The following is a 144,179-nucleotide window of genomic DNA, read 5'->3' as shown; positions in this document are numbered from 1 at the left end:
GAGTCCATGGAACTCTCCAGGCCAGGATACTGGAGTGGGTAGCCTTTCCTTTCTCCAGGGGATCTTCTCAACCCAGGGATCGAACCCAGGTCTCCCACATTGCAGGTGGATTCTTTACCAGTTGAGCCACCAGGGAAGCCCCTCCAGAGCACAATCAGGGTTAAACAGTCACTAAGAGAAAGGACGCGCTCCAGACCCAGCCCAGGGGGAGAGCTGTTCATTACACCTGTGTGTGTTTATGTGTGTGCACCTGCGTGTTTGTGTGTGAATATGTGTGTATTTGTGTGTATGTGCCTATATATACATGTGTCTGTTTGGACATAGGGAAATGTTTGTGTGTGTTTATATGTGCGTGTATATTTGTGTGTGTTTATCGGTATGTCTCAATGTAATCTGTGTGGACATGCAGGTGTGGGTATATGTATGTGTATTCATATGATTACAGGCATCTGTGTGTGTGTGTGTATGTTTCTATGTGTTGTGCATCTGCCTGTGAAGGGGGTTAGGGACAGACAGGCACAAATCAGCTGACACACAGGAGTTCCGGGGCTAGAAAGGCAGAGAATGAGCAGGGAGTAGAGGATGTCAGGACCCAGGAGCAATGGGAGGAGAGAGAAAGCTAGAGTCGAGACTGTGGGCGGTTCAAGAAAGGAAAGGACTTGAGGGCTTTGGGCGGGGACTAGAGTGTAGGACCGGAGGGCAGGGTTTCCAGGCTCCAGCTGGGACCAGGCTGAGAAGGGCAGGGTTGCTCTGCGGTGCGGGGTCGGGGTGTCCGGGTGGGGAGGAAGACCTGCAGGAGACGGAATGTCCCCCCGGGGGCGCCAAACGTTCTTCCACAGAGTTCGCCAGACGCTGAGACCCGTGAGTGGATGAAACCGACTCAGACCCTAGCGGAGGCTGAAAAGGAGCCAGAGCTGAGGAAGGAGAGGGGATCGAGGACAGAAGAATCCAGAACACGAGATGGGGGAGGGGAGGAAATGGAGGACGAGTGAGACCGTGGCGAGCAGAGCAGGAAGAATCTAGCAACCGGAGAGGGGAGAGGGGGAGAATCAAGGATGGGGCAGGCCTAGGAGTGTGCAGAGCCCAGAAAGGTCTAGAAAAGCCCGGGAGAGGAGACGAATTTAGGGGGCCGGGGATGAACACATCCTGCCCTGACGGACGGGAGGGGAAAGTCGGGGTGAGGAGTAACTCGGCGGCGGGAAGTGGGGGGCTGCGGGGGGCTTCTTGCGCAGTTTCCATTCTTGAGGCAAAAAGAGGCCCGAGCCGCCCCCAGCGCTGCTGGAGCCGCCAGCCTCCCGGCCGCCTTGGGCAGCTCAGGGCTTGTTGGATCCACACCGGCCGCGCGCTTCCCCTTCGGCGCGGTCCTTCCACTCCGAGGGCGCCTCCGCGGCGCAGAGCTTCTCCTTCCCCCTGTTCTGTCCCTTGAAGACCGGCGCCCGGGCCCTGTGCCCCGCGACTCCTCTCAAGGTCCCCAGGGGCCCGCCGGCCCTTCTCCCTCAGGTCGGGAAGCGGCCTCCCAGCCCCGCGCCCAGCGCTGCCCTGCTCGCCACACGGACCCCTCCTCAGCGCTCCCCGCCCGAGTTTCCCCTTTGAAGCCTCTCCCGCCCTCGGCCCTCCTGCCTCCTGGCTCCTGCAGACCCGGCCCTCGGCCTGCGCTGCGCCCGCCTGCGGGACCCTCACCCCAGCAGGAGAAGAAAGTCAGCACACGACCAGGCAGGAGGCCTCAGCTACCGTTTTATTTCTCCAGGGTCAGCTGTATTTATTGTCAGAAAGGCAGATAGACTTGGTAGGACGGTAACAGCCAAAGTTTGGTTTCAAATTTTCTCCCAGTGTTTGCGGAAGTGGCAAGTTAGGAGCCAATATATTAATTCAAATCCGACGTGTTTTCTCCAAACTCGTTATCATAACGTTAGTGACATTTCTTCAGTTTGAAATCACTCTTCGGTAGGCAGGTGCAACTGGTATTTATAATTAGCAAGGAAACTTAAATCTCTGCTTTAAACTTGCCACAACGATGCCTCTTCTTATACAATATATGACGTCCTTTTAAGATTTTCTGAAGATAGTACAGATAGCGAACGGATATATCAATAGAAATTAAATCAGTCACTTTTGCTGGTTGGTGTTTTATGCTTTTAAAGACGTACATGAGCTTATTTTTTACACAATTCAGGTATAACTGGTTGTATGTCACGGATGTTATCTTCTGTATGTAGTACAAATATCAATATCCTTTTCATCAGGTATTCAACCAGCCAGTTTAAGGGTTTTCGGACTTGCTCCATTCCGTATATCATTACTTCATTATTTATGAATTTCTTGACCTTCTCTGTGAGGAATTCAGCAACCATACCCACTAGAACTTCCATGGTCTTGTGCTTCTTCAGTGAAATAAGTAAAGCCCTGGGGAAAACTTCAAGTGCCTCTGCTCCTTTCAGTCCACGCCCAGAATTTATTTTCTCTGACAGAAGTCAGGGGGTGAAGTCACTGGCCAGTGAGTGTGTGACAGGGAACATGGCGCCACTTGAGGGAAGAGGTGAGTTCACGCCCACTTGTTTGCCACCATGACTAATCCTAAAAATTCGGGGAGGATTCAGTGTATAAGTCAAAGTCAATAGTATATGTCACATTGCAGTTGAAAATGTATTGGTTATTTTAAAATCTCTTTTGATACTGATTTCTAACATAATTCAACAGTGATAAGAGAATGGACTGTGTATGGTTTAATACCTTTAGACCATGACATTTTTGTACCTTGCTTTATGTCCCTGGATGTGTTCCAGTGTCTCCTAGTTTACGAGAACTTGAAGAGAATTTGTATCCTACTGTTGTGTGAAAATCATGTAAGTCTTAATTATGTTGAACCGGTTCCTCGTGCTTGTCAGGTCTACTGTATCCTCTACGTTTCTGAATATTCGTTTGATGAAACTCCAAAAAAGGATATTAATTTATCTATTCAAAATATAATTATAATATACAGTGGAAATACATGTAACCTTGTTCTCTATTTTTGACCAAGATTTAAATATAAAGCTCGGGTAGTTCTAGTAACACAGTTCAGTTCAGTTCAGTTCAGTCCAGTCGCTCAGTCGTGTCCGACTCTGTGCGACCCCATGAATCGCGGCACGCCAGGCCTCCCTGTCCATCACCAACTCCCAGAGTTCACTCAGACTCACGTCCATCGAGTCAGTGATACCATCCGGCCATCTTATCCTCTGTCGTCCCCTTCTCCTCCTGCCTCCAATCCCTCCCAGCGTCAGAATCTTTTCCAATGAGTTAACTCTTCTCGTGAGGTGGCCAAAGTACTGGAGTTTCAGCTTCAGCATCATTCCCTCCAGAGAAATCCCAGGGCTGGTCTCCTTCAGAATGGACTGGAGATTTAAATGTAAAGCTGGGGTAGTTCTAGTAACACAAAACAGAAGCATTTACAGATCTGTTTTGTGTTTCTAGAACTACCTGAGGAGAAGGAAATGGCACCCCACTCTAGTACTCTTGCCTGGAAAATCCCATGAATGGAGAAGCCTGGAAGGCTGCAGTCCATGGGGTCCCTAAGAACCACACAGGACTGAGCCACATCACTTTCACTTTTCACTTTCATGCATTGGAGATGGAAATGGCAACTCACTCCAATGTTCTTGCCTGGAGAATCCCAGGAAAGGGGGAGCCTGGTGGGCTACCGTCTCTGGGGTTGCACAGAGTCAGACACGACTGAAGCGACTTAGCCTTGCAGAACTACCCTAGCTTTACATTTAAATCTGTTTTTACTAGAAGTACCCTAGCTTTATATTTAAATCTGTTTTGTGTTACTGGAAGTACCCTAGCTTTACACTGAGAGATCTGCTTTGAGACACCAGAACTGCCCTAGCTTTACATTAATTCTTGGTGAAACACATTTAAGAGCACAGTAAGAAATGCAGGGTCTTGTTGGAGATTGCGAGTGAAATGACACAAAGACAAGACACACAAGAGACAGACAAAGACACAACTCCGGCCGGAGGAAAAAAGAACTGCGCTAACAAGCTTGCGGTTATTTTTGTAAAGCCCCCTTGGCAGAATTCCAGACTGCAAGACTAAGCCTTTTCAGCACAGCGCATGTGCATACATGTTATCGTACAGCAAAGGGAGTGGAAGTCCTGTTTACTGCAGAGTCTGTCCAGAGCCCTTTCTTCCTCCTTATCACAAGAAGGGAATGATCCCCCGTTTGCAAGGGACCATTAAACTCAAGGCTGTGTCCAGTCTCTGGCAGAACATCTTGTTTGCAAGCACGTTCAGCCCAAGCAGAGAGCCCCGTTGGCAGGCACATCTCCGCTTTCCCTATTGTGGCCGCATTAACTTCCTTCAGGGTCTAACTGGGGACTTCCTGAACTGGGGACTTCCTGTCTGGGGATTTCCAACTGCCCTTTAGAAATTTTATGAGCTCTAAAAGCCTACTTTGTCTTAAAAAGTGGAGCACTTTTATCTGACTTTAGATTTCCAACTGCGCTTTAAAAATTCTATGTGCTGTAAATCGCTTAGTCAAATAAAAAGTGGAGGAGATTGCTCATACAGAGCAAATAAATTCAGGACGTGGACTGAAAGAAACAGACACACTCACACAAGCTCCCTTTTCTGGCATGGAGAGATTGATTTCTTTAACCAAGACCGAGCTAATGGAAACTCTTCAAGATACACTTGCTAATGTTCTCACAGAGAAAGCAAATAAATTTGTAGAAGATCAATTACAAGTATACAGAATGGAGCAGGCCTGGACACCCTTCACATGGCTGCTTAAACCCCTAGTCAAAGGTCTGATGAGATGGGCCCTAAAAAAGATAGGTTCTGTGGCATGGAACCAGCTGGGCCTGAGTTATTTACAGAATAAGATCTTGTATATATTTAAGCCGATGTGTCGTCAAAAGAGATCTGAAGTCTTCACGGTTTAATCTCTATTTATCTGCCACTTCAGTATCTCATGGGCTTCCCTGGTGGCTCAGAGGTTAAAGCCTCTGCCTGCAATGCGGGAGACCTGGGTTCAATTCCTGGGTCACGAAGATTCCCTGGAGAACAAAATGGCAACCCACTCCAGTATTCTTCCACGGAGAATCCTATGGACCGTGGAGCCTTCTGGGCTACACTGCAAAGAGTTGGACATGACTGAGCGACTTCACTTTCACTTTCAGTATCTATGTTATCTTGGCGAAGTCTCAAGAAAATGCAGGATCATGTTAAAAAGTTTAGCACTGTGGGATCTTGATCACCAAGATTTATGATTTACACGTGCCAAACGTGCCTGCCTAACCAACAGGACTGATTTGAACCTGGAGGGACATCACTAACAAGATGATAACAGTGTTCAGGAGACAGAGATTACCAGCTTGCCTTCCTGTATTGGCTCCTCCACTGCAAGAAGCAGAACAAAACATAGAAACCGAATTTTTGCTGTTGCTGGCAACGCCCAAATGTTCCCTTCCCGCCTGTGTGCCTGTTCAGTCGTTCTTTGTGACCCTTTGCGCTGTGGCCCCCCCAGGCTCCAATGGCCATGCGTTTTCCCAGCAAAAATACTGGAGTGGCGTGCCATTTCCTAGGGCAGCAGATCTTAGGCATCCCGAGACCAGGCTCCAGTCCCCGGCATGTCCTGCGCTGCAGGCGTCTTCTTCACCGCTCAGCCACCCTGACAACGTGTACGCTTCACCCTAAAGAAATAAAGGGCATCTGAACTCTCACGTGGCCTCCCGCCTGTTTCTGTGCTGACTTCCTTCTCCTGGAGGGCGGAGACGCCAGGCAGGGGGCAGACCAGGGAAGGGCCGGATTGTAACCAAGCAGGACCCACTGAGGCTTTCCCAGAAGAAACCCCCAGTCAAGTCCTCCACCAGCCTTTCGTCTGTAGAAAATCTTTCACCAAATAATCCATTTAGGGGCTTCCCTGGTGGTCTGCTGGCTAAGGCTCCACCAGTCAAATTCATGGGCTGAAGGTAGGACCCAGGTCGGGGAACAAAGATCCCTCATGCCTTCTGGCGAGGTTGGGGGGAAATCTGGCCCCAGTACACAGAGGCCCAATTTCGGCAAGGAGATCTGCAGGGAAGCCAGGAGCAATTGGAAGGACAGGGTCCTGGGGGCAGGAGGGCTGAGGGCCCTGAGTCCCAGCGGGCTGGAAGGCTGCGAGGTTTCAAAGGGCACATTCCGGGGCGCGGGGAGCCCTGAGGAGGCGGCCTGTGCGCAGCAGGGGCGGCGCTTGGGCAGACGGGCTCCCGAGCTCAGTGGAGGGGCCTGAGGAACCCGGGAGGCCCCCAGACGAGGCGGGGGCACAGGTCCCGGGCGCCCGTCTTCAAGGGACAGAATAGGGTCAGAACAGAGCCAAGGAGAAGCTCTGCGCCGCGGAGGAGCCCCCGGAGTGTAAGGACCGCCCCGAAGGGGAAGCTTGTGGACAGCGGTGGGTGTGGACTCCAAGCAGCTCCGTGCTTCCCAAGGCGGGGCCGGGAGGCTGGCGGTTCCACCAGCGCTGGATGCACTGGAGGCCTCTCTGCCTCAAGGAGGGAAACTGGGAATGCAGCCCCGTCCTTCCCCCATCAGAGTTATTCCTCACCCTGACTTTGCCCTCCCATCCCTCAGGGCAATGCCCCTCTCTTCACCCCTGCCCTCTAAACTCATCCCCCCATCCCCGGCTTTTCTAGATGCTTCTGGGCTCTGCACACTCCTAGGCCTGCCCCATGCTCAATTCTCTGCCCCTCCCCACTCTCCAGGTTCTAGATTTCAGACACCTTTGGACCTGGACTGCAGTGCTTCCACGTGGACACACGTCTTCTTGAGCCACAGACAACAAGGAAACGACAAGGGCCTAAATATAACTCTACGGACATGAACAGCTGGGGCAAATGATGCACGAGATAAAAAAAGAAAAAAAAGATCCAAACTCCAGTCACCCCTTCGGAGCTGGAGAATGAAGGCGGGGGTCCTGGTCGCGATGCCTGCACAGAGCACCACCAAGGGCCTGGGCAGACCTCGCATGCAGCCCTCCAGCCCAGTGCTGGACGCAGCCTGCCCTCACCGCATTTAATGGCCCAGATTTCCCCACAGGTGCCCCGACACCCCCTCACCCCGCAGGAGCAAACAAGGCAACTTGCCATTTGTTTGACTCCCTTCCTGATGCACCCAGAGCTCCAGTAAAACCTTGTCTGAGTTTCCTGTCTGGCCTCTTATCAATGTCTGTTCACTTAGGATTCCAAGACCCCTGGTGGGGATCATACCTTTCTGTTCTGCTCGCTCCTAGGTCAACACCCTCCTCCCTTTCCTCCCTCCCCCATCCCCGTGTTCTAGACACTTCTGTCCTCATGCCATCCCTTCCCTGGACCCTGGATCTGTTTTGCCTCCACTGTGGTCTCAGTTTGGTTCACCTACTCACACATCTCAGCATCTCTCAAACTTGGCTGAAGCATGACTTTTGAATTCCGAGGTGGGCATTCGCTCTCCTACACAGCTCCTCCAGATGCTGGAGGCCCCCCCAAGCCAGACCCCCTCTGACAAAAATCCTGCCCTTCTCAGCCTGGTCCCAGCTGGAGCCTGGAAAGCCTGCCCTCTGTCCCACCCCAAGACCTCTCACCATTGGCCTCCCTCACTTTCCCTGGGCTCGAGTCCAGGAAGCCTTTACTCACACACCCAGGCTCAGCTCGCTTCCTTTGTTTTAAATTCTAAAATTAAGTTCTTGCATTGACAATTTTGAAAGGCACTTTCCATTTACAGCTCCTACAAAACACTGCCTATGTTCCCTGTGGTGTACGATCCCTCCTTGAAGCTGTCTTAGGGCTTCTCAGGTGGCAGTCGTGTTCAGGAATCCACCTGCTAATGCAGGACACACAGGAGACACTGGATCGTTCCCTGGGTGGGGGAGATGGCCTGCAGAGGGAAATGGCAACCCAATCCCAGTATTCTTGCCTGGAGAACTCCATGGACAGAGGAGCCTGTCTTCCTCCCAGCGGTCTGTACCTCCCACTCCTCCTCCCCCATATTGAAGCCCCTGCCCTCCTGCTAGAAACCACTAGTCATTCAAACTATCGGGGTGCGGTGCGTCTGCTGCTGCTTTGTCGCACACGCCAGCTTGCTTATTTTGTCAGGTCCTCATAGTAGTGAATCCTACGTGACCTGTAACTAGTTTCTCCCACCCGGTATTTCATTGCTCTCTAGTCGGTGTTTTCCTTAGTTGTGCAAAATTTTTCAGCTTCATTAGGTCCAGGTAGATCCACTGGAGAATAGATAGGCTAGCCACTCCAGTGTTCTTGGGCTTCCCTTGTGGCTCAGCTCCTGAAGAATCCGTCTGCAGTGTTGGAGACGTGGGTTTGATCCCTGGGTTGCAAAGATCCCCTGGAGAAGGGAAAGGTTACCCACTCCAGCACTCTGGCCTGGAGAATTCCATGGACTGTGTAGTCCATGGGGTCGCAAAGAGTCGGACACGACTGAGCGACTTTCACTTCATTTTAAATTTCCTAATGTGAAATTGATCAGAGACCAGTGCTTCTCAAAATGGTCTTCCCTCTATGAAGCACTTCTGCGAAACCATCAGGGTACAAGAAGTGTCTGTGAGTGACTCTAAGATATGGTGGCACACATGAGCTTAATGTAATGGGTTCAGAAACTGCATTACAGGAACCAGAACTATGACTCGGGAACATCAGGACATACCAGGTTTGTAGGAATTCCATAACTTTGAACATATCTCTATTCATAGCAACCAGCCACAGTAGAACTCTCGAAGACTCACATTTGATAATGCTCCCCATGGTATTTAACACCCCTGTGATGTAGTTAATCTGATGTTTGCCTCTGAGCTGCCTCACAGTTCCTCTGGAACACTCAAAATTAGTTAGAGAAAGAGACTTCCCATCTGCTCTCCAAGGCAGCTCATTACTCCAGGAAAAACCAAATCCCAGTCTTGTACCAGCTGACTATTAAAAGGAAACTTCTTTACCTAATTAAATTTAACCTTAATCAGTCCTCCCTATTTTAAAAACATTTATCATTTTTTGTATCCACATGATGTGTCTCTTGTTTTTCCCTATCCAAATCAGCAAAATTATCCTCTTCTTATATTTCAAGAAACACTACTGTTATTTTCTGTATCTTCTTTGGACAGCAACATATATCCTACTTGCATTCCATTCTCTTACCATTTTTAGTAACTGTAAATACATTGCATTTTTAAAATCCCTGAAAACTGAAAACCAAGAAACAAGCAATTGAATTGTATTTCTTTTTACGAACATTAGATTTCATAAAGCATAATTTTTCTTTAGGTGGTACAAGATATGTGTTTAATAAACATATTTAGTGTTTTTATTCATAAGAAGGTAAAGATAAAGAAACATTGATGCGGGGAGTGCTCCGCAGAAAGAGAGAGGCAGTGGAACTTCCCTCAGCAAAGCCGAGGGGTCCCGAGGAGAGGTGAGCCTGCTGTCCGCGAACCCAGCCGGCGGGGGGGAGGGTTGCGAGGGACTTTCCATAGTTGCACCAATCACATTAAAAGTCAAATCGTCATGTGCCATCATTACAACAGGAGTCTATGGTGATCACGTGCTGTCCACATGCTTGGAAATCAAGAGAGCCAATCAAAAGTTTTGAAAACCTCTTAGACCACGCACCTATCTCTTCCACCAGGTGCCATCTTAGTTTCCGACCGCAAAGCTAGCCCTTGTCTTTAAGGTTTCCCATTTAGGGCCCCACATCTCCCCCTTTTTTATTTTATTTAAGCCCTGGAGACATTTGTATTAATGTTCTGTAAAGCAAGGCGTAAAGCTGTAGGCGGCCAACCTCCAGCCTCCCCAGCCCCTCTCGTGGCTGTGCCTGTCTTAGGTTGCCCTCCTCTGAGGGTCTTACCCGTCATTGGCTATCCAGCCACCTCTTGGGGGCTAGGCGGAATCTCTCTAGATGATGGGTATCTAGAACTCTTTTTATTTATATGTCTTGGTTAATCTCTTGAAGGGCTAAATTAATCCAGGGATTTTGTGGGTGCCCAACGTGGGGCTCCTTTTCCATGACCTGGGCAAGCATAACTATTTTTTGCTGTAAGCGCCTATTGCGGGCTGTGAGATTTTTTACCTTTAACATTACAACAAGCAGAATAACAAAAACAAGCAAATAGAAGGCATTTTAAAACCAGGTAAATGGACTTTGTACCCAGTCCCATAGATCCGTTGCCCCCTTTTTCACCTGTTAGAGTCTCATTTAACACTGGAAAAGCTGCCAGACAAAAGCTGGGGTATCTCACATCCCAGTCTATGCGCCCCGAGACATTCAACGTCTCGATCGCTCTGGCGTGGAGATCAGGCTGTTGTTGGAGTCCCGTTATGGCGGATCTTCAGGTGTTCGAGCTGGTTGGAAATCCTTGAGCAGAGGCACTGGATATGTTTATAACCTCGATGGTCTGAGCTTGTTGTACTCCCAGTACGGATGCTGACACTGTTGTACCCTCATGGTTGATGGCCTTGTGTGTCATTAAACCCAGCCTTCAAAGATTCTAAAAACTGTTGCACAGCCATGGCAATGACGAAGGTCAGCAAGGAGAGGACAGGTAATCCGACGATCACCAGGAGCAGTGTCCACCAGGGTCACCGCCATCGATGATCTGAAAGGGAAGAAAAGATTGCCTCAGGAACTTTTTGTTCTTGGGCTCAATATGTGAGTGTCTCTTTAATCTGTGTCAGATTTTGAGATTTGACCTCTCTCTTGTGGTGTAAATTTAAGATTCCTTGCTGGCACCCATATAGGGCTGGGGTCCCCAATGGGGAATATGTATCCGAATCCTCTTCCCATTGTAAGGAGTGGATTGGGCCCCTTCCACTGTCCAGTGATGGGGTCTTTCCATCTCACTTGTATTTCAGGTTTTATTTCTTGGTTAGACCAATGTTTTTGAAAACATGGTATCGGTTCATTTTTTGAAAAATTTAAAATGTTTAGAGTAAAGAGTGCCATTCCAAGTTGCTGGTGAGGGCTTATTCCCCCTTTTTGTTTTTGTAATTGAGCCTTTAAATTTTGATGGCGGCACTCAATTATGGCTTGTCCCTGGGGATTATGTGGGATTCCGGTGTTATGACGAATGTGCCATTGTTGGAAGAATTTCTGTAAGCTCTGGCTGATGAAGCAAGGGCCATTATCTGTTTTTATTTGATGGGGAAGGCCCAACGTCGCAAAACATTGTAAAAAATGGCTTTGAGCATGTTTTGCTTTTTCTCCTGTGTGGGCAGTAGCCCAGCAGGCATGAGAGTAAGTGTCAATAGACACAAAAACATACTTGAGTTTTCCAAAAGGAGAATAATGGGTCACATCAGTTTGCCACAGCACATTGGGTTTTAGCCCTCGAGGGTTTACTCCTGGGGGCTGTAAAGGCGGTACTTGTAAATAAGGAAGACAGGATTTACAAGTATGTATAATTTTTTTTAATTCTCTAATAGGGATCTGTGGAAACCTTTTATGTAGCCCTCTCCAATTTATATGAGTAAGATCGTGAAGATCATAGGCATCTTGTAAGTTACAAGCTTGGATTGTAAGGGAGGCCGCTCTATAGGCCAGGGAATTTCCCATTGTTTTTCTGATTTTGAATTGGGGGCACCCGTATCAGTGACATGCTCCTCACTCCGTGAAAAGCAGAGCTTGAGGGCTGAAATGGTCAGACAGGACCCTATGGGGGGCTCCTCACCGTATTGAACCTCTCACTGCCTAGCAAGGGTTTGTACTCGATCCCAAATGTCCCAAGAGAACAGACTGGCCGAAGCAACCCGGGGAGCCAACTGTACAATGGTCCCCCAGACCTTAATGGCCTGAGCGTCAGAAATCTCAAGTCCCCTGCTTATGAGCATATGTCTCAGTGCCTTGAGTGCGGGCTCATCAGATTTCCCGATGTTATTTCCCATGCTGCCGAGGGAGAATAGAAAGAAAAGTCACTGAGGACAACCACCAAAAATCCTACCGGGAGTGGTGGCGGCCAGAAATTTGGGCTTATGGTATGCTTTTGGAACTGTTTCTGTGCCTGCGTTGTTGCACGGAAGTTTTCTTGCTGGGGGCGGGCACCCTAGAGGTTTCTAGCCTGTTCCGTGACCCCCTTACCCTGTCACGGAAGTCTTCAAGTGGCAGGCGCCCTAATGGCCTTTAAGGGCCTGACCCATGCCCACAGGGAAGGTTCTAGGCCACGTCCTCAGTTAAGAATGATTAAAGGGGAGTTTCACCCGGTCGGGCTCTAGTTACTGAGGCTTACTTGTTGCGGGGCCTTCAAAGTCCGCCAGAGAGTGGCCCTAGCCAGGACTTATCAATTGCCTCCACAACCGTTCGCCAGTTCACTGAAACTCCCGAAAAAGGAATTAAGGACAGATCAGAAAAGAAGAGAAGAAAGAAAATAAGTCAGGAGAGTGTTTTGTCACTTCCACCCAGCCCCTCGGCGAGCAAGAGACAATCAAACGCGACAGGGGTTGCCTCTAAGCAGTTCCGCTTTATTGGCGCAAGCTCCTGACTTATTAAGGCAAGCTGGGGGGGGGGGCGGGGGAGGGGGGGGGCGTTGTTGCCAGGGACTTTCCATAATTGCACCAATCACATTAAAGGTCTAATCGTCATGTGCCATCATTATAACAGGAGTCTGTGGTGATCACGCCCTGTCCACGTGCATGGAAATCAAGAGAGCCAATCAAAAGTTATGACAAACAACTTAGACCAGTGACAAATGACAAAGTTATCAGGAAACTGGGGATTTCCAACTGCGCTTTAGAGACTTTGTGTTGTAAGAAAGCTTACCTTAAAACTGCCTATTAGACTTGTGTTGTTAAAAAGCGTACTTTGCCAAAATAAGTGGAGGAGTATTGCTCATACAGAGCAAATAAATTCAGGACTTGGACTAAAAGGAACAGACACACTCAGACAAGCTCCCTTTCCTGGCATGGAGAGATTGATTTCTTTAACCAAGACCAAGCTAATGGAAACTCTTCAAGATACACTTGCTCATGTTCTCACAGAGAAAGCAAGTAAATTTGTAGAAGATCAATTACTAGTATACAGAATGGAGCAGGCCCGGACGCCCTTCAATCGGCTGCTGAAACCCCTAGCCAAACCTCTGGTGAGATGGGCCCTGGAAAAGATAGGTTCCGTGGCATGGAACCAGCTGGGCCTGAGTTCTTTACAGAATAAGATCTTGTATATATTTAAGGCGATGTGTCATCAAAAGAGATCTGAAGTCTTTACGGTTTAATCTCTATTTATCTACCACTTCAGTATCTATGCTATTTTTACGAAGTCTCAAGAAAATGCAGCATTATGTTAAAAAGCTGCCCCTCCCCGCTCTCCAGGTTCTAGATTTCAGACACGTTGGGACCTGGACTGCAGTGCTTCCACGTGGACACACGTCTTCTTGAGCCACAGACAACAAGGAAACGACAAAGGCCTAAATATTACTCTACGGACATGAACAGCCGGGGCAAATGATGCACGTGATACTGCTACTGCTGCTGCTAAGTCACTTCAGTCGTGTCCAACTCTGTGCGACCCCACAGATGGCAGCCCACCAGGCTCCCCCATCCCTGGGATTCTCCACGCAAGAGTACTGGAGTGGATTGTCATTTCCTTCTCCAAAGCATGAAAGTGAAAAGTGAAAGTGAAGTCGCTCAGTCGTGTCTGACCCTCAGCGACCCCAGGGACTGCAGCCTACCAGGCTACTCCATCCACGGGTTTTTCAAGCAAGAGTACTGGAGTGGGGTGTCATTGCCTTCTCCGATGCACAAGATAAAAAAAGAAAAAAGATCAAAACTCCAGTCACCCCTTTGGAAATGCAGAACTAAAGCAGGGTCCTGGACGGGATGCCTGCACAGAACACCACCAAGGGGCTGGGCAGACCTCGCATGCAGCCCTCCAGCCCAGTGCTGGACGCAGCCTGCCCTCACCCCATTTAATGGCCCAGATTTCCCCACATGTGCCCCGACACCCCCTCACCCCGCAGGAGCAAACAGGGCAACTTGTCACTTGTTTGACTCCCTTCCTGATGCACCCAGAGCTCCAATAAAACCTTGTCTGAATTTCCTGTCTGGCCTCTTATCAGAGTCTATTGACTTAGCATTTCAAGAACCCTGGTGGGGATCATACCCTTCTGGCTCTGCCGGCTCCTAGGTCAACACCCTCCACCCTTTCCTCCCTCACCCTCCCTGTGTTCTAGAGGCTTCTTTCCTCATGCCATCCCTTCCCTGGACCCTGGATCTGTTTTGCCTCCACTCTGGTCTCAGTTTGGTTCACCTACTCACACATCTCAACACCTCTCAAACTCGGCTGAAGCATGACTTTTGACTTCTGAGGTGGGTATTCGCTTTTCTACACCGCTCCTCCAGATGCTGGAGGCCCCACCCAGACCCCCTCTGACAAAAATCCTGCCCTTCTCAGCCTGGTCCCAGCTGGAGCCTGGAAAGCCTGCCCTCTGTCCCACACTCTAGACCCCACCCCAAGACCTCTCACCATTGGCCTCCCTCACTTTCCCTGGGCTCGAGTCCAGGAAGCCTTTACTCACACACCCAGGCTCAGCTCGCTTCCTTTGTTTTAAATTCTAAAATTAAGTTCTTGCATTGACAATTTTGAAAGGCACTTTCCATTTACAGCTCCTACAAAACACTGCCTATGTGGTGTAGGATCCCTCCTTGAAGCCGTCTTCGGGCTTCTCAGGTGGCACTCATGTTCAGGAATCCGCCTGCCAATGCAGGACACACAGGAGACACTGGATCGTTCCCTGGGTGGGGGAGATGGCCTGCAGAGGGAAATGGCAACCCAATCCCAGTATTCTTGCCTGGAGAACTCCATGGACAGAGGAGCCTGTCTTCCTCCCAGCAGTTTGTACCTCCCACTCCTCCTCCCCCATATTGAAGCCCCTGCCCTCCTACTAGAAACCACTAGTCATTCAAACTATCGGGGTGCGGTGCGACTGCTGCTGCTTTGTTGCACACGCCAGCTTGCTTATTTGGTCAGGTCCTCATAGTAGTGAATCCTACGTGACCTGTAACTAGTTTCTCCCATCCAGTATGTCATTGCTCTCTAGTCGGTGTTTTCCTTAGTTGTGCAAAATTTTTCAGCTTCATTAGGTCCAGGAAGATCCACTGGAGAATAGATAGGCTAGCCACTCCAGTGTTCTTGAGCTTCCCTTGTGGCTCAGCTCCTGAAGAATCCGTCTGCCGTGTTGGAGACATGGGTTTGATCCCTGGGTTTAAAGATCCCCTGGAGCAGGGAAAGGTTACCCACTCCAGTACTCTGGCCTGGAGAATTCCATGGACTCTGCAGTCCACGGGGTCGCAAAGAGTCGGAAACGACTGAGTGACTTTCACTTCATTTTAAATTTCCTAATGTGAAATAGATGGGGAAACAGTGGAAACAGGGTCAGACTTTATTTGGGGGGGTTCCAAAATCACTGCAGATGGTGATTGCAGCCATGAAAGTAAAAGACGCCTACTCCTTGGAAGAAAAGTTATGAGCAACCTAGATAGTATATTCAAAAGCAGAGACATCACTTTGCCGACTAAGGTCCGTCTAGTCAAGGCTATGGTTTTTCCAGTGGTCATGTATGGATGTGAGAGTTGGACTGTGAGTCGGATGTGAAGTTGGCCTGAGCGCCGAAGAAGGGATGCTTTTGAACTGCGGTGTTGGAGAAGACTCCCGAGAGTCCCTTGGACTGCAAGGAGATCCAACCAGTCCATTCTGAAGGAGATCAGCCCTGGGATTTCTTTGGAAGGAATGATGCTAAAGCTGAAACTCCAGTACTTTGGCCACCTCACGCGAAGTGTTGACTCACTGGAAAAGACTCTGATGCTGGGAGGGATTGGGGGCAGGAGGAGAAGGGGACGACCGAGGATGAGATGGCTGGATGGCATCACTGAGTCTGAGTGAACTCCGGGAGTTGGTGATGGACAGGGAGGCCTGGCACGCTGCGATTCACGGGCTCGCAAAGAGTCGGACACGACTGAGCGACTCAACTGAGCTGAACTGAATGTCAAATTCATCAGAGACCAGTGCTTCTCAAAATGGTCTTCCCTCTATGAAGCACTTCTGCGAAACCATCAGGGTATGAGAACTATCTGTGAGTGACTGGAAGACATGGCGACACACATGAGCACAATGTAATGGGCTCAGAAACTGCATTCCAGGAACCGGAACTATGACTCGGGAACATCGAGACATACCAGGTTTCTGGGAATTCCATAATTTTTAATGCATCTCTATTCACAGCAACCAGCCACAGTAATGTCTAGAGGACTTACATTTGATAATGCTCCCCAAGGTATTGAACACCCCCGTGATGCTAGTTAATCTGATATTTGCCTCTGAGCTGCCTCACAGTTCCTCTGGAACACTCAAAGTTAGTTAGAGAAAGAGACTTCCCATCTGCTCTCCAAGGCAGCTCATTACTCCAGGAAAAACCAAATCCCAGTCTTGTACCAGCTGACTATTAAAAGGAAACTTCTTTACCTAATTAAATTTAATTTAACCTTAATCAGTCCTCCCTATTTTAAAAACATGTATCATTTTTTGTATCCACATGATGTGTCTCTTGTTTTTCCCTGTCCAAATCAGCAAAATTATCCTCTTCTTACATTTCAAGAGAGACTACTGTGATTTTCTGTATCTTTTTTGGGCAGCAAACATATATCCTACTTGCATTCCATTCTCTTACCACTTTTAGGAACTGTAAATACTTTGCATTTTTAAAATCCCTGACAACTTAAAACCAAGAAACAAGCAATTGAATTGTATTTCTTTTTACGAACATTAGATTTCATAAAGCATAATTTTTCTTTAGGTGGTACAAGGTGTGTGTTTAATAAACATATTTAGTGTTTTTATTCATAAGAAGGTAAAGATAAAGAAACGTGGACTTGTTCAGGAGTCAGTGTTTCAGTATGTTATCTAAAATTGATTTCAATCTTCCGTGCATTCTCATCGTTTTACTGAATTTAGCAATACCCTAAAATTCTAAATTCCCAAGAATCTGGAAAAACAAAATATAATTCTTTTAAAGAGTTTACCTAAAAACGTCTCTACCCTTTATGTCTATTATTTATGACAATATCATCATAGTTAATTTCCTTGCAGTCAAAGTGGGGTGGGATCTCCCGTGGGGGCTCCCGGCATCAAAGTCTGTAACAGATGCGACTTTTTGACTAGCAGCAGAACTAGGGACAATGAAAGTTGATGACAATGTTGGTCTCCATTAATTCACACACACTTGAACAACAGACTAACCTGACGTCAATACCAGATAAGGACTTCATAGTTAACATTCCCCAGATAACAGGAAACTTAGAAACAAACACTGCATTTGTAAGGGCTTACTTGTAGTCACTTAAATGGAGCTCATAAATGCAGCAATAACTCTCCACTTTTTAACTGGGGGTTTCCAACTGCCCTTTAGAGACTTTTAAGGTGTTGTAAAAAGCCTACCTTGTCTAAAAAAGTGTCTCCATTAATTGACACACAGTTGAACAACAAAACTAACCTGACGTCAATACCAGATAAGGACTTCATAGTTAACATTCCCCAGATAACAGGAAACTTAGAAACAAACACTGCATTTGTAAGGGCTTACTTGTAGTCACTTAAATGGAGCTCATAAATGCAGCAATAACTCTCCACTTTTTAACTGGGGGTTTCCAACTGCCCTTTAGAGACTTTTGAGGTGTAGTAAAAGCCTACCTTGTCTAAAAAAGTGGAGCATTCTTTCTTGCTCCTTCAGAGCAAATCAATTCAGGACTTGGACTGAAAGGAACAGACACACTCAGACAAGCTCCCTTTTCTGGCATGGAGAGATTGATTGCTTTAACCAAGACCGAGCTAATGAAAACTCTTCAAGATACACTTGCTCATGTTCTCACAGAGAAAGCAAGTAAATTTGTAGAAGGTCAGTTACTAGTATACAGAATGGAGCAGGCCCGGACGCCCTTCAATCGGCTGCTTAAACCCCTAGTCAAACCTCTGGTGAGATGGGCCCTAAAAAAGATAGGTTCCGTGGCATGGAACCAGCTGGGCCTGAGTTCTTTACAGAATAAGATCTTGTATATATTTAAGGTGATGTGTCATCAAAAGAGATCTGAAGTCTTTATGGTTTAATCTCTATCTACCACTTCAGTATCTATGCTATCTGCGAAGTCTCAAGAAAATGCAGGATTATGTTAAAAAGTTTATCACTGTGGGATCTTTATGACCAAGATTTATGATTTACACGTGCCAAACGTGCCTGCCTAACCAACAGGACTGATTTGAACCTGGAGAGACGGCACTAACAAGATGATAACAGTGTTCAAGAGACAGAGATTACCAGCTTGCCTTTCCGTATTGGTTCCTCCGCTGCAGGAAGGAGGACAAAACATAGAAACCGAATTTTTGCTGTTGCTGGCAACGCCCAAATGTTCCCTTCCCGCCTGTGTGCCTGTTCAGTCGTTCTTTGTGACCCTTTGCACTGTGGCTTCCCCGCACCAACCCCCCACCCCCGCCAGGCTCCAATGTCCATGCGGTTACCCAGGCAAAAATACTGGAGTGGCCTGCCATTTCCTAGGGCAGCAGATCTTACGCATCCGGAGACCAGACTCCAGTCCCCGGCATGTCCTGCGCTGCAGGCGTCTTCTTCACCGCTCAGCCACCCTGACAACGTGTACGCTTCACCCTAAAGAAATAAAGGGCATCTGAACTCTCACGTGGCCTCCCGCCTGTTTCTGTGCTGACTTCCTTCTCCTGGAGGGCGGAGACGCCAGGCAGGGGGCAGACCAGGGAAGGGCCGGATTGTAACCAAGCAGGACCCACTGAGGCTTTCCCAGAAGAAACCCCCAGTCAAGTCCTCCACCAGCCTTTCGTCTGTAGAAAATCTTTCACCAAATAATCCATTTAGGGGCTTCCCTGGTGGTCTGCTGGCTAAGGCTCCACCAGTCAAATTCATGGGCTGAAGGTAGGACCCAGGTCGGGGAACAAAGATCCCTCATGCCTTCTGGCGAGGTTGGGGGGAAATCTGGCCCCAGTACACAGAGGCCCAATTTCGGCAAGGAGATCTGCAGGGAAGCCAGGAGCAGTTGGAAGGACAGGGGCCTGGGGGCAGGAGGGCTGAGGGCCCTGAGTCCCAGCGGGCTGGAAGGCTGCGAGGTTTCAAAGGGCACATTCCGGGGCGCGGGGAGCCCTGAGGCGGCGGCCTGTGCGCAGCAGGGGCGGCGCTTGCGCAGACGGGCTCCCGAGCTCAGCGGAGGGGCCGGAGGAACCCGGGAGGCCCCCAGACGAGGCGGGGGCACAGGTCCCGGGCGCCCGTCTTCAAGGGACAGAATAGGGTCAGAACAGAGCCAAGGAGAAGCTCTGCGCCACGGAGGAGCCCCCGGAGTGTAAGGACCGCCCCGGAGGGGAAGCTTGTGGACAGCGGTGGGTGTGGACTCCAAGCAGCTCCGTGCTTCCCAAGGCGGGGCCTTGGGAAGGCTGGCGGTTCCACCAGCGCTGGATGCACTGGAGGCCTCTCTTTGCCTTGAGGAGGGAAACTGGGAATGCAGCCCCGTCCCTCCCCCATCAGATTTATTCCTCACCCTGTCTTTGCCCTCCCATCCCTCAGGGCAATGCCCCTCTCTTCACCCCCTGCCCCCTAAACTCATCCCCCCATCCCCGGCTTTTCTAGATGTTTCTGGGCTCTGCACACTCCTAGGCCTGCCCCATGCTCAATTCTCTGCCCCTCCCCGCTCTCCAGGTTCTAGATTTCAGACACCTTGGGACCTGGACTGCAGTGCTTCCACGTGGACGCACGTCTTCTTGAGCCACAGACAACAAGGAAACGACAAGGGCCTAAATATAACTCTACTGACGTGAACGGCTAGGGAAAATGATGCACGAGATAAAAAAAGAAAAAAGATCCAAACTCCAGTCACCCCTTCGGAGCTGGAGAACGAAGGCGGGGGTCCTGGTCGCGATGCCTGCACAGAGCACCACCAAGGGCCTGGGCAGACCTCGCATGCAGCCCTCCAGCCCAGTGCTGGACGCAGCCTGCCCTCACCGCATTTAATGGCCCAGATTTCCCCACAGGTGCCCCGACACCCCCTCACCCCGCAGGAGCAAACAAGGCAGCTTGCCACTTGTTTGACTCCCTTCCTGATGCACCCAGAGCTCCAGTAAAACCTTGTCTGAGTTTCCTGTCTGGCCTCTTATCAATGTCTGTTCACTTAGGATTCCAAGACCCCTGGTGGGGATCATACCCTTCTGGCTCTGCTCGCTTCTAGGTCAACACCCTCCTCCCTTTCCTCCCTCCCCACTCCCTGTGTTCTAGACGCTTCTGTCCTCATGCCATCCCTTCCCTGGCCCTGGATCTGTTTTGCCTCCACTCTGGTCTCAGTTTGGTTCACCTACTCACACATCTCAGCATCTCTCAAACTCGGCTGAAGCATGACTTTTGACTTCCGAGGTGGGCATTCGCTTTCCTACACAGCTCCTCCAGATGCTGGAGGCCCCACCCAGACCCCCTCTGACAAAAATCCTGCCCTTCTCAGCCTGGTCCCAGCTGGAGCCTGGAAAGCCTGCCCTCTGTCCCACACTCTAGACCCCACCCCAAGACCTCTCACCATTGGCCTCCCTCACTTTCCCTGGGTTTCAGTCCAGGAAGCCTCACACACCCAGGCTCAGCTCACTCCTTTGTTTTAAATTCTAAACTTAAGTTCTTGCATTGACGTTTGAAAGGCGCTTTCCATTTACAGCTCCTACAAAACACTGCCTATGTTCCCCGTGGTGTAGGATCCCTCCTTGAAGCCGTCTTAGGGCTTCTCAGGTGGCACTCGTGTTCAGGAATCCGCCTGCCAATGCAGGACACACAGGAGATCTGGATCCTTCCCTGGGTGGGGGAGATGGCCTGCAGAGGGAAATGGCAACCCAATCCCAGTATTCTTGCCTGGAGAACTCCATGGACAGAGGAGCCTGTCTTCCTCCCAGCGGTCTGTACCTCCCACTCCTCCTCCCCCATATTGAAGCCCCTGCCCTCCTGCTAGAAACCACTAGTCATTCAAACTGTCGGTGCGACTGCTGCTGCTTTGTCGCACACGCCAGCTTGCTTATTTTGTCAGGTCCTCATAGTAGTGAATCCTACGTGACCTGTAACTAGTTTCTCCCATCCAGTATGTCATTGCTCTCTAGTCGGTGTTTTCCTTAGTTGTGCAAAATTTTTCAGCTTCATTAGGTCCAGGAAGATCCACTGGAGAATAGACAGGCTAGCCACTCCAGTGTTCTTGGGCTTCCCTTGTGGCTCAGCTCCTGAAGAATCCGTCTGCAGTGTTGGAGACGTGGGTTTGATCCCTTGCAAAGATCCCCTGGAGCAGGGAAAGGTTACCCACTCCAGTACTCTGGCCTGGAGAGTTCCATGGACTCTGCAGTCCATGGGGTCACAAAGATTCAGACAGGACTCAAGCGCCTTAGCATATCAACCTTTAAAATTTTTTCATTATTTTTTAATTGGAGGAAAATTGCTTAACAGTGTCATGTTGTTTTCTGCCATACATCAACGTGAATCAGTCGTAATTATATTTATTTCCATATATCCCTTCCCTTGAGAATCTCCCTCCCCCATTCCACCCCTCTGGCTCATCACAGAGTGCTGGGCGGGTCCCTGCACTAGCTAGCAATTTCTCAGGCTATCTGTCTGAGACTTGGCTGTGTATCTATGTCGATGGGACTTTCTCCATCCGCCCCACTCTTTCCTTCCCCAGTCCACCAGCCCCATCTCTATATCTGTGTCTCCATTCCTTCCCTGAAAACAGGCTCACCAATACCGTTTTTCTAGATTCCATATATATCATTAATATACAATATTTGTTGCTCTCTGACTTACTTTTTTTCACAGCTATTTGTAAGGCCTCCCCAAATAGCCAGTTTGCTTCTTTGCATTTCTTTTCCATGGGGATGGTCTTGATCCCTGTCTCCTGTACAATGTCACGAACCTCATTCCATAGTTCATCAGGCACTCTATCTATTAGATCTAGACCCTTAAATCTATTTCTCACTTCCACTATATAATAATAAGGGATTTGATTTAGGTCATACCTGAATGGTGTAGCGGTTTTCCCTACTTTCTTCAATTTAAGTCTGAATTTGGCAATAAGGAGTTCATGATCTGAGCCACAGTCAGCTCCCGGTCTTGTTTTTGTTGACTGTATAGAGCTTCTCCATCTTTTGCTGCAAAGAATATAATCAATCTGATTTCGGTGTTGACCGTCTGGTGACATCCATGTGTAGAGTCTTCTCTTGTGTTGTTGGAAGAGGGTGTTTGCTGTGACCAGTGCATTTTCTTGGCAAAACTCTGTTAGTCTTTGCCCTGCTTCATTCCGCATTCCAAGGCCAAGTTTGCCTGTTACTCCAGGTGTTTCTTGATTTCCTACTTTTGCATTCCAGTCCCCTATAATGAAAAGGACATCTTTTTTGGGTGTTAGTTCTAAAAGATCTTGTAGGTCTTCATAAAACCGTTCAACTTCAGTTTCTTCAGCATTACTGGTTCGGGCATACACTTGGATAACTGTGATACTGAATGATTTGCCTTGGAGACGAACAGAGATCATTCTGTCGTTTTTCAGATTGCATCCAAGTACTGCATTTCAGACTCTTTTGTTGACCATGATGGCTACTCCATTTCTTCTGAGGGATTCCTGCCCGCAGTAGTAGATGTAATGGTTATCTGAGTTAAATTCACCCATCCCAGTCCATTTTAGTTCGCTGATTCCTAGAATGTCGACGTTCACCCTTGCCATCTCTTGTTTGACCACTTCCAATTTGCCTTGATTCATGGACCTGACATTCCAGGTTCCTATGCAATATTGCTCTTTACAGCATCCGATCTTGCTTCTATCACCAGTCACATCCACAACTGGGTATTGTTTTTGCTTTGGCTCCATCCCTTCATTCTTTCTGGAGTTATTTCTCCACTATCTCCAGTAGCATATTGGGCACCTAATGACCTGGGGAGTTCCTCTTTCGGTATCCTATCATTTTGCCTTTTCATACTGTTCATGGGGTTCTCAAGGCAAGAATACTGAAGTGGCTTGCCATTCCCTTCTCCAGTGGACCACATTCTGTCAGCGATCAATGCAAAGAAATAGAGGAAAACAACAGAATGGGAAAGACTAGAGATCTCTTCAAGAAAATCAGAGATACCAAGGAAACATTTCATGCAAAGATGGGCTCGATAAAGGACAGAAATGGTATGGACCTAACAGAAGCAGAAGATATTAAGAAGAGGAGGCAAGAATACACGGAAGAACTGTACAAAAAAGATCTTGACGACTCAGATAATCACCATGGTGTGATCACTCATCTAGAGCAGACATCCTGGAATGTGAAGTCAAGTGGGCCTTAGAAAGCATCACTACGAACAAAGCTAGTGGAGGTGATGGAATTCCAGTTGAGCTGTTTCAAATCCTGAAAGATAATGCTGTGAAAGTGCTTCACGCAATAGGCCAACAAATTTGGAAAACTCAGCAGTGGCCACAGGACTGGAAAAGGTCAGTTTTCATTCCAATTCCAAAGAAAGGAAGTGCAAAAGAATGTTCAAACTACTCCACAATTGCACTCATCTCACACGCTAGTAAAGTAATGCTCAAAATTCTCCAAGACAGGCTTCAGCAATAGGTGAACCGAGAATTCCCTGATGTTCAAGCGGGTTTTAGAAAAGGCAGAGGAATCAGAGATCAAATCGCCAACATCCGCTGGATCATGGAAAAAGCAAGAGAGTTCCAGAAAAACATCTATTTCTGCTTTATTGACTATACCAAAGCCTTTGACTGTGTGGATCACAATAAACTGTGGAAAATTCTGAGAGAGATGGGAATACCAGACCACCTGACCTGCCTCTTGAGAAATCTGTATGCAGGCCAGGAAGCAACAGTTCGAACTGGACCTGGAACAACAGACTGGTTCCAAATAGGAAAAGGAGGACGTCAAGGCTGTATATTGTCACCCTGCTTATTTAACTTCTATGCAGAGTACATCATGAGAAACGCTGGACTGGAAGAAACACAAGCTGGAATCAAGATTGCCGGGAGAAATATCAATAACCTCAGATATGCAGATGACACCACCCTTATGGCAGAAAGTGAAGAGGAACTAAAAAGCCTCTTGATGAAAGTGAAAGAGGAGAGTGAAAAAGTTGGCTTAAAGCTCCACATTCAGAAAACGAAGATCATGGCATCCGGTCCCATCACTTCATGGCTAATAGATGGGGAAAGAGTGGAAACAGTGTCAGACTTTATTTTTGGGGGCTCCAAAATCACTGCAGATGGTGACTGCAACCATGAAATTAAAAGACGCTTACTCCTTGGAAGAAAAGTTATGAGCAACCTGGATAGTATATTCAAAAGCAGAGACATCACTTTGCCGACTAAGGTCTGTCTAGTCAAGGCTATGGTTTTTCCAGTGGTCATGTATGGATGTGAGAGTTGGACTGTGAAGAAGGCTGAGCGCCAAAGAATGGATGCTTTTGAACTGTGGTTTTGGAGAAGACTCTTCAGAGTCCCTTGGACTGCAAGGAGATCCAACCAGTCCATTCTGAAGGAGATCAGCCCTGGGATTTTTTTGGAAGGAATGATGCTAAAGCTGAAACTTCAGTACTTTGGCGACCTCATGCGAAAAGTTGACTCATTGGAAAAGAGTTTGATGCTGGGAGGGATTGGGGCAGTAGGGGAAGGGGACGACCGAGGATGGGATAGCTGGATGGCGTCACTGACTCGATGGACGCGAGTCTGAGTGAACTCCGGGAGTTGGTAATGGACAGGGAGGCCTGGCGTGCTGCGATTCATGGGGTCGCAAAGAGTCGGACACGAGTGAGCGACTGAACTGAACTGATGATTCCATTGTATATACATACCACAACTTCTTCGTCCGTGGACATTTAGGTTGCTTCACGTGCTGCAATAAACCCTGGGAGAATAGACTTTTTGGTGATGGTCCTTCTGATCAGTGTAGGGTGAAACCGTATTCTAGCACTGATTTGCAGTTCTTTATAATTTGTGATGTTGAGTATCTTTCCAGGTCCCTGTTTATCTTCTACACTGTGAGTACAACTTACCTCTTGCAATTAGCTTTTTGAAGGTCTGCCCTGTTTTGAATTCTTTTCCGGTGATTTACCCCCGGGCATTTCTTAAGGGCAAGCTTGTGTATACCCATCAGCCTCGGCTTTCAAGCGGTTGTTGTGGGAAATGGCCACAAGGTGGCAGCATTTCTTCATGCCCACTCTGGGTACCTGCGCAACCAGAGCCTTAGGGCACGTCCTGTTTCTGGGTTGCCAATGAGAGTGGCTATGCTTAAGACTTGTGTCTCCTTACTTCCTCCCCCTTACCCTCCATCCCCAAGGCAGATCCCGATTGCAACACTACTCTGCAGAAGCGGGTGTCATCCACAGGTGGGGTGACGCTAAGGAAGGAAGCTGGAGATGGGAACCCCAACCCCACCATCAGGAGACGCAGAGCCCAGGGGACTTTGCAAAGTTCTTCCAGTCCAGAGGCTCCACCATCCTTTGGGGGCACTGTGGTTGGTTCTGCTGCAGGAGGACCCGCCTGGATCTGGAGACTGAGGGCTCATACAGAGGGGAAAAGGAAGTTCATGTCTATGGCGGTGGGGGACTCATTGCCTGGCATACCCTCCCCAGACCCTCAGCCCCACTACAGTCCAGTCTGGGGACCCAAGCCTACTCAGGCTCCAGGGATGTGACATCAGCCCAGGTCCCAAGTCCTGAGGAGAATAGAGTCTTTTTTTTTTTTTGGCTTTCTATTTTTGCCACTTATTTTGAATTGGAATATATAGATAATTTACACTGTGGTGGGTTTTGTTTTGTTTTGTTTTTTAGGTGTACAGCAAGTTGAATAATTTACACATGACTTATATGTTCTTTTTTAGCCTCGTTCCCCATGTAGGTCATTACAGAGTGTTGAGTAGGGTTCCTTGTGCTTTACATTGAGTCCTTGTGGATTATTTCATAAGCACTAGTGCATCTGTTATTTTCATGCTACCAATTTCTCCCTGCCCCCAAATTTTCATTTTTTGGTAACCATAAGTACTGTTTCTAAGTCTGGGAGGCTGTTTCTGTTTTTTAAAGAAGTTTATTGTATCCATGTTTAGATTTCTTCTAGAAGTGATATCTTAGGATATTTGTCTTTCCTTACTTATGATCATCTGTGGGTCCATTTATGCTGCCGCCAATGGCATTATTTCCTTCGGTTTTTTTGATGGCTGAGTGTATTCCAGTATATAGATGGACCAGTTACCCTTTATTTCTCTATTGATGGATATTTTGGTGGATGGTCTGTCTTGGAGGTTGTCAATAGTGCTGCCTTGAAAATAGAGGTGCAGGTATCATTTTAAATTATGATTTTCTCTGGATTGAAGACAAGGAGTGGGCTTGCCAGATCAGGTGGTCACTCTGTATTTGGTGTCTTAGGGAATCTCCACAGTGTTCTCCTTCGTGACTGCACCCACCCATATACATCTCTGAAACAGTGTAGGAGGATCCCCTATCCCCCTTGCCCTCAGCTGCACTGAATCTTTTATAGATCTTTTGAAGACTAAGGGCTTTCCTGGTGGCTCACATGGTAAAGCATTTGCTTGCAAGGCGGGAGAGCTGGGTTCAAGCCCTAGGTTGGGAAGATCCCCTGGAGAAGGAAACGGCAACCCATTCTAGTATTCTTGCCTAGAGAATTCCCATGGACAGAGGAGCCTGGCGGCTACAGTCTATGGGGTTGCAAAGAGTCAAACACGACTGAGTGATTAACACTTTCACTTTTCGAAGATGGTCATTCTGAGAGGGGTAAGTTGACACCTCATTGCAGTCTGGAGTGGCATTTCACTGACGGTGACCCTGAGCATCTTTTCATGTGCTTTATGTCTATCTGGACGCTTTCTTTGGACAAGTGTCCATTTCCATCTTTGGCCCATATTCTATTGGTTGATCGTTATATATATATATGTTATATATATTATATATATATATATGTATTGAGCTGTATGAACTGTTTGCATGTTTTGGAGATGAACTGTTTGCTTTTAAATTTGGTGGCAAACATTTTCCCCCCGTTTTGAGGTTTGTCTTCTTCTTTCCTTTAGGGTTTTCCACGCTGTTGAAAAGCTTTTGAGGTTACTGAGGTCCCTTTTGTTGAGTTTTTCTTTAATTTTCCCTCTTGTAAGAGCTGATCCAAAAAGAACTTGCTGCGATTTATGTCAAAGCATGTTCTGTGTATATTTCCCTTGAGAGGTTTAGCGCAGTCGTCCCTCCGTTTAGCTCTTTAACTGATTTGGAGTTTCTTTTTCCGCAAGTGGTTAGGGACAGATGTAGATTCTTTCACTTTTCTCTGTTTAAGGAACCTCCACCCTCTCCTCCATCCTGGCTGTTAACAAAATACACCGGCAGCATCAGTGTAGGAGTGTTCCCTTTTCTCCGCAACCTCTGCAGAATTTATTGTTTGTAGACTTTTGACAAAGGTCGTTCTGACAGGTATGAGCTGACACGTCATTTTAGTTTGATTTGCATTTTAATAAGATTCATGATGTTGAAAGTTTTTTGTGTGATTAAAAAGAAACAACATTGTGAGCAAAAATGATCTCTCGAGATTGTCTTCTTGACCATCTGCCCTCATATGAAATATTTTTCCGGAACCTACCCAAGGACATTTGTTAAGGATAGGTGTTTTTTCCCACATCCCCTCAGGCTTGGTGACTGACTTTTAAGTACCCACTAGCACAGAGGTTTCCACTGTTGTTACCAAAAGTGGCCACAAGGTGGCAGCATTTCTTCATGCTCCACACTTTGGGGTTTTTTTTCCCCCCCTCTGGCTAATTTTAATTTTCTGTTGGGCTTCCCTGGTGGCTCAGAAAGTAATGAATCTGCCTGCAATGCAGGAGACCCGAGTTCAATCCCTGGGTCAGGAAGATCCCTGGAGAGGAGAATGGCAACCCACTCCAGAATTCTTGCCTGGAGAATTCCATGGACAGAGGAGCCTGGGGGGCGACTGTCCATGGGATCGCAGAGTCAGACACGGCTGAACAACTAACACTTTCAGTTTCTACTTTCTGTTGGAGTCGAGTTGATTTCTGTTGTTGTGTTGTTTTAGGTTTACGGGAACTTGATTCAGTCATACACAGACATATATCGATTCTACGAAGGGGGCTTTTCCCAAATAGGTTCTTTCAGTGTGCTGCATAGACTTCCTTGTGCTAACAGTAGGTCCTTTAGGATTATATCTGATAGTAAGCAGTGTGTATGCGCCAGTCCTACACTCTCAATGTTCCCCTTCCCCTATCTTTTTAAAAAAAATAACCATAAGTTGGTTTTCTAAGCCTGAGTCTCTTTCTGTTTATAAAGTAGTTCATTTGTGTGAATTTATAGATTGCACCCATCAGTGATATATTTCTTTTCCTCTCGGACTGACTTCACTCAGTATGATAAACCTCAGTCCCTCCATGCTCCTGACAATGACACTTTTCCATTCTTTGGGATAGCTGAGTGTATTCCAGCGTCTCTTCGCTTCTCTATTGATGGACACTGTGGTTGATGCTCTGTCTTGGATAGCGTCAACAGTGCTGCCCTGAAAACTGGGGTGCACAAATCATTTTAAATGATTTAAAAATCATCTGATGATTTTCTCCAGATCTAAGGCAAGGGGTGGGCTTGCCTTATCATGCGTTACGTCTGTGTTTAGTGTTTTAAGGAATCTCCATGGTTTTCCCTCACGGCTGCACCCTCCGGTGAGCACCCCCACCCCACAGGCGAGGAGGATGCTCTGTTCCCCTCGCCCTCGGCAGCATTTAATTCTTTGTAGATCTTTTGGAAGATGGCATCCTGAGCCGTGTGAGCTGATACCTGACTGCAGTTTTGATTGGCATTTTTCTAATAATGATCCTGGGCATCTTTTCAGGTGCTTTATGGCCATCTGGATACCTTCTTTGAACAAATATTCATTTAGAACTTTGGCCTGGTTTTTTTCAATCGAATGGATTGTTTTCTTGATATTGAGCTGCTGTTTGCATGTTTTGGAGGTGAATTCCATTTTTAACTCAGTTGCAAACTTTTTTTTTCCCATTTTGAGGGTTTTTTTCCCACCCTTTGTTTAGTATTTTCCTTGCTGTGCCAAAGGTTTTGAGGTTAATCAGGTCCCTTTTGTTGAGTTTAAAATTTTTTATCCATTAGTCTAAGAAGTGATGCAAAAAGAACTTGCTGCAATTTATGTCAAGGCATGTTCTGCCTGTATTTTCCTCAAGAGTCTAGGGTAATCGTCCCTCCATTTAGCTCTTTAATCAATTTGGAGTTTCTTTTTCTGCATGGGGTTTGAGAGTGTTGTAACTTCACTCACTTTTCTCTCGTTTAAGAAATCTTCTCCCTGTTCTCCATTCTGGCTCACAATTTACATTCCCAGCATTTGTATTGAAGAGTTAGCTTTTCTTCAGAACCTCTCCACTATTGTCTGTAGAGTTTTGAAAAGGGCCCGTCTGACAGGTTTGAGAAGACACCTCAGTGCAGTTTTGGTCGGCATTTGTTTAACAGGGATCCTGAGCTCCTTCTCATGTGCTGTCCGGCCATCTGGATGCCTTCTTTGAGGAGTGTCCATTTAGACCATTGGCCCATTTTTCTATTGGGTTGTTAGGGTTTTTTTGTTATTGAGCTACATGAGCTGTCTGCATGTGTTGGAGATGAATTCCTGTGGGTATCCTCATTTGGAAACCTTTTCCCAATCTGAAGATGGACTTTTTCTGTCATTTAGGATTTCCCTTGCTGTGCAAACCCTTAAGGTCGATGAGGTCCCTTCTGTTCACTTCCATTTTATTTTTCATTCCTCTCAAAGGTGGAGCCAACAGTAACTGGCTGTGATTTATGTCAAAGTGCGTTCTCCATGTATTTTTCTCAAGAGGTAGAGAGTAATCACCCCTCCAATGAGATCGTCAATCAATCTGGAAATCCTTTTTCTCTATGAGGTTAGGCAGTGTGGTAATGTCATTCTCTTTTCACTATTTAAGGAACTTCCACGCTATCCTCCCTACTGACTGTTAACCATTTAACAATGCCAGCATCAGTACAGGAGGGTTCCCTTTTCTCCACAACCTCTCCACCATTTACTGTTTGTAGACTTTTTGACAAAGGCCATTCTTACCCGTGTGAGCTGATATGTGATTGTAGTTTTGATTTTCATTTCTGCAAGATTTCATGATGTTGAAATCCTTTCAAAACAAACAAACATTATGAGTAAAACTGAACTCCCCAGTTTGGCTTTTTGACAGTCTGCTCTGTTCTGAATTCTTTTCCAGGACATTGTTGAGGACAGGTGTCTTTTCCTTGCATTCCCGCAAGCCTGGGAAGAGTAAGTGCTCGTGTGAAGTGAAGTCGCTCAGTCGTGCCCGACTCTTTGCGACCCCATGGACAGTAGCCTGCACCAAGCTCCTCCATCCATGGGATTTTCTAGGCAAGAGTACTGGAGTGGGTTGCCGTTTCCTTCTCCAGGGAATCTTCCCGACGCAGGGATCGAACCCAGGTCTCCCTTGTTGTAGACGCTTTACCGTCTGCGCCACCAGGGAAGTAGGCACAGATTTTTCTGTTGTTACCAAACATGGCCACAAGGCGGCAGCATTTCTTTATGCGCCACACTTTTGCTGGGGGATCATGGTTAACAACTTTAATCGGAGTAGAGTGGCTTACTGTTGTTTATCTGTTTAAAGTTTACAGGAACTTGATTCAGCTATACACAGACATATATCGATTCTTTGCTTTTAAGGGAGCTTTTTCCAAATAGGTTCTTTCAGTGTATTCCGTGCTATTGAGTAGGCCCTTTTGGATTATCTATCTGATAATAAGTAGTGTGTTAATATGTTAATCCCAACCTCTTAATGTCCCACTTCCCATGTGTAGTTTTTAAAGATAATCGTAAGTTGGTTTTCTAAGTCTGTGAGTTTCTCTTTATAAATTATAAAGTTCATTCTCTTTATGAAGTTCATTTTAATGAATTTATAGACTCCACCTGTAAGTGATAATACTTCTGCCGCTCTCTGATTGACTTCACTGCGTGTGACGAGTCTCTCAGTCCATCTAAGCTGCTTCCAAGGCGTTTCTTCGCTCTTCCTGATGACGGAGTGTATTCCAGTGTCTAGATGGACTAGTTACTCTTCATTTCTCTATTGATGGGCTTTCTTGACTGATGCTCTGCTTCGGATGTTATGGTGGCTCAGCGGTAAAGCATCCACCTGCAGTGCGGGAGACTCAGGTTTGATTCCTGGGTTGGCAGCATCCACTGGAGGAGGGCATGGCAACGCGCTCCAGGATTCTTGCCTGGAGAATCCCATGGACAGAGGAGCCTCGTGGGCTATACAGTCCACAGGGGTTAGAAAAAGTCAGACGCGACTGAGCAACTCACACTTTCACTTTTGCTGTCTTGAATATCGTCAATAGTGCTGCCCTGAATATAGGGGGACAAGTATCATCTCAAATTATGATTTTCTCCGGATCTGAGGCGAGGGGTGGGCTTGCCAGAGTGAGTGGTAACTCTGCATTTAGTGGTTTAAGAATCTCCATACTGCTTTCCTTTGTGACCTGCCCTGCCCACTGACATCCCTGCCCCCAGTGTAGAAGAATCCCCTCTTCTCAGCAGCATTTACTCTTTGCTTCTCTTTTGGAGGATGGCCATTCTGCCCTGTGTGAGGGGGCTGGCACTTGCAGCTTTGATTGGCACTCATCTGACAGTGACGCTGAGCATCTCTTATGTGCGTTATGCCCTCTGGATGCCTTCTTAGGGAGATATTCATTTACATCTTCGGCATCATTTTCTGTTGGGTTGGGTTTTTTGTTTTTTTTCTTTATTCTTTTCATTAAGCTTTATGAGCTGCCTGCCTGTTCTCTAGATAAATTCTGAGTTTTTATTTTTGGTTTCAAACTGCTTTTTTCCTATGCCTCGTGTTGCCTTTCTTTTTTTTAGGGTTTTCCTTGCGGGGCAATAGCTTTTCAGGTTGCTGAGGTGCCTTTTGCTGAATTAGGTCTTATTTGTCATTATTCTAAGAGTGGATCCAAAAACAACTTGCTGCCGTCTCTGTCACAGTGTGTTCTGCCCATATTTTCCTCGAGAGCTGCTAGAGTAATCTCCCCTGCTTCTAGCTCTTTAATCGATTTGGAGTTCCTCTTCCGGGATGGGGTTAGGGAGTGTTGTAATTTCATTTGCTTTTCGTTGCTTAAGGAACCTCCATTCTCTCCTTTGAGCTGGCTGTTAGCAGTTTCCATTCCCAGCATCAAGGCAGGACAGTGTCCTTTCCTCCAAAACTTCTCTGCTATTTATTGTCTGTAGACGTTTTGACAGAGGCCATTCTGACAGGCTTGAGAAGACGCCCAGTTCTAGTTCTGATTGGCATTTCTCTAATAATTAGTGATGTGAGCATCTTTTCATGTACTTTATGGCCATCGGGATGCCCATTTGGGAGAAATGTCCGTTTAGATCTTTGGCCCATTTTTAAACTTTTTTAATTGAACAGCTAGAGTTGTTTGTGTGTCTGGGGAATGCATTCCTTACTTTTTCCTTGGTTGCAAACATTTTTTTTCCCCCCCTGAGGATTATCTTTGTTTTCCTTTAGGGTTTCCCTATGGACTTAAGAGAAGCAGAAGACATTAAGAAGAAGTGGTAAGAATACATAGAAGAGCTACATAAAAAAGATCTTCATGACCCAGATAATCACGATGGTGTGATCCCTCACCTAGAGCCAGACATGCTGGAGTGGGAAGTCAAGTGGGCCTTAGGAAGCATCACTATGAACAAAGCTAGTGGAGGTGACGGAATTTCAGTCGAGCTATTTCAAATCCTAAAAGATGATGCTGTGAAAGTGCCGCACTCAATATGCTAGCAAATTTGGAAAACTCAGCAATGGCCACAGGACTGGAAAAGGTCAGTTTTCATTCCAATCCTAAAGAAAGGCAATGCCAAAGAATGTTCAAACTACTCCACAATTGCACTTATCTCACACGCTAGCAAAGTCATGATCAAAAGTCTCCAAGCCAGGCTTCAACAGTACATGAACCCTGAACTTCCAGATGTTCAAGCTGATTTTAGAAAAGGCAGAGGAACCAGAGATCAAATTGCCAACATCCGCTGGATCAAGGAAAAAGCAAGAGAGTTCCAGAAAAACATCGACTTCTGCTTTATTGACTATGCCAAAGCCTTTGACTGTGTGGATCACAACAAACTGTGGCAAGTTCTTTAAGAGATGGGAATACCAGACCACCTGATCTGCCTCTTGAGAAATCCATATGCAGGTCAAGAAGCAAGTTAAAACTGTACATGGAATGACAGACTGGTTCCAAATTGGGAAAGGAGTACATGAAGGCTGTATATTGTCACTGTGTTTATTTAACTTAGATGCAGAGTACATCATGAGAAATGCTGGGCTGGATGAAGCACAAGCTGGAATCAAGCTGGAATCAAGATTTTCAGGAAAAATATCAATAACCTCAGATATGCAGATGACACCACCCTTATGGCAGAAAGCAAAGAAGAACTAAAGACCCTCTTGAGGAAAGTGAAAGAGGAGAGTGAAAAAGGTTGGCTTAAAATTCAACATTCAGAAAACTAAGATCATGGCATCTGGTCCCATCACTTCATGGCAAATAGGTGGGGAAACATTGGAAACAGTGACATACTTCATTTTCTTGGGCTCCAAAATCACTGCAGATGGTGACTGCAGCCATGAAATTAACTTGCTCCTTGGAAGAAAAGCTATGACCAACCTAGATGGCATATTAAAAAGCAGAGACATTACTTTGCCAACAAAGGTCCATCTTGTCAAAGGAATGGTTTTTCCATTGGTCATGTATAGATGTGAGAGCTGGACCATAAAGAAAGCTGAGCGCTGAAGAATTGTTGCTTTTGAACTGTGGTATTGGAGGAGACTGTTGAGAGTCCCTTGGACTGCAAGGAGATCCAACCAGTCCATCCTTAAGGAAATCAGTCCTGAATATTCATGGGAGGACTGATGGTAATGCCGAAACTCCAATACTTAGGCCATCTGATGTGAAGAACTGACTCATTTGAAAAGACCCTGCTGCTGGGCAAGATTGAAGGCAAGAGGAGAAGGGAACAACAGAGGGTAAGATGGTTGGATGGCATCCATGGACATGAGTGTGAGCAAGCTCCGGGAGTTGGTAATGGACAGGGAAGCCTGGCGTGCTGCAGTCCATGGGGTTGCAAAGACACAGACACGGCTTAGTGACTGAACTGAACTGAACTGACTGAATACACTGGAAGAACCTATATGGGAAAAGACCTCCTTCCCCCAAGATAGATACATGTTCATGTATAACAAAACCAAGTTCCTGTACCTAAGACAAACACAACATCGGAAATCAAGTCTACTTCAATAGAAAATAAACGCTAAACCAGAGCAAAAACCACAGCTGGAGCAGGGAGAAATGCTGCCCCCTGTGGCACTTTAGTATCAGCAACTGAAAAACCTCTGCTCTTGAACCCTTACCCACCTGCTACGTGGGAGGCCTGGGTTCGATCCCTGGGTTGGGAAGATCCCGTGACGAAGCGGACAGCTACCCACTCCAGTGTTCTGGCCTGGAGAATTCCATGGACTGTATAGTCCATGGGGTCACAAAGAGTCAGACACGACTGAGCAACTTTCACTTTCACTTGGACACTTGTATTCACCAGGCCTGCGAGAATGTAAGGAAAAAAACACCTGTCCTCAACAAATGTCCTCAAGCAGGTCCTGGAAAAATAATTCAAAAGAGGGCAGACGACAAGAGGGCAATCTCCACACGTCAGTTTTACACTGTTTGTTGTTATTTTTTTAAAAAAAAATCCTATGAAAAGCCTCCACATACTAAAACCTTATAGAAACGCCAATCAAAACTACAATGAGGAATCACCTCACACTGGTCAAAATGACCTTTGTCAAAAAGTCCACAAACAATAAATGCTGGTAGGTTTTGGAGAAAAGGGAATTCTCCTGCAGTGATACTGTCAATATAAATTGTTAAGAGTCCATACAGAGGAGAGGGTGGAGCCTCCTTAAACAAGAGAACAGTAAATGAAATTATGACACTCCCTATCCCCCTACAGAAAAAAATAACTAAACCGATTAAAGAGCTAAACTGAGGGACAATTACTCTAAACCTCTTGAGGGATGTATAGGGAAAACACACTTTGACATAAATGGCAGCAAGCCCTTTTGGATCTGTTGCAGGAAGGGGGACCCCTCCCAGGGCCTGAAACTGGGCTCTTGTCTAACACTTGGAGATGAATTGTCTGAGGAGACACGTGTGCTGACAAAGCAAGAGATTTTCTCGGGAAAGGGCACCCGGGTGGCGAGCGGGAGGGTAGGGGAGCCGGGAGGACGGCTCTGCCACGTGGCTTGCAGTCTCAGGTTTTATGGTGATGGGATTAGTTTCCAGGTTGTCTTTAGCTAATCATTCTGACTCAGAGTCCTTCCTTGTGGCGCAGGCCTTGTTCAGCCAAGATGGATGCCAGCAAGAAGGATTCCGGGAGGTGGTCAGCTATGTGGTGTCTCCTTTTGACCTTTCTCGATTTCTTCTGGTTGGTGTTGGCTTATAAAAGTTCCATGTTCCTTACCAGGACCTCCTGTCGTAAAACAATTCATGCAAATAGTTACTATGGTGGGTGGGTGGGTGGTTTCAGTCAGCGTGCTTCTCCTAACAGATCCACTTTTAAAATAATGAAAAATTAAACAAAATTCAACAAAAGAGCCTCTAACCTCAAAAGCTTTTGCATTGCAAGGGAAACCGTAAACCAAACTTAAAAAAACCTTGGAATGGGGGGAAAAATGTTTGCAACTGAATTTAGAAATAGGATTTATCTCCAAATCATGCAAACAGCTCATGCAGCTCCATACCAAAAAAACAATCAACCCAGTAGAAAAATGGGTCAAAGATCTAAATGGACGTTTGTCCAAAGAAGGCATCCAGATAGCCATAAAGCACCAAAAAAATGCTCAGCATCACTAATTACTGCAGAAATGCAAATCAAAACGGCATCAAGGTATCACCTCACACCCCTCAGAATGTCCATCTTCTCAAAGATCTACAAAGATTAAATGTTGCTGAAGGCGAGGGGAACAGGGAATCCTACACTGTGGGTGGGGAAGTAAATGGGTGGGTGCAGCCATGAAGTTAAACAGTATGGAGGTTCCTTAAAACATTAACTATAGAGTTACCGCATGATCTGGAAAGCCCACTCCTTGCCTTAGATCTGGAAGGAAGATTAATTTTATATGACACGTGCATCCCTCTTTTCAGGGCAGCACTATTGACTATCCAAGAGCATCAACCAAAATGTCCATCCATAGAGGAATGAAGAGTAACTAGTCCTCTACACACTGGAATACACGCAGCCATCAAAAAGATCGAAAATATGCCACTGGCCGCAGCGTGGATGGACCAAGAGATTTGTCATATTGGGTGAAGTCCGTCAGAGAGGGAAAGAGAAACGTCTTGTCACTTGCAGGTGGAATCTGTAATTTCATTCAAATGAACTAATTTATAAACAGAAACAAACAGACTTAGAAAACCACTTATGATTATTTTTTATTTTTTTAAAAGATAGGGGAAGGGAGACATTAAGAGGCTGGGATTAACATACACACAGTACTTCTCAAATAGATAATCCAAAAGGACCTAGTGAATAGCACACAGACGTCTACTGAACACATGGAAGGAACCGATATGGGAAAAGAATCTCAAAGAAAAAAACAGATAAACGTTCATGTATAACTAAACCAGGTTTCTGTATACCTATAACAAACACAGCATTGGAAATCAGCTCTCCTCCAACAGAAAATAAACGCTAAATTACAAAAGAAAAACAGTGGCGCATTAAGAAGTGCTGCCGCCTTGTGGCCACCTTTGGTAACAACAACTGGAAAACCTGTTCTCGTGGGCACTTAATATTCACCACGTCTGTGGGGCTGTCGGTAAAATACACCAGCCCTCAACAAACGTCCTTGGGTTGGTAACGGAGAAAGAATTCAAAACAGCAGACTGTCAAGAGGACGATCTCGGGAGGTCAGTTTGACTCTCACTGTTTTCTAAAAAATCACATGGACGTATTTCAACACTGTGAAATCTTAAGAGAAATGCAAATCAAAACTACAATGAGGTATCACCGCACACAGACTAGAATGGACATCGGCAAAAGGTCTAAAACCAGTAAATGCTGGGGAGGTTGCGGAGAGAAGGGAAGCCTCCTACGGTGGTGCTGGCAATGTCGACTGTTCACAGCCAGCACGCAGAACAGCGGGGAGGTTTCTCAAGTAAAAAGTGAATGAAATTAGGACACTCCAGAGAGAAGAAGAAACCCCACATTGATTAAAGAGCTGAAGAGAGGGCCAGGAATCTAAATCTCTTGAGGAAAATATAGGTATAATATGCTTTGACATAAATCACAACTTTTTTTGGTCTACATCTGAGAGTAATGGAAAACTAAACTAAACTAAACAAATGAGGCCTCATTGACTTTAGAAGCATTTGCTCAGCAAGGGGAGCCATAAACAGGAAAAAAAATAGAAAACCCTCAGCATGGTAAAAATTAAGTGAACATGACTTGTTGAATACTAAGTGCCCATCAGCACAATTTTTCCAGTTGTTGTTATGAAGGCACTTGAGTCATCCAGAAATCATCCCCCTCCCCAGTCCCTGGAAAAATTGCCTTCCACAAAACCAGTCCCCAAAATGTTTGGAGACTGCTGCTCTATAGCATAACAATAAGAATATATCTAACAGAACTGACCACTGCAGTAAAAACTGACCACATACTAAACTTGTTTTTTTATTTTTCAAAAACAGCAAGATCTTTCTTATATAGAGTTCCAACATAAATACAAATTAGCGTTCAAAACATTTTTTCAAGGTGAATTAATTAGGTTTTGGGGGGGAAAAGTCCAGAAAGAAAACAGCACTTTACTGTTGCTTATTTCTAGGCTAAGGTTCTGTGGGTATTATTTTAGCCCTCTATAACATGCTTTGTCTCTATTTACTGACAATGAGAAGTTTGGAGGTTTTTCCCCTAAAATTTAAAATAAATACCATTTTCTGTAAAGGAAAATTAACAAGCTAACTTGTTAACAAATTCACTTTATACTTAACAAGCTAACTTTATTCTTCAAGGAACTATAATGAGAGAAGAAGTGAACCTAAAGTTAGCAGAAGGAAAGGAATACTAAAAACCAGAGCAGAAGTAAATGAAATAAAGATCAGAGAAAGAAAAAAACAGATCAGTGAAACCAAGAGTTTTTTTTCTCTTTGAAAAGAAAGAGTTTCATTACTTACCACTGGTAGGGACATGGGGGAGGGCAACCTTCCGTCAGGCACCTAAGACTTTCAGCAGCTCACTTCCATCCTGTTTTCTGTTCCTCTCTAGATCCGGCTGAATTAATTTCCCTCGAAAAAGCAAGAAACACGTCTTGGTTTCATTCCAGTGATTCACATTCTCCCTCCTCCTGGAACCCCCCTCCCACCACTCCACTCTCCCCGCCCCTTCTCCCACTCCAGCCCAGCGGGCTTCACCTGCCGGACACGCCTGCTGGTCACCCTCAATCAGCACAACCAAGGCGCTCTGTTAGTCTCAAAACAAAATTCAAACTTTGTTTTGGTTTTTACTGCTTTGGCCCCTGTCTTCCTAATACACTGAGAGCCGTGTTAGGACGAGCACTGCTCTCCTGACCCACTCACAGATGCCCTGCCTCCGTGTCTGCACACAGGGGGCCTCCCCTCCCTCTCTTCCCCAGCATCTCCCACGGCAGACAGAGGAAACACAGACATTCGTTCGTTCTGAGCTCTCCTCCGAATTATAACTGCCTGCAAATTCCCAGGGACTCCAGAAAGCTAGGTTTTATATGGTACCTCCAATAAATCCCATAAAACCTTTTATGTTAGCAAAAAAAAAAAAATCTCACTTGAATTTTTGCTCAGTAAAGCCCCACTGGAAACCCCACTCTCTGCTCCCCAATCATCCCTCCATCCAGCCGGAGCCGGGGTGTGGTCAGCGGGGCAGGGTCAGCGCATGTCCTGCCCAACGTCAGTGCACAAACACAGCTCCAAGGTTCTCTCCTGTTGGAGACCCCCTCTGTTTTTTGCTCAGAGGTGGAGCATAAAGAAGCACTCCCCTGACTCTTGCTCTTTGCTCCAGAGTTCTGTGCAGGTAAGAGTTACTCAGGATGGACCAGGGGCTCCTGAGTCTGTAGTTACAGGGACTGGGTCCTGAGACCCTCTCTGCCCACAGCAGAGACAGCAGAGACAGAGAGATAGCAGAGACAGATCAGAGACAGCAGCAGCGTCTGCATGGAGCATCCGCTGCGTCTCCAGTGAGATTCGAATGTTTGCTTGGGCACAGTCCTCTTCCTCCTCAGATCAGAAGAGAAAGACAGAGGGAGAGAGAGACAGGGAGAGAGAGAGAGAGACAGAGAGACACAGAAAGACAGAGACAGGCAGAGAGATCGAGAGAGTGTGTGTGTGTGTGTCTGACACAAAGTAGCCTGCCAGGCTCCTCTGTCCGTGTGACCCCATGGACTGTGGCCCATCAGCCTCCTCTGTCCATGGGATTTCCCAGGCAAGAAAACGAGTGGGTGGCCATTTCCTCCTCTAGGGGATCTTCTCGACCCAGGGATTGAACCCACATCTCCTGAGTTTCCTTCCACTGGCAGGGGGATTCTTTACCACTGCACCACCTGGGAAGCCCCTGACTAAGGACAACTGCTGGCAATTATCCAGATGATTGCAATGGGGAGTGGAACAACAGGCAGAAAACATTCTCAGCCTTCTCTGTGGTAAGACGTGATTCAGAATCAACATTGAGATTAGGCATTAACAGGACACTCCGAGGTGCATCAAGAACTTCCTTTGTGGGCCTTCCTTGGTGGTCCAGTGGTTGAGAATCCATCTTGCAATGCAGGGGACGTAGGTTCAATCCCTGGCCGAGGAGCTAAGACCCCACTCACTGGAGCAACGAAGCTTGCATGCTGCAACTACTGAGCCTGCGAGCTTTAGCGCCTGAGTGCCACAGCGAAGCCCCACCACAGCCAAATGCATAAATAAATACTTTAAGAAGAGGAACTTGTTGAGTCCTGCTCCAGGCCACGGGAGTGAGGTCTTGCACCAAGGCCACAGAAGCAGAGCCCAGAACCAAGGTCACCACCAAAGCTGACTGAGCCCCTTTGTAGCCTTGTCAAAAGCCCCTGATAATCACTAACCCTCCTGACTCCCAATTCAGCAAAGAGGCCCACTCCCGTAAACACCCTATAGCATCCCAACCAATCACCTATCGCCAACCTTCCAGCAGGAATGTTCTTTGTCTTGATACGAGTTGGCTGTTAACTCATGAACGCTGTCACCTCTCCTGGTCTGTCAGGAGTTGACAGCCAGCCGCGTTCGCAGCACCCTCAGTGCTTTGTTCGTAATAGACTCACTCCCTTCTGAAGTGCTCTGGGTCTGGAAATTCTTTTCCAACCCATGTGCACACTGCCTCAACATCTGGTGGCCTATGGGGATTGCTCTCAGGAGACCCTGCCCCAATCTCCTTTCCTCCTTCCTTCTTCCTTGGGCCCTCTGCGAACAGGCAAGTGGCTGTGGAAGCAACTGAGGAACTCTGGCCAGCCTTACCCTCTGGTGTGTCCCAAAGGCCCCACTGCTCGTTGGGCCCCAGCAGTTGCTGCCCAAGTGGGTGAGGGTCTCTCTGTTTTCCTCCTTTCCAACTGAGGACTAGGCAAATCAATATTGTGTTGGCACAGGTCAGGCATTGAAAAGCCACTAGGGTGCCTGCTGGAGAAGGCAATGGCACCCCACTCCAGTGCTCTTGCCTGGAAAATCCCATGGGCGGAGGAGCCTGGTGGGCTGCAGTCCATGGGGTCGCTAGGGGTCGGACACAACTGAATGACTTCACTTTCACTTTTCACTTTCATGCATTGGAGAAGGAAATGGCACCCCACTCCAGTGTTCTTGCCTGGAGAATCCCAGGGACGGAGGAGCCTGGTGGGCTGCCATCTATGGGGTCGCACAGAGTCAGAAATGACTGAAGCGACTTAGCAGCAGCAGCAGCAGCAGCAGGGTGCCTGCCGCTAGAAGACAGCCGTGGCAGAATAAAGGGAGTCACGGAACAGATCAGGCTCTCGGAGCTCCTGCCCCCAAGACAACTTCCGTGCACAGTATGTGCCATATTGGTTCAGGCAAGACACTGAGCCCAGTGCCCAGGCCACAGCTCCTAGCAGGAGTAAACAGCAGACTACCCTCAGCTTGTCGCCTCTGTCCCTTTCACTTTCCCTCCCTCTGTCATGATTAATTTACAGGGGCCTAGGAGCAGCCTCTGACTCATCCCAAAGAAGGCCTTCCCCGGGTCAGAGGATCCTCAAAAGGTGAGTCACGGTTGGTTCCAGGAACACTCTCTCCGTCTTTCCGGCCCTAGTAGCCAGGTGTTTTCACACGGTTTGGACCTAGGCTGGTGCCTAGCCACACGGCTTCGTGCCGCTCTCGGTCACACATTCCGAGGTGATCTCTCACTGTTGGACGCAGTTGCTGGGATGGTGGGCCATTTGTGCCAGTAGCCACATGGTGCCTCATCGCATGCAGAGGGTTCATTGGGTCAGCTGGAATGCCTTCTGTGGCCAGTGAATTCTCAGTACCCCCATTCTAAAAATGGGCTCAGGTGTGTCTTGAGACCCTCCCTCAGACTCACCTCTAGGCTGTATTCTGAAGAACTGGAAAAAAAAAAAAATTTGACCCTGAAAATCTTAAGAAGAAAAGGGTCACTTTCTTTTGCAACAAAACTTGGAACCAGTACAAATTGAGGAACCAAGAAAAATGGCTTCCTCATCCCCATTAAATTACAGCACAATCCTCCAACTTGATCTCTTTTGATGTTCCTTATGCTCAAAACTTTATGGCACTCGGTCAGATTCCAGATCTAAGGGGCTCACGCTGCATGGGTCTCTCTGCTGCTGCCCAAACCCCTCACTCCCCTCTGTCTCTCCTTCCACCAGATCTCCTCGTCCAGGACTTTTTCCTATAATCAAAAGCCTGGAAAAAACTCTCCTAAAATTCTAAAGAATCCCCTTCTAACTCCTCCTGCCTCTTGGGGCGGTGGGGTGGGAGAGAAGGAAGTGGGAACAGAACCAAGCTTCCCCTATTCCTGCAAGTTCCCTTACTCCTTCAGATTCTTCTAATCAAACCAAGACTCCACCATCTCAGGGGAACAGTCCCTGCTGGGACAACACCGTATCATCCAATCCGCACCTGTGACCAGAGCCAATGTGAATCTGAACACTCTCCAGTTGAAAATTTAAGCTACAAGACCATGATCACAGAAAAGAAAAAGACAATATAGCCACGATATTCTATAGAGTCCGAAAAAAACTGGCTAAAATGAAATCTTTTTGAAATTGTAAAACTGTTTCTTTTGGCATGTGCAATTAGGAAAAAGCTGGCTTGTTAAGATACTTTTTTTTTTTTTTGGAGTTCTGACCCTGCCTGCGGAGAAGGCAATGGCACCCCACTCCAGTACTCTTGCCTGGAAAATCCCACGGACGCAGGAGCCTGGTAGGCTGCAGTCCATGGGGTCGCTAGGAGTCAGACACGACTGAGTGACTTCACTTTCACTTTTCACTTTCATGGATTGGAGAAGGAAATGGATGGCAACACACTCCAGTGTTCTTGCCTGGAGAATCCCAGGGACGGGGGAGCCTGGTGGGCTGCCGTCTACGGGGTCGCACAGAGTCGGACACGACTGAAGCGACTTAGCAGCAGCAGCAGACCCTGCCTGAGAAGCAAAAACATTCCTAGGAAAAAAACTGAAGTTAACTCTTTCCATGTCCTTGAGATACACAGCCCACTCTGCCTGAGACTCCAGCTGAGAGCAAATTAGTAGAACTTCAAGCCAAGGGGGAAAAGGGGGCAAAGAGATGTTTTAAATCTCAAGTGGAAAACTGTGAGATCTCTGTCCAGACATATGCATGCCTTAGTGTGTGTCTTTGATTTGGATAATATTGCTGAGGTTAATTTGTCAATGAGCTCTGTTTAATTGGCCTAAAGGAAAGTAGGGCTTCTCTGGTGGCTCAGATGGTAAAGAATCTGCCCGCAATGCAGGAGACCCAAGTTCAATCCCTGGGTCGGGAAGATCCCCCGGAGAAGGGAATGGCTACCCACTCCAGTATTCTTGCCTGGAGAATTCCATGGACAGAGGAGCCTGGCCGGCTACAGTCCAGGGGGTTGCGAAGAGTCAGACACAACTGAGAGACTACAACACATACACTAAAGTAAGCGCTTAGAAATCAAGCGATTCTGAATTCAAGAAAAAGTAAACTAAATGAATTTCAGGCTCATGTAAACTGGGAAATATTCACCATTAAGTTAATCAGTTCAGTTCAGTTGCTCAGTCGTGTCTGACTCTTTGCAACCCCATGGGCTGCAGCACGCCAGGCTCCTTTCGCAATTTGGAACCAGTCTGTTGTTCCATGTCCGGTTCTAACTGCTGCTTCTTCATCTGCATACAGATTTCTCAGGAGGCAGGTAAGGTGGTCTGATATTCCCATCTCTTGAAGAATTTTACACAGTTTCCTGTGATGCACACAGTCAAAGGCTTTGGCATAGTAAATCAAGCAGAAGTAGATGTTTTTCTCAGAGAAGGCAATGGCAACCCACTCCAGTACTCTTGCCTGGAAAATCCCATGGACAGAGGAGCCTGGTAGGCTGCAGTCCATGGGGTCGCTAAGAGCACGACTGAGCGCTTCACTTTCACTTTTCACTTTGATGCATTGGAGAAGGAAATGGCAACCCACTCCAGTGTTCTTGCCTGGAGAATCCCAGGGACGGGGGAGCCTGGTGGGCTGCCATCTGTGGGGTCGCACAGAGTTGGACATGACTGGGGCGACTTAGCAGCAGCAGCAGCAGCAGCAGCAGATGTTTTTCTGGAACTCTCTTGCTTTGTCAATGATTCAATGGATGCTGGCAATTTGATCTCTGGTTCCTCTGCCTTTTCTAAATCCAGCTTCAAAGTATTAAGTTCTTGGTTAACATACTGTTGAATCCTGGCTTGGAGAATTTTGATGATGACTTTGCTAGCGATTGAGGTGAGTGCAATGGTGCGCTAGTTTGAACATTCTTTGGCATTGCCTTTCTTGGGAATTGGAATGAAAATTGACCTTTTCCTGTGGTTACTGCTGGGTTTTCTAAATTTGCTGGCATATTGAGTAGAGCACTTTCACAGCATCATCTTTTACGACTTGAAATAGCTTCACTGGAATTCTATCACCTCCACTAGCTTTGTTTGTAGTGATGCTTCCTAAGGCCCACTTGACTTCGCATTTCAAGATGGCTCTAGGTGAGTGATCACACCATCATGGTTATCTGGGTCATGAAGATATACCCATTTGAATGCAGAGTTCTGAAGAATAGCAAGGTGAGATAAGAAAGCCTTCCTCACTGATCAATGCAAAGAAATAGAGGAAAACAATAGAATGGGAAAGACTAGAGACCTCTTCAAGAAAATTAGAGATACCAAGGGAACATGTCATGCAAAGGTGGGCTCGATAAAGGACAGAAATGGTATGGAGCTAACAGATGCAGAAGATATTAAGAAGAGGTGGCAAGAATACACAGAAGAACTGTACAAAAACGTTCTTCATGACTCAGATAACCATGATGGTGTGATCACTCACCTAGAGCCAGACATCCGGAACAACCTTATCAGGTAAATAAAAAGACTGTCTCAAAGAAATCTCAAAGTATAGTGGGGACCTCTAGAAGAAAAAATCCACCTCAGCAAAAACTGATGCCAGACCGATGACAGCTACAGTCAATGGACCAAACATATTAAAAACAAATTAGTCTTGGCTGTGTTTAATAAAAATTAGGGTAATGGTAGAAAGAAATTTGTCTCACTGAATATTAAATCCTAGTTTTGTTAATTAAGGTTAGTGTTTACTAAGATTCACTTCTGAGATAATTATTTGTTGTCATAAAATTTAATTAAGTTAGTAAGAGGACATTCTAAGTTTGTTTCTGAAGACTAACTTCATAATCAATCTTTGGATAAAGATCAGATGCTCCGTGGTCTACAATCAGAAGATTAACACCAGATTATATAGCCATTCAACAAACTAAGTCAGACGACAAGGTAAATACTGGGCTACACCTAGTAAGAGTTCTTAAATTCTTACTTGTGGCGTTGCTATTACTGCCAGCTATATTGCTTTCTACATTGCCTGTTTTACAGAATCGTTGCCTCTTACATTGCCAATTGTGTGACTGAGTCTCTAATAAAAGGATGAGGTATAGTTCCATATGAGATCAATGATTACAATAATGTGCCTCTGGATATGAGAAGAAGCAAAAAGACGGCATATTTTCATGGACTATAAGAGAGTACTAGTAAGGCGGATACGATCCAGGACTTTTGCTACTTTCGTAGCCTAGTCCAGTAACAGCGCATTGAGTGGACAATCAAAACATCTTCGCTAGACCCGGGAATGAGCATTCCTAATATATCTTCGCTAGACCCGGGAACGAGCATTCCTCATATAACTTCTCTAGACATGGGAACGAGTATTCCTAACATCACGGGACAAAATGACCACAATATGCCCCCAAAACCATGGTCAAATCTGTGGCCATGAAGGGAGCCTGCAGCTGGAAACTGGCACTTGCCATCTGCCTCTACAAAGATGAAATCAGGAGCCGCTACAGCTGCCGACCTTCGACACCCACAGAAAGGAATTCGGGGTCGAAATCACAAATGAGGTTGTGTGCTCTAAGAAAAACTGGCAGGACAGGCCTTCCGATGGTTAGACATTTCCAAGTAAAGATTTCATGAACCCCAATTCTTGCATCTTCTCATACCTAGAGAAGCCCCAACATCACAGACCAATGTCTGGCCTTGGTGCTCCTGAATAGCCCCTCTTTTAGGCCCCTTGGCAGTTTTTCTACTTCTATTAATCTTCAGGCCATGTATCTCTAACCTTCTTGTTGAGTTTGCTTCTTCTAGAATACAAATAAAATCTCCAGATGCTGATGCAGCAGGGATACCAGCTGGTTGACACGCGGACGACGCTAGAACAAGCGGTTTTCTCATTCCATAGACTCTCATCTCCCTCCAAAAATGCACCCTGACAGAGTGTGGGCATTGGGACCCGGACCCCACGACCCTCCTGTCCAGCAGGAAGAAGCCAGAGCAGTTTCGGCCCCTTTCCCCAGTGACTTGGGTCCCCACGTTGCAAGAGAGGATAGGCAGGTAGTTAGACATGAGCAGGGTGTAAAGGGGCCAAAGATCTGGCCCATTAATAAGACGGGGGACACTGAATCCCGCTCCAGGGCACAGCTGTGAGGTCTTGCACCAAGCCACAGAAGCGGAGCCCAGAACCAAGGTCACCTCGAAAGCTGACTGTCCCACTTGATAACTGTTGCCAAAAACCCCCTAACAGTAACTAGAAAGCTGCCTGACTCCCAGTTAGGCAAAGATGCCCACTCCAGTAAACACCCTATAGCGTGAAACCAATCACCTAATGCCAACCTTTCAGCAGGAACTTCTTTGTTTTAAGGCTACAAAAGTGGGCTATTAACTCATGAACACTGTTGACTCCCTGGTCTGTCAGCCGTTGTCAGCCAGCTGCGCTCGCGGGGCCCACTCTCTCTCTGCTCTTTGTTTTTTAATAAACTCACTCCCTTCTGAAATGCCCTGTGTCTGGAAATTCTTTTCCAACCCGCGCTCAGACTGCTTGAACAGTGTAGACTTGGGAGCTTGGGAGGCAGGCTCCCCGTAGGAGCAGAGGGCCCAGAGGCGCCAGGGCGGCCTTGAGAGGAGTGTGGGGTGCACAGGGCCGGGAGCCAGTCTTCAAGAGAGAGAATAAGGTCAGAACAGAGGGAAGGAGGAGCTCTGTACCACAGAGGAACCCTCCCAGTGTAAGGACCGTCCCCACAAGGGAAGCACGCGGATGGTGTGGACTCCAACAAGCTCTGAGCTTCCCAAGGGAGGCTGGCGGTTCCGAAGGGCAGGATGTGCCTGAGGCCCCTTTTTGCCTGAAAAAACAGAAACTACACAGGTAATCCCATCTCTGCAGAGTCATTCCTCACCCCGACTTTCCCCTCCCATCCCCCAGGACAGAACGTTCTCTTCATTCCCTGCCCCCTAGACTCCTTCCCCTTCCCCCGCTCTTCTAGACCATTCTGGGCTCTGCGCACTCCTAGGCCTGCCCCATCCTCCATTTCCTCCCCTCCCCACTTCTTGTATTCTAGATTCTTCTGCCCACTATACCCTCCGCTCCCTGGGTTCTGGACCCTTTTCAGCCTCCATGTGGCCTCAGTTGGTTTCACCTACTCACACATTTCACCATCTCGCAAACTCCATGGAAGAACGTCTGGCGCCCCCACGTGGACATTCATTTTCCTGCAGGCTTCCCCAGACGCTGGCGGCCCCAACCAGACCCCCTCTGAGAGCAACCCTGGCCTTCTCAGCCTGGTTCCCGCTGGAACCTGGAAACCCGGCCCTCTTGTCCGACATTCTAGGTCCTACCCCAAGCCGTTCCCTCACTTCCCCAGGCTTGGAGTCCAGGAAACCTGTTCTGGCCCCCATCCCCACTCCTCCTGTCCTTCATTTTTTGAATCGCCTGCGCCCTCAGCTCAAGACTTCTGTCTCCCCCGGGGTCCTGACATCCCCTGCTGCTGCTGCTGCTGAGTCGCTTCAGTCGTGTCCGACTCTGTGCGACCCCATGGACTGCAGCCCACCAGGCTCCGCCTTCCCTGGGATTCTCCAGGCAAGAACACTGGAGTGGGTTGCCATTTCCTTCTCCAATGAATGAAAGCGAAAAGTGAAAGTGAAGTCGCTCAGTCGTGTCCGACTCCTAGCGACCCCATGGACTGCAGCCCACCAGGCTCCTCCGTCCATGGGATTTTCTAGGCAAGAGCACTGGAGTGGGGTGCCATTGCCTTCTCCCTGACATCCCCTACTCCTGCTCAAACTCTGCTTTTCTAGCCGCAAAGGATTCCAATCTCCTTCTCCACCTGGTTTCTTGGACACTTTCTCCACCTGCTCCTCTTCCCTGGGACTCCTGTGTGCCAGGAGATTTGTGCCTGCGTGTCGCTAACTCCCTTCAGATGCAAAACACATAGAAACATACACACACATATACAAATAGATATAAACACACAAATACACAGACATACACACACATCCGTGTACACACACGTATATAGGCACATACCTACATACATACACACAGATAGACATATATGGATACATATTCACACACAAACACACACTCACCCCGCAGATGTCCCACACCAAGGCCTTGATTGATTGAGCTACTACATAGAGCACTTCTCGGAAAACCCCGCCCCCTGGGCTTCCTCTTTGACACGGGCACCTCCCACAACAGCCCCCGGAGGAAATGAATTCAGGGTGTGTTCTGAAAGGAGCGCTCACAACTCAAGCTTTCTCCGCGTCTTCACATGTTTCGCTGATCATGGATAAGGTCTGGGAAGTCCGAGAGCGGGTGCTGGCTACATTTCTCACACAGAAGGTAACAAAATTTTCCGTGATGTCCTGGACAGGATCCTCTTACGCGGCAGGGTCACCCAGTCTGCCGGGGAAGGGCACCTGGCTGGCCAGGAAGTTGCCCACTCTGTCTGGGGATCTGGTCAACAGAGGGGGTCTGCCAAATGAACCTTTAATGGGCATCTGCCCTGTGGGTGCCGACTTGGGAGTTTGGGGCGGGCTGATCCAGACCTGAGGGGAGGGCGGGGAACCATGGGGCCTTGAGAGGAGTCAGGGATGCGCGGGCCCGGGCAAGGGAGGGAATTGGGTGAGAACAGAGGGAAGGAGAAGCTCCAGGCCACCGAGGGGCCCTCAAAGTGTAAGGACCGTTCTGGGAGGGGAAGTGTGGACGGTGTGGGCCCCAACAAGCTCTGTGCTTCCCGAGGGGGGCCTGGAGGCTGGCAGTTCCAACAGCGGGAGAGGTCACTGAGGCCTCCTTTTGCCTCAAGAACTGAAACTGCACAAGCAGCCCCGCCCTCGCGCCCGCTTTCCCTTCCCGCTTTCCCTTGCCTTCCTCGAGGGCAGTGACCCGCTCTTCATTCTCTGCCCCCTAAACTCTTCCCTCTTCCCGGCTTTCTAGGTCCTTCTGGGCTCTGCCTACCACAGTCTTCCTCATCCTTCCTCATCCTGTGCCCTCGTGTTCTAGATTCTTCTGCCGGCGCTCCCCGCCCCTCCCTTGGCTCTGGCTCCTCTCCAGCCTCCACTTGGGGCGGCAGTTAGTTTCACTTCCTCACACATCTCAGCATCTTGGAAGCTCAGCGGAAGGACATTTGAAGCCCAGAGATGGACATTCCCTTTTTTCTTACATCTACTCGTTTGCGGTACTTTGTTAGATTCCTCATGTAAGTGATATCGTATAGTTATTGCCACTGTTTTCTCCCACTTAATAGATTATGTTCACTCTTTTATTTTATCTAACCATAAGTATCTAAGACAGACCAACTGAGAAATGAGAAAGGGGTACAGATGAACTGATCTACAAAACAAATAAAATTATAGATGTAGAAAGCAATCTGATGGTTACCTGGGGTAAGGAGTGGAGGGATAAATCGGAAGACTGAGGTTGACATGTACACAGTACTATACATAAAACAGGTGAGGAATAACGGCCTTCTGTATAGCACAGGGAACTCTACTCAGTACCCTGTCATGACCGATATGGAAGAAGAATCTAGAAGAGCATGGATATATGTATAACCGACTCACTTAGCTGTATAACTGAAACTAACACAACATTGTAAATCAACTATACCCCTAGAAAAAGATTTTTTTAAGGAAGGAAAAGAACAAACTCTGAATGGAAAAGAAAATGAAAGTCAAAGCAATATACATGTACCAGATACATACCAGTGTCTGGTATATATTATAATAATATGTATACTAAAAGAAATGTATATATATAATATATAATATGGGGCTTCCCAGGTGACACAGTAGTAAAGAATCCGCCTGCCAACACAGGAGATACAAGAGATGCAGGTTGAACCTCTGGGTCACGAAGATCCCCTGGAGTGGAAATGACAACCCACTCCCGTATTCTTGCCTGGAAAATTCCATGGACAGAGGCTATATAGTCTATGGGGTCACAGTCGGACATGACTGAGCACACACACACACACACGTATATAATATACATGATGTGTATAATATTCAGTTCAGTTCAGTCGCTCAGTCGTGTCCGACTAATTGCGACCCCATGAATCGCAGCACGCCAGGCCTCCCCGTTCATCACCATCTCCTGGAGTTCACTCAGACCCACGTCCATCGAGTCCGTGATGCCATCCAGCCATCCCATCCTCGGTCGTCCCCTTCTCCTGCCCCCAGTCCCTCCCAGCATCAGAGTCCTTTCCAATGAGTTAACTCTTCATGTGAGGTGGCCAAAGTACTGGAGTTTCAGCGTTAGCATCATTCCTTCCAAAGAAATCCCAGAGTTGATCTCCTTCAGAATGGACTGGCTGGATTTCCTTGCAGTCCAAGTGACTCTCAAGAGTCTTCTCCAACACCACAGTTCAAAAGCATCAATTCTTCAAAGCTCAGCCTTCTTCACAGTCCAACCTGAACATCCATACATGACCGCAGGAAAAACCATAGCCTTGACTAGACGGACGTTAGTCGGCAAAGTAATGTCTCTGCTTTGAATATACTATCTAGGTTGGTCATAACTTTTCTTCCAAGGAGTAAGCGTCTTTTAATTTCATGGCTGCACTCACCATCTGCAGTGATTTTGGAGCCCCAGAAAATAAAGTCTGACACTGTTTCCACTGTTTCTTCATCTATTTCCCATGAAGTGATGCGACGGGATGCCATGATCTTCGTTTTCTAAATGTTGAGCTTTAAGCCAACTTTTTGACTCTCCTCTTTCACTTTCATCAAGAGGCTTTTTAGTTCCTCTTCACTTTCTGCCATAAGGGTGGTGTCATCTGCATATCTGAGGTTATTGATATTTCTCCTGGCAATCTTGATTCCAGCTTGTGTTTCTTCCAGTCCAGGGTTTCTCATGATGTACTCTGCATAGAAGTTAAATAAGCAGGGTGACAATATACAGCCTTGACGGACTCCTTTTCCTATTTGGAACCAGTCTGTTGTTCCATGTCCAGTTTGAACTGTTGCTTCCTGGCCTGCATACAGATTTCTCAAGAGGCAGGTTAGGTGGTCTGGTATTCCCATCTCTTTCAGAATTTTCCACAGTTTATTGTGATCCACACAGTCAAAGGCTTTGGTATAGTCAATACAGCAGAAATAGATGTTTTTCTGGACCTCTCTTGCTTTTTCCATGATCCAGCGGATGTTGGCGATTTGATCTCTGGTTCCTCTGCCTTTTCTAAAACCCGCTTGAACATCAGGGAGTTCACGGTTCACATATTGCTGAAGCCTGGCTTGGAGAATTTTGAGCATTACTTTACTAGCATGTGAGATGAGCGCAATTGTGCGGTAGTTTGAGCATTCTTTTGCACTTCCTTTCTTTGGAATTGGAATGAAAACTGACCTTTTCCAGTCCTGTGGCCACTGCTGAGTTTTCCAAGTTTGTTGGCATATTGCGTGAAGCACTTTCACAGCATCATCTTTCAGGATTTGAAACATCTCAACTGGAATTCCATCACCTCCACTAGCTTTGTTCGTAGTGATGCTTTCTAAGGCCCACTTGACTTCACATTCCAAGATGTCTGGTTCTAGATAAGTGATCACATCATCATGATTATCTGGGTCATGAAGATCTTTTTTGTACAGTTCTTCTGTGTATTCTTGCCTCCTCTTCTTAATATCTTCTGCTTCGGTTAGGTCCATACCATTTTTGTCCTTTATCGAGCCCATCTTTGCATGAAATGTTCCCTTGGTATCTCTGATTTTCTTGAAGAGATCTCTAGTCTTTCCTATTCTGTTGTTTTCCTCTATTTCTTTGCATTGATCACTGAAGAAATCTCTCTTGTCTCTTCTTGCTATTCTTTGGAACTCTGCATTCAGATGCTTATATCTTTCCTTTTCTCCTTTGCTTTCGCCTCTCTTCTTTTCACAGCTATTTGTAGATATATATCATATAATATATAATACATAATACAATATATAGTAGATGTATATATTACATTTGTATGCATACTATATATTTTCCATGGGTTAACATAGATAAATTAATGATATATGGAATGAAACAAGTCCTGAAACCCTTAAACTGCTGGGTTGCCCAGTCCAAGGGATGCTGATATTTGTACTACACAAGACAGCAACCAGTTAAACGTGAATTGTTCATAAAACAATATCATATACATCTTTAAAAAGACGTTTGGTCACCAACTAGCAAAAACGGTTATGGTAATTTCTTCCTATATATCTTTGGAATCTATGCTATCTTTGCGAAATCTTAGAAGACGATATTGTATATTATTGTTAAAGAAGCCTCATCATTGAAGGAAGTTAACAGTAGGGATTTGGATATCGTTATTAATTATAAATACTGACTCCTCCTGTCCAGCAGGAAGAAGCCAGAGAGGATTCACTTGTTTCGCTGATCATGGACAAGGTCTTGGAAGTCCTAGAGCGGGTGGGGGCTGAATTTCTCACACAGAAGGTAACAAAATTTATAGAAGCTATTTTAACAACATGTGGAATGGAGCAAGCCCTGAAACCCTTTTACTGGTTGATCCCATACCCAATCAGAGGGATACTGACATTTGTACTACACAAGATTGCTTCGGTGGCATGCAACTGGAAGGTCGAGAAATTTTTTAAAAATAAGAGCATATATATATTTGAAAAGATGGGTAATCAACCAACAGAAGTGATTGTGGCTTGATTTCTATTTATATATGCGTTTGGGAGCTATACTATCTTTGTGAACTATGGGGTTTTTTTGTGGGGGGAGGGGGGCTTTTCGCGGAGGGAGGGGGGCTTTTCATTTCTTCTGCCTCTTTGAGAAACACAGGCTTTATTAGGTTACTGCTGGGCAGAGGTTACAAAAGGGCTTCTGGGCTTCCTCCCAGGCTGGAGTAGATACTCCCAGAGGAGTAGTGTGTTTCCTCTGCCCTCCCCCTCAAGGCTGAATGCAGATGGCCCCATGTAGCCGGAAGACCTCTCCCTGGAGGACTGGTTTTTCCCCGATGTCCTGGACAGGATGCTCTTACGCGGCAGGGTCACCCAGTCTGCCGGGGAAGGGCACCTGGCTGGCCAGGAAGTTGCCCACTCTGTCTGGGGATCTGGTCAACAGAGGGGATCTGCCAAATGAACCTTTAATGGGCATCTGCCCTGTGGGTGCCGACTTGGGAGTTTGGGGCGGGCTGATCCAGACCTGAGGGGAGGGCGAGGAACCATGGGGCCTTGAGAGGAGTCAGGGATGCGCGGGCCCGGGCAAGGGAGGGAATTGGGTGAGAACAGAGGGAAGGAGAAGCTCCAGGCCACCGAGGGGCCCTCAAAGTGTAAGGACCGTTCTGGGAGGGGAAGTGTGGACGGTGTGGGCCCCAACAAGCTCTGTGCTTCCCGAGGGGGGCCTGGAGGCTGGCAGTTCCAACAGCGGGAGAGGTCACTGAGGCCTCCTTTTGCCTCAAGAACTGAAACTGCACAAGCAGCCCCGCCCTCGCGCCCGCTTTCCCTTCCCGCTTTCCCTTGCCTTCCTCGAGGGCAGTGACCCGCTCTTCATTCTCTGCCCCCTAAACTCTTCCCTCTTCCCGGCTTTCTAGATCCTTCTGGGCTCTGCCTACCACAGTCTTCCTCATCCTTCCTCATCCTGTGCCCTCGTGTTCTAGATTCTTCTGCCGGCGCTCCCCGCCCCTCCCTTGGCTCTGGCTCCTCTCCAGCCTCCACTTGTGGCGGCAGTTAGTTTCACTTCCTCACACATCTCAGCATCTTGGAAGCTCAGCGGAAGGACATTTGAAGCCCAGAGATGGACATTCCCTTTTTTCTTACATCTACTCGTTTGCGGTACTTTGTTAGATTCCTCATGTAAGTGATATCGTATAGTTATTGCCACTGTTTTCTCCCACTTAATAGATTATGTTCACTCTTTTATTTTATCTAACCATAAGTATCTAAGACAGACCAACTGAGAAATGAGAAAGGGGTACAGATGAACTGATCTACAAAACAAATAAAATTATAGATGTAGAAAGCAATCTGATGGTTACCTGGGGTAAGGAGTGGAGGGATAAATTGGAAGACTGAGGTTGACATGTACACAGTACTATACATAAAACAGGTGAGGAATAACGGCCTTCTGTATAGCACAGGGAACTCTACTCAGTACCCTGTCATGACCGATATGGAAGAAGAATCTAGAAGAGCATGGATATATGTATAGCTGACTCACTTAGCTGTATAACTGAAACTAACACGACATTGTAAATGTTGGGTAAAAGACTAGGACACCAAAACAGTGTCTAACAGGCTTTGTAATGGCGAAGCGCTCCCGGGCGGGGTTCTCAGACCCGAGCGAGGCAGGTCGAGGAAGTCTGCACCTGGACGGTGTTGGGGGTGGCTTTTATATGTTCGTTGCGAGGGATGGTCAGGCTAGATGGACAGGGATTTGGATAGGTCGAGAGGCCGAGGCGTCGCAGGCTGACAGGTCCTTCTACGTGACTGGGGTGGGGCGGCTTTAGCTGGCGAAGGGTGCTGTCATCGGTCCCCGGGATCTGGGAGGCTCCTTCCGTTCGGGACCTCCCCCGCTGGCAGGAGGGGGAGGAGGGGCGGCCCATCATGGCCCCCGGGATCTGGCCTTACAGTAAATCAACTATACCCCTAGAAAAAAAAGTTTTTAAGGAAGGAAAAGAACAAAACTCTTAATGGAAACGAAAATGAAAGTCAAAGCAATATACATGTACCAGGTACATACCAGTGTCTGGTATATATTATAATAATATGTATACTATTATACACCTTGGGAGCTTCCCCGGTGACACAGTAGTAAAGAATCCACCTGCCAACACAGGAGATGCAAGAGATGCAGGTTGAATCTCTGGGTCACAAAGATCCCCTGGAGTAGGAAACGACAACCCACTCCAGTATTCTTCCCTGGAAAATTCCATGGAATCTAATGGGCTATATAGTATATGGGGTCACAGTCGGACGTGACTGAGCGCACACACACAGACGTATATAACATAATGATATATATCATATTATGTAATATATAATATAATATATAGTAAATGTATATCATTATGTAATATACATAATATAACATATAGTAGATACATGTATTACGTTTGTATGCAAAATATATATTTTCCGTGGGTTTCTCATAGATAAATTAATGATGTACGGAACAAAACAAGCCCTGAAACCCTTGAACTGTTGAGTTGCCCAGTCCAAGGGATGCTGATATTTGTGCTACACAAGACAGCAACCAGTTAAACGTGAATTGTTCATAAAACAATATCATATACATCTTTACAAAGATGTTTAGTCGCCAACTAGCAGAAGCCGTTATGATTTAATTTCTTTTTCTATATCTGTTCGGAATCTATGCTATCTTTGCGAAATCTTAGAAGACGACATCGTATATTATTGCTAAAGAAGCCGCATCATTGAGGGAAGTTAACAGTAGAGATTTGGATATCCTTATTAATTATAAATACCGACTCCTCTGTCTAAGAGAGAGGACTGATTTAAAACTGGGCAGACATCACTAACATGATAGCAGGTTTCAGGAGACACAGATTACCAGCTTGGCTTCCTGTGGTGGCCGCTAAACTGTGATTTCCTTCAACACTGGCAAACATTTGGAAATCGAACTTTTGCTGTTCTCAGCAAGACACCAACTGTGCCTTCCTGGCAATGCATAGACTTGACCCTGGAGATAAAGGATTACCAAAGTGTCTTGTGGTCTTCTGCCTGGTTCTCTGCTGACCGCGACTCCAACGGGGCGCAGAGCACAGGAAGGGCCAGACGGTGACCGGGCAGGACCCTAGGACCCAGCCAAGTGTTCCACCTGCCTTTTGTCTGTAGAAAACCTTTCATCAAAGAATAAACTTGGGGACTTCCTTGGGGGTCCAGTGGGTGAAGACTCTGAACTTCCCCTGCAGGGAATGCAGGTTTGATCTTTGGCTGGGGAACAAGAATCCTACTTGCCATGCGACGCGGCCAGAAAATAAAAAGTAAAAAAAACTTTTAAAGAATAAATTGAATCAGAGAAGTGAGAAAATGCGGAAAGAAAAGCGAAACAGTCAAACAAGCCAAGATAATAATACTTCAGCCATTAGACAAAGTCAAGGACCTTTATTTAGTTCTTCCTCAAGGCCTATAGATATTGTTCTCTGCCTTATATGTGAACTTTTTAGCAGATACTCAAACCCCTACCAGGTGGAGGAAGTTAACTGTATGTTGCCCACAAGCAAGTCAACCCCAGACCACTTGGACCCAGAAGGTTGATGACGCTGCCTCTTCATTACCTCACCACTGACCACGGCTTGGTAAACACTGTGAGACGCCTCACTACCACCACCAGGCTGGGACACACGGTCTTAAGGTATTGCCTGCTGTGGCCCTCTTTGCCTGGCCAAACAGTAAAGCTAATTTCTTTCTACTTCACCCAACTCTTCCTTAAAGGTTTCATCCCGCGCCACTGTACAGAGGCCGGATTTTGGCAACAAATTGGGCATTCGGTGTGCGGTTGACTTAGGGGCAGCCCCACGGGGGTCCCCTGGCTTGATCCGACTCTCCAAGGTCATTCCTCCACGCCAGGCTCTTTTGAGAAGGCAGAGGGTTGGAAAATTCCTTCAGAGGCCAGGTTGCCTGGGACCTTTGTCAAGAAGGCTGAGCTCCAGTCATACCAGGTACTGCATCCAGGCAGTGGGGGCTCTGAGTCAGAAGTGGAGGGTGAAGGAGAACCACCCTAGAAGCTGGGGAGGCCACCTTCGCCTTAAAGAAGTTTCTTTCTTTCTCCAGCCTATGCCAGCCTGAATTTTTCTGCTCCAAAGAATTATTTGGAGGAAGGAGAAAGCATCGGGGACGTGGAGACACCTTGGCCAGCATCTGGGTAAGTCCCCAGGTGAATATTCTGAGGCTCCTTTGAAACAGGAGGGGAAAGGGCAGGGCACAACCTTTGACATATCCCGAGGGCACAACAGAAACTAATTACAATCAAACGGGTCCAAGATGGCCGACAAGTCAACTTGACGAGACCTTGATCCTTGGTATAAACTCACTGTAACACATCAGCAAGCTAAATGGCACGTCCAAGGTGCCAGGACAGTTCCGAGGTCAAACATCAAAGACCAAAAAGTGGGCCGTGGTCCAACTCCTGGAATTCCCCTCCCCTTCCTCAAAACTCTTGGGATAATCCTCCCACTTATGAGTCTGTGAAATTACCCAGCCCATGAAAACTAAGCACACCACGTTTCCAGGCCGTGGCACTCGCCCTCTGTAATGGCTCACACTCTGTCTGTGGGGAGTGTTTCTCTATGAATAAATCCACTTCTTACCTATCACTTTGTCTCTCACTGGATTCTTTCTGTGATGAGACATCAAGAACCTGAGCTTCCTTATGTCTTGAAACCAGGTCTGTGATCTCAGCTGGAAGACCATGGGTTTTGGCTGGGTTCGAGGTTCGAGTTCCAGCGCATGGGTTCAAGTCCCAACCTGCGGTAAGCAGCTTCACCTTCCACATGCTCACCTGAGGAACTTTTGATTCCATCTGGGGAACATTCAGCTTCCATCTGGGTATTTCATTTTGGAAATTCCACCTGTAAGGTACCACGTGGACAAAAATCACAGGCTGAGCAGGAATTGAAAGCTTCCCCGAGGTATCTTAAAGAAAAATATTTAGGAGTCAACCCTGAATATTCATTGGAAGGATTGGTTGCTGAAGCTGAAGCTCCAGTACTTTGACCACCTGATTCCAAGAGCCGACTCATTGGAAAAGACTCTGATGCTGGGAAACATTGAAGGCGAAAGGAGAAAGGGGCAGCAGAGGATGATGTGGTTCGAGAGCATCACTGACTCAATGGACGTGAATTTGAACAGACTCTGGGAGAAAGTGGAAGACGGAGGAGCCTGGTGTGCTACAGTCCATGGGGTTGCAGAGTCAGACACAACTTAGCGACTGAAAAACGACAAATTTGGTATGTTAAGTTAAATGTAATCATTTGTAATTCTGGTTACTGTAACCAAGTTTCTTTATTGATTACACTGTAATCAGATGTTTTACCATTCCTCTGAAGTATCTATAGATACTTTTGTACCCTGATGCTATCAAGGGTATTTTGTACCCTGAATGCTTCCTCATCAAGGAGATTCATAGAAAGACTGTGGAACACGCTGGATGGTGACTGGGCACACGCTGGATGGTGACTGGGCAGGGATTCTGGCCCATGCAGATAAAAACAGGGAGCTGTCCTGCCCCTGGGGCCCCTAGATCAGGAATCCAGAGATTTTTACTCCCTGACAGGCAGGGTCGATGTCCCTACTCAGCCTTGAAGCAATTACAGAAGATGGACCATCGCCCCTCCGCTTTACAAAAGAGTATGGGAATAACATCTCTGAGGGAGGAATGAAATAGGAGGAAAGGGAGCAGAACACAAGCTTTAAAAGAATGACGTAGCCATAGGATATGATGAAATCTGGTTAGAACTGTGGGGCCCAGGTCCAGATCTAGGAGATCCCGGCTGAGGGCCTGTCCAAACAGGTGGGGGCTATCTCTGAACCCCTGAGGTAATACTGTCCAAGTCATCTGTGGGTGTTTTTCTCTTGGGACCTCCCACTCAAAGGCCAAAAGATATTGGGATTCTTTAGCCAGTGGTATGCAAAAAATTGCATCTTTGAGATCCAAGACTGTAAACCACTTGGCACTGGGTGGGATTTCTCCCAAGATTACATAGGGATGGGGTACTGTGGGATGGAGGGGGATTACAGCTTCATTTATGATCCGGAGATCTTGAACCATTCCCCAGGCTCCATCCTTTTTCTTTACTGAGAGGATTGGGGTGTTACCTGGCCAACTGTTGGGGACCAATAGCCCACAAGCAAGGAATTTATTTATTAAAGGCTGTAGTCCCTCCCGAGCCTCTCTTTTGAAGGGATATTGTTTCTTGTTAGGAAACTGAGTGGGATCTCGGAGGACAGTGATGACCGGTTCAGCTTGGTGGGCTCGTCCAGGAATCCCCTGGTCCCACACCTGGGGGTTAATTTTGTCTTCCCATAGTTTTTGGTCCCTCTCAGTTGGAGGTGTAATGGGTTCTTCAGTAGTAACCAGGAGCTGTAGGGCTCTGAAAAGCTTCCCATCACAAGGGTGGTCCCCAGTTTAGTGAGTATGTCTCTTCCCATTAAGGGAGTAGGACACTCAGGGACCACCAGAAACTCCTGGGAAAATATTGTCCATCCCAGCAACAAAAGAGTGCTCGGGTGAATCTTTTAGTAGTTGCTTTTCCTGTAGCACCCCAAATGGTACAGGTTTGGGAGGAGAAGGGTCCGGAGTAGGAGATCAAGACAGAGTAGGTAGCCCCTGTGTCAACCAAGAAATTCTTGGACCCACCTGCCACATCCAGTTGCACCCTTGGTTCCAGCCCCCGTGATGGTGATCTGTGACAGGCGGGCTGGCTGGAGCGGGCCGCTTCAGTCCTCTTGAACCGTCGTGAGGGTAGCCTTGGCGCTTGACCTTGAGGCTCTTGGGTCCCAAGGGCAGAGTGCCACCCAGTGTCCCAGTTGATGGCATTTGTGGCAGCCGTTTTAGGAGACTTGTCACGGTTTGGACACTCTTTGGCCCAGTGAAAGGCTAAAAGAGGCCCTCCAAAAGTTTACTAGAAAGGTCCTTCAGAAAAACAGGCCTCCAAACAACTGTAAAACATGTGGTCTCCTCTTGTCCCACTTGCCAATGAAACAACCCCCAAGGAGCTTGAAGACCCCAGCTGGCCCAGCCTGTCCAAGGACGTGGGGCCTGCCCAAGAGAAGACTGGCACTTGGACTTCACCCCGATGCCACTATATAATAGTATAATAGTATATAATAAATACCTATTAGTCATGATAGATACATTCACAAGATGGATTGAAGGCTTTCCCACCTGGACTGAGAAGGCTGAGGAGGCAGTAAAAAAAGAACTGTTCCATGAAATCATTCCAAGATTTGGTCTGCCCAGGTCATTACAAAGTGACAATGGGACATCATTTACTTCTAAGGCCACCCAAGGGGTCTCTAAAGCATTGGGCATTACTGATTATGTCCATGTGCCTGGAGGCCTCAATCTTCAGGAAAAAGTAGAAAGAGCCAATCAATTCTTAAAATCAGAGATAAAAAAGATAACCCAGGAGACCTCCCTGGGATGGAAGGAGGCTTTACCAATAGCTCTCCTCCGCACTTGTATTGCCTCTAAGAAACAAGTTAGTCTTAGTCCTTATGAGATGCTATATGGGAGACCTTTTGTTTCTGTCCATGACCTCTTCCTAGATCCAGAGGTTCAGACCCTCCAGTCTTATACCATGGCCATTGGGCAATTCCAACAGGATATACGCTTGTGGGGTATGAACAAGACCCAAAAGATTCTAAGGAGTCACTACTATATGCTCCAGGGACCCAAGTCCTAATTAAAGTCTGGAAAGATGGGTCCCCCAAAGCTCAACTCCAGCCCACATGGAAGGGCCCCTACCCTGTAATACTTTCTACCCCCGCAGCAGTCAAGGTGCCAGGACACGACTCCTGGACTCACTGTTCACAAGTCAACCCATGGGAGAAAACAGAAGAAGACACTCAATACACCTGTGAGCTCCTGGGAGATCTCAGATACCTATTCAGAACTACAAATGAGTGCCATTCCAATGAACACACTGAAAATCTGGTTTCTGAGGATAAGATTTCTTAGGATAGCTCTAAAGAGCCAACACAGCTTGGTAGAGACTGTACTCCAAAACAGACAGGAGATAGATCTTCTGATCCCTGAACAAGGAGGGACATGAGCCATCCTGGCGATGTGAATTTGAAATTGGCTAATGCCCCTACTAGTCCATGTTATGCCATATTGATGATGCTTATGATTGTTCCATATACTGTCAATTGTCTAACCTGTTTTGTCTCTTCCCAGGTCAACAAGCTACAACATGCAGTGCCAGTTCAACAAAGATGTAAAACTACAGCCGACCACGGAAAATATCCCTCACCCTTAGATGGACACCGCTATAAGGACTCTGAGGCTTGAGACTAGCAAGAGGGGGAGGCCCAATACCCCTCGCCGCCCCAGTTCAGCAGGAAGTAGCCAGAAAGACCTCGACGCCCCTAATCCCAAAGAATTGGGCCTTCCATCTCTTGAGGGGGTAATGTTAGGTAGTTAGAATAGGGAAAAGGAGTCCGGAATGGCGGTGGCTAAAAGATAGGGAACAGAAAAGCCCGCGAAAATAGAACAAAAGAAGGTCTGAATACCGGAGTGAGGACCTCAGGTAAAACAAACAACACTCCTGACTGGCCCAATTTACATAGGACAGACCCAGGAAAAAAAACATATAAAAAGAGGAGCCAAAGCTAGCTCTCTCTCTCTCTCACCCGAGTGCTGGGGCACTCATCGCTTCATGTCTTTGGATCAACGTGCCCTCACGCCTCGAAGATGGATTTTCCTGCTATCTTCTAAATAAAATAGAGCTGTAACACTGATTTGTCTAAGAGCTATAACACAGTCCATTCGAGGTCTGAGAGCTATAACACGGTCTGTCCAAGACCCGATAGCTGTGACACGCCCAGGGGGCTTTAATGTCCGTCACTCCAAATCTTTGTTGTGACGAGGCAGAACCGATGAGCATACACTCGCCTGATAGACCCAACTAAAGCCAAGATGCAGAGTCGAATTCCACTAGACCCTGAGCCTCAGTATATGCTCACTGTAACATATCAGCAAGTTAAGTGACCATCCACCACCACTGGCAAAGTGAATAACCATTGTTTCACACTGATCTATGATTCTACCTGATTTAGTGTTTCAACCCCTTTTGATATTTTCAACAAAACTTCCTAAATCAAATTCTAATGAAGTCTTCTTGACCCCTAGCTAACTCTGGGATGCTTCAAAGGGCCCCTGAAACAGGACAAAGAGAGATATTAAGCTAATTAGGTTCATTTGGTAGGTTAAATTACACGGGCAATATTATCAAATGAGTAATATGTTGAGGTCCTTTTGAAGAATCTAAGCTACTCCATTTTGTTAGCAGAAAAACTCCATTTTCTAAGGTTCTGGGAAAAGAGCCTTTGGAAAGCCCGAGACCTCACCCCACCACCCACGAGCCAATTGGACCCCAGACCAGAATCTCCTGACTTAACGTTCAGGAACTCGTGGTCTACCTAGGTAATAGGGACCAATCAAAAACCAACACACAATCCTTTGAAGGAAAGTGACCAATCAGACGTCCCCCTACCTAGAAATTCTTTTTTTTCCATGAACACTCCCTATATAAGCAATGTAATGCAAAACCCAGGGCTCCTCCCTTTAGCCGCTGTGTCGGTATCCGGTGGGAGCCCCAGCTCGAGCTTGGTAATAAAAACTCTCTTGTTTTTGCATGGGATATCGGCTCCCTGGTGGTCATTGGGAGATTTCGCGACTTGGGCATAACACTCTAATGGACTGGAACCTGGTGGTCCGGAGTCGACGATAAGAAAGTAAAAGAGAGAAAGAGGCTGATATTCCTTGGCTTATGCAGAAAACCAATAAAGTGCTTTGACACCTGGCGCCCTCTCGAGGGGGGTGAAGGCACAGGGTGCCTTCTTGAGAGGGTCTTAGAAGCCTGGGCAGGAGTGTGAGCACGACGGGTCTCGGCGCTCCAAAGAGTTAGCCTAAGAGAGAGAGAGAGAGAGAGAGAGAGAGAGAGAGAGAGAGAAAGAAAGACACGGGGACCAAAGCTCTGATGGAGCAAAGGTGTTTTATTCAACATTGTGTGGGTATTTGTACTGTCTTACAAGATAGCTATTTTCAGCAGAGATAAAATCAAAACTTACAGGTTATCAAGGAAACATGAGGTCATCCATATGAAAGAGAGAGGGTTGTAAATAATCACTTTTACCGTATGGTTCATAAAAAGGAAGAGGGTCATAAATAGTTACTTATCACGGCATGGAAAAACAAACGAAGGAAATGCATGCATTCCTAAGCCCCAGGAGTAGTTTGCTTCTCCACTTAATTCCTGAATATTCAGGAATTAATAAGGGACAGAGGATTCATGACAGATCCCAAACAGCACACAGGAAGCCTCCTCTTAAATGCTTCCTGACAATTCCCCCTATTTTATTATATTTGTAAAATGAAATTTGGTTTGTTCCCAGTTGTAGGCACTATGATTAAAATGAACAGGAGTAACACAAAATTGAAGTAATCTGGAAGCAAGTCCAGCCATGGGACTTTCTCCCCAAGGTCGTTGGAGATTTACTGGTAACCACAAATTTATGTGGAGATCGAAGAATCAAAAGGGAATCATTTCTTAAAGAGATAGAGGAGTTAAGACAAGTATATTGTTTGCAATTAATACAAGTTACAGAACATAAAGCCCTATTAAATTGTCATTGTTATGCCCAGAGTCCAAGTCCCCAAAACTGAGAGAATAAGACGTCCACAGCAATGCAAAAGCATAAAGGGGTTTATTACTAGCTCGAGCTAGGGCCCAGGTTTTATCCAGCACAGTGGAATCCGACAAAGGCCCCGAGCTCTGAATCACATATACTTTTATACAGACGGTTCTTTGTTTCTGTAACAGCATAGCTGATTGGTTAAACCATACGCGCGCGGGACTTTTAAACCTCGCATCCCTATCTGGAATGGCCGGGGTCTGGCGGGGGCGGGGGGCTACGGGGATTTTTTTGATTGGTCTAACTACACTGCCTGTGGGCTTGCCCCTTAGAGCCTGTCCTGGCTTCAGTTTGGTCCTAACAGTGAATTTCCTATGGCTGTAACAAAAGGAAGTGGGACACAGGCCTGTATAACATGTGACTGATTATAAGGAAAGAAATAGTTACTATGACCACGACTGGTCCCTGTGAAATGTCCGGTCCAAGTTCCAAGTTCTTCGGTGCTCAAGCAAATGTGCAAATGTCCCATTGTTCAGGCCCCTCTGTTGCTCGAGGCCCATCCTAGGACCAGGTGGGGCTAATCCACCGGCAAGCCACCCAAGAAGTCCTTCGTCATGGTAATGTTCCATCATAGTGTCAGTGACCTTCCATGTCACTTGCGTAACAGTCACACACCGTGATGTTAACATCTTCTGAGCAGTTAGATAACCACATACCATGGGGTCCCCAATCAACAATTGTATGATTAGCCACAAACATTAATTTTCCTGATTTGGCTTGACATTAGTCCCAACGAAGAGGAGTATATGTAAAGTTCTTATAAGGAAGTGAAAGTGAAATCACTCAGTCTTGTCCAACTCTTTGTAACCCCATGGACTGTAGCCTACCACCCTCCTCTGTCCATGGGATTTTCCAGGCAATAGTAATGGAATGGATTGCCATTTCCCTTTGCATAATGTTCTTTGTTCTTTCCCTAACACTTTCCCTAAAGTCTCAGTAGTATAAACATGGTTTACAGACAAAGAAAGGGCAGTAAATAATCCAAGCAACATCTGAAAATCCTTTTTGGGAGGCAGGGCGAAAGCCCAAGTTTGTCAGCTAACGTTTATGCACAATTCTGCTGGGCCCAGCACAAGGGAAGGACTTCACAGCCTAAAGAAATGTTAATTAGTTTTCCCTCCTCCCCAGGGTGTGAGGGCCCTTTCACGTTCCAGGGAGGGGGCATGTGGGTGGAGTCAATGGTTGATAAGATCTGTCTTTTCCGGTCCATTCTATGTCCTGCAATAGAGGGGGGTTGCCTATGTAAGCTCAGGAAGTGTGATTAGTCAGACCTCGAGCGGGGGAGGTATAGGCCAAAAGACTGAGCATCGCCAGGAGAATGTATTCAGGACTCTGAGGCATTCCCTGTAGAGAGACCAAATTTTCAGCTCGATTAGTAAGGGTTTTTATTTGTTCCCAAGTGGGGAGATCATAAGGATGAGGCCACCGAGGGAGGTGCTTCTTGGAGATCTTCAGAACCGACATGGCCCGTATTGGAATTGCTTCCTCCTGGGGTCCTTGTTGTCCCGTCTCCATTTTGAAGGCTGGGGGCCCCCTTGGGTCAAATCTTCCGAAGAGGAAGCCATGTGAGTTCGTTGGATCCATCTGAGGAAATACAAGGATACCCCTTCCCCTGTAAGATTAGCTTCTCCGATTTCCATTTTCTCGTTAACCCGTCCTGGTACCAAACGGGCAGAGGAAGAGAAGTGTCCTTCAATTCCTCGAAATGCTTTTCTGCCCTCGTTAAATTATCTCCCTGTGGTGAGTTTAAAAATTTTAAAACAAATAAAGCTGTATTAACAGTAGGTATAGGTTTAGAAAATATCTTATGTTGGAATTGCTAGGTAGAATAGGGAAAAGGAGTCCCAAATGGCGGTGGCTAAATGACAAGCAAGGGAAAAGCCCGCGAAAATAGAACAAAAGAAGGTCCGAGGACCGGAGTGAGGACTTCAGGTAGAACCAACAGCACTCCTGCCTAAGCCCAGTTTGCGTAAGGCAGACCCAGGGGGAGGAAAAACATATAAAAGGAGGAGCCAAAGCGCTTTCTCTCTCTCTCCCTCTCTCTCTCCCTCCCCACGAGCTCCTCCACTCTCTTCTCTTCAAATCTTTGGGTTGGCATGCCCTCATGCTTCGAGGATGGATTCTCCTGCTATCTTCTAAATAAAATGGAGCTGTAACACTGATTTGCCTAAGAGCTATAACACGGTTTGTCCAAGACCCGAGAGCTGTACGCGCCAAGGGCTTTAATGTCGGTCACTCCAAATCTTTGTTGTGACGAGACAAAGAACCGAGGAACATACACCCTCGTGACAGAATCTAGTAAAGTCTGCTTTAAATAAGGAAGACAGTAGTGTTCCTGCGTATTCCCCCTTTAAAAATTTTTTTATTTGCAACTTTAGTGTGTGATGTGCTCATTCGACTATGCCTTGTGCCTGTGGATTATAAGGAATACCTGTAATATGTTTAACAGAAAAAGATTGTAAAAATTGTTTAAAGTGTCTAGAAATATAGGCAGAACCATTGTCTGTTTTTTATAGAACTAGGAGTTCCCATTACAGCAAAACAAGCTAGTAAGTGAGTTATATTCACTTTTCACTTTCATGCATTGGAGAAGGAAATGGCAACCCACTCCAGTATTCTTGCCTGGAGAATCCCAGGGACGGCAGAGCCTGGTGGGCTGCCGTCTATGGAGTCGCACAGAGTCGGACACGACCGAAGCGACTTAGCAGCAGCAGCAGCAGCAGCAGGAGTTCCCATTACAGCAAAACAAGCTAAGAAGTGAGTTATAACGTGTTGTGTAGCCTCACCATGAAGAGGTGTGGCCCAAATAAAAGAAGTATTAGTGTCGATACAGACGTGCAAGAAAGAAGTTGGAGAAAGTTCAGGCCAATGAGTTACATCCATTTGCCATAGTTCATTAGGTTGCAAACCATGAGGATTAATACCTTGTGCAATGAGTCGAAGATGTAGAGGTCTACAAGTAAAGCAATTACTAATAATTTCTTTAGCCTGGCGGTATGGGATTTACCATAACTGGTGTAGGGAGCCAGCATTGTTATGCAACAGAGCATGCTGTTCCTCTGGAGTCGCAAAGGAAACCAGTTTATCAGCTTGCTCATTACAGTAAGTCATGGGGCCAAGAAGACAAGAACGTGCTCGAATATGTGTAATATACATGGGAGAAATGCGGTTTCTAACAACAGATTGTAGTTCAAAAAAGAGTTGTTGAATAATAGGTTGATTGGAGTTTATGGTGGAGGTTTCTATATTTTTTAATACCAAATATATAGAATCAGAGACTATATTAATGGGGTAAGGATGTAGGCAAATAACTTGAATAAGAGCATATAATTCATTTTGTTGAGCAGAAGGAAATTTAGTATAAAAGACTTTATATTCCCTAAGAGACCAGAATGAAGCTTTGGCGTTTTTAGTCCCACCTATATAAAAAGCCTCGGCCTGTGGTACAGGCTGTGAGCTGATAATGTGAGAACTAATAAATTCAGTATTTTTGAAGAAATTCCACAGCTTACCAGAAGGATAATGGAATGAAATTTCTCCAAAATATTCCAGAAAAGCTATTTGGAAATCAGTGGAAGTTTGTAATAAGTTCTCAAATTGAGATTTATTGATAGGTATTATAATTTCATGAGGATCAGAGCCGATTAGAGTTTTAGTCCTATTTCTTCCATTGATAACGATTAGAGCAATTAAATCAAGGTAGGGGGTAAGTGACTTTATTCCCCTAAAACGAGTATAGATCCAGTCTATGGCTGTTCTTGTTGGGCAAGAAGTCCTGTGGGAGAATGAGGAGAGGGGAGTATAAGCAATTCCAGAGGTAAATCCAGTTTGATGCGAGTAGGAAATTGTTTTTGTAATTTATTTTGCACCAAATAGAGTTCCTCTCATGCCTCTTGAGAAAGTGAACAAGGGCTATTTAAATCAGGATCTCCTTTTGAAGTATTAAATAGGTTATTCAGTTGATAATTAGCAATGCCTAAAGAAGGTCTGGAAAAGGCAATGGCACCCCACTCCAGGACTCTTGCCTGGAAAATCTCACGGACGGAGGAGCCTGGTAGGCTGCGGTCCATGGGGGTGGCTTAGAGTTGGACACGACTGAGCGACTTCACTTTCACTTTTCACTTTCATGCATTGGAGAAGGAAATGGCAACCCACTCCAGTGTTCTTGCCTGGAGAATCCCAGGGACGGTGGAGCCTGATGGGCTGCCGCCTATGGGGTCGCACAGAGTCGGACACGACTGAGCGACTGAACTGAACTGAACTGAACTGAAGGAAGGTCTAATCCAATTTATATCACCTAAGAGCTTTTGAAAATCATTGAAGGTTGATAATTTATCAGTACGGATCTGAGTTAGTTGGGGAGTAGTACATTGTTTATTAACAACAAACCCCAAGTAATGGTAAGGTGTAGAGGTTTGAATTTTTTCAGGGGCAATGATTAATCCAGAGTTTTTAAAGCATAGTTGAGCTATATCAAACATGTGTTGAGTTTCTAAGATAGATGGAGCCGAAGACACTATATCATCCATATAGTGAATAACAAGAAAGTTAGGAAATTGCTTTCTCACAGGCTCAAGGGCTTTGGCTACGTAGTACTGACGCACGGTGGGAGAATTCATCATCCCCTGTGGCAGTACAGTCCATTGGTACCGCTTATGAGGTCCGATATGATTAGGGTAAGGGAGAGAGAAAGCAAATCTCTCTCGGTCTAAAGGGTGTAAAGGTATATTAAAAAAGCAATCTTGTAAATCAATAATAATAATATGCCAACTTTGAGGAATAGTGGTAGCTGATGGGATTCCTGGTTGTAATGCACCCATAGGTTTCATAGATGCATTAACTTTTCTAAGGTCTGTTAGGAGACGCCATTTGTTAGATTTCTTTTTTTATACCAAAAATAGGAGAGTTCCAAGGAGAACAAGATTCCTCAATATGCTTTAATTCTTGTTGTGTATCTATAAGTTTCTTAGCTGCCTATTATTTCTCTTTCCTGAGGGGCCACTGCTCTATCCAAATAGGCTCGTCATTCTCCTGAGTTGTTTTAATAATCGTATTGTTTGTTAAATGAGCAGTGGCCCCTGGGAAAAATGTGGAATGTATATCTGAGCTTGCCATTGCATAAGTAAATGTCTTTCTATTAGATAAAGGGGTGCATCTATCACATAAGGTTTTAATGTTGCAGGTTGGCCTTCTGGTCCCTCACATGGATACATTTGAGTACTCTGATAAACCTCTTGTACTTTGGTTTGAGAAATCCCTGCAATTCGGCAAGAAATTTGTTGTACAAGCCAGGACAGGGGGCCATAAATGTTTGGAAATAATAGTAATATCAGATCCAGTGTCGAGGAGACCAAAAAATGTTTTACCATTAGTTTTGATATTTATAGTTGGTCGGGCAAATTCGGGTACTAATGATGTCCAAAAGGACTGTTTTGATCTGTACTGCCGAATCCGCCCGTCCGTACATCATTAGAGGAGTTAATAGAAATGTACGGTAAAAGGAGTAATTGAGCAATTTTATCCCCCCTTTGAATTGCCATAAAACCTGAGATGACATCATAATTTGAGTTTCTCCTTTACAATCTGAATCAATTACTCCAGGGTGAACAGTAATTCCTTTAGAAGTCAAACTAGATCGGCCAAGTAAAAGACCAAAGGTTTGTTGGGGGCAGGGGTCCAAAAAGTCTGGTAGGTATTCTAGAGGGGACTGCCTGGGAGTAAAGGAGAAAGGCATTTAGGGCTGGTATATCGACTGCAGTGCGGCCAGCTGTTGAGGGTTTGAGGGAAAAGATGGAATTTGCCCCTGGTTTTTGTTGAAAGGGACCTGGGGGGTCCCCTGCTTGGAGTTTCCCCGGAATAGATTTCCCTTCAATGTCAAATTTAGATTTACAATCTTTGGCCCAATGCATTCCTCTATGGCAGCGAGGGCGGATTTTTGGAGGTTTTTAACTTTCTTAAGGCAGTCCCTTTTTAAATGGTTCTTATCTCCACATGTAAAGCATCCTTCATTTCCCTTTCTTAAGGCAGCAACCATTGTTTCAGCTAGCATTTGCACCTTTTGAGTTTCTGATCCTAGATTGTGACAAGCCTTCAAATAATCAATAATAGTCCCTGTCTCATGAATTGGAGCTATAGCTTTTTGACATTCCTGATTTGCATTTTCATAAGCAAGTGATTTCTCTAGTTGTCTTTTGGCTTCTTCTCCAATTACAGTATGTGAAATAGCAGTTTCTTTAGAGATACCAAGGGAACATTTCCTGCAAAGATGGGCTCGAAATGGTCTGGACCTAACAGAAGCAGAAGATATTAAGAACAGGTGGCAAGAATACACGGAAGAACTGTACAAAAAAGATCTTCATGACCCAGATAATCACGATGATGTGATCCCTAATCTAGAGCCAGACATCTTGGAATGTGAAGTCAAGTGGGCCTTAGAAAGCATCACTATGAACAAAGCTAGTGGAGGTGATGGAATTCCAGTTGAGCTGTTTCAAATCCTGAAAGATGATGCTGTGAAAGTGCTGCACTCAATATGCCAGCAAGTTTGGAAGACTCAGCAGTGGCCACAGGACTGAAAAAGGTCAGTTTTCATTCCAATTCCAAAGAAAGGCAATGCAAAAGAATGCTCAAACTATAGCACAGTTGCGCTCATCTCACATGCTAGTAAAGTAATGCTCAAAATTCTCCAAGCCAGGCTTCAGCAATATGTGAACCGTGAACTCCCTGATGTTCAAGCTGGTTTTAGAAAAGGCAGAGGAACCAGAGATCAAATTGTGAGCATCTGTTGCATCGTGGAAAAAGCAAGAGAGTTCCAGAAAAACATCTTTTTCTGCTTTATTGACTATGCCAAAGCCTTTGACTGTGTGGATCACAACAAACTGTGGAACATTCTGAAAGAGATGGGAATAGCAGACCACCTAACCTGCCTTTGAGAAATCTGTATGCAGGTCAGGAAGCAACAGTTAGAACTGGACATGGAACAACAGACTGGTTCCAAATAGGAAAAGGAGGACGTCAAGGCTGTATATTGTCACCCTGCTTATTTAACTTCTATGCAGAGTACATCATGAGAAACGCTGGACTGGAAGAAACACAAGCTGGAATCAAGATTGCCGGGAGAAATATCAATAACCTCAGATATGCAGATGACACCACCCTTATGGCAGAAAGTGAAGAGGAACTAAAAAGCCTCTTGATGAAAGTGAAAGAGGAGAGTGAAAAAGTTGGCTTAAAGCTCCACATTCAGAAAACGAAGATCATGGCATCCGGTCCCATCGCTTCATGGGAAATAGATGGGGAAACATTAGAGACAGTGTCAGACTTTATTTTTTTGGGCTCCAAAATCACTGCAGATGGTGACTGCAGCCATGAAATTAAAAGACGCTTACTCCTTGGAAGAAAAGTTATGCCAACCTAGATAGTATATTCAAAAGCAGAGACATTACTTTGCCGACTAACGTCCGTCTAGTCAAGGCTATGGTTTTTCCTGTGGTCATGTATGGATGTGAGAGTTGGACTGTGAAGAAGGCTGAGCGCCAAAGAATTGAGTGTTTGAACTGTGGTTTTGGAGAAGACTCTTGAGGGTCCTTTGGACTGCAAGGAGATCCAACCAGTCCATTCTGAAGGAGATCAACCCTGGGATTTCTTTGGAAGAAATGATGCTAAAGCTGAAGCTCCAGTACTTTGGCCACCTCATGTGAAGAGTTGACTCATTGGAAAAGACTCTGATGCTGGGAGAGATTGGGGGCAGGAGGAGAAGGGGACGACCGAGAATGAGATGGCCGGATGGCATCACGGACTCGATGGATGTGAGTCTGAGTCAACTCCGGGAGTTGATGATGGACAGGGAGGCCTGGCGTGCTGCAATTCATGGGGTCGCAAAGAGTCAGACACGACTGAGCGACTGAACTGAACTGAACTGAACTGAATCTAGCTAAAAAATCAGCATACGTTTCATTGGGTCCCTGTCATATTTTAGTATAGCTACCTGTAAGCTCCCCTTGAGGAGTAATTTGATCCCAAGCTTCAAGGGCCACTGTTTTTAATTGTTCATGTAACAAGGGAAGGCATTGTATTTGAGCTTCTATAGCATCAAATTGTTCTGTACCAGTTAGCATTTCAAAAGTAGTTTGATTTGGGGGAGCACCAGCTCGAGCATTTCTGCTAGCATCATCTCTGGCTATATCATGAAACCACATCATCCACTGAAGATATTCTCCTGGTTTAAGGAGAGCTTTTATTAAAGTTCGCCTGCTGCTGCTAAGTCACTTCAGTCGTGTCCGACTCTGTGCGACCCCAAGAGATGGCAGCCCACCAGGCTCCCCCGTCCCTGGGATTCTCCAGGCAAGAGTACTGGAGTGGGTTGCCATTTCCTTCTCCAATGCATGAAAGCGAAAAGTGAAAGCGAAGTTGCTCAGTCGTGTCCGACCCTCAGCGACCCCATGGACTGCAGCCTACCAGGCTCCCCCGTCCATGGGATTTTCCAGGCAAGAGTACTGGAGTGGGGTGCCGTTGCCTTCTCCAAAGTTTGCCAATCATGGGTAATAAAATTTCCAATAGAGGATGTTATAGAATTTAGAAGTACTTTAGTAAAAGGTGAACGTGGGCCGTACATAGTTATAGCTTTTTTAATTTGTTGCATGTGATAAAATTTAATACCCTCATATTGAGGTATTATGTGTCCTTGAGCATCAGGATTTCTTAAAACTGGAAAGGCGGAGAAACTATTTGCTTCAGAGACCTGTGATTGCAAAGCCAGCAATTCAGAGAGCCTCTGTCGTGAAGGAGAGTGAGTAGGTAGATTATTGTTATTCAGAAAGGTGTTGTTGGTTTTAATGTCAAAAGGTGTCTTAGGGGAGTTGTTGCCAGAATCATTAGGTTCTAGCAAGGGAGGGACTTCGAGATTTGTGCCCACTGGCAGGGGAGGAGCGCTTGGAGCAACCAGGGCAGGGCTTGTAGGAAAATTCTGAAATATTTTTATTTTGTTCTAATTGGGCCTTTCGTAAGGTTTCATCATCTAATTCTTATTCATGTAATAAGTGTTCTGCCTGTTGCTGAATATCAGGAGGGCTAGAATTACCTTGAAATGGCAAAATCACGGCTTCAGTGAGAGCCCATAGAGGCCAAAAATCTATTGAGATATTTTTTCCCTGTCTGGTGGCAAATTTCTAAATCAAAACTACCTTCATCAGGGAACCAAGGGTTACATTCAACTGCTGTCTGAAGGCAAGCCTCTATTTGCTGAGACAAAACTGAAAATCCCTGAACTTTAAATAAGTGCTGAAGTAAAGTGGAAAAGTGATAGGGCTTTCCAGCCATTTGACCCATGTCTAAGTACTTACCGGTCATTAGGCCATGGGGTCACTCTGTCCAAATCTGCCACGTGTACCAGGTACCTGTTCTGGGCACCGCTTGTTGAGGTCCTTTAATGGACCGGAACCTGGTGGTCCAGAGTCGATGATAAGAAAGAAAAAGAGAGAGAGAGAAAGAGGCTGATATTCCTTGGTTTATGCAGAAAACCAATAAAGTCCTTTGACACAGGGCTGTGTCACTCATGAAGGCACCTGGCGCCCTCTCAAGGGGGGTGAAGGCACAGGGTCTTCTCGAGAGGGTCTTAGAAGCCTGGGCAGCAGAGTGAGCATGACAGGTCTCTGCGCTCCAGAGAATTAGCCTGAGAGAGAGAGAGACAGAGAAAGAGAGACACGGGGATCAAAGCTCTAATGGAGCAAAGTTGTTTTATTCAACATTGTGTGGGTATTTATACTGTCTTACAAGATAGCTATTTTCAGCAGAGATAAAATTAAAACTTACAGGTTATCAAGGAAACATGAGGTCATCCATATGAAAGAGAGAGGGTTGTAAATAATCACTTTTACCGTATGGTTCATAAAAAGGAAGAGGGTCATAAATAGTTACTTATCACGGCATGGAAAAACAAACGAAGGAAATGCATGCATTCCTAAGCCCCACCCCCACCCCACCCCGAGTAGTTTGCTACTCCACTTAATTTCTGAATATTCAGGAATTAATAAGGGACAGAGGATTCATGACAGATCCAAAACAGCACACAGGAAGCCTCCTGTTAAATGCTTCCTGACAGTAATAAATCTTCTTACGTTACATTGTATGATAATTGTTACTAGGAATAATATAGATATTCTAGTGATTGAATGGAGTTCCTAAAAATCGACTCTATCCTAGTAAAATGTTATCAGTCATAATTCTAGTTATTATCTGAAGGTGTTGTATGTCACAGCAGCAACCAAGCTACTTTGTCAATTGCACTGTAATCAGATTTTAAACATGCCTTCTTCTTTTGTCATTATAGACACAGTTTCACTACAATGCCTTTGCAAAAATGCTTCCTCTTCAAGAAGGTATATAAAGAGAGCTTTTGGATAAATACAGGTTTCTGACTTTCAGACCATAATGCTGAACTGAGTAAGAAACTGAAAAATTCTAATGAAAAACCTGATGGCTTCATAGAAAGTTAACAAAAGGACCGAATGCACTGTTTATATTCACAGGACTGAGTGAACATGGTTATAATTTTTGTGGTTTCTATCTGAAAATTTACTGGCTTATCATTTATAATGTTTCCTTAACTTCTTGGACTTCTATATTTGGATCAAATGCTTTTCTATCATATGCATGCTCTTATGCTACTTTTAGAAATCAATCCCAATTGTTGAGTTTCTGGCCAATTACTTGCATCTAATACGTTTGGGTTACTGTGGTAAATTTCTCCACTCCAAGGGTCTAATTGTTTGGCCCTGAGGAAATTTATCTTAAAAGAAAGACTATAGTCATGCTCAGGTCACTGTTGAACTTAGTAGATGAAATCCCCTCACCTGGCCAATTAACAATGCCTGCCCTGGAGGACCTGGTGAGAGTGGGCATGGACTACCTGGAGTACCTCCATGGGAAGGCCTTGTCACTCATCTTCTTGGGATTCCTGCCCTGGAGGGACACCATGCTGTTGTGTGCCATGCTGGATGCCCACCCCAAGATGCAGTGCTGCCAGGAGACCCACATCATCCCCCATGTGCTGGCCATGCACCAGGCCTGGTCCAAGTCTGTCAGGAAGCATTTAACAGGAGGCTTCCTGTGTGCTGTTTTGGATCTGTCTTGAATCCTCTGTCCCTTATTAATTCCTGAATATTCAGGAATTAAGAGGAGTTGGCAAACCGCTCCCGGGGCTGAGGAATACATGCATTTCCTTCGTTAGTTTTTCCATATGGTGATAAGTAACTATTTACGACCCTCTTCCTTTTTATGAACCATACAGTAAAAGTGATTATTTACAACCCTCTGTCTTTGATATGGATTGCCTTATGATAATTTGTAAGTCTGGACTTTTGATTTTTATCTTTGATGAAAATAGCTACCTTGATGCTGGGAGGGATTGGGGGCAGGAGGAGAAGGGGAAGGCAGAGGATGAGATGGCTGGATGGCATCACCGACTCGATGGACGTGAATCTGAGTGACCTCCGGGAGTTAGTGATGGACAGGGAGGCCTGGCGTGCTGCTATTCATGAGGTTGCAAAGAGTCGGACACGACTGAGTGACTGAACTGAACTGAACTGAACTGAAGACTGTATATATACCTACACTATGTTGAATAAAACAACTTTGCTCCATCAGAGCTTGGGTCCCTGTGTCTTTCTCTCTCTCTCTCTCTTTCTTTCTCTCTCTCTTTCTCTCTCTCTCTCTCAGGCTAATTCTTTGGAGCGCAGAAGCCCACTGAGCTCACTTTCTTGCCTGGGCTTCTAAGACCTTCTCGAGAAGGCACACTGTGCCTTCACCCCCTTGAGAGGGCTCCTGGTGCCTACGTGTAGCAGTGCAAGCTCTGTGTCAAGAGCTTTATTGGTTTTCTGCATAAACCAAGGAATCTCAGCCTCTTTCTCTCTCTCTTTCTTATCGTCGACTCCGGACAACCAGGTTCCGGTCCATTAAAGGACCTCAGCACAAGTCCAGCCAGGAGAAGCTGCAGTTGGACGAGGTGGGCATGACTGATGAGGTGCTGGATGTGGCCATGCAGGCCTTCAGCCTGGAGGTGATAGCCAAGCACGGCAAGCCGGTCGGCATCCTCTGCCGCAAATACCCCTCCACACTCAAGTTTTCCGTCTACCTGTTGCACCTCCTCCCTGCCGGTGGTGCAGGACAGTTGGGCCTCCACGTACTCCATGGTCACCTGCCACATCACCATTGCCAGCTTCAACCTCGGCAGCTACCACGACGACCTCACCAAGTGGAGCCAGGCCATGCAGGTGATGTATGCCCTGTGCATGGAGGTGGGCAAGGACACGGGCCTGCCTCTGTACTAACAGCAGGTGGCGCTGCACCCCGGTGCGCCCTCTAGCTCATCCTTGACCTCCTCGCCACCACCTGGAGCGGTACTGACCTGTGTGACAAGGACTTCATCAGCAAGCCCAGCACCATTTCCCAGTCCAAGATCGAGTGATCCACAGCCCAGGTCATCACGCCTGTGGATCTGGACTCTCTCTCCAAGTGGACAGGCCACATCCCTGGAGATGTGTCCCAGGACATGGTCCAGGTCCCCCCTGCTGGCTCAGCTCAGCTATGACCCCTACACAAACCCAACCCCATCATCATCAACAATGCACACCAGGTCTTGAAAGGGGACTGTAATCGACCAGCCATTCTGAAAGGCTGTTTTCAAATGAACAAGAATCACCTTGTTAGGAAAATTAAAATGGAAGTAGTCTTGTTCAGGTTTCAGAAGTAGGGGAGCAAGCCTCTGACCAACTTCTGGCCTTTGCCTGAACCCTGCCTGAACTACATGCCTGCCCACAAGCATACCAATTGTTACCAATAAGTTAGATAAGAAAGGGAGTGAGTCTTGGGAATTTCTTAAGGCCCTGGAGACCTGGCCAGTCCCCCAGCGTCTAAGGAATCTTATGACTTACAAGGTGAAACAAACAGCATTATAAGTTAAAGAAAAACCAGAGATGCACTTTTGCACATCAGTTAGTGGCCTGGGATTATAAGCGGGAGCCCCCAAAGCTGCAATATGAAGTCTCACCTGTGGGTTGGATGCACCACCTGGGACCTTTTCCCAACTGGGACTCCAAATTGCTGTTATTTGGGGCTTCCCAGTGCTGTTCAAGTCTAGATGTAGGTTTTGGCCCAATTTGGTGGTGTAAATCTCTCTCTCTTGTGGTTACATCTCTCTATTATTTCTATTTTTTTGTTTGCTTGTTTAATGACCGTATATTGAAATTGTCACATAACCCACTATTAAATATTGAAATTGTTTAGTGTGTGTGTGTGTAATGAGTGATTTCTCTTGTTAAAAAAATCCTTCAAGACTAAAACAAAAGTAAAACTTTTGGCAAAATACACCTTCTCTCTCCTAGGAAGCTCATGATTTCCAAATCTCTGCAAATGGTTTTGTTGCCAGAAGAGAAGAAACTGCATTCAAGTGGAAATATAACTCTAATCCAAGAATATTGCTTGCTATTCATCGCCAAAACAGGACTGCTAATGGGGAATGTATTTGGATATGTTTGCAAAAGATGAATCCTTGAAAACTTACCTTGAAATACTCTCTCAGGACAATCCAAGGTAAAGAACCAAGAGTTTGGAAATAGTCTGGCTTTTGAAACGTTTGTTGTTCGGTTGTGTCCAACTCTTTCTGACCTCGTGAACTGCAGTACACCACGCTTCTCTGTCCTTCACTTATCTCCCAGAGTTGGCTCAAACTTATGTCCATTGAATCAGTGATGCCATCCAACCATCTCATCCTCTGTCATCCCCTCCTCCTCCCGCCTTCAGTCTTTCCCAGCATCAGGGTCTTTTTGAATGAGTCAGTTCTTCGAATCAGGTAGCCAAAGTATTGGAGCTTTAGCTTCAGCATCAGTCCTTCCAATGAATATTCAGGATTGATTTTGTTTAGGATTGACTGGTTTGATCTCCTTGCTGTCCAAGAGATTCTCAAGAGTCTTCTCCAACACCACAGTTCAAAAACATCAATTCTTTGGCAATCAACCTTCTTTATGGTCCAACTCTCACATCTGTACATAACTACTGGAAAAAGCATAGATTTGACTATATAGACCTTTGTCAGCAAAGTGATGTCTCTGCTTTTTAATACACTGTCTAAGATCATAGCCTTTCTTCCAAAGAGCAAGCGTCTTTTAATTTCATTTCAAACTTAGGTATTTTATATATTCCCCCTTGAGAACTTTTTTTAAAGAAGTGGATTTGCCATGCTCCTTAATTTGCAAGACCGCCTTTGTAGCCTTGTTTGCTGGGACAAGGCTCACTGCCTGTGCCTCCTCTATTGACTCTTACTTTTAAAATCAAAGAATCTAAGAGTTTAATATATGAGGCTCTCTTTGATTCCTCCTTTGTTCTGATCTCGGGTGGCCTCAGCCTCCAATGGCTTGAAGTGGAGCTTCAACAGACTGAGATCCCAGAGACTGAGGACAAGTCGCAGCAGTGAAAGCACCAGATCCTAGCCACTAGACCTGTGGTCAGTGACAAGAGCCCTAGCCCTTCAGGTCTGCAGAAGAGAATTTCCACCAAGATGGAAAGCAGTAAGGCAGGTAGAGCATTTATTCAGAGGAGAAAGCGTAGCACTTGTGGATGGACACATGGGCAGACTCAGAAGCAGAGTCCCTGCGTTGCAACCTCACTTCAGTTCAGTTCAGTTGCTCAGTTGTGTCCGACTCTTTGGGACCCCATGGACCGCAGCACGCCAGGCCTCCCTGTCCATCACCAACTCCCGGAGTTCACTCAGACTCACGTCCATCGAGTCCGTGAAGCCATCCAACCATCTCATCCTCTGTCATCCCCTTCTCCTTCCGCCTTCAATCTTTCCCAGCATTAGGGTCTTTTCCAATGAGTCAGTTATTTGCCTCAGGTGGCCAAAGTATTGAAGTTTCAGCTTCAGCATCAGCCCTTCCAATAATATTCAGGATTCATTTCCTTTAGGATGGACTGGTTGGATCTCCTTGCAGTCCAAGGGACTCTCAGGAGTCTTCTCCAACACCACAGTTCAAAAGCATCAATTCTTCAGCACTCAGCTTTCTTTATAGTCCAACTCTCACATCCACACAGGACTACTGGAAAAACCGTAGCCTTGACTAGATGGACCTTTGTTGGCAAAGTAATGTCTCTGCTTTTTAATATGCTGTCTAGGTTGGCCATAGCTTTTCTTCCAAGGAGCACACTCCCTTTAATCTCATGGCTGCAGTCACCATTTGCAGTGATTTTGGAGCCCTCAAAAATAAAGTCTGTCACTGTTTCCACTGTTTCCCCATTTATTTGCCATGAAGTGATGGGACCAGATGCCATGATCTTAGTTTTCTGAATCTTGCATTTTAAGCCAACTTTCTCACTCTTCTCTTTCACTTTCAAGAGGCTCTTTAGTTCTTCTTTGCTTTTTGCCGTAAAGGTGGTGTCATCTGCATATCTGAGGTTTTTGATATTTCTCCCAGCAATCTTGATTCTAGCTTGTGCTTCATCTAGCCCAGCATTTCTCATGATGTACTCTTCATCTAAGTTAAATAAGCAGGATAACAATATACAGCCTTGACATACTCCTTTCCCTATTTGGAACCAGTCTGTTGTTCCATGTCCAGTTCTAACTGTTGCTTCCTGACCTGCATATAGATTTTTCAAGAGGCAGATCAGGTGGTCTGGTATCCCTATCTCTTGAAGAATTTTCCACAGTTTGTTGTGATCCACACAGTCAAAGGCTTTTGGCAAAACAGAAGTAGATGTTTTTCTGGAACTCTCTAGTTTTTTTCAATGATCCAACGGATGTTGGCAATTTGATCTCTGGTTCCTCTGCCTTTTTAAAATCCAGCTTGTACATCAGAAAGTTCACGGTTCACGTACTGCTGAAGCCTGGCTTGGAGAATTTTGAGCATTACTTTGCTAGCGTGAAGTGAAGTCGTTCAGTCATGTCCGACTCTTTGCGACTCCATTGACTGTCGCCTACCAGGCTCCTCAGGCGACAGTCCGTGGAGTTTTTTAGGCAAGAGTACTGGACTGGGTTGCCATTTCCTTCTCCAGGGGACCTTCCTGACCCAGGGACCGAACCTGGGTCTCCCGCATTGTGGGAAGACGCTTTACCATCTGAGCCACAGGGAAGATGAGTGCAATTGTGTGGGGTGTGAGGGTTGTACCCTCATGGCAGTTTGAATTACTTTCATGGGGCATTTCTTCTGAGTTTTCTTTGGCCAAGCATTTTGTCTTGCCTGGTTCACAGTCCATATTTGCTATATCTCAGGATCCTCCCATATGTGTACACGCATCTCTTAGCCCTGACGGATTCTACTGAAGGAACCTGTGTAACCTGGCCTTAGTTAACAATACTCCCGTTTGACCTCCAAGGAGGCTTTTTGTACATGTGAGGTCAGGGAGGTCTCCCAACTTTGAGAATGAGAAATATGTGGTCTGGGAAGGGCCCAGCCTCCTCCCCTAATTGTCTTGCTATTCTCATCTTGGAGCTTTGGTTCAAAGGGAATAAATCTCCAGTCACTTTACCCTGGGGTTGGGGTGGAGGAAGAGAGGGCATCTGCCTCTTGCCTCAGTTCTACTCAGTTTCAAGAATTTCTAGGGTTCCAGTGGTCAGGACACAGCACTTACACTGCTGAGGACCAGGTTCAATCCCTGGTTACAGAACTAAGTTCCTGCAAACTGCACAACTCAGCAAAATATACAGAAAAATAAATGTATTAAAAAAAAAAAGACAACAGCTTCCTCACAAGGCTGTCCCCTGCCTCCTTTGTTCACCAAATCTCAAAATCCCCAAATAGAAATTATTAGTGTGGCAAAAGGGAGAAAAGGGAATAAATTTCAAAGGACCATCAGTTCAGTTTAGTCGCTCAGTCGTGTCTGACTCTTTGCGACCCCATGAATCGCAGCACACCAGGCCTCCCTGTCTATCACCAACTCCCGGAGTTCACTCAGACTCGCGTCCATCGAGTCAGTGATGCCATCCAGCCATCTCATCCTCTGTCATCCCCGTCTCCTCCTGCCCCCAATCCCTCCCAGCATCAGTCTTTTCCAATGAGTCAACTCTTCACATGAGGTGGCCAAAGTACTGGAGTTTCAGCTTCAGCATCATTCCCTCCAAAGAAATCCCAGGGCTGATCTCCTTCAGAATGGACTGGTTGGATCTCCTTGCAGTCCAACGGACTCTTAGAGTCTTCTCCAACACCACAGTTCAAACGCATCAATTCTTCGGCGCTCAGCCTTCTTCACAGTCCAACTCTCACATCCATACATGACCACAGGAAAAACCATAGCCTTGACTAGACAGACCTTTGTTGGCAAAGTAATGTCTCTGCTTTTCAATATGCAGAATGTGGCTAATATGTACAACCAGGACCAAAAGCAGCCTACTTCTGAGCTAGGATCTAAGGAGTCATGTGATAATGGACTACAAATCTGAACACAGAGAGTGTGTCAGCATGGCAGGGACTTCCCAGGTGGCTCAGGGGTAAAGAATTTGCCTTCCAATGCAGGAAATGTAGGAGACATGGGTTCGATCCCTGCATCGAGAAGAACCCCTGGGGAAGGAAATGACAACCTACTCCAGTATTCTGGCCTGGGAAATTCCATGGACAGAGGAGCCTGGTGGACTACAGTCCATGGGGTCTCAAAGAGTTGGACAGGACTGAGTGACTGAGCAGGCATGAAGGTCAACATGGGGACTACAAGTAACAGTGCAGTATAATAAAATAACTTGTCAGGTCTTTGCCCCTGGTCCTGTAATTTCCCAAGTTATAGGACTGTCTTTGGTGTTCAGGAGTTCCTGGACCCCTTCAGAGTTCATGCCAACATTATGGCCCAGCTTGGGGGCCCCGTCATCCCAACGACCAACCTTGCAATTAGGAGATGAAGCTTTGTCCAGCCTGTCATCTAGGGATGGAAGTAAGGGTAGACATTGAGTTCAATATCATGGCCCGTGATTCAGTCACGCCTGCTGATGTGATAAAACTCAAATGAACAGTTTGAACACCAATGATCCGATGCGCTTGCTTCAGCATGGTTGAGGGTGATATGTCCTGCCTGACTCTATGGGGAGAGGACATGGGAGCTTGCATGTGGAACCTACCCTGTCTTTGACCTAGAACTCTCCCTTTTGCAGCTTCCAAACTGTGGCTCTTGCTATAATAGTAATAATCATAAGCAGAGTATTTTCCTGAGTTCATGAGTTATTCTAGCAATATACCCAATCCGAGGAAGTCATGAGATTCTGAATTTGTAGCAACTGGGTCAGAAATGTGAGTGGAGGGCTTCCCTGGTTGTCCAGTGGTTAGGAATCTTCAAATGCATGGAAACACGGGTTCGATCCCTGGTCTGAGAAGATCCCACATGCCTAGGAACAACTAAGCCCATGTGCCACAACTACTGAAACTCATCCTCTAGAGCTCGTGCTCCCCAACAGTGAGAAACAGGAGCACTGCAGTGAAGAGAAGCCCCCACGTGCTGCAATTAGAAAGCCCGTGCACAGCAACAAAGACCCAGCAGAGCCAAGAATAAATTTTAAAATAAAAATTCACAAACAAACAAACAAACAGGGACTTCCCTGGTCGGCCAGTGGTTAAGATTCTGAGCTCCCAATGCAGGTGGCCCAGGTTCAATCCTGCATCAGGGAACTAGATCCCAAATCCCGCAACTAAGACCCAAGGCAGCCAAATAAATAAAATTTTAAAACAAGCAAATAAGACAATGAAGAATGAGAGTTTCATGGCCTCAGGCACTATTCGTGTCTCTGATCTCTCAGGTCTCCAATACTCCAGGCATGCTGGACCACCCTCCAGAAGGAGGGTACATTATTATATCTGTACCTCCTTGAAAGATGCTTTATGGAGCCTCTGGTAGGACCTAATAAGAAAGAAGAAGTACAGAGTCCTAGGAGCAAGGCCACGCCTCTAGAGCAATAGAAAAACAGCTCCTGGTTTTTCTATTTTTAAACAGGGGAACCTCGCGTGCTGCAGTTCATGGGGTAGCAGAGTGGCACACCACTGAGCAACTGAACAACAATTTTTCCATGGGTCAGAGTTTGGGGGGATGGTTTCTGGATGATTCAAACACATTACATTTATTGTGCACTTTATTTCTAATCTAATGCTGCTGCTGATCTGTAGGAGACATCAGTCTACATGAGCCAGAGCTTGGGGACCCCTGGGCTAGAGGATGATGCAAACCAGGGACATCTGTGACTTGCTTTCAGAATATCTCAAGCACTCGGGTTTTCATTAATTATTTTTTGGCACAGTCAAGCTTGCCATTGGAGGACTCTTTGAATTTTCAAACAGAGCCCAATGCCGCAGAAACCCTGCAGCATCTCAAAATAAAGCAATATTATAACCCAAAGAAAACAGGTGATTTCAAGGGCAGCTGAGCTAGCCTGCATGAGCCACATCCTTCACAGCCCCCACGAGATGCACACACGTGACCTCCTGCTGGCCTATCCTGTTCTGTGACCCTCAGCTCCCTCTGAACACAAGTTCAGGCTCTCAGACTGCACTCACTGACCACAGCCAGACAGCCTTCACAGAAGTCAAATTATCAGAAGGAAATTGCTCTGGATAGGAACCAAAGGAGAAGGAAAACAATGTTATGTCCCAAATTGGTGGCCTTAATGCCTTCCGTGCTTTAGTTGCCAGAGACATGTGGAATCTCCCTAAACCTGTGTCCCCTGCATCAGCAGACAGATTGTTATCCACTGTACCACCAGGGAAGTTAAATACAACCTTCATTATGTTGAAAATTTTTATCAAAAGCTTTTTCTGCATCTCTTGAGATGATCATATGGCTTTTATCCTTATTGACTGATTTGCAGATATTGAAAAACTGTTGCATCTCTGGGATAAATCTCACTTGACCATGATGTAAGATATTTTGAATGTATCATTGGATTCTGTTTGCTACTATTTTGTTGCAGATTTTTGCATCCGTGTGCATCAGTGATATTGACCTGTAACTATCTGTTTTGTGTGTGATGTCTCCTTCTGGTTGTGGTATCAGTATCTGGTTGCTGGCCTCACGGAATGTGTTCAGAAGCATTCCTCCCGCTGCAATTTTTGGGAATAGTTTCAGAAGAATAGGTATTATCTCTTCTCTAAGCGTAGACTTTTGTTTGTTGGAAGTTTTTAAATTTCTGATTCAGGGACTTCCCTGACAGTCCAGTGGTTAGGATTTTCCCTGCCAAGGGCCCAGGTTCAGTCCCTGCAGAGGGAATTAAGATCCTGCAAGCCATGCAGTGCAGCAAAAAATAATAATAAATAAATAACTGATCAATTTCAGTACAGTAAGTTCCTTACATGCAAACAAGTCCCATTCCAAGAGCATATTTATATATCTAATTTGTTCATAATCCCAACAAATTTAGCCCAGGCACCAAACTAACATAATTGGCTAAATAGCACTGGACTGTAATAGGTCTATAATACTTTCCACACAGCTAACAAATAGAAAACAAACACAAAAAATGAAGGAAACATTTTTAATCTTACAGGATAGAGCCTTGAGAAGTGCAGTAGTACAGTACAACAGTGGGCATACAGGGCCTGGCATCAAGTGAAAAAGCAAGGAGAGTTACTATCTTTCTAGTTGGGAGAGAGGATATTCCCAGAGAAGTGAGATGCTGCCAGATGTGAGAGTCTGTGCTCCCGCATCCCAGCCCTGACCCCTCTGTCTGTGCCTCCCCCCATCCCAGCCCTGCTCGTCTTGGCTACTTCTATGTGTTAAGGTGTGCCCCTCAACACACCTTGCTGGGCTGAGCACTTGGAAGGGCAAACTTGGCGCTTTTGTCACTGCTGGATGTAGCTCAGTAAGTGTGGCACTGAGGACAGCACCAGAAGAGGGGCTGCTGCCCACACCCACCCAAACTCCCTGAGTGTTTGATGAAGGTGACTCCCCCATAGATGTCACCTCTATGACCCAGGACATGGTCCAGAGCAACTCCCACCCAGGCATCAGGGGCTACTGGTCATGCTGTGTTTTTTTTTTTTAATACTGACTTTTCTGTATGGTTGCGTCGGGTCTTCATTGCATCATTCAGGATCTTTCATTGCTGCGCACAGACTCTCTAGTTGTGGCACGCAGGCTCCATAGTTGCAGCGCGTGGGTTTAGGTGCTCCTTGGCACGTGGGATCTTAGTTCCCCGACCAAGGATCGAACTCGAGTCCCCTGAGTTGCAAGGCGGATTCTTAACCACTGGACCACCAGGGAAGTCCCCTTGCTGTTCTTGAATAGTAAGCATTCCTTCCCAAATCGCCCCCATCGGAGAGCTGTCTCCCTGGGCATCTCTTCTAAGAATGTGGACTTAGGCAGGAGTTAACAGAAGCAGCCCTACTTCTCTTCGGCAGCTATCTGCAGATACCTGCCCATCTCCTGCAGGTGGCGCTGTGACGCATTTGCATCGCGTCGGGGAACACGGATGAACCCTCGCGGCTCATCTGCTCACATCCACATTCCATTTTCAAACATCTGAAATAGTGCGGCGCAAGAGAAATACGGTGGGAGCCACTTATGTAATTTCAAGTTTTCTAGCAGTCATATTTTTAAATGTAAATAAGAAATGGGTGAATTAGCACAAGAAAAGATGCTCAACATCGTTTATCATTAGGGACTGACTGCAGCCCGTCAGGCTCCTCTGTCCATGGGGATCCTCCAGGCAAGAATCCTGGAGTGGGTTGCCATGCTCTCCTCCAGCGGCCTTTCCTGGGATAGAACCTAGGTCGCCCGCATTGCAGGCAGATTCTTTACTGACTGAGCCACCAGGAAAGCCCAATCATTAGGGAAAGGCAAAGTAAACCCACAATGAGATACCACCTCACACCCACTAGGATGGCTATCGTGAAAAAAAAGAAAGAAAATAACAAGTGTTGGCAAGGGACTTCTCTGGTGGCCCAGTGGTTAAGACTCTGCACTTCCAACACAGGGGGCGTAAGTTTTATCCCTGGTTGGGAACTAAGGTACCACAAGCCTCGGGGCACAGCCAAAAAATAAAGATAATAAAATAACAAAAGAATAATTAAATATTAAAAAAACCCAAGTGTTGGCACGGAGGTAGAAAGTTGGAGCCCCTGTGCACTGGTCGTAGGGATGGGGATCGTGGTCATGGGTGTGTGGGTGCAAATGGCATAACCAACAGCACAGCACTTCTCAATTAACTAAACAGAATCACCCACAGTCCAGCAATCCCACTTCTGAGTATATACCCAAAAGAATTTTTAAGGAAAGACTTCCCTCGTGGTCCAGCGACTAAGGCTCTGCGCTCCCAATGCAGGGAGCCTGGGTTTGAGCCTGGTCAGGGAACTAAATCTCACGTGCCACAGCTAAGATTGGAACAGCCAAATATATATATATATTTAAAAAGAAAGAAAGCAGGGATTTGGACAGATATTTGTACACCCTTGTTCAGAGCAATGCTGTTCACCATCGCCAAAAGGTAGAAATGACCCAAGTGCCCATTGACAAATAAACAAAATGTGGTTGTTCATACAATGAAATATTATTCAGCCTCAAAGAGAAAGGAAACTCTGATACGTGTTGCAACATGGATGAACAAACCAGTCAGGAAAAGATACATACCGTGTGATCCCATTTACATGAGGCTCGTAGAGTAGGCAAATTCATAGAGACACAAAGCAGAAGGGTGGTTGCCAGGAGCTGGGAGAGGGCAGATGAGGAGTTGTAAAACAGGTGCATTTTCAGTTTTGCAAGATGAAAACACATTCACACCACAACATGAATGTATTTCACACTACTGAACGGTAAACTTTAAAATATGGTTAAAATGGGGGCTTCCCTGGTGGCTCAGCGGTTAAGAATCCACCTGCCAGTGCTGGAGACACAGGTTCGGATTCCTGGTCTGGGAAGATCCCATGTGCCCCGGAGCAACTAAGCCCGTGCGCCATAGCTTCTCAGCCTGTGCTCGAGAGCCCAGGAGCCGCAACTGCTGAAGTCTGTGTGCCCTAGAGTCGGTGCTCTGCGTCAAGAGCCGGTGCTCTGTGTCAAGAGCCACCGCAGCAAGTCCGTGCACCACAGCTAGAGAGTAGCCCCTGCTCTCCGCAACTAGAGAAAAGCCCGTGCAACCACAAAGACCCAGCACAGCCAAAAAAAATCCATTTAATTTAAAAATACACACACAGGGCTTCCCTGGTGGCTCAGTGGTAAAGAATCTGCCTGCCAAAGCAGGAGACACGGCTTCGATCCCTCATCTGGGAGGATCCCACATGCTGCAGTCACTCAGCCCGTTCACCACAACTATTCAGCCTGTGCTCCAGAGCCTGGGAACACCAGCTACTGAGCCCACATGCTGAAACTACCGAAGCACACGCGTGAGAGTCCATCCTTCAACACGAGAGAAACCTGTACACCGCAGAGAGGAGCCCCTGCTCGCTGCAACTAGAGAGAAGCCCACGCCATAAGGAAGACCCAGCACAGCCAAAAATAAATAAATAAATATTATTTTAAAAAAATACAAACACAAAAACAACAGCTAGGAGAAAGGCACCCTGACCTCCCCTTTGGTGGTGATTTAGTCACTAAGTTGTGTCTGACCCTTTAAAAATGGGTAAAAGGGTAACTTTTATGTTATGTGTCTTACCACGGTAAAAGAAATTTACAAATAAACAGGTGAAATTAGCTTTAGTCATATTTTATTTATCCCAACATACCCCAAATATTATCATTTCAAAATAGAATTAACTTTTACAATGATTGAAATACTGAATATGCTTTTTATCAAACCCAGCTTGGAAATTCAGCGTGTGTGTTACACTTACAGCAGACCTCAGTTAGAGCTAGCCACTCTCCAAGTGCTTACTAGCCGCCTGTACACATCTCCATCATATTTGCAAAGACACCAGGAGTTTCTCTGCAAACCTCCCACAGCATCTAGAAACACACACACCATTCAGGGACCCACCCCTCAATCTCATCTCAGACACTTTCAGAGAAAGCACTTGCTCAAGGAGCACATGACCGTACCAAATTGGACATCTGCAGGTCAGTTAGACCTGCAAATCCCTCCCTTCCCCTGTCTTCTTACATAAATTTGCGTGTCATTCACATGTCCATTGGAAGCACACTGGCAGGGCCTCAGATAGTCATCTCAAAGTCAGGGGGGCGGTGGTGGCCGGGGACTGGACTGTAGGCTCCCTCCAGTTTCCCTTTCAGCTCTCTGTCCTCCTCCTCTTCCTCGGTGTTCTCCTCTGCCTCCTCTTCCAGGAAGGCCACCAGTTCCTCCCGCAGTGCCCCCATCTCCAGTCCCAGGCTGCACAGCTGGCCCAGCAGCTGGACATCCACTCGGCGGAGGTTCCCCTGGGGTGGGAAGGGGCAGTCATGGGCGTGCCACTCCAGACGGCAAAGGGTTAGTGTGCCTCTGCCTGGAAACCTGGGTGGGAGCAGCTCCCAGCTCAAGTCCCAACACAGATTCTTTGCCTAACCAAACTTTAGTCAGGGTCCTGAACATTTTCCGGGGCCCATCAATTCTTCTTTGTATCAGTCAAATCCAGTTTTCGCAAGAATCCCCCTCCTTGTATGTTTTGGGCTTCCCTGGTGGCTCAGACGGTAAAGAATCTGCTTGCAATGCGGGAGACCCCAGTTCAATTTCTGGGTCGGGAAGATTCCCTGGAGAAGGGAAAGGCAACCCACTCCAGTATTCTTGCCTGGAGAATTCCAGGGACAGAGGAGCCTGGCGGGCTGCGGTCCATGGGGTCGTAAAGAGTTGGATGCGACTAACAGACTAACAACACCCTCTTCCATATCTGATCAGATTCCTCGTCCTCCCCACTCCTCCATCCCCCAGGTAATGGCTGATCACCCTGGCCTGCCTTCGGCAAGAATCCTGCTAGATCAGTTTAGCCAGACTCCCTCCTTACCCCTGAGGTTGACTCTTAGGAATTTTTCTTTTTTTTCCCCCTTTTGGCTGTGCCACTTGGCATGTGGGGTCTTAGTTACCCCACCAGGGATCGAACCCAAATCCCCTGCATTGGAACCTCTCTGAGGCTTAACTACTAGACCTCCAGGGACACCCCAGCCTCTTAAGAATGTTCTATCCCCTGACCCTGCTCCTTGGCTGTCAATTCCCAATTGCCCGTGCTATATTCAAGGTTCAGCCCAATCTCTCTCCTCTACTACAAAATCCCATTACAACGGATCTTTATACCTACAGCCTTGCCATCTTTAGCTGCTGCTGCCGCTGCTGCTAAGTCGGTTCAGTCATATCCAACTCTGTGCGACCCCATAGATGGCAGCCCACTAGGCTCCTCTGTCCCTGGGATTCTCCAGGCAAGAATACTGGAGTGGGTTGCCATTTCCTTCTCCAATGCATGAAAGTGAAAAGTGACGGTGAAGTCGCTCAGTCATGCCTGACTCTTAGCGACCCCATGGATTGCACTCTACCAGGCTCCAATTACTTTTCCTTTAACAGTCCTGGCCTACAGCATGCGGGTGGACCCCTCACTGTGTCCCTGGACTCTGTCAGCCTGCTTCTGTCCTGTCTCCCACTGCCTTGGTCTCTCCATTCACTGTCCCCCGCTTTCTCCACCTCTCTGGTTCTCCCTGTGTCTTGAGTCTTAGTCTCCGTCTCTCTTATTAGGTCTCCCCCTCTTGTTATCCATCTCCATCTCTCTGTCTCTGCTTGGCTGTCTCCCTCTCTGTCTTTCTGTCTGTCTCTGTTTCTCTGCCCCTGCCTTTGACTTTCTCCCTCTCTGTCTTTCAGATTTAATACGAGCCTGCCTTTGGCTCTCCGTCTCTGCTTTCCTTCTCCTGTCTCTCTCTGTCTCTGGCTCTATCACTGTCTCACTCTTCGGGTCGTTCTGTGTCTGTCTGTCTCCATCTCACCCTGTCTGTATCTGTCTCTGCTTCTAGTTCTCCATTCCTGTCTCTCACTTTCTGTCGTTCAGTCTCTGGCACCTTTTATTTTCATTCATCCCCATTCATTTATCCACTCCCCATTCCCCCATCTCTGATTCCTCCGAACCCCTCACTCACCAGCTCCTCCCAGATCCACAGCAGACTCTCCCTGGCACCTCCAGCGCCAGCCTCTGGGGATGCGAGGGTCTGACCCACCTGCTCCGCTGGGGGGACTCCCCTCAGGGCGCGCGGGGGTGGGCCCAGCCCCGGGGGCACCAGTCCAGCCTGCCTCAGCTGCTTCCAGAGCTCCATAGCCTCTGAACTGCGGCAGCCAGCAACAGGAAGTAGCAAGGTCCAGAGTGACCTAGCCCCTGGGTAGCTGGGGGCGGGGGGAGGGGAAAGGGCAGTGGAGGGAGGAGCACCCCCTGGCATCACAAAGTCCGTTCTCCACAGAGAATCAGCAGCTTCGTGTGTGTGTGTGTGTGTGTGTGTGTGTGTGTGTGTTTTAATTGAAGTGTAACATCAGGTCTGCTCACAGGGATCCAACCAACCTCAGCCCCTCTGGCCGGAGGTCAAACTCCACCCCTCCCTGCCTCTTCTCAGATGGACCCCTCACGGGTGAGCGGCTGCCCCGCCTCTTCTTGCCCCGCCCCTCCTGGGTCCCGCCCACTGCTCCTCCCCAACGCCCCCTGCAGCCCTCTCCTCCACTTGCCTCTATCTTCCCCTGCTTTGATCCTTGCCCGTCTTCTCCACTCTGGCCCTTGCAGGGCTTCCCAGAACCTGTGCCTGAAGAGCCAGGAGTGGCTTCCAGGAGAACGATCCCTCAGCCGCAGTTCCTTGGTGTTCAGGCTGCTGGCCCAGGCTGAGCAGCAGTTCTGCCAGCCCTGGACATGTCCGCAGACATTATCACTAGCAATTGAGGCCTCTCCATGAACTGCAGCACACCAGGCTCCTCGGTCCTCTACTACTTCCGGGAGTTTGCTGAAACTCATATCCATTGAGTTGGTGATCAATCCCTGGGTTGGGGAGATACCCTGGAAAAGGGAATGGCAACCCACTCCACTATTCCTGCCTGGAGAATTCCATGGACAGAGAAGCCGGATGGGCTAAAGTCCATGGGGGTCACAAAGAGCTGGACATGGCTGAGCAACTAACATTTCCTAATGCCAGTTACAGAATCTAGGCAGTGACTTACTGTACAAATCTTCAACTTTTCTGTGTATTTTCAAATTGTCCTATTAAAATGTTAGGAAGCTATGATGCTATTGGTCTCTGTCTCTCAGTGGAGACTGTTGATTCCTTTGGGAGAGTTCACTGGTTGAGATTTTCAACCGATGGGAGTTGAGTGAGTGCTCACGACTGGTGGAGAGTGTAACAGAGCTTGACTAAGCCTTTCCCTCCAAAGATGCGGTTCTACTGCTGTAAGCAATGGAAAGTAACTCAAATTCATTTAGGCAGAAACGGGGATCTATCTTTAGGAGCTCTGGGGCAGGCCAAGAGCAGACAGACGTGCTGGATTCAGGCTTTGAATGATGTCTTTGTTGTTGTTCAGCTGCTCAGTCATGTCCAACTCTCTGCGACGCCATGGACTGCAGCACGCCAGGCTTCCCTCTCCTTGACCATCTCCCAGAGTTTGCTCAACTCATGTCCATCAAGTCAGTGATGCCATCCAACCATTTCATCCTCTGTCATCCCCTTCTCCTCCTGCCTTCAATCCTTCCCAGCATCAGGGTCATTTCCAATGAGTCAGTTCTTCGAATCAGGTGGCCAAAGTATTGGAGCTTCAGCCTCAGCATCAGTCCTTCCAGTGAATATTCACGGTAGATTTCCTTTAGGATTGACTGGTTTGATCTCCCTGCTGTTCAAAGGACTCTCGAGTCTTCTGCAGCATCACAGCTTGAAGGTGTCAATTCTTCAGCTCAGCCTTTTTTATTGTGATGATGTCTTTAGCAGCAGTAGTAGTTTAGTCGCTAAGTCGTGTCTGACTCTTGCGACCCCATGGACAGTAGCCTGCCAGGCTCCTCTGTCCTTGGGATTCTCCAGGCAAGAATACTGGAGTGGGACTCTGGTTTTCTCAATCTCTCTGCTCTCTTTGTCTCTTTTGTTGTCTGGTATTATCCATATGGATGTAGGAGAGTTGCTGGAAGTCTCGTCTGTGGTAGATTGTATTATTTTCAAAATATTTTCTTCCCTCCCACTGGTCCTTTCCTTAGGAGAGGATTTTGTTTCCCTCTTCCCCACTGATGAGTTTGGTTGTGCAACTTGTTTTGGCCGTGACTCCTGTTGGCCTTCTTTTTTACCCATAGGTTTCACGGGGTTCCAGGGACTGCTCTCTCCCTTTGACCCTTCAAGGATAAGGGTGTAACGGAGCCTCTCTGTGGCTAGTTTACAGGTGTTTCACCATGCCCTCACTTTGTAAATAGTGCTATTATTAGATGCTCTATTACCTTACTTGTGTGTGACTTACTTTTCTGCTGGGATCCTGACTGACACAGAATTCTATTGGATAGATCTACGACAATTTTTTTTTTTTTTTGAGGGGCTTCCCTGGTGGCTCAGCAGTAAAGAATCTGCCTGGCAATGCAGGAGATATGGGTTCAGTCTCTGGGTGGGGAGGATCCCCTGGAGCAGGGAATGGCAACCCACTCCAGTATGCTTGCCTGGAAAATCCCTTGGACAGAGGAGCCTGGTGGGCTACATGCAGTCCGTGGAGTTGCAACAGAGTGGACACGACTTATCGACTGAACGGCAAAACAACCGCCACCACAATTTATCGGTTGTATCTCATGCTCTGCTGCTGCTGCTGCTACTGCTAAGTCGCTTCAGTCGTGTCTGAATCTGTGCGACCCCATAGCCGGCAGCCCACCAGGCTCCCCCGTCCCTGGGATTCTCCAGGCAAGAACACTGGAGTGGGTTGCCATGTTCTTCTCCAATGCATGAAAGTGAAGTTGCTCAGTCGTGTCTGACTCTTAGCGACCCCATGGACTGCAGCCCACCAGGCTCCTCCATCCATGGGATTTTCTCTTTTACCTTCAATCTTTTCCAGCATCAGGGTCTTTTTCCAATGCATTGGCTCTTCACATCAGGTGGCCAAAGTATTGGAACTTCAGCATCAGTCCTTTCAATGAATGTTCAGGGTTGATTTCCTTTAGGATTGACTGGTTGGATCTCCTTGCTGCCCAAGGGACTCTCAAGAGTCTTCTCCAAAACCACAATTCAAAAGCATTAATTCTTAGGCTCTCAACTTTCTTTATGGTCCAACTCTCACATTTGTACATGACCACTGGGAAAACCATAGCTTTGACTAGACAGACCTTTGTCGGCAAAGTGATGTCTCTACTTTTTAATATGCTGTCTCGGTTTGTCAGGAGAAGGCAATGGCACCCCACTCCAATACTCCTGCCATAGCTTTTCTACCAAAGAGCTAGTGTCTTTTAATTTCATGGCTGCAATCACCATCCATAGTCAGCATCTAAGATCTGTTAGGACTTCCCGGGTGGTCCAGTGGTTAAGAATCCACCTGCCAAGGCAGAGGACACAGGTTTGAGCCCTGGTCTCTGATGATCCCACATGCCTTGGGGCAACTAAGGCCCTGTGCCACAACCACTGAGCATGCACAGTCTAGACCCTGAGCTCCACAACAAGACAAGACACCTCAACAAGCCCGCACACCACGACAGAGGAGCTCCTCGCTTGTCACAACTAGAGAAAGCAAAGCCTGGGTGCAGCAACAAAGACCCACCACAGCCATGAATAAATGAAGAAATAAATAGAATCTTCAAAAAGAAAACATAAATCAGACCATGCATGCCTGTGCAGATGGAATAAAGCACAGTCAATTTCCTGCCCCCTTCTCTGACCCAGTCTCCCACACCTCTGTGCAAGCTGGTCCCAGCTCGGGCCTTTGCACTGGCTGTTACCTCTGCCTGAAACACTTTCCCCCCAGGCCCCTGAATGGCTATTTCCTTCTCATCCCTCAGTTCAGTCCAGTTCAGTCGCTCAGTCGTGTCTGACTCTGCGACCCCATGAATCGCAGCACGCCAGGCCTCCCTGTCCATCACCATCTCCCAGAGTTCACTCAAACTCACATCCATCGAGTCTGTGATGCCATCCAGCCATCTCGTCCTCTGTCGTCCCCTTCTCCTCCTGGCCCCAAGCCCTCCCAGCATCAGAGTCTTTTCCAATGAGTTGACTCTTTGCATGAGGTGGCCAAAGTACTGAAGCTTCAGCTTTAGCATCATTCCTTCCAAAGAAATCCCAGGGCTGACCTCCTTTAGAATGGATTGGTTGGATCTCCTTGCAGTCCAAGGGACTCTCAACAGTCTTCTCCAACACCACAGATCAAAAGCATCAATTCTTTGGCGCTCAGCTTTCTTCACAGTCCAACTCTCACATCCATACATGACCACAGGAAAAACCATAGCCTTAACTAGAAAGACCTTTGTTGGCAAAGTAATGTCTCTGCTTTTGAATATGCTATCTAGTTTGGTCATAACTTTTCTTCCAAGGAGTAAGTGTCTTTTAATTTCATGGCTGCAGTCACCATCTGCAGTGATTTTGGAGCCCAAAAAAATAAAGTCTGACACTGTTTCCACTGTTTCCCTATCTATTTCCTATGAAGTGATGGGACCGGATGCCATGATCTTCGTTTTCTGAATGTTGAGCTTTAAGCCAACTTTTTCACTCTCCTCTTTTACTTTCATCAAGAGGCTTTTTAGTTCCTCTTCACTTTCTGCCATAAGGGTGGTGTCATCTGCATATCTGAGGTTATTGATATTTCTCCTGGCAATCTTGATTCCAGCTTGTGTTTCTTCCAGTCCAGCGTTTCTCATGATGTACTCAGCATAGAAGTAAATAAACAGGGTGACAATATACAGACTTGACGGACTCCTTTTCCTATTTGGAACCAGTCTGTTGTTCCAGGTCCAGTTCGAACTGTTGCTCCCTCACCTGAATATAGGTTTCTCAAGAGGCAGGTCAGGTGGTCTGGTATTCCCATCTCTTTTAGAATTTTCCACAGTTTATTGTGATCCACACAGTCAAAGGCTTTGGCATAGTCAATAAAGCAGAAATAGATGTTTTTCTGGAACTCTCTTGCTTTTTCCATGATCCAGCAGATGTTGGCAATTTGATCTCTGGTTCCTCTGCCTTTTCTAAAACCAGCTTGAACATCTGGAACTTCATGGTTCATGTACTGCTAAAGCCTGGCTTGGAGGATTTTGATCATTACTTTACCAGCATGTGAGATGAGTGCAATTGTGTGGTAATTTGAACATTCTTTGGCATTGCCTTTCTTTGGAATTGGAATGAAAACTGACCTTCTCCAGTCCTGTGGCCACTGCTGAGTTTTCCAAATTTTCTGGCATATTGAGTGCAGCACTCTCATCCCTCACCTCCACTTAAAAGTCACCACTTCATAGAGGTCTTTATCGATGGCCCCATGCCTCAGTCACTCCCTATTATATGGGTTGTTTTTATTTGCCTCTTATCCAACACTGTCTGCAATTATCTTGCTTACTCATTTGTTTCTTAACCATCCTCTCACTGACTGGAATGTTGGCTCCATTCCATTCCTTGGTTCCATGGTAATCTCACAACTCAGAACAGTGCCTGCCACATGGTAGGGACTCAGTAAATATTTGTAGAATGAATGAATGAGTAATTTTATCCACAAGACTTCGTAATGAATTTTCCCTTGAGATGTAGCCTTGAACTCCAAACTGAAGTTGCCAACACACCACAATACTAGTCTTGAAATTCTGCCTCTGTCCCTTACCTTGAAATCTCAGATCACCATCTATTCGATCTTTCCCTTCCCTGAGCCTACTTTAAAGAAAGATGCAGGGCTCCCCTTGTGGTCAGGCTGGATGATGGGAAGACCACAGAAGGGACTTTCCACAGGAGGGAGTGAGCAGGGCAGTGAGGAGCCTGCACGTGTTAATTCTGGACAGAGAGAGGGGCTGGAGGCAAGGACTCAGAGGGGATCTGAGCCTCTTCTTGCCTTCCCCCTCCCCTGCAGGGCAGGAAGCTGACCTGGAACACAGGGGACAGTCTCCCAAGCCCATTCACCCTTGCTGTAAGGTCAATGTCCTCAGGGGCCTTGTGAGACCCCAAGGAGAAGTTCTGCAGCAAGGAGGTAAAGATGAGGAAGGGCTTGGAGCGGGCCAAACTCTCACCTAGACAGAGGCATTTTCCTGCAGGTGTAAGGGTGTCAATGAGGGGAGCCCTGCAGAGCACTTGGTTGCCCCACCTCGAAAATCTAAGGATATTTGCATGCTCATTTACATAGATTTACATGCCAAGTACTTCTGATTCTATGTTGGTGATGGTTAGTTGCTAAGTTCTGTCCAACTCTTCACAACCCCACGGTCCTCTGTCCATGGGATTTTTCCAGGGAAGAGTACTGGAGTGGGTTGCCATTTCCTCCTCCAGAGGACCTTCCTAGAGGGGTAGAGGGGAGCTGAAACCTCTGGCCCACTCTGGCGTAGGCGGGGACTTGGCTGATCAAATACTGACCTACTTCTGCTCAGTGGATGCACAGTCCTTGCTCTAAGCTTCTGAGTGTCCGCACTCTTCTGGTCACTTTGACCCTCCTCCCAGCCCCCTGGTCCTGCTCACCATCAGCAGTCAACAGAGTCAGCCTCCCAGACCCAATCCCCACACTTCAACCCATGGAGGTACTGTCTAGTCATGCTCACATCATGATTGACAGAGACTTTAAATAACACCCTGCCCACCTTTACACCCATTTTTCTGAGTCTCATGACCACTCCTCACATCGTCCTGCCACACGAGGTCAACTATCACCAATAGGTCCACCATGTAGGTGGAGCCCTGAATATCCTCGAGCCACTTTAGCACAGGCTGGGTCCACTGGAGTAACCAAGAGAAGGACCAGCATGTTCCTGGATTGAGCAAGAGTTTCATCTGCATCTTGTTGACCCGCAGTCTCATGGGAAGGAAAGGAGCCCAGAGAGCTGTCTTGCGTGTGTGGAAAAGTTCATTACTGTTCGTTCATTAAGTATTCCCAGTACATTTCTTGGTGCGTAAACTTCTCTGCCACATTGAACTTGGATGGGATTTCCTTTATCTGGTGAAATGAGGTCTAAACTTGTGCATGTCATGCATTTTCCCCTGTTTCTTCATATATCAGGAAAGAGTCCCCATTAGCCCCCATTTCTACATGACTGTTATGGTCAGGGATGGGCATGTTGCATGAGCAGGAAAATAATAACCTTTTAATTTTAAGTTGTTGAGATGTTCAGATTACAGCTTAGCCCTGCCCTGACCTCCACAGAACATGACTTCCTACCCGGCCTTGAGCAAGTAACCTGCCCACCCAGCCAGCCTCTCTTGTTCCGCTTTGACAACAGAGAATGATTCAACACTGAGACAGTGACTATTTTTTAAGCGATTGAAGGAGGAAGACAATTTGATCCTCCTGACAAGAGCTGAAAAGATTATTGAGAATACTCAGTGTAATATCTTGGTTAAAAATTTAAAAAGAATTTACTGTAAAATATGGAGGAGAAAAACATTTCCTTAGTTTGATTTACAGTTGAGAAAAATATATGGTAGACTAGCCATAAAATATCTGAAATAGGCAATAGCCAGCATTCAGCTTCATAGAGAAAATAAAAATATTCTCCTTAAAGTTAGGACTTGGACAAGATTGCTCACTATCTGTGCTATTGCTTCACATGATTCCAGAAGGGCTAGTCCTTGATATTTTGGAAAACATGACATGTGACCTTAACATAAGAAACAATTAAGTCAAAATATCATCATTTACAGCTGCTAACATCAGTTAACTCCACTCCAGTATTCTTGCCTGGAAAATCCCATGGACGGAGGAGCCTGGAAGGCTGCAGTCCATGGGGTCGCTGAGGGTCGGACACGACTGAGCGACTTCACTTTCACTTTTCACTTTCATGCATTGGAGAAGGAAATGGCAACCCACTCCAGTGTTCTTGCCTGGAGAATCCCAGGGACGGGGGAGCCTGGTGGGCTGCTGTCTATGGGGTCGCACAGAGTCGGACATGACTGAAGCAACTTAGCAGCAGCAGCAACATCAGTTATTAGGAAAATCCAAGAGGAAAAAATGAAACATTGTTAGGTATAAAAGTAATATAGGGAATTTGTTCAATTATGACAGAAATACACACCCCAAAAGATGAGTGGATTTCTGATATACTTAGTAAAACAATTTGAAATGCCTTTAGAAAAGTGCTCTGGACTGAAGCCTGTGCTCCCAAAATTTATATGTTGCAGTCCTGATGCCCACCGCAGTATTTTGAGAAGGGATCTGGGAGGTAATCAGGTTTAAATTAGTTCATTAGGGTGGGGTCTCCCTGAGAGGAGAGCATTCTTACAAGAAGTGAGACCACGGTCCCCAGGCTTGCGAGTCCACAGCAAGACAGTGGCTGTGTGCAAACCAGGAAGAGCCCTCACCAGAACTGGACCATGCTGGCTCCCTGATCGCAGACTTGTGGCTTCCAGAACTGTGAGAAAATAAATTTCTTTTGTTTAAGCCACCCAGTCTACGGCATTTTGTTACAGCAGCCCACAGCTGAGCTGACAAAGAGGTCCTACAAACAATAGCCACAATCTTCTCCCATGTTTCTTAGGAATAAAGTTAGCAAAAAATATGCAAAACCTAGTTTTAGAAAAGTTCAAGATGCCAGCAGTGGTACAAGGACGAAATGAACACACTGCCTTTTATGCTGCTGCTGCTGCTTAGGACATATCAAAAATGGGCTTCAGGTGGTGCTCATGGTAAAGAATCCATCTGCGAATGCAGGAAACAAAAGAGACGCCTGTGAGATCCCTGGGTCCTGGGTCGGGAAGATCTGGAGAATGACATGGCAATCCACTCTGGTCTTCTTGCCGGGAGAATCCCATGGACAGAGGAGCCTTGCCGGCTGCAGTCCATAGGGTCGCAAGACTCAGACATGACTTAGTGACTAAACCATTACTATCAAAGGTGGAGATTTGGCAAAGCATCAGAATCAAAATACAATTTTAGATTAATCCTAGTAGAATCCCAGTGGGATATTTTGGGACGTTGACAAAATAATTCTAAAATACACTCAAGAAAAATAAAATGTGTTACAAACAAAAAAAGGAAGAGTAATGTCCCCTAGAAAACACTAAAATATATGTACAGGTATAATATTAATAATTCAAAGAATATTATATAGCTGAAAAAGATAGATTGGAGAATGAGTGTGAATATGGATTATTACCCCCCAAAAAAGAATGCCAAAACAGAAATAGACCTGAGGAGAATAACCACTTCAAATAAGATGAATTTCAAGTCAGTGGCTAAAACTGAATTATTTCATAAGTGATGAATACAGAATAACCCTAGGAATGCATATTGAATCAGGGTTAACCTAGGACTAAATATTCCTCACATTTCTGTGCCTTAAGTGTCTCATATATCTCACTCTAGTCTTGCTTATATTTTTAAATATGAGATCAGCTAACAAGAAACAAATTAAGGAGTTTTCTTTCTTTTTCTTCCTTTCTGTTCCCTTCCTTTCTTGTTACTTTTAATTAAGTTACCTACCTATTATCTATTTACCTACCCACCACCTACCTTTGTGTGTGAGCAAATATTAATAGAACCAGTAAAGGCCATCCTCTGTAGTACTAATAGGTCAGGTTTAGTGGTGAATTACGGACGATTTTCACCTTTACTTCATACTTCATTTTTTGTATGAAAATGAGAGAAATGTCTTTATTTAATCTTGAAAGGAAAGTTGTAAACGCCTTTCCCCATTCTTGCCACATGGCAGGTGCTCAGTACTGGATCCTTGGTTTATCTGTTCTCTGTGTGCAAGCATGTCTCTCTGCCTCTCACTTTATCTCCATCACTGACTGAGTCTCCGTCTTCCTTCCCCATCATACCCCATCCCTATCCTTCCCCCTCACACTGTTCTAATCTCTGAAGATGTCTTGCTTTCTCTTCCCTTCAGACTCCATCTTTTCCCAGACTGTTCACACAGGGCTTGGAGTTGGATCAAGAGAGAGAGTCACATACAGAGTGGGAGTGAGCAGACATTCCCGCGGGGGAGAAGGAGCATGACTGACTTGTGGAGAATGGAATGAAGACTTGTGGCTTCTTGAACTTGCCCTGCGCATCCAGGAAGCGGCCAGGGTAGAGGGCATCTGGCTTCTCAAAGTGGCGTGGGTCATGGAGGGCAGAACTCAGGATGGGGTACGCAGTAATGCCCTAAGAGGACGTCAAAGACAAATGGGCGCAAATGGCCGTCAACAAGGAGCGGCTGAATCCTCAGCAGATAAGGAGCTTCACCTGCTGTGTGGCTCTACAGTTGCTGGCAGGAATGTTGAAACAATTCTGCCCTATTTGGTCAATAGTGTCCCATCCCTCCAGGTATCCTCACCAACCACCCTGATTCCTCCTCCCCAAGACCCCGGGTCTTCTTTATGATCCGTCGACGGAAAGGTTCACATCTGACTCAACAGAGCCCTATAAGAAGCTGACTCCAGGACTGGGGCCTGAATATAATCGGGTGGGTGCTGTTCATTGGGCAATTTGATACTGCTCATTGGGCAAATTGATACATTCTATCAACTTGATACACAAATATCAGGTGTATTTAGATGCACCTGATCACCTAGATATCTAGGTGATACACCTAGAAACACCAATACTCAGCAGCATAATCAAGGACGAAGATAAGAGTTAGAACATAGGCATTGACCTGAAAAACATATCTACAGAGTATGGTTATATTTCAAAATGAAAGCCACACACACAAATTGCAAATTGTATTCGTATGGACATAAAGACCAGAGGGGAAGGTGACATGAACACTGGGCACATAAATTGCACAGTAACAGATGCAGTAGGGCCCAATCATTGTGTATATAGGTATATATAAACATATGGGTTCATATAAAGGAGAGATTAGAACACAGATTATAAAACCAGTCAGCTGTATAACAAGTTTCAATAAGTACATGGTACTTTTTTCAGCAAACATAACATTTTGTAAAGGTTAAAAAAAAAAAAAAAGAACAAAAGGGAGAGGACTTTTCTCTTTCTAAAATCTCCCTCCCTCCCACAAAAATCCGGAAATAAGAATTCTTCTTATAGTCACAAACCAGACATGAACCATAAGGCTGGAGGTGGCCAGCACCTTCCAAACAATATTCTCTGGCCCTTCTGGTCTCACCTTTGGGAGATAATATCCCCGGAAGTGAGTGTCCCTGATGGCAGAGTGGGGTAGGCCAAGTGGGACAGAGTCACTGGACCTCTGAATCTCACAGATGACGGCAACTGTATAAGGCATATTTACCCGCTCTTCCACTGCTGGGAGAAGGGGTGCACCATTACTCTGTCAATTTCTGCCTGGACTTCCTCTGAGAATGGTTAGGGTGGGAGGTGGGTATGTCGATAAATATCCATACCAGTGGACTCAACCAAGTGACCTAAAAATGACCTGCAGCCTGATGGGAGGATCTTGTAAATTCTTTACTAAAGATGTTAGGCTACCATTCCTTCTTAATGAAAGCATCAAAAAGGAAGTTAGAAGCTTCTTTGAGGGAAGTCTTGTGTGGTGTTTCCACTCTAGTTACAACATGAGGATAACTTGGATAAAGATGGGTGGGTGGAAATTCATTCAACACTGCAGTGTGTGTTTTTTTTCTTTTCAGCTAAAAATGAGTTGCAGGTAAAACGGGTGTCATCTCTTTTTGTCCCACTCACATGCTATGTAATTTTATGTATGTCACTCCCCACTCTGGCCTTAAATTCATTTTGTTAAATAACATGTCTGACCAGGTGAGAACATCTCCAAGTCTGATCTGCAGAACTTTAACTTGAACCGAGGGGCTCTTTAATTAGTTGTAAATGGGCAATTTACAGACTGAAAGAGACTGGCTCCAGATAGGAAAAGGAGTACATCAAGGCTGTATATTGTCACCCTGCTTATTTAACTTATATGCAGAGGACATCATGAGAAACGCTGGACTGGAAGAACCACAAGCTGGAATCAAGATTGCCAGGAGAAATATCAATAACCTCAGATATGCAGATGACACCACCTTTATGGCAGAAAGTGAAAAGGAACTAAAAAGCCTTTTGATGAAAGTGAAAGTAGAGAGTGAAAAAGTTGGCTTAAAGCTCAACATTCAGAAAATGAAGATCATGGCATCTGGTCCCATCACTTCATGGGAAATAGATGGGGAAACAGTGGAAAGAAGTGTCAGACTTTATTTTTGGGGGCTCCAAAATCACTTCAGATGGTGACTGCAGCCATGAAATTAAAAGATGCTACTCCTTGGAAGAAAAGTTATGACCAACCTAGACAACATATTGAAAAGCAGAGACATTACTTTGCCAACAAAGGTCCATCTAGTCAAAGCTATGGTTTTTCCAGCAGTCATGTATGGATGTGAGAGTTGGACTGTGAAGAAAGCTGAGCTTTGAAGAATTGATGCTTTTGAACTGTGGTGTTGGAGAAGACTATTGAGAGTCCCTTGGACTGCAAGGAGATCCAACCAATCCATTCTGAAGGTGATCAGCCCTGGGATTTCTTTGGAAGGAATGATGCTAAAGCTGAAACTCCAGCACTTCGGCCACCTCATGCGAAGAGTTGACTCACTGGAAAAGACTCTGATGCTGGGAGGGATTGGGGGCAGGAGGAGAAGGGAATGACAGAGGATGAGATGGTTTGATGGCATCACTGACTCGATGGACGCGACTCTGAGTGAACTCCAGGAGTTGGTGATGAACAGAGAGGCCTGGCGTGCTGCAATTCATGGGGTCGCAAAGAGTCGGACATGACTGGGCGACTGAACTGAACTGAACTGAAATGGGCAATATACTTCAAAAAGTCAAGTTTTTTGTCAAACTCAAAAACCATGTACTTTCATAGACTGACAAAATCCACTTCAAATGCTTTGTGCTTTTATTATAAGTCCCAATAGAAGTGATTTTTTATTTTTCAGACTACTCAGGACAAAAGTTATCTGTCTTAGCCCATCAGACAACCACCTTCCCGTACGGCCTCAGGGACACTCACCCCTCCATCGTCCCCACCTCCCATAAGCCCAGCTCACCTGAAGATATCGGGATTTTTAAGAAGGAGTAGAAACCCATAGCTGAGAGTGGCGCTGGAGGTCTCTGTGCCAGCAATGAGCAGTGAGAGCACCGTGTTAAGGAGATTTTTCTGGTGAAACTCACTCTCAGGATCTGAGCGCTCTGAGAGACAGTGATGGGTGCTTCCTAAGGTCTCGCCTTGCAAAGATTTCACTTTTTAGGGTCTTCCTCTGTACCAGCACCATGTTCCTCTGTGCCCGTCATTCTTTTTCCTGATCTGTTTTTCTCTAGCCAAGGCCTGTAAGATACTAAAAGGGTGAGCTCTGGAGCCAAAGCTCTGGATTTCAAACTCAGGTCCTACTATGTACTAACTGTGTATCTTTGTGCAAGAAATAAAAATTCTACGTGCTTAGTTCATCACGTGCATTGTCACGATATGATGTATAATAAGCTCAATGGGCTTCCCTAGTAGCTCAGATGGTAAAAAAAATCTGCCTGCAATGCAGGAGACCCGGGTTTGACCCCTGTGTCAGGAAGATCCTCTGGAGAAGGAAATGGCAACGCACTCCAATATTCTTGCCTGGAGAATTCCAATCTGAGGAGCCTGGCAGGCTGCAGTCCATGGGATCACAAAGAGTTGGACACAACTGAACAACTAACACTTTTACTTTCCAGCCCAATGAATGTAGAGTTTAAATTGCTGACCTTGTTGTTCTTGTGTTGTTGCTTTCCTGTCTTTGGGTGTCGTTGCACTCCTGTTTGGCCCTTGCAGCTGACATTCCAGGGATGCGAATGAAGACATTTAACAACTGGTATCGCACTTGCCAAGCTTCCCTGGTAGCTCAGCTGGTAAAGAATCTGCCTGCAATGCAGGAGAGCCCACTTGGGTTCCTGGGTGGGGAAGATCCCCTGGAGAAGGGATAGGCTCCCCACTCCAGTATTCCTGGGCTTCCCTGGTAGCTCAGCTGGTAAAGAATCTGCCTGCAATGCAGGACAGCCCACTTGGGTTCCTGGGTAGGGAAGATCCCCTGGAGAAGGGATAGGCTCCCCACTCCAGTATTCCTGGGCTTCCCTGGTGCCTCAGTCAGTAAAAAATCTGCCTGCGATGCTGGAGACCTGGGTTGGGAAGATTCCCGCTGGAGGAGGGCATGGCAACCCACTCCAGTATTCTTGCCTGGAGAAGCCCCATGGACAGAGAGCCTGGTGGGCTGCAGTCCATGGAGTCACAAAGGGTTGGACATGATGAGCCACTAAACACAGCACAGCACGTGGCACATGCCCGACCAATCAGAACAGACATTGGTCTCTATCATCTGAATATACGAGGAGCCTGACCAATCAGAACAGACTTGACTGTCGGAACTGGGGAAGAAGGGAGCTGTGTCTCAGAGAAAGCTTACTGGACACATGTTAACTGCTTAATTACCAGCTCTTTAAAGGCTGCTGGAAGGAAGGCTTGGGGAGGCATAGGAAAAAATGGCTGGGGACTGTGGATCTTGGCTTTCTTCTAATCCTTAGGGAAATATTTCAACATTTAAAAAACATGTAATCGCACCCAAAGATATTAGTTCAATGTCAGTACGGTTTCCATCACTCCGTTTCCCATCCTCAACGCCCATCTGGGCCAGGTCTTGCCTTGTCCATGTGAAGCAGGAAGGAATCCTTGAGGTCCTTGGGGCCACTGGGATCCAGCGTCTTCTGGCGCCTCTCCATGTTCTCAGTGATAAATCTTTCACCTCTTGGATCATGCTGCACAGGCACGTGTGTGTGCCAGGAAAGTGTTTTCAAGATGCCCAGGGAGATTTCAAACTCCTACAGGGTGGCAGACAAGGCCCCAGAACCCATTATACTCGCTGGACTGGTTCTGTGAGTGTTGATGTTCTGAGCTGCACATATAGCAACATCCAAAGGCTATTATTTACCCTGCAGACTTGGAGGGTGTGGCTCCCACCGGAGAACACTCACACACACATACTCACACACATACACTGACACTCACACACACACACACTCACACACACACACACACAGTGTTGCATGGACCTCTGAATCCAGCCCCAGTCACTGTCTCATCTGCTGAGGTTTCTTCTCTCGAAGCCCATCCTTGTCCAAGGCCTGATTCTGACACCCAGACTGACGGATGGCTTCACCTGGGAGGGGTCAGGGCTTGGAGTGCGCACATGAAACTGATCTCTCGATGCCTTCTGCCTTTGGTGATCAGGACAGAAATCATCTGACCTCTTCCCAGGGTCTACCCACCCTGATTCCTGGCGCACTGTGGAGTCTTTAGCCTCACCTGGCTATAGAAGGAGCTGACAATAACAGAGCCCTCATTCATTAAATGTAGGAGCTGTAATAATTGAGGGTCCTGGTAATTAAAGTGCTTGTCGAAGACAACGGAGGAGATGATGTTCACAGTGATGGAGTTAAAGAGGAAGTGGGGATCCAGGTAGGCCCCTGAGGAGGAGAGGTCTGTCATGGGGGTCCCCTGCAGTGTCCTTCTAGGAGACTGACCTGACTGGTGCCAGCCTAGCTTGTTTGATGATTTTCCTCTTTTCTTCTTTGCTTTCATTGTCCCTCTCTGTCTCCCCTTTTCTTTCTAGGAATGTCCACATCTGTGTCTCTTGTAGTTTTTCTTGCTCTCTGTCTTGGGCTGACTTTCTCTGGTCTTTGACTCTATTCCAGGCTCACCCCTTCTTCTCTGTTCTCTCTCCAACTCCCCATCTACCCTCACGGCCCCTCTCCTTGACCTCACTGGCATTCCATGTTCCTCTGACTCTGTATCTCTCTACCTTAATCTTTGTATGGCTTTTTCTTGCAGCTTCTGCTCCCGGACTCACTCATTCATTCAGTGGCCTCAGCATCTCTCTGACTTTTGTTTTCTCTCTGCCTCTGGTCTCTTGTGCTTCTGGCTGCTTTCTCTGCCTTTTCTCTCTCTGCCTCTGCTGGTCTCACTTTGTCTCTCTCTCTACCATCTTCTGTTTTTCTGTTTATTCCTGTCTATACCTTCTCTGTATTCCTGAACCTGTCTCTGCATCTCTCTCTCCCTCTCTCTCTCACCCCATCTCATCCCCACCTCCACCCAGCCCACACTCACCCAGCTCCTCCACCAGACACTGAGCCCCTTCCTTGATTCGTTCCTCAATACTCCGCTTCCCCATCCCAAGTCCTTCATGGTGTTCACAGAGAATTGCTGTAGAACCTTCCAAGATATTCCCACTGGCAAACCCACACCCGATGGTGGGGCGTGGAAGGAAGGTTTTGAAGGCACATGGGATACTCCCTCCCCCTCTCCCTAATCCTCACCCTCGTCCCCCACTCACCTGTTCCCTGGAAGACAGGGTCAGTGATGGCAACGTGTCCTCGGGCAGAGAACGCCACAGCCTGATCCACCAGGGCCTCCCTCATCGCCTCGTACCCCCACAGGATGACAGCGGGCCGAGACCCCAGGTGTACGGTAAAGACATCCCCGTATTTCTCCTGGAGCTGTGGGGGCAGAGTCCAGGTCTCACTCTCTGACTCAAGAGAAGGCTCTCCACCTCACCCCTGCACCACACCTCCCAGCTACCTTACCCTGCAGGCTGCAGCCCCGTCAGGGAAGAGCAGAGGCTGGAACTCTGTGGTCTCCTCCGAGCCTCACATATATCACCTGACCCCCAGCATCCTCCTCTCTTGGCTTTTCCAAGAGCCCTCCCAGCTTTGCTTTTAAGAATTACAGAGACTCCCCACATCCAAGCTATGGAATCTCTCCTTCTCAACCCACACAGGACCACAGCTCAAAGTCTCAAGTCTATCAAAATCTCTCTCTCCAAAGGAAAGCCTCCTACACTGTTGGTGTAGCCACCATGGTGCAGCCACCATAGAGAATAGAATGGATGTCCCTCAAAAATACTAAAAATAGTTTCCATGTCAGCCATCCCACTCCTAGGCATATGTCTGGAGAAAACCATAATTCAAAAAGATACATGCACCTCAGTGTTCGTCGCAGCACTATTTACAAAAGCCAGGACGTGGAAGCAACCTAAATGTCCATCGATAGAGGAGTGGGTAAAAAGGTGTGGCCCATATATCCAATGGACAATCACCCAGCATGAAAGAGAATGAAGTGACGCCGTTTGCACTGACACAGATGGACATGGGCCTGGCAAACCGAGTGAAGGAAGGCAGATGGAAAAGGCAAATATGTGGTGTCACATATACGTGGAATCTAAAAAAATGGTACTAGAAAGCCTATCTAGAAACAGTAATTGAGTCACAGATGTAGAAAACAAACTTATTTACCTAGAGGGAAAGTGGGGAAGGGTAACTTGGGAGACTGGTTTGACATATACTCAGGCTAATATACAAAATAGGTAACTGATAAGAACTTACTGCATAACACAGAGAAGTCTTCTCTGTAATGACCTATATGGGGATGGAGCCTAAAAGTGAGTGGATATATATGTGTGAGTGTGGCTGACTCACTTTGCTGCACCAGAAACCAACGTGCCATCAGAAATCAACTATACTCCAATAAAAAAGTAATTAAAATTGTGAAACAGAAATTGTCACAAATGCAAAAAAACAAACAGTAACCAAGGATAAAAGAAGGGAGGGATTACTTGGGAGACTGGGATTAACACATGTTCATTAATATACATAAAATAGATAACTAATAAAAATTTACTGAACAGCACAGGGAGCTCTACTCAATACTCTACAGTGACTTATATGAGAAAAGAATCTTAGAGTGTGTGTGTGTTAGTCACTGAGTCATGTCCAGCTATTTGTGATCCCATGGACTGTAGCCCACCAGGCTCCTCTGTCTCTGGGATTTTCCAGGCAAGAATATTGGAGTGGATTGCCATTCCCTTCTCCAGGGGATCTCTCAACCCAGGGACTGAACCTGGGTCTCCCACATTGCAGGCAGATTCTTTACTGTCTGAGCCACTAGGGAAGCCCATAAAAGGAGTGGATACATCTACATGTATAATTGATCCACTTTGCTAGCCAGCAAAAACTAACAAAGCATTCCAAATTAACTAGACTCCAGCATAAAGTGATTAGAGAAACAAGACAGGACTTCCCTGTGGTACAGTGGATAAGAATCCTCCTGCCACTGCAGGGGACACGGGTTTAATCCCTGGACCGAGAGGATCCCACCAGCTACAGAGCAGCCAAGTCCATGCACCGCAACCACTGAAGTCCACGTGCCCAGAGCCCGTTCCCCTCAACAAGAGAAGCCCCCACAACGCGGAGCCCACACACCTCAGCTAGAGAGGAGCCCCTGTTCTCTGCAACTAGAGAGAGCCCACAAGCAGCCTCAAGACTCAGCTCGACCAAAAATTAAAAAATGTGTTTAAAAAAAGAAGGCCTGAAGGAGCAACTCTTTCACTGCACCTTCCAAAGTCCTAATGATCATTGTCTATCCTTACTATGACTACTTTTTGAAAACCCATTTGCACTTGTTATTAAACTGTACGGGGAACTGTGTTAAAAGTATTTTTTTTTTAAATAAAAGACTCTTGCACCCTAATGTTGACTGCAGCACTATTCGCAGGAAGAAACAGAAGGAACAGAAAGCAACGTACTTGTCCATTGACAGAGGCTTGGGTAAGAAGATACGGTGTATGTATACAGTGAAATATTACTTAGCCATAAAAAAGAACAAAATAATGCCATTCGCAGCAACATGGATGGACCTAGATTATCAAACGAAGTGAAGTAAGAAAGAGAACAAGTATCTTACGATGTTGTCAATATGTGGAATACAGTTTTTTAAAATGATACAAATGAACTTATTTCCAAAACAGAAACAGAGTCACAGATGTAGAAAACAAGGTTATGGTTACTGAGGAGAAAAATATAAGGCAGGGAGGCGGGACAGGATAAATTAGGAGTTTGGGGTTAACATACACACCCATCTATATATTAATATAAAACAGATAATCAACAAGGACCTCTATACAGCAGGGAACTCTACTCAATATTCTGTAATAACCTATATGGGCAAAGAATTTGAAAAGAGAGAATATATATGTTTAGCTGAATCACTTCTCTGTACATCTGAGACTAACACAAGAGTGTAAATCAGCTATGCTCCAATAAACCATTTTAATAAAAAAAAAAAGGTACTTCTCTCTTCACTCAACCCATCCTCCACTCCTTCTCATAGGAATTCTGGTAGCTTCTCTATCCCATATCTAGGGCCAGATCATGGCTGGAAGAAGACAGCTCCCAAGGGAGTCTGGGGAATCCCATCCAAAGTTGACCTGCCTCCCCCAGCTCCCTTGCTAACTGGGAGCTGTTTCCCATTCACCCCACCTCCTGGTGCCCCTTCCATCTCACCGCCTGCAATGACTTGAGTAAATCCTTGGGGTTCATTTGCAAAATGTTTCCCGGGAAGGGCAGAGGCCAAGGTCCAGTGGGGAGGCAGCCCTGGGAGGCAGGGCAGCCCCAGAGGAGCAGGAGGCCAATGAAGAGAATGAGGCGCAGGATGGCAGAGAGAGCCATGGTCCATGCCTGCCTTCCATCCGACGTTCCTCTAAAAATTTAGGTGTCTCTGTTCTTTGTTATTTTGCCCGATGGGTGTGGAGGTTGTGCTAGGATTCTGCCTTGGCAGAACTCCTACTAATTCTCCAGAGGCAAGAGAGAGCAGAGGTTGCAGAGGCCACGGGGTTTTATCATCTCAGCAGATCCCAAGCCAGCTCCCCAAGGGCCTCTGATGGGCTGGAGTTGTCTTGGTGGGCGATGCCATTGAACAGAGAGCACGTCCCCCATGGAAGAGGGGTGGTGCCAGCTGAAGGAAATCGTGGAGGCTGAACTTAGGGTGGTGGCCCTGCAAGGGTAGCTCTCAGACATTTTATCAGTGAGTGGCATTGCAACATAAGAGATTAAGCTTAGCTGGCCAGCAGAAGTGGGTGTCCTGTGCCCACTGGGGACAGGGCTGTGTCTGCGCATCTGTGAAGCGTGAGGTGTAGAGGAGGAGGCAGAGTCTGATGGAAGACCTAACTCCGTGTGGTCTGGGTTTAGGGGTTCATTGCTTTTTTTCAGTCATCCATCAGCAAATATTGTAAATGTCTGTCACCTACCACACACTGCCTCAGGTGCTGATGGTAGAGTGTTAAACAAGACAATAGGTTTTCCCTCAAGGAACAAGCATTAAGATGAAGCATTTCTCACCTTCTGGAATGATCTCCAGTGATCTCACAATCAATGAGTTGTCTGTAAGCTGGCAGGGATCACCACCGGACCCAGGGATGTCAGGCTTCTGATGTTTATTTGCAGCTCGGGGCATTGGAGGGGGGATGTCAGGGAATCCAAGACCCCTGTATAGAGCCACACAGCTCAGGGGCCATGGGCTGAGGTCCTTCATGGGAGGAGGGAGGTGGGAGAAGCAGGAAGATAAATAAGAAGGAGGACCACTCTGTGTAACCCATGGTCTACAACAGGGATGTACCTCAAAAACACCACACTAAGTGAAAGAATCCAGACACGAAGGAACACACATTGTATGATCCGTTTATATGAAATGTGCAGAATAGCAAGTTCACGGAGACAGCAAGCATTTGGTTTTGCCAGGGGTTGAGCACAAGGGAAAATGGGGAATGACTACTAAGGGGTACCAGGTTTTCCTCTGGGTGATGAAAATGTTTGAAACTAGATGATGGTGATGGCCAGGATTGTGAATGAACCAAGTGCCACCTCATTATACACTTGAGATTGGTTAGTTACAAGACATGAACTTCATCTTCATTTTAAACTCTATCTCGGGGACAGAAAGGAGCTGTGTGAAGAGTTCGGGTTCAAGAGCCAGGGACCCAGAGTGTGAATCTCGCTTCTCCACTCACTAGCCAGGTCACCTCAGACCATGCTGGCCATTGCATGGCCTCTGTTTACTCATCTGTACAATGGGCATGATCATTGTACTCACTGCATAGGGCTACTGGAAGGACTCAAGTGAGCTCATGGATGCACAGATCATGGAGCCCAAGATGTGGAGAAAGGGAGGCTGTGGTTATTCTCAAGAGGGAAATAGTCACTTGTGTAAGCTCTGGCCTCAGATGCAGAAATGCCGAGAGATACTGAGGCAAGTTCTCATTCTTTGCCTCATTTATTTAGCCAAATATATATATGTATACATCACTTGTGGAATTCTATTAATAGGTGAAAGGAAAACACCTCCTTGAGTTTAGAAGAGTGCAAAGGGACGGAAGGAGGTGAGACGCAGATGGGACTTTCCCATGGAGGTAGCATCGATGGAGGGGAGGAATGCTGGCTCATAGCACAGCCTGTCCAGAGGCAGAAAGACAGGGAGAGAGTTCAGGAGCCATTCTCTGCAGAGGTGGGGACACATATGACCCTGGCATCCTTGATCGCCTTCCCTCAGCCCCTTTGACGGGGCAGGAACTGGATCTGGTAGTTTGGGGGCACGTTGCCCACCCCACTCTCCTGGGGAGTAAGGTCGATGTCCTCAGGGGCCACGGGGCTGGCCACGGAGAAGTTCTGGAGGATGGTGGTGAAGAAGAGGAATAATTCGGTGCGGGCAATGCCTTCGCCAAGACAGATACGCTTCCCTGTGAGGACAGAACAGAGGTTCACAATGCGGACACGAGGCACAGACTCTCGGGTCACGGTATGCATCGGGGCAATGCACATACTTTGCCTTGTCACACCCCACAGCCCAGACACCTGTGTTCATTACAACAAAGTTGTGTGGGATTACCCTTTAACCTGTAGTCACGGTAGACTCTTAGATGATTTCAAAACTCTCTGAAAGCCAGTGCCAATTATGGGCTGAATGTACCTTGCTCATTTTTCTGGGACAGAGTTTGTAAGCTTCTGTTCAATTTCCAGAGAGTTCTGTGGCCCCAGAGAATGCAAGGATGCCTGACTGTGTGTGTGTGTGTGTGTGTGTGTGTGTGTGTGTGTTCATCTGCCTGCACATACAGACTGGTGCATATTTCTGACTTAATGTTTTCATGTCTGTCATACCTAATATGGGAAGAATGGTACCTATCTAGTAGGGCTCTTTTGAAGATAAAGAAGTTAGTGTTTTCTAAAATTTTTAGAAGACCTGACCAGTTCAGTTCAGTTCAGTTGCTCAGTCATGTCCAACTCTTTGCAACCCCATGGACTGCAGCACACCAGGCTTCCCTATCCTTTGCCATCATTGAGAGTTTGCTCAAACTCATGTCCATTGAGTCAGTGATACTATCCAACCATCTCATCCTCTGTCACCCTCTTCTCCTGCCCTCAGTCTTTCCCAACATCAGGGTCTTTTCAGATGAGTCAGTTCTTCTCATCAGGTGGCCAAAGTATTGGAGCTTCAGCTTCAGCATCAGCCCTTCCAATGAATATTCAGGGTTGATTTCCTTTAGGATAGACTGGTTTGATCTACTTGCAGTCCAAGGGACTCTCAAGAGTCTTCTCTAGCACCAGAATTCAAAAGCATCAATTCTTCAATGTTCAGCCTTCTTTATGGTCCATCTGTCAAATCCATACATGACTAATGAAAAGCCATAGCTTTGACTATATGGATCTTTGTTGGCAGAGTGATGTCTCTGCTTTTTAATACACCATCTAGGTTTGTCATGGCTTCTTCCAAGGAGCAAGCATCGTTTAATTTCATGGCTGCAATCATCATCTGCAGTGATTTTGGAGCCCAAGAAAATGAAATCTACCAGTTTCCACTTTCTCCCCATCTATTTGCCATGAAGTGACGGAACTGGATGCCATGATCTTCATGTTCTGAATGTTGTTTCACCCTCATCAAGTGGCTCTTTAGTTCCTCTTCGCTTATCTTCTTCTTTGCCCTTCTCTTCTGTAACCCACATCCCAGTCTTCCTGAGTTCTTTCTCAGATGAGCCATGCCATCTCCACCTTCAGGCTCTGCTCTTGCTTCTCCTTCTGAGAGAACATGCCTTCCAGTGGCTGGTTGATACTCCCTCATGATGTCATAGCTTAGAAGACACTCTTTAGGGTAAGCTCTTCCTCACTGACCCACCAGGAGTAGTCAGTATTTCCTATTTGATGTTCCCAAAGCCCCCATTAGAGCAGTTGTCATAATTATGGTTCGTTACATGAATAAGAGTTGGCCTCTGAGCACTTACTTTAGTCAAGGAGTTCTAAGCCCACGGAAACATTTATTCATTTAATTATAGACTTTTCTGTAACCATATGACCCGTGCTTATCTCCGTTGTTGGGCTGTAAACTTCCTGGGGCAGGAACTGTGTCTCTTCCTGACTTGTCTGATGTGTTATCTTCAACCTCTGATAAAATGTTTGGGTCATGGTGGTGCTCAACAGATTTGATACCTGTGTGTAGAGAGGTATAATTGTGCCCCTTACAGAGCTGTGCCTTTGGGACATGATCTTGGTTCTCAAGCCCCCTCTAGCATTGGCGTGAAGATGAGATGAGTTAATACAGGTAAAGCAACTGGCACAAATAAACTGCTCAATGAACAAAGACCTCTCTTTGATTGTCTTCAAGAGGTCACAGCACCTGCACTCTGGAATGCAGGCCCAGCTTACCTATGGAGAAGGGCATAAAAGCATCATTTTTCTTCACTGCCCCATTGGCATCCAGAAAGTGGTCAGGGTTGAAGTCATCTGGTTTCTCAAAGTAACGCGAGTCGTGGAGAGCAGAGCTCAGGATGGGATAGACTTCTGTGCCCTGAGGGAGGGTCACAAGATTGAAAGATATCATCATTTCCTCCTCCAACCCACCCCTACATATAATAAACCAAGGGTGAGTGATAAAACCAAAAAGAGGTCAAGGTTGGCAGATGAGAGAGAACCGAGGAGACCCACACAAGGGAGAGATGGGAGCCCAGTGAGGTGCTGTACCTTGGGGAGGATGTACCCTCGGAAATGAGTGTCTTTAGTGACCATGTGGGGCACACCAATGGGGAGAAGGTCCGCAAATCTCTGAATCTCATGGATGACTGCATCCGTGTATGGCATTTGGGCTCTGTCATCCAGGGCTGGAGGGCGATCTGAGCCAATCACCCGGTCAATCTCCTTGTGGACTCTCTCTGCACAGAAGAATGGGACCAGGGAACCTCATTTATATTTCTATGCTGGAACACAGTTCAATGTTCTATGAACCTTGGTCCGTTGATTTCCAGGCCAATGAGCCCAGAAAACCTATAGGAAATTGTTAGATCGTTGACACCCCTCTGAGTAACGAGCTTGTGGCAGGAGGTGAAGTGGGAAAACTGATTTCTCATCCGCTGGTATCTAATGAATGTTATGGATACTCTCCCAACATACACAAGCAAACACATGCACACACGTGCAGCCCACTTTTGCTCAGAATTTCAGACTAAGAACTCAAGGCTATGAACCTATCAAAGTTCCTCCTCTAAGATGAGTAGAAAGTGAGCTAATATTTATTGTGTGTATATTATAGACAGGCACTGTGCTAGGTCCTCAGGAATATAGCTGTGAAGTTACACCAGTGGATTAACCCATAAACAGCTGGGTAAATAAATGAGTACATCAATCAGTAGATCGATCGGTAGATCAATTCATGAGTGGAAAGACTGGTAAATAGGAGAAGGCTAATGAGTGGATGCATTATTAACTCATCAAAGGTTAATTTATCACTAAATGATCCACAGACAAATAAATGAACTTGATGAACCAATGACTCGTGTGAATGGCTGGGTGGCTAAATTCATGGAAGAACATGTGAACGAGTACATTTAAAGGGACAGCTGAGCAGAGGAATGAGTGGGTGGTAGGAGGGACTGAATGACAGATGTATGAATCAAGGTGAATAAATGAGTGAATTATTAAACAAATAAATGAAAAGATAGATGGATGAGGATGGAGTGAAAAACAAGTGATGGAAGGATTAAGGTCTGTAACCAATTTTAGAAAAACAGATGGACGCATGAATGAAGGAAGGAACAGACGACTCAGTGACAAACAGTTCGTTCAACGAATCGCTGTTTCAAATGATCAATAGATGAACCAGTCTGTCCAAATAAAGCATGGATATATATATCCTAGAGGAGTCATAGATGAAAGAATCTGAGCGCACAGGTTGATTGATGAGTTGAAAGGACAGATGGATAAATGATGGGTCGATCTTTAAGTGATAGGAAAAATAGTGGGAAAACAGATGGACAGATTTTTTTTTTTTTTCCTGCTACACTGTGCTACTTGCCAAATCTTAGTTTCCTGACCAGGAATTGAACCCAGGGCCATGGTAGTGAAAGCACTGAGTCCTAACCACTGGACCTCCAGGGAACTCCCCAGATTGACAGATTCTTCGTTCATCCACCCACCAACAGGGCTGGCTTAGTTGGGTAAATCATTCAAGACCTGTACTGCTCGGGGGACTTCCCTCGTGGTCCAGTGGTTAAGACTGCACACTGCCACAGCATGGGGTGCAAATTCCATCCCTGGTCAGGGGTCAAGTGATGAAGAAAAACAGAAACAACCTTCAGGGCTCCTGGTATAAGAGGGAAATGCTGCCTCTCTCATTCACCAAAGACCTCTAGCCCCGTTTCTGTACCTGCAAAGGGCTCAGAACCCCTCCGCAGCGTCTGTCCCCAGCTTGCCCACCTGCAATGTGGGGGTATTTGAGCATGAGCAGGAACCCATAGCGAAGCGTGGTGCTGGTCGTCTCCGTGCCGGCAAAGAACAGCGACAGAGCAGACATGATGAGGTTCCGATGATCGAACTGGCTGTGGGGGTCGGACTTGTCCTGCAGCCGGGTGGGTTGGGTGCCCATCAGGGGAGGCGGGGCCTGCTGCCCTCACCTCTTCGCTCCGGCCCCTCCACCTGGTTCTGGGTCTCACACCGTCCGGCCCTTCCCCCTTTCCTCTATGCTCTGTGCGTCCACCGTCTCTCTATCTCCGTCTCAACCTCTCTTCGCTCTGTCTTGCTCTGTTTCAATCATCTTGCATCTCTTTGGCGTGTTTGTCCCCCTTCCTCTCCGTCTCTTTCTGCCTCTGCGACTCTTTTCACCAGCTGCTGCAGTTTTCCCCCTTGTCCTGTATTTCCATGCCTCTGTCTCCTCCCTGCCATCTCCCCACTCTTTCCTCTCTCCCTCTGCTCCCTTACGATTCTCCCCTCCCCTCTCCCTCCCGCCACTGCTCCACTCCTTTCCTGTCCCTTCTCACTCCGCATCTTTTGTTCTCCTCCCTTCCACCCCCATTGCCTCTCCCAAATCCCACTTTTTCCATGCGAAGCAGGTAGCAGTCAATGAAATCCCGGGGGGCACTGGGGTCGAGGGTCGCACGGTGCTTCTCCACACTGCGGTCAATGAAGACGTTGACTTCCTGCAGGTTTTTGTAGATTTGCCTGTGTGAGCCAGGAAAGTACTTCAAGAAGCTGGAGTAGAGCTCGAACAGCTGCAGGAGAGAAGGGGCTGTGAGGCCCTTCTGGGGTTGAGCTAGCCGGTCACGGGGAGGGACAGCCCTCCTGGCCCCCTGTACCTTCACAAGGGATCTCTGTTTTCCTGCCTCTCTCTGCCTCTCTGGGGTGTCTTGGTCTCCCTGTCCCTGCCTCTGTCTCCCTCCGGCCCTTACTCTGTGTCTGAGCCCCTCACTCACTGCTTGTGTGTCCCCGCTGTGTAAGAGACCTCACTTTTCTCTTTCTGCATCTCGCCCCTCTCCTTGTGTCTTGTTAGTCTCCAGCCCACCTCTCTCTCTCCTTTCCACCTCTCATCTCCGTGGGTCTCCTGCTCATCCACCCTCTGCCCTGTCCCTGCCTACCCCAGCCAGTTTATCTGTTCTGCTCAAACCTCTCTCTGTCTCTTTCCACCTCTTGCATCCTTGTGTGTCAGGCGTTGATAACATGATGCTTACACAGAATGAAGCTGCTGACTATTTGGGAGCATATGTCTATTGCTTTGCCTAATGAGAAATGTAACATCTAACTTGTTGCCAACAGTTGCAAAAAAATGCAGGATAGTATAAATTATGATATGGAATTTCTCCTTCACCTGTCCTTCTAGAGATAACATGGTTAACTCTTTGGCAGATCTCCTTCCAGACTTTTCCCCTCTCTGTGGTTCTCTGTGAGAGGAGAAAATTGAAACCCCATGTTGGACTTCTGCATGGACTCATCTGAACTTCCTTCCAGATTTTCCAGGCCTGACTCTCCACTAGGATGTCATGGGAATTTGTATTTTTGATATTCATTCCTGTGACTCTGACCTGCACTCTCGGTTGAGAACAATAGCCAGGCAGACTTTTCTGAAGTTTCACTTTTTAATTTAACATACAATAGGGGTGGGGCTTCGCTGGTGGCTCAGAAGGTAAAGAATCTACCTACAATGCCGGGGTCTGGGTTAGGTCCCTGGGTCGGGAAGATCCCCTGGAGGAGAAAATGGCAAACCCTTCCAGCATTCGTGCCTGGAGAACTGCATGGACAGAGGAGCCTGGCAGGCTACAGTCCATGGGATCACAAAGAGTCAGACACGACTGAGGACTAGCACTTTCACTTTTCACAACAGGGATATTTCTAGGTTGACTGGGAAAGACAAACTTGATCATTTTGTTTTAAACGAGGAGCATGCTCGTGTGTGTGTCTTTGATTCCTCTCTCTGTTTCTCCCTCCGCCGTCACTCCCCTTTCTTCCTCTCACTCTCTCAGTCCTGTCTCACCATCTCTCCCTTCCCCCAGGTCTCTGTGTCCCTGTCTCTCTGTCTCTGTCTGTTGTCTTTGCCCTTCTTCTGGCTGGAAGCTGCATTTCCAGTTCACAAAAGCAAATCACCCCTCTCCCCTGCCTGGATGTCCACCTGAGCTCTGCCCTCTCAGACCTGGCTGGGCAAGGAGCTGATGAGCACGAAAGATTTGAATAACAACTCCAGCAGCCTCAGGAACTGAGGATCTCTGTAGTCAAAGCGTTTTCCGAAGACAATGGAGCAGATGATGTTGGCGGTGATGGAGTGGAAGTAGAAGACGGGATCCTGGAGGGCGCCTAGAGGGAAAGGGGTGGGTCGCAGGGCACAGACTCAAATGCCTGGGGACCTGTCTCTGTGTGACTCTCCTCTATCACTCAGTCACAATAAGTAAATTTAAAAAACAACTGGCATCGTAACAGCCAACACTCGCTAGCCTGGAAGTTGTGCCAGGCCCTATTCTAAGCACTTCACATATTATTTTATTAAATTCTCATCTCAGTCCTGTGAAGAAGGTGCAGAGCAGGTGTTCAATCAATTGCATGTGCCATTTACATAGCTCTGCTCTCCTGGTCCCTTAACTGTCCGCCCTGCCTGCCCCCCATCTGTTTTGTCCACCTCTAGAGTTCTCTGGTCTTTTGGGAACTGTTCTGCACTTGATTGTTGATGTCTAGATGTGCCAAGCTCGCCCCAGTCGGAGGGAGGGCGGGCTGTGCACCCAGGAGTGTCAGCTCAGTGCAGTCTCTCTCCCTGGGGCTCGCCTGTCCATCGCCTCTTGTTCCCTTGCACACCCTTTCCTGAGCCTGTCTCTCTCTAATCTTCGTGCCTCAGTTTCTCTCTGCCGTTGTTCCTTCCTGCCTCTCTGAGTCTCTTCTCTTTTTGCCTCTGTCCCTCCATCCCTGTCTCTTTCTTCCTCTCTGTGTCTCCATCTGAATCCCTCTGTCTCTTCTTGTCTTTCTTCTGAGTCCCTCCGTCCTTATACCTCTATAGCTCCCTGTGGCTCTGCCTCTTTCTCCCAGACTCTCCATTTGTGTCTCAAAATCTCTTAAGAAAGCATCTTGTCACCTCTATGTCTCAGACACACGTTTCTGAGGAATCCTAAAACCACTGGAAGTGCCCACTTGAATTCCTAAGAGCAGAAAACCCTGACTGCGCCCCCTTGCTCACTGCCAGTTGTTCACCTAAAGAAAGGAAAACACAATTTGTCCTTTTAAAAAAAAAAGTCTGTAGTTTTCTCTTTTTCTCTCTTTACTTTCTTTTTATTGAAGTCACATTTTGGCCCTTGACAGATACAATCAAACCATGAACTGGTTCCCTTGAACACAGGCAATTGACGTGCTATTTACTGTCTGAGTCGTCTTCACGTTCCTCTTGACACTGCACTTCCGTATCTCTCCTGCCCCTGCATTTCTCACCTACCACCTCTGCCCCGGCTCTCTGCCCCTCTCTCTGTCCCTGCTCCTCTGACGGTCTCCCAAGCTCTGTCTCCTCTCTGTACATCTCTCTCTCTGCCCTCCTATACCCTCTGTCTTTGGGCTACAGTCCTCACACAGCTTCCCGTGTTTCTCTCCTGCCCACCCCCCGCCCCAGGGCTCACCCTGGGATTTCCGCAGCTCCTCCACCAGACACTGAGCCTCCTCCTGAATCCGCTCCTCCACGCTCCGCTTTCCCATCCCGAAGTCCCTCATGGTGGCCAGAGAGAATCGCCGAAGGGCCTTCCAACGTTCCCCGTTGGCAAAGACAACACCTAGGGTTTAGGAGAGGCTTGGGTTGCAGAGGAATTTTCAAGGAGATTCTGGGTCCCGCTCCACCCCTTCCCTTCCCTTCCCAGCCTCACCCTCCCCAATCCCCATCCTCCAGCCCCTGTCCCTTCCCAGTGGCCCTGAGGCCCTTACCGTGTCCCTGGACAACTGGGTCAACAACGGCAATCTTCGCTCGGCCAGAGAAGACCTCGGCCTGGTCCACCAGGGCCTCCCGAATGGCCTCTGTCCCGCATATTATGACCACTGGCCTTGGCCCCAGGTACACCGTGAAGACATCCCCATATTTCTGTTGGAACTGCCAAGCACACCCACAGCCAGGGTTGCTATTAGTCGGTATGCACCTCTGTCGCCATCTCCACTTTTAAACCAGTAAAACACGTGTGTGTGTGTGTGTGTGTGTGTGTGTGTGTGTGAGTCACTCAGTTGTTTCTAACTCTTTGCGACCCCATAGATTGTAGCCCGTCAGACTTCTCTATCCATGGAATTCTCCAGGCAAGAATACTGGAGTGGGTTACCATGTCCTTCTCCGGGGGATCTTCCCAAACCAGGGATTGAACCTGGGTCTCCTGTATTGCAAGTAAACTCTTTACCATCTGAGCCACCAGGGAAGCCCTAAGACACTTGCGTATAGATTGGTGATTAGACACTTGCATATGGATTGATGACTAGCCACTGCGCCAAGACCTTACACCCCAGTCTGCCTTTTTGCTTCCCAGAACCCAGCAGTTAAAAGATTAACCCATGACCCAGCCCAGTTCACACTGGTTGGCTTGGTTGGTGTCTTAAGCAGCATGTGTGTGCTAAGTCACTTCAGTCGTGTCCAACTCTTTACGATCCTGTGGACTGTAGTCTGCCAGACTCCTCTATCCATAGGATTCTCCAGGCAAGAATACTGGAGTGGGTTGCCATGCTGTCCTCCAGGGGATCTTTCTGACCCAGGGATCGAACCAACATCTCTTACATCTCCTGCATTGACAGGTGGGTTCTTTACCACTAGCACCACCTGGAAAGCCCCCCAAGAATCACAGATGGTTAAATATTCCTATTAATAATTTCACCCAAGCCCAGGTGATATTAGTTGAGTCTGGTGAGATCTCCCTGGCATCTCAACTAAAGAATCATCCTTCTTGGAACTTCCCTGGTGGTCCACTGGCTAAGACTCTGAGCTCCCAATGCAGGGGCCCATGTTCAATCCCTGCTCAGGGAACTGGATCCCATTAAGTATTTGCATGCTGCAGTGAAGAGCAGCTAAGACCTAGCACAAGCAAAATAAATAAATAAAATATTTAAAAAAAATCATCCTTCTTGTGACCCACCTTCAACCCCCATCTGCCTCCTGGCAATTTCCCCAGAGAACCACCCACCCACTTGGGAGGCATGAAGGTAAAGTGATGGCCTTCTGGGGGTTATCATGAAATTTGAAAAGTCATAACATCAAGTCTTACCACTGGGGCAACAGCTCAACAGTATTTATTGAAGCTGGAGGCAGGTATACTGAGTAACTCAGCCACTTCATTCCCAGAAACACACTCAGCTAAAATGCATACACGTGCTCAGCAAAATAAAAAACAAGGAGATTCATAGATGCCTTATAATAAATGCTCTGCAACATAGGGAATAAACAGCTAGTGATGAATTCACATTGTGGACTACTATGCAACCATGAAAAAGAACAAACCACTTCTACAACCAACAACAAGAATGAAACTCACAGATGTAATGCTGAGTGAAAGCAACTAGACCCAGAAGAGTTCATATGTCATAACTGCATCTCTATGAAATTCAGAGACAGATAACAGGAACTTATAGAGTCAGAATAATAGGAGGGCAGTGACTGGAAGTGGAGAAGGCAAAGGCACCCCACTCCAGTCCTCTTGCCTGGAAAATCCCATGGGCGGAGGAGCCTGGAAGGGTGCAGCCCACGGGGTCGCGAAGAGTCGGACACGACTGAGTGACTTCACTTTCTCTTTTCACTTTCATGCATTGGAGAAGGAAACGGCAACCCACTCCAGTGTTCTTGCCTGGAGAATCCCAGGGACGGGGGAGCCTGGTAGGCTGCCATCTTATGGGGTCGCACAGAGTTGGACACGACTAAAGTGACTTAGCGGCAGCAGCAGTGACTGGAAGGGGGACTTAAGGGGGTATCTGGGCATGAGCCAAGTTGTTACGTATCTGTATGTCAACTCCATCAGTATGTTCATTTGAGAAAATTCACTGAACTGAGCACTTAGGATTTGTGTACTTTACCCTAAAGGTTAAACTTCAATTACAAATTGACTTACAGAAGAAGAAAGACCAACAGCATATGATATCACTTATATGTGGAAGCTAAAGTATGACACAGTCAGGGAACTAAGATTCTGCATGCTGCACAACGTGGCCAAAGAAATAATAATTAAATTAAGGTAACACAGTGTGAAGGAATAAAAGTGACACAAATGAAACAAATATGACACAAGTTAACATATCTAAGAACCAGAAACAGAATCGCAGACACAGAGAACAGACTGGCTGTTGTCAAGGGGGAGATCGCGTGATCGGAGAGGGAGGCTGGGCAGAGCAGATGCAAGCTTTCACATATGGAAGGGATAGACAATGAAGGCCTATTGCACAGCACAGGGAACTATACTCAATATCCCAAGGTAAACCATAATGGAAAAGAAGATTTTTAAAAAGGAATGCATGTATATGTACAACTGAATCACTTTGCTGTACAGCAGAAATCAGCAAAACTTGGTACAGCAGAAATCAGCAAAACTTGATAAATCAATGATACTGCAATTTCAAAAACTGATTTTAAAAGTTGACTTAAAATTATAAAACGGTTAAGTTTATTGAAAACTCTCACAGTGATCTCTGCAAACCTCTCTTGCTGGTCTCCTTACTTCGTTTCCTGTGCTACCCACAATCCTTTCACTGCACACCCCACCCTATCTTGAAACCAGAGCGATCTTATTGAAATGTAAATTAATTAATATCCCTAACCTGTTTCAAACCACCCAGCACTCCTACTCTCCTGAGTAAGGCCTGAAGTTTCCCCACGGTGGACAGAGCCTACGTGATGTTGCCCATCACCCCTGTGACACCTCCACCCACTCACAGAGATCCTTTGATTGCACAGATCCAGGCTCCCTGGGGCTCCCCAAACATGCTGAGCTTGCTCCTGCTTCTGAGTTCTGGCGCTGATACCTGTCGCTCATTGATATCTTCCACAGGCATCTTTCAGGGTGTCTGATCATCAAAAAAGCATGAGAGTTCCAGAAAAACATCTATTTCTGCTTTATTGACTATGCCAAAGCCTTTGACTGTGTGGATCACAATAAACTGTGGACAATTCTTCAAGAGATGGGAATACCAGACCACCCGACCTGCCTCTTGAGAAACCTATATGCAGGTCAGGAAGCAACAGTTAGAACTGGACATGGAACAACAGACTGGTTCCAAGTAGGAAAAGGAGTACGTCAAGGCTGTATATTGTCACCCTGCTCATTTAATTCTATGCAGAGTACATCATGAGAAACCCTGGGCTGGAAGAAACACAAGCTGGAATCAAGATTGCCAGGAGAAATATCAATAACCTCAGATATGCAGATGACACCACCCTTATGGCAGAAAGTGAAGAGGAACTAAAAAGCTTCTTGATGAAAGTGAAAGTAGAGAGTGAAAAAGTTGGCTTAAAGCTCAACATTCAGAAAATGAAGATCATGGCATCCGGTCCCATCACTTCATGGGAAATAGATGGGGAAACAGTGGAAACAGTGTCAGACTTTATTTTGGGGGGCTCCAAAATCACTGCAGATGGTGACTGCAGCCATGAAATTAAAAGACGCTTACTCCTTGGAAGGAAAGTTATGACCAACCTAGATAGCATATTCAAAAGCAGAGACATTACTTTGCAAACAAAGATCTTTCTAGTCAAGGCTATGGTTTTTCCTGTGGTCATGTATGGATGTGAGAGTTGGACTGCGAAGAAAGCTGAGCACCAAAGAATTGATGCTTTTGAACTGTGGTGTTGGAGAAGACTCTTGAGAGTCCCTTGGACTGCAAGGAGATCCAACCAGTCCATTCTGAAGGAGATCAGCCCTGGGATTTTTTTGGAAGGAATGATGCTGAAGCTGAAACTCCAGTAGTTTGGCCACATCATGCAAAGAGTTGACTCACTAGAAAAGACTCTGATGCTGGGAGAGATTGGGGGCAGGAGGAGAAGGGGACGACAGAGGATGAGATGGCTGGATGGCATCACTGACTCAATGGACGCGAGTCTGAGTGAACTCCAGGAGTTGGTGATGGACAGGGAGGCCTGGCGTGCTGCAGTTCATGGGGTCACAAAGAGTTGGACATGACTCAGCGACTAAACTGAACTGAACTGATCAGCAACAAGGCAAGATGGAGCTTTTCCTTCGCCACTCATTCTAAAGTAGCTTCAAGTAACTCCGGTCACTTTTTAAAAAATATATATTTATTTTTAATTAGAGGACAATGATTTTACACCATTACGCTGGTTTCTGCCGGATGTCAACATGAATCAGTCGTAGGTCCACCTATGTCCCCTCCCTCTTGAACCTCCCTCTCCCCTCCTGCCCCATCCCACTGCTCCAGGTGGTCACAGAGCCCTGGTTTGTAGCTCCTGCCACTCTTGAAAATATCACCTCGCTTTATTTTAATCATAGTTCTTACCAACCTAGTATTTCCTTCTCAGTGTGCCCTGTCTAATGCCATATCATCAATGCCTAGAATGTTTCTGGGCACACAGAAGGTGCCCAGTAAGTTACCATTGAATGAATGAATAGATCGAGTATTAATGAGCACTTACTGTATACCAAGCTCTACGCACTGTCTAGTCCTCACAACTCTCTTATGAGGCAGGCATTCTTATCATCACGACCTCATCTTGCTGAAGAGAAGCTAAGAGTCAATGAGTAAGAGTTGAATCTGGAACACAAACCCTCATCTGTCTGACTCCAGAAGGATTTGGATATAAATCATGACACCTACTAACCTATGACCTCTCTTTCCTTCCCTCCCTCCCTCTTTCTCTCCCAACCTCTCTCTCTCTCTCCAAAGATGCAATGGGAATGGAGGATCATGGGGAATTCCCTGGTGGTCCAGTGGTTGGAATTCCAAGCTCCCACTGTAGGGGGCACGAGTTCAATCCCTGGTTGGGGAATTAAGATCCTACATGCCGCATGACACGACAGGAAAAAAAGAGGATCACAGACACACAGAGAACACTTGCAAGGACTATAGAAGAGATTTAGGGGGTCTGAAACTAGCAAAAATTTATGCAAAATGTATGTGAATATTTGCGGGGGAGGGGATCCACCGTGCCTTAAACGCCCAAAGGATTTAGTGATCCCCAAGTTGTCAGAAGACACAGGAGAAGGGGTTTCGATCCCTGGGTTGGGAAGATCCCCTGGAGTAGAACATGGCAACCCACACAAGTATTCTTGCCTGGAGAATCCCATGGACAGAGCAGCCTGCCAGGCTACAGTCCATGGGGTCACAAAGAGCCAGACACGACTGAGTACGCATGTGATAACAATAAATAAAATAACAAATTGTTAGGCAGCTTCCATCTATGAAGGAGAAGAAAAGGCCTCCGTGCTGGACTAACACGTCCCCTCTGTGAAGTCCCAGGGTGTAACTACAGACCAGTGCCTTCCCCGGGCTGCCCTCACTATCTATTTCTCTAAGGTGAAGGCTACACCTCTTCTATCCCACAAGGTGTTGTAACCAAGACTTGATGAATCCCCTCCATGATGCAAATAAATCCAGCCACACAGTTCTGAGTGAAGAAACTAAGTCCAGGTATTTCCATGAAAGTCCATGGTGTTTACCCTTACGATGAAAACGAAATAATATACACTTGGGGCCTCCACATCTGTGATAAAACACTCTCCCTTAAAATCAAAGGGTGGTCCAGTGGTTAAAAATCCACTTTCCAATGCAGAGGACACGGGTTCGGTCCCTGGTCGGGGATCCACATGCCACAGAGGAACTAAATCAGAGGGCCACAGCTAAAGAGCTCTCGAGCTCTGAGCCTGCGCACTCTAGAGCCCGTGCGCTCCAAGTGAAGCTGGCTCACCACAGCTAGAGGAAGTCTGCACACCACAGCAAAGAGACAGCGGAGCTCAAAAAAAAAATCAAACACATGACAAGCCCAAGACTCAGGAGTGTGGTCGCTGCAGGGGTTGGGGGGAGGGGACAGAGGCACCTGGGGCTGCTAAAAGTTACTGTCAAGTGTTCCCTAAGCGGGCTCACGGGTGTAGATTACATGGTGGGTGTGCTCGGTTGCTCGGTGATGTCTGAATCCTTGCAGCCCCATGGACTGTAGCCCCCCAGGCTCCTCTGTCTATGGAATTTTCCAGGCAAGACTACTGGAGTGGGTTGCCGTTTCCTACTCCAAGGGATATTCCCAACAGAGGATTCGAACCCACTGACAGGCAGATTCTTTACCACTGCACCACCTGGGAAGCCCATTATTAATACATAAATAGATCATCAGTCATGAAATCGTGCCTAGAGAGCAGTGATGCAGGGCCTGGTAAACACTCCAGTGTCAGCTACTCATTGCGCGTTAACGTCTATGATTAGTAAGAACTTGGGGCCTGGCCTCCCGTGCTGTTCTCCCTCCCTCCTCCTCTTTGTCTGGCGCTGGCTGGGACCAATCTTTGACAGCTTTTGTTGGGGGGTACTACCACCCCTTTTCTCCCTCTCTCCCTGTGGCAGGCAGGGACTCGGGAGAAGGGGACAGAGGAGCAGGGATTTCTACACCCCTGGCTCACACCCAGACACCTCTTCACGCCCGCCTGCCCTCTCCAGGGACAGTGCCCACACACTTCCAGATGAGCAAGGGACGCCTCTGACTGCCTGATCGCCATCCACCACACTTCAGCTCCACATCCCTTCCTCACCGAACTTCCCACAGCCCACCCCTGAGCCTGGAAGGATGCCGCACATCTACTGGTGAATGATCCCCAGGGACGGAGGCAAGCAGCCACCCTCAGATCCCGCCCACCTGAGTCTCACCCTCAGGAAGGATTTGAGCAGGCCTTTTCTGTCCATCTGCAGTAGGTTCCCCAGGAAGGGCAGAGGACGGGGGCCAGGCGGGAGGTGGCCACGGGCCTTTGGGCGGCCTCTGGCCAGGAGGATCAAGAGTCCGGTGAGCAGAGCAAAGAGAAGGAGCACGCTGAGCTCCATGGCCGAAGGTTGACGGTCTTCCAACCTGCTGGGCTTCTGGCTGAGCCTTTTATACTAAGCTTGTCCCCACACCCAGTTATGTAACATCATCCATTCCCTGGCATCCTCCAAGAGTGTGAACTCAAAGAGAAGGAGCACACACTTCCTGCTCCGACAGTCAGCTGACCTGCTCCCCTGATACCTCTACAGCCCCTCCCTAGATGCTGGCAGAGACACCGCGGTAGCAATGACAAGGTCCACATGAGTCTGTTTACTTTTGTGGGTATGGAGAGCACCCACTGTCTCCCTGCTTTAGCTATGTTAGTGGGTTTGTGTTTACATACTTCGGTGCATACCTGCTTGCGTGTGTGTGCTTGCGTGATTCTTACACGTGAAAGAGGGTTTGTACTTATGTGAACATGCCTGTGTGTGTTTCTGTACATGACTGTGAGTGTGCTTATGCATGTGTCTCCACACGTGTGTGGACTTCTATGTATTTATGTGGGGTCTCACACCTGAAGGTGTGTCTGTGTTTTCACGGTGGTGGTGGTGGGGTGGGTCTGTGTGTGTGAGTCTGTGTGTGTGTCTGCATCCCAGCAGTCCCTGTCACTACAGGGCTTGCAGACACTCGGCCTTTCTCTCTCCAGCCCGCCTTCCTTCACCCTCCCTTCTGTGAGAGCCACAGATGGGAGAGGCGGGAGGAACAAAGCAATAGGGCAAGAGACAGTTCTCGGGTCTTCAGATCTCTGATGGCCCTGAGTTTCCTCCCTGCCTCCTGCTCTGTCTTCACAGCTGCAGGACACGCTGTGTGCGTGTCCCTCTCTCTCCTGCTATCTCTCTCTGTCTCCGTGTCTCTGTTTCACTCCTTAAACTCTGAGCTCCAGGAGCACAGAGACTGCGTGCAGTTTGATCAATGCCCGCTGAGCTTGCCTGTCTCCAGCATTCCCCTGAGCCTTTGGCAGGCTCAGTTTGTATTTACCAAATATGCTCATGATTGTGTCTGTGTCCACTTGTGGCCTGGGTCTGACTTTCCACCTCTCTCTGTCTCTCCTCTTTAGAAGGAGGGTGGCAGTCTCTTTCTTGCAATGTTAGGCAAACGTCTTGAGAACCCAAAACTCTGATCCCAGCAGCTGAGTCAGACTCCTCCAACCCAGTGTCCCTTCATCTCTTGAAGAGGTGGGACCTGTACTTTCCTGACCTTGGAGAGAGGCCACCATGAACTTTCCTCAACCCAGGTCCTGGGTTCCGCTGTGCTGTGTGAACTGGCACTGAACTTGGGTCCTTATTCCAGGCCCAGGAATCACTGATGGGGAGGCATGAAGTGCTTTACACAGAGGAAATCACCTGATCTTCACTCCGTTAATGGAGTGAATCACAGAGAGGTTAAGATCTTGCCCAAGGTCACACAGCCATCCTGTGGCAGCCTCAGGAGTCAAACCCAGACAGTCTTGCTCCAGAGTCTGTTCTTCCAACCATTTGACTGGGCTGCCTTGCAGAGAGAGAGGCAGAGATGCAGATGCAGAGTGAGATAACAGACAGGGAGCAGCAGAAGGGAGAAGAAACAGAAAGGGTGAGAGGCAGGAGAGGGCAGAACGCTCTAAGGGAAAGACTTCTCTGGGTAAGCAAGCGAGGGAAAACCTTGGTTAAGCAAGCTGCTTTCTTTCCTACAGGGCTTCTCAGAGCCCTTAGATTGCTAACACGAGCTGTCCATAACTCATCGAGAGGGGAGGGGACTTGACAGGAGCTCCCACTCTGTTTAGAGGACGCATCACAGTCTCTCGGGCAAGTGTCTGCTGCTCTTCGAGCTTCAGGTTTGCGCATCAGGAAAATGTGGGTACCTACCCTGTAGGATATTGATGAAAATGAAAATGAGACCCACTGTGCAGGGGGCCTGGCCCATAGCAAGTGTGCTATGGATGCATGGTGGCCACAGAGAGAGACACAGGGACCAAGACTGAGGAAGGCAGAGAGACAGACCCAGAAAGAGAGGCTTGAGACATGACTGAGGGGCACCCAAGACAAGGCTATGGTGAGACCTCAAGGACACAGCACACAGTTACTCATCCACTCAACAAGCAATTATTGGGTACCTACTGTGTGCTAGGCCGTTTTAGGCACTGGGGACACAGCTGTGAACAAAACATGAGTATCTTCGCTCTCACAGAGCTAACATTCTAGAGGGAGGGTGAGATAACAACAAAATGGTGATACATTCAGTAAATTCACATAGTGACAGGTAGTATACAGGCATCAAGCCCTTGGCTGTCCTTACTGGTTGTCTTATTACCTGTGCGCATTTTGTTTGATCAGCATCCACCTACACTGGATACATGGTAGTTTGATAATCACCCCGGGAGCATGATAAGTTTTATTGTCAGGGAAAGAGGCACAAAGGTGGAAATGGTGATACCTGTGATTGTGCGAGGACAGGCATGGTGAAGAGGCAGGCAGAGAGATAATGAGACATGATGAGGGAAACACAGAAGCCCAGGGACGGGAGGACAGAAAGACAGACATGAACACTGGAGAAACGAAGGCACTGGTAGTTGTTTAGTTGCTAAGTCATGTCCAACTCTTTGCGACCCCATAGACTCTAGCCCTCCAGACTCCTCTGTCCATGGGATTCCCCAGGTAAGAACACTGGAGTGGGTTCCATTCCCCTCTCCAGGGGATCTTCCCGGCAAAAGGATCAAGCCCGTGTCTCCCGCATTGGCAGGCGGGTTCTTTACCACTCAGCCCCCAGGGAAGCCCTAAATGAAGGCACACTAGGAGACAGCGAAGGACAGACGCATGTCCTGAGAGAACTGGTGAGGAGCTGAGGGACTAGTGAGGGGCTGAAGGAGGGGCTCTGGGCTGAGGGAACCCACGAGGGGCTCGGAGAGCTAGTGAGGAGCTGGTGGAACTGGTGAGATTCTGAAGGGAAAGTCAGGGGCCACCTGGGCCGATTGAGAGGCTCAGGGTAAAGCAAGGTGACACTCAGAATCAGAGACATAAAAACACAGAGACACGGAGAGACCCAGAAGAGAGGGCAACACCGTGCGATGAGACCCAGGGCAGCCGCAGCGACAACCGCCTGTCCAGAGACCACGACGGACAGACAGGTGGGTGCTGGTGTCTCAGGCCACCCCCCGTCGCCACAGCTGAGGGCCTGGCAGGGCCAGTGTTCACGGGGCGCCTGGGCCCAAAGCCCACGGTCATCGCTGTGAGGCTACCAGGCAGTGTGAGGCTGCTGGAGAGGTGGGTGCCTTCACTGGGCACTTTGGGCACAGCCATCGCCCAGGGGACCCTGTGGGTCAGTGGTGAGATGGGGGCGCCCGGCTCAGGGCTCACTTCGCACCCAGCAGGTCCCCTGCAAGGTGCAGCTCAGCCCAGTCGCTAAGCGCTCAGGCCCTAGAGTCAGAGGCTGCTGTTGCTTAGTCGCTCAGTCCTGCCCAGCTCTCTACGACCCCCGGGGCTGCAGCACGCCTGGCTTCCCTGTCCTTCAGCACCTCCCGGAGCTTGCTCAAACTCATGTCCATTGAGTCGCTGGTGCCATCCAACCATCTCATCCTCTGTCATCCCCTTCTCCTCCTGGCTTCAGTCTTTCCCAGAATCAGGGTCTTTTCTAATGAGTTGGCTCTTCATGTCAGGAGCCAGAGGACCCGAGTTCAAACCCCAGCCCCACCATCACTGTCTATATGCTGGCTGGTTCTCGAACCTCTCTGTACCTCTCTTCCCTCACCTGTAAAGCGGGGATAATGTCCAACCCCATCCCCAGGGATGTTGTGAGAGTTCAATCAGGTGTTACGCCTATTCGTGTTATACCCTGGTGGTCCAGTGGCTAAGACTCTGCACTGCCAATGCAGGGGGCCCAGGTTCCATCCCTGGTCAGGGAACGAGATCCCACATATCACAACTGATGATCCCCCATGCTGCAAACTAAAGATTCTGCATGCCACCACTAAGACCGAGCACAGTCAAATAAATAAAAATTAGAAATAATTTTAAAAAAAGAAAAAGCAACTTGGATAGATTCTAGCATGTAATACCCATTACACACCTGTTTGCCTGCTAAAGTCAGTTGAAACATTGGGAGGTTTGCTCCAAATCCTCTTTTGCCCATTCGCACGTGAAGGTGCACGATGGTTTCAGAATAGCGCTTTTAGCGGCATAAGGGTAAATCCCTTCAAGAAGCCAAGCACACGGTGTGGCTGAGCCCCTCTGCTGTTCACCTGAAATTATCTCAGCATCGTTGCTCATCGGCTGTGTGCTCCTCTTAGTCGCTCAGTCGTGTTTGACTCTTTGCGACCCCATGGACAGTAGCCCGCCAGGCCCCTCTGTCCATGGGGATTCTCCAGGGAAGAATACTGGAATGGGTTGCCATGCCCTCCTGGTTAGTCGGCTATACCCTAATACAAAATAAAGTTCAAAAGAAAAAAAAGGCAATTTTTAAGATATCTAATATTCTTTGTATACCTTTATAAAGTTTTTTTAGCATAAATAAATGTCAAACCAGAAAAACAAGAAGTCAGTCACACAGAGTCACACATTGCACATGATTGCATTTACATGAAATACCCAGAACTGGCAAATCTGGGGACACAGAAAGCAGTTCAGCGGTTGGCAGAGACTAGGGGAGGGGAGAATGGGATGTGCCTGCCTAATATATACAGGGTTTTCCTTTGGGGTGATGAGAAGGTTCTGGAACTAGACAGTGTTTTACAACATCGTGTGTGTACTTAATGCACTCCATTGTACTTTTAAAAATAGTAAACTTCATGTTATGTTTGCTTTACCATGATAAAAATATTTAATTCATAAGATCCCCACAAAAATCAATTTTATTAAAAGTCAAAAATAAACCAAATGTGTGATATAGTGCATTCTTGTCAGAAACGTGCTCAAAAACAAGATCTAGGCATCATCTTAGATTGGTGATGAGTCTAAATTATATTTCCAGAGCTGCAATTGAAATGTGCTGTGAAAATATCTGTGGTTTCTGGGGACTTCCCTGATGGTCCAGTGGTTAGGACTGCAGCAGGAATGCAGCAGGATTGAATGGGTTCCATTCCTGGTGGGGGAAATAAGATCCCAAATGCTGCAGGGCATGGCCAAAAAGAGAAGAAAATGTCTGGTTTCCATTAGTGACAAAGCCACTGTTACTGCTGACATGACTGCAATCTGCCTTCATAATTGGGAGAAAGGCTAAATTTCAGAATGAGTTTAGTGAAAAACATGCAACTTTGCTTTCCATCCAAGTTCCTGGGGGCCCTGACATCTAGGGCTGCCTGGACCTCACTTAAAGACTTCCAGGTCTACAGGCTTCAAATGTAGGCCCTGGAGTCCTGTTAGCCTGAGTTTCAACACTGTCTCTGGCACATATTAGCTTTGAGAAGTGACTATCCTCCCTAGGCCTCCATTTTGTCATCTGTAAAATGGGGAGTGTTTTTTTTTCCTCATCGTTTTTAAAATTTATTTATTTTTAATGGAAGGATAATTGCTTTACAGTATTGTGTTGATTTCCGCCATACATCAACATGAATCAGCCATAGGTATACCTATGTCTCTTCCCGCTTGAACCTCCCTCCCACCTCCCACCCCCATCTCACCCCTCTAGGTTGTTACAGAGCCCAGGTTTGGGTTCCCTGAGCCATACAGCAAATTCCCAATGGCTGTCTATCTTGCATGTGGTAGTGTGTATTCTTCCTTGCTACTCTCTCCATTCACCCCACCCTCACCTTCCCCTTCCCACCCCCACGTCCCCAGGTCCATTTCTATGTCTGCATCACCACTGCTGCCCTACAAACAGATTCATCAGTGCCCTCTTTCTAGATTCCGTATATATGTGTCGGTATGCGACATTGGTCTTTCTGTTCCTGACTTACTTCACTCTGTGTAATAGGCTCTAAGTTCATCCATCTCATTAGAACTGACTCAAATGCGTTCCATTTTATGAGTGAGTGATATTCCTAAAATGGGGCGTTTTAAAATTTTTGTATGCACTACATGAAGAATGTGGCTACTCAATGAATCACACAGGTCACACAGCACAGTAGGAACCGTGACCTGGGGTCAGGAAAGTCCACGGTGGCACCGCTCCAAGGTCAGGAAAGTGCATGTTTCACCCCTGTGTTGAAATGCACCATAAGACCAACAGGAAACAAAGGTCAGGAAGCTGAAGAGTTTGCAATGTGTAACTCCCCCGTCCCTGTAGGGCACAGATTGAATGTATCTGGTGTTTCCAGTGCCCAGTTGGGCGTTTGGGTCATGGCAGGGGCCCAGAAGAATATTGTGACATGAATAACAATTTTCTGGGGTTTAATTGTGTCACCCCCAAAACTGACACATTGAAGTCCGACTCAATGGACATGAGTTTGAGTAAATGGGAGCTGGTGATAGACAGGGAGACCTGGTGTGCTGCAGTCCATGGAGTGGCAAAGAGTCAGACATGACTGAGCGATTAAACTGAACTGAATTGAAGCCTTAACCCCCAGTACCTCAGAATGTGACCTTATTTGAAGATGCATTCATTCATTGCAAATGTAATCAAGTTAAAAAGAGGTCGTTAGTGTGGGCCCCAATCTGGTTTGACTGGTGTCTTTATGAAAGGGGTAGTTCAGGACACAGACACATCCCAGGGAGAATGCCATGGGAAGATGGAAGGCAGAGATCAGGATGATGCTTCTAGAAGTCAGGGAACATCAAAGATGGCCAGCAAACCACCAGACACAAGGGGAGAGGCCTAGAATAGATTCTCTCCCATGGCTTTTGGAAGGAATCAACTCTGATGACTCCATGGTCCTTGTTACAGCGGACTTAGCAAACTAATATAGACTGGGATGACCCCAGATGGAAAGTCACATGATATATCAGTTTCCTATGGCTGATATAAAAAACAATCACAAACTCAGTGCCTTCAAATAACACAAACGTATTATCTTACAGCTTATTTATTTATTTAGCTATATCATCTTACAGCTTTTTTATTTATTCTTATTATTTTACACATCTTCAGTTTCTAGATGCTGCGTCTCTTGGTTCATGGCCCCTTCCTCAGTCTTCAAAGCCAGGAGCGTAGCATCTTCTTTCTTCTCTGACCTCTGCCACTGTCCTTAAATCTTCTCTGTGTCTGATCTTTCTGCCTCTTTCCTTTTTTTTCCCCAGGAGGACACACCACATGGCTTGCAGGATCTTCGTTTCCCAACCAGGGATAGAACCTGTGCCTCCTGCAGTGGAAGCATGGAGTCCCAACCACTGGACCACCAGGAAATTCACTCTGCCTCCCTCTTACAAAAACTCTTACTCTTACATTGGGTCTATCCAGATAATCTAGGTTAATCTCCCCACCTCAAGATCTGTAACTTTGTCCCAACTGCAAAGCCCCCTATGCAATGAAAGATATTTTAACATATTCTCAGGTTGTAAAGATTAGGACACAGAGATCCTTGGCACAAGGTGGGGAGATACTACACAGGACTTTGCAGGCTGGGTCCATGGGAAGTGACCCTGAGATGGACATTCGTGCGTAAGACCCCTGTTGGTTCTCATCACCAACTCAATGGACATGAACATGAGCAAACTCCAGGAGACAGTGAAGGACAGGGGAGCCTGGCATGCTGCAGTCCACGCGGTCACGAAGTCTGCTAAGTCAGACACGACTTAGCAACTGAACAACAACAACAAATTCCTGAGGAAGGACCTGGGAGCCATGGAATGTCTTTGAGCAGGAGAGTGAGATGGTTGGATGTGTGCCTGGAAGGGATCGCGCTCTGGCTACCAAGCGGAGAGAGGCTGGGAGAACAGCTTGCCTCTCTTGACCTTGGCACAGATTCATCCTCCCACCCCACCTTCCTGATCTGCTGCCTGGTCTCCAGCATCATCTGCTCCATGACCTTTGACCACTGTTTGGACTCCCAGGATGAAGACTTCCTAGGGCTGCTGGCTGAACACCTGCAGCAGGTGGACGATTTTTGGGTGAGGTATCTGCTGAAGCCACCCCAACCCCAGTCGCACAGCCCTTCCTCCAAAGTCCCTTCTTTCAGTTCAAACATCTGCCAACATAAATAAGCCTATACATGTGTTCAGCTCTTGGTTGGATACTGGAGACACACCAGGAGCCAAGATATACCTAGCTGTGTCATCATGGGGCCACAGTCTAGTGGGGTAGACAGACATGTCACCAAACCTGATAGCCCAGAGGGACCAGTACCATGACAGATTGAGCAATCATTCAGTCCATGCTCACTGAACCTGCTATCCTGTGCCAGCCTGCACGCACCAACCTGCAGAAGACACAAGGGTGGCCCAGACAGCCGTAGTGGCCCTGACCTGGCAACCTTGAACTCTTTAATAAATATGAATTGACTAGAGACCAGAGAATTTCAGGCAAGGCTTTTGGGGGGGCTTAGGCTGCAATCCCAAAGAGTGAAAATAGGAAACAAGTTCCTTTGCTCTCTCCAAGGGGGTGGGGCAAGCTGGTTTCTTAAACCAGGTGAGGATAGGGGCGGATAGGTGGATTGGGCAGGAGGCGTCGCTTAGGTGGCCTGCCACTCCCTCGGCGGTGCTGTGGGTGGGGCAGATCATGCGCAGTACCCTGCTTTTCCTCTGGGCATCTCAGAAGTGGACGTTGATATGTGGCCTCTTTGTATCTTTTTCTTCCTAATTGCCCCAACTGCGCATGCATGTAGTTATTTTCAGCAGCTTCTACTTTTTTCGTTTTCTCTTGCTCCCGGAGATGTTTGTCCAAGAGCTAGCACTCCAGTAAAGGGTCCAAGGTCCCAGCCAATCTCACTGGGACCTGCCCTCACAGAACACTCATCCCAGAGGGGAGATGGAACAGTCAGCAGACAGTGACATGTCGGGGGGTGGGGGTGGGCAGGGGGAGCTGATGCTCACGCAGCCGTGACAGCACAGAGAAACTGCTTGTCATTGTCTGGAGGTCAGGGAAGGCTTCCTGGAGGAGGTCACATCCAACGTGAAACCTCAGTGATGAACAGGACTGAACCAGCGAAAGTGAGAGGAAAGACGGGGAACAGGGTTTCAGGCAGAGGGAACAGCATGTGCCAAGACACATTCTCTCCAGGGCCTCTTCCCCCCAAGATACAGAGCCTTCTCCCTGCTTTTCTGAGCCACTTTCCTGGTCCACGCAGCTGTCTCTTTGAGGTCCTTGAGAAACAGAAGGAGCTTGTGGCTGGAGTGTTGAGGAAGCATGAGGTTTCCTTGGACCCGGCTCAGTCCCCGGGATTTCATGGATGCCTTCCTCACTCGCTTGCAGCAGGTGAGACTTGGAGCAAGAGGCAGTGCATTCTGGGATCTAGTAGGCGCTGAGAGTCTTGGGGTCTGAGGGTCTCATCTTTGGATGAGACTCCAGAGACTTGGGCCCCAGATTCCCCACTCTTTCAGTTTACTGTGTGAGAGGGTACAATTCCCCCCACATCTCTGAGCCTCTGGTTTTCCATCAGTAAAATAGAAGTTCTGATGAGGCAGCTTTTGTTCTAGCTCTGGAACTATAAACAGGCTTCATTTTGGGTGTCAACTTTGTTCATCTGAGAAGGATTCTGAGGTTTAGTATCAAAGAGTTCTGTGATTGATTGGTGATGCCTGCTGTGGTCAGAGAGTCAGGAAGGAGACGTGTAATCAAGGATCTGAATAGATCTTTTGGCTATCTGAAAAGGCTCTTTTGGCTCCTCTCTAATTCCCGCATCCTGTGTTTTTGCATATAGGAGGAAAGGGACCCCCCCACACACACACTCAGAATTTAGGAAGAGAATTTGCTCAGTTGTGCTCTCGACATCTTTTTTGCCAGGGTGGAGACAACCAGCACCACCCTCAGATATGGGTCCTGGTCCTCCTGAAGAACCCACCCGTTACAGGTTAGGACCAGTCCTTTCTTTTCTGATGTTGTCAAGCTAGGTATAAGGATCAAGTTCTAATAACACCTTGCTTGGAGGCTGGGGGAGTGGGGTGGAGTGGAGTACACATTTTTTTAAATTTACTTTTGGCTGCCCTGGGTCTTCCTTGCTATGCATCAGTTCAGTTCAGTCACTCAGTCGTGTCTGACCCTTTGCAACGCCATGAATTGCACCACGCCAGGCCCAGGCAGGCCGGCTGACTGAGCGCAGGCGGCTGCGAGCCAGCTCACTGAGCGCGGCCGACAGGAGCTACCCACGTCCGAGGTCAGGGGCAGCAGCCTAGACTGCCAGGCTGCGTTGGTGCAGGAACAGCCGAGAGGAGCTACCCTGCGTCGGAGGTCAGTGGCGGCTCGGAGGAGCTACCCCGAGTCTCAGGCCAGTGGCGGCTGGGAAGAGACACCCCGCGTCCTAGGTCAGGAGCAGCCGGGAGAAGTCACCTCGCGCCGAGGCCAGGGGCGGTGACCTTGAGGAGCCACCCCGAGCGCGAGGCCAGGGACGGCAGTGGGAGGAGGCACCCACACCCGAGTCCAGGGCCGGCGGCTGGGAGGAGCAACCCGAGGAGTGGTGGCTGCGCAGGCACAGGAGGGCCTAGAGGAGGTATTCCACGTTGAAGGTCAGGAACGGTGGTGGTAAGGAGATACCCCTCGTCCAAGGTAAGGAACAGCGGCTGTGCTTTGCTGGAGCAGCCGTGAAGAGATACCCCACGCCCAAGGTAAGAGAATCCCAAGTAAGATGGTAGGTGTTGCAAGAGGGTATCAGAGGGCAGACACACTGAAGCCATACTCACAGAAAACTAGTAAATCTGATCACACTGGGACCACAGCCTTGTCTAACTCAATGAAACCAAGCCATGCCCGCGGGGCAACCCAAGATGGGCGGGTCATGGTGGAGAGGTCTGACAGAATGTGGTCCACTGGAGAAGGGAATGGCAAGCCACTTCAGTATTCTTGACTTGAGAACCCCATGAACAGTATGAAAAGGCAAAATGATAGGATACCGAAAGAGGAACTCCCCAGGTCATTAGGTGCCCAATATGCTACTGGAGATCAGTGGAGAAATAACTCCAGAAAGAATGAAGGGATGGAGCCAAAGCAAAAATAATATCCAGCTGTGGATGTGACTGGTGATAGAAGCAAGATCCGATGCTGTAAAGAGCAATATTGCATAGGAACCTGGAATGTCAGGTCCATGAATCAAGGCAAATTGGAAGTGGTCAAACAAGAGATGGCAAGGGTGAATGTCGACATTCTAGGAATCAGCGAACTAAAATAGACAGGAATGGGTGAATTTAACTCAGATGACCATTATATCTACTACTGCGGGCAGGAATCCCTCAGAAGAAATGGAGTAGCCATCATGGTCAACAAGAGTCTGAAATGCAGTACTTGGATGCAATCTGAGAAACGACAGAATGATTTCTGTTCGTCTCCAAGGCAAACCATTCAGTATCACAGTTATCCAAGTCTATGCCCCAACCAGTAACACTGAAGAAACTGAAGTTGAACGGTTTTATGAAGACCTACAAGATCTTTTAGAAGTAATACCCAAAAAAGAAGTCCTTTTCATTATAGGGGACTGGAATGCAAAAGTAGGAAGTCAAGAAACACCTGGAGTAACAGGCAAATTTGGCCTTGGAATGAGGAATGAAGCAGGGCAAAGACTAATAGAGTTTTGCCAAGAAAACTCACTGGTCATAGCAAATACCCTCTTCCAACAACACAAGAGAAGACTCTACACATGGACATCACCAGACGGTCAACACCGAAATCAGATTGATTATATTCTTTGCAGCCAAAGATGGAGAAGCTCTATACAGTCAACAAAAACAAGACCGGGAGCTGACTGTGGCTCAGATCATGAACTCCTTATTGCTAAATTCATACTTAAATTGAAGAAAGTAGGGAAAACCGCTAGATCATTCAGGTATGACGTAAATCAAATCCCTTATGATTATACAGTGGAAGTGAGAAATACATGTAAGGGTCTAGATCTGATAGATAGAGTGCCTGATGAACTGTGGAATGAGGTTCGTGACATTGTACAGGGGACAGGGATCAAGACCATCGCCATGGAAAAGAAATGCAAAAAAGCAAAATGGCTGTCTGGGGAGGCCTTACAAATAGCTGTGAAAAGACGAGAGGTGAAAAGCAAAGGAGAAAAGGAAAGATATAAGCATCTGAATGCAGAGTTCCAAAGAATAGCAAGAAGAGATAAGAAAGCCTTCTTCAGCGATCAATGCAAAGAAATAAAGGAAAACAACAGAATGGGAAAGACTAGAGATCTCTTCAGGAAAATTAGAGATACCAAGGGAACATTTTATGCAAAGATGGGCTCAATAAAGGACAGAAATGGTCTGGACCTAACAGAAGAAGAAGATATTAAGAAAAGGTGGCAAGAATACACGGAAGAACTGTACAAAAAAGATCTTCAAGACCCAGATAATCATGATGATGTGATCACTAATCTAGGGCCAGACATCTTGGAATGTGAAGTCAAGTGGGCCTTAGGAAGCATCACTATGAACAAAGCTAGTGGAGGTGATGGAATTCCAGTGGAGCTGTTTCAAATCCTGAAAGATGATGCTGTGAAAGTGCTGCACTCAATGTGCCAGCAAATTTGGAAAACTCAGCAGTGGCCACAGGACTGGAAAAGGTCAGTTTTCATTCCAATCCCAAAGAAAGGCAATGCCAAGGAATGCTCCCACTACCGCACAGTTGCTATGCACAGGTTTTCTCTAATTCCGGCAAGCAGGGGCTCCTTTTTCTTGCGGTGTGTGGGCTTCTCTCTGTGGTGGCTTCTTCTGTTGCAGAGCATGGGCTCTAGGTAGTAGTTGTGGTGCACAGGCTTTGTTGCCTGTATCATTTGGAATCTTGGACCAGGAAAATCGAACCCGTGTCCCCTGCATTGGCAGGTGGAGTCTTCACCACTGGTCCCCCAGGGAAGACTGGGTATCTGTTTTAGAGCATGCAAGGTGACTGCCATTAGTGCAATCCTGGGCTTGAAGCCTGGGAAGTTGAGGGTAGGGGTGGGTGCCCAGGATGACAAGCCTTCCCATGGCCAGGACTTCCTTTTTCCCACCCTTTTCTGAATGGTGCATAACTCATACAGCAGGAGATTGACCGTGTAGTGGGGCCAGAGAGGTGGCCCTGCCAGGGGTACAGGGCCCAGACGCCACACACGGATGCTGTCCTCCATGAGATCCTGAGGTTTGCTGACATCCTACCTCTGGGCGTGCCCCGTGCAGTCACCCAGGACACCCAGTTCTGGAGATACCGTATGCCCAAGGTACAGGCTGGGTATGGATCCTCTGGGTTCAGCTGGTGTTTCCAGCCTCCTAGGTAGAGCTGCAAGACGGGCCTCTCAGTATTAGGTTCCTGGATCCATCCATAGCTTGACCCTCACCCCAACCCAAAGATGTCTGGGATTGCCAGCCCCTGATGGAACACCAAAGCACAACCGTTGAGAACTAGGCCTCTGGAGTCACCTAGAGTCCCTGCACCCCCACTGCCCAGCTGTGCAATTCTGGGAAAGTGACTCAACCTCTCTGAGCCTCAGTCTCCTCTATGATCCAATGGATATAATAATACCACCACAATACTCTGTATGGTTGTGAGGATTCTGTGGATTGATGGTACATAGTAAATGCTCAAACATGTTAGCTATTTTGGTTGTTTTTCCAACTATTGTCAACACCAAAGCCAGAGTAGTCTAATACCTCCTCTTAAGTCATATCCCTCCGCTGCTTGGAGAGCTTCCCTGATGGCTCAGTGGGTAAAGAGTCCCGCCTACAACGCAAGGGCCACAGGAGACTCGAGTTCAATCCTTGGGTCAGGAAGATCCCCTGGAGAAAGAAATGGTAGCCCACTCCAGTATTCTTGCCTGGGAAATCCCATGGACAGAGGAGCCTGGTGGACTATAGCCCAAAGGGTGGCCAAGAGTCGGACACAGCTGAGCGCCTAAGCACTCCTCTGCTTAACTCCCCCGTGGCTCCCTTCTCTAAGGACAGACCAAGTGGGCCTGCATCAGCCGCCCTCCAGCCCCCTCTGTGAGCTCACCTCCGGCCTTGTCTTCCTGGCTAACTCCAGCCCACCTGACCTCACTGTCCTTGCATGTTCCAGGGCTTCTCTCATTTCAGGGCTGTGCACTGGGGGAATGCCCTTCACTCAGAGACCCTCGTGGCTCACTCTCTCCTCTCCTAGAACTTGCTAGAAGTCACCTTCTCCAGAAGGCCTTCCCTGGCCCTCAGATGAACAAGCACATAGTGTAGAGAGAAGTGTCTGTCTGATCTCATCCACATGGGGCATTTGCGTCAGTCACCGTGAAGGAGAGAGGAGGCGCCTGGGAAATCGTGTTTTGCCTTGGAGTTGCCTGGAGTGAGAAGTCCCAGGTCTACGCCTACTCTTGTTGCCGAAACTCAGCCTGTGTTCACCACTGCCGAAGAGAAACATGGAGACGGAATTTGGAGTGAAGTAGAAAAGGGTAGCTTCAATTTTTTATGCCAGGCAAAGGGGGCCACAGTGGGCTGATGCCCTTAAGACCATGTGGCCCACCCTGGAGAGGGTAGTAAGGAGTTTTATGGTGTTCAGGAAGCAGAATGTGGTCAACTCATGGCCAGTTCTTGGACTGGCTGGCATCAAGGCGAAGTTTCAAGCATCGTCAACCTTCCGGTTTCAGCCAGTCCAGGGTCCGTGTCCTTGTGGTCAGCGCTTTTCGTCTGGGTGGCGGGTCTTCTTTTTCATTTGGGGTGGGGGGAGGTCTTCTTCCTGTAAAAACAGAAACAACTTATGAGTGTGTGTCAGGCTTTATCTATGTCTTTCAGAGAACCAGGAGTTCGGTGACTCTTACGTAGCTGAGTTACCATCTAAATTGTTACAGTTCCTTAGCCCAACAGCTATCTTTGTTTCTACAGCTTCACTTTTCCTAGTCATTAACTCTTGAGTCAGTATTTTGCTTCGAAAGACAAGGGCACCAGGGGCTTGAAGACAGGTTCACTGTTGTGAGCTTAGCATGTGTGAGGTTGGTTTCCTAAAAATAGACGGCGAGATGGAGATATGGATGCAGGAGTTTCACCAGGGAAGCCTCCAGGGAGTGACCCCCCTGGGGCAGCGGGGTTGCAGGATGGGGAGCAAGTGGTAGTGGACTGTGACTCGGCTGCATAGAAGCCCCGGTCGGTCCCATCGGGGGCTCTGCGACTGTGGGACCCACAGAGCTGTCCCAAACCAGAACAAGGGGCTGGCTTCATACTCCTGTATCAACAGTGGCTGGTCATGGCTTTCTGCGGGGAGGGGCTCTGACCAGGGCAAGGTAAGCTTCCTTTGTCAAAGGCAATTCTTGGAAAGGGATCGGGTCTGAGTTGTTAGCAGCAGACGTTCCCAGGAGCTAGAGTTAATGCTTCAGTCCCGAAGGAGGTGTGGGCGGCCACCATAGTGTCCACTACGTGGGGCAGGACACCAGGGGAGGTCCAACCTTCTCTAAGTATGTGGACATGAACTAACAACCATTAGATAAAGCATGCTTCCTCCTCCTTCCCTGATAGAGAGAACTCCCCAGTGACGTGAAAAGCAGTTTTATCTGGATAGTCTCAGACTTCCTCAAAGGAATGCGACAGTTCCGGGGAGAGCTAACCCTGGCCCCAGACCCGTGCCTACGTGCTTTCCTTCCCACTTACAGCTCCATCCTGCGCCGCAGCCTGAGTGAGCCAAGCTCCATCCACACCCATATCCAGCCGCCCCTTTATTGAAACCCTTTGTCCCTGCTTCTCTTTTATGGTTACTTGTTTGTTTTGTTTTGTCACTAAGTTGTGTCTGCCTCTTTTGTGACCCCATGGGCTGTAACCCACCAGGCTCCCCTGTCGGTGGGATTTTCCAGACAAGAATACTGTAATGGGTTGCCATTTTCTTCTCCAGGGGATCGTCCCAACCCAGGGGTCGAACCCAAGTCCTGCTTGGCAGGCAGATTCTTTGCCGCTGAACCACCTGGAAAGGTTATATGTCCCTAATAACTATCCCATCTGTTTGATGGTTAAAAAAAGAAAATGACAAATGACAAAGAACTGAAAGAACTAAGGCACAAAGACCAACTTCATTAACATTCTAGTAAAAATTTTACGAGGTCAATAGTAAAAGAATTAGATAAAATTAGGATTTAATGGCTTCAATGATCCTTTCAATTTTATCATTTTTAGGCATTGAGATTACTGTCTTTTTTAGAAGGAGAAATTTGCTTTAGGAAAATTTGGCACAGGGTGATATGTTCAAGGTAGACTGAGTCTTGTTCTAAAATCAATTATCTGTGTTCAACTTACCATGTTATTAAATTACTTTAAGTCTCAGTTGCTTCATTCGTCACACATGGATAACAAATTATTTCAAAATATTGTTCTAGGAACTAACTAACTTCATGTATAACCTACTCAGCTTGCGGTTTCTGTCATGTATTACAATAGCTCAGAGCCACGTGCCTGCATCTGAACCCTGGCCATGACTCAGAATCTTCATAACACTGGAACAGTTACATACTATAGTTGAGCCTGAATTATTTTTTGCGTATAAAAATGAGGACAATAGTATATGCTTCTTGGAGTTTTTATGAGATTAAGTAGGGTATAAGTAAAATATTTAAAAGAGTCTAAAACATGGTAACAAGAAGGAAACACTAAGCACTTTTTTATAGATGGTAATATCAATAAATGTTTCTCTTTACTTCCTCCTTGTATTAGAAAATAGAGTTTTAAAAACAAGGGTGGTCAGAAATCATAGAGTTCCCAGGTGACTCAGTGGTACAGAATCTGCCTGCCAATGCAGGAGACTTGGGTTCGATCCCTTAGTTGGGAAGATCCCCTGGAGGAAGAAATGGCAACCCACGCCATTACTCTTGCCTGAGAAATCTCATGGACAGAGTAGCCTGCTGGGCTGCAGTCCATGGGGTCACAAAGGGTCTGACGCATCTGAGGGAGGTGGACGTCAGATCAGAAACCAGCGCCTCCTCCACCTTTTCTCTTTTAGGGCCACAAGCTATCACTAGTAAGGGTTAAAATAAATAAGCAGGGGTTTCCCTGACAGTCCATTGGTTAAGGCTTCGCCTTTCAGTGCACGGGGTGCAGGCTGAATCCCTGGTCAGGGAGTTAAGATCTCACATGCCTTGTGGCAAAAGAAATAAAATAAAATAAAGTAGAAGCAATAGTGGCTTCCCTGGTGGCTCAGTGGTGAAGAATCTACCTGCCAATGCAGGAGACATGGCTTCCATCCCTGGTCCAGGGAGATCCCACATGCCTTGGAGCAACTAAGCCTGTACAGCACAACTATTAAGCCTGCGCTCTAGAGCCCAGAAGCCACGACTACTGAAGCCCGCATTCCCTAGACAGAGCCTGTGCTCTGCAAAGGAGAAGCCGCTGCAATGAGAAGCCCTTGCACTGCAGCTAGAGACTATGAAGGAAAGTTACGCGGCTCAAAGTAGCCTGGGATTAAAACTCCCCTCCCGGTCCTCCCACCATTCTATGCAAAACAAAGAACTCTCTCACCTGAAGGGGAAAAAACGGACGTTAAGGTTGATTACACCCAGCTCCCAGCCGGTCCAGCCTCTGGCTGATCTCCAGAATTCCTTGCCCCAGCCATTTAAGAGATAACTACTCCGAACAACCTTGGAGAGGAACAGGCCCCCTTAAGACAGACGATTTCCACATATATGCCTGTATATACTTACTCTGTCTTGGGTTAGTGCAGCAGCTCACTAATCTGACTGCTGCCCCTTCTCTCCTCATTAAAGGTGATCTGTTCCTGTAAAGTGCCGATCTCAGTCTCATTCTTTTTCCTAACCTCGAACCTCGCCTTCTCTAACTCCCTTACCCTACAGAATAGCCCTCACTCTCCCCAACTAGAGAATGCCCACAGGCAGCAACAAAAACCCAGTACAGCCAAAAATAATAAATAAAAAATGTAAAAAATAGAAGCAATAATGTACCAAATTCAATAGACTTTCAAAATTCAAATATACACTAAAAAAAAATCTTTAAATAAATAAAACTATTCCTGAAAACAAATCTCCCTAAATCTGAGGATAGATCTACCTGCATACACCGCTTTTTATGTGTGGAGTGGGGACTTTCTTCCCCCTTCAATAGCAAGTGGTGAGTAGTGCTAAGGAGGAGAGAGGCTGCCAGGGGAGTGCCTGAACCTTGGTCCTCAATGGCCTGAAAGTTCCCAAATGTCCTTAGTGTTGACTGGGATGTTTGCTTGTTTGCTTGAATTAATGACACATGTACTCTTGGGTGGAGAGGTT

The 144,179-nt window shown here is 47.0% G+C and overlaps 2 protein-coding genes, 1 non-coding gene and 2 pseudogenes across 3 annotated transcripts; 2 read left to right on the top strand and 3 right to left on the bottom strand.

Annotated features, from left to right (window-relative positions):
• Positions 1–74,388: 74,388 nt before the first annotated feature.
• LOC128063964 (protein-tyrosine sulfotransferase 2-like) lies at positions 74,389–76,329 on the top strand (annotated as a pseudogene).
• An 11,291-nt stretch (positions 76,330–87,620) lies between these two features.
• On the bottom strand, positions 87,621–89,690 carry ERICH4 (glutamate rich 4). Its single transcript, XM_052656997.1, has 2 exons — positions 89,517–89,690; positions 87,621–87,842 (listed from the first exon to the last, which is right to left on the bottom strand). Exons 1-2 carry the CDS (start codon positions 89,688–89,690, stop codon positions 87,621–87,623), a joined length of 396 nt encoding a protein of 131 aa, XP_052512957.1.
• Positions 89,691–95,315: 5,625 nt separating this feature from the next.
• Positions 95,316–108,942, bottom strand: LOC128063963 (cytochrome P450 2B4-like; annotated as a pseudogene).
• A 1,872-nt stretch (positions 108,943–110,814) lies between these two features.
• On the bottom strand, positions 110,815–126,033 carry LOC128063836 (cytochrome P450 2B4-like). Its single transcript, XM_052656658.1, has 9 exons — positions 125,863–126,033; positions 118,966–119,128; positions 118,668–118,817; positions 117,209–117,369; positions 115,620–115,796; positions 115,006–115,147; positions 113,278–113,465; positions 112,963–113,104; positions 110,815–111,005 (listed from the first exon to the last, which is right to left on the bottom strand). The coding sequence occupies exons 1-9, from the start codon at positions 126,031–126,033 to the stop codon at positions 110,815–110,817; spliced, it is 1,485 nt and encodes a 494-aa protein (XP_052512618.1).
• A 3,781-nt stretch (positions 126,034–129,814) lies between these two features.
• TRNAG-GCC (transfer RNA glycine (anticodon GCC)) lies at positions 129,815–129,887 on the top strand. The gene has a single exon. It is a non-coding gene; the product is annotated as a tRNA-Gly (tRNA).
• Positions 129,888–144,179: the final 14,292 nt, after the last annotated feature.

The sequence above is a fragment of the Budorcas taxicolor genome, chromosome 18 (genome assembly GCF_023091745.1).
Source record: "Budorcas taxicolor isolate Tak-1 chromosome 18, Takin1.1, whole genome shotgun sequence".
NCBI lineage: Eukaryota > Metazoa > Chordata > Mammalia > Artiodactyla > Bovidae > Budorcas > Budorcas taxicolor.
The sequence above is the reverse complement of the archived record's forward strand: the minus strand, read 5'-3'. Positions and strand labels throughout refer to the sequence as shown.

Bases quoted from the DNA above. Each gene is read 5' to 3' on its own strand.
- ERICH4 (XM_052656997.1), bottom strand. From the start codon at position 89,690: ATGGAGCTCTGGAAGCAGCTGAGGCAGGCTGGACTGGTGCCCCCGGGG. The intron at 87,843-89,516 runs GTGAGTGAGGGG...TTCCCACCCCAG, and splicing joins TGTGGATCTGGGAGGAGCTG to GGGAACCTCCGCCGAGTGGA.
- LOC128063836 (XM_052656658.1), bottom strand. From the start codon at position 126,033: ATGGAGCTCAGCGTGCTCCTTCTCTTTGCTCTGCTCACCGGACTCTTG. The intron at 117,370-118,667 runs GTGAGCCCTGGG...CTTTCCCTCTAG, and splicing joins GGAGCTGCGGAAATCCCAGG to GCGCCCTCCAGGATCCCGTC. The intron at 115,148-115,619 runs GTGGGATTTGGG...ACCCGGCTGCAG, and splicing joins ACCTGCTTCGCATGGAAAAA to GACAAGTCCGACCCCCACAG.